This window comes from Chamaea fasciata, unplaced genomic scaffold (genome assembly GCF_029207755.1).
Source record: "Chamaea fasciata isolate MVZ Bird 193981 ecotype frontalis unplaced genomic scaffold, bChaFas1.0.hap1 SCAF_1, whole genome shotgun sequence".
Classification (NCBI taxonomy): Eukaryota; Metazoa; Chordata; class Aves; order Passeriformes; family Sylviidae; genus Chamaea; species Chamaea fasciata.
The window spans coordinates 117551501-117673396 of NW_027094086.1; the positions used below are offsets into that span (position 1 = coordinate 117551501).

Here is a 121896-nt window from a genome sequence, read left to right on the forward strand (position 1 = left end):
CTGATTTGGTCCTTGATTTCTTCTTCTGAACGGGGGCAACTGCTACTGGTTTAGGCTGTTCCGGTTCGGTGATGGTTTGTGTGGAGATGCTGATGGCACCCTTAGTCCCTTTCTCCTCTGTGACAGTCTGCGTAGATGTGGACACTGTTGCCTCACTTTTGGCTTCTTTCTCCTCTGTGACGGTCTGTGTAGATGAGGACACTGTTGCCTTGCCTTTGGTTCCTTTCACCTCTGTGACACTCTGTGTAGACACTGATATCGTTGCTCTGCTTCTTTTTCCCTCTTCCTCTTCCTTCAGAACACGCTGTATCACACCATGTAGTGTTTTGATTCTAAGCATGGTGCGGGCCGTGCAGAGAAGACAAAGCAGGACTAACAACAACATCATGCTGTCCTTGGCATCCAGAGGGTATTCCATATTTTCAAAAACTGCTGTGTCATGCCTGAAAAGCTGGAAAAAATCATTCTTCACCCCTCCCCACAGGGGCTGGGTGAGATTGTTGAGGCCCCAGATGTAGCATCCTAGACCAGAACAAGAAAACAAAACTGGGTGTATATTCTGAATAATGTTCATTGCCTCAGAGTTTATCAAGCAATGGACATAATAGACTACTAAAGCAATTTTAGTACCATACCCTGGTCTACGCAGGAGCATTAAGACTGGCAGATAGTACCCCAGTTGTGGAAAAATATAGAGAGATAGATATAAGACACATGTAAGCATGTTGAGCATCATAGCGAACAGGTGTCTTCTTCAATACAAAATTGTAATTCTGACTTTTCTCAGTGCCTTGTGCCCCACGTTGGGCGCCAAAAATGTAGTAGTTTCAAGGCAAAACAAATGAGAGGCTCCAAGTCAGAGATACAATTTAATAGGAAAAAAAGAAAAAAAGGAAAGAAAGTAAAATAAAATCAATGCAATAATACAAAAGACCACTGACAGAGTCAGAATACAACCTGAGCGTAGTGATGGAAGCAGTCCAGATGAGGTGGTCTTCCTGAAGCAGTGATCCTGTAGAAAAGTCTGGTAGCTCGGGTCCTCTGGGAATCCAGTGGATAAGCGCCCCTCTGGTGTTCAGAGTCTCAGCTTATATCCAGGCTGGAATGCTTGGTTTCTCCCTCTGGGCGGAGCATCCCACAATGGGATGGTGAGTCATGTGATAAGGCCTGATGGGCCCATTAACAGGAGGTAGTCCAGGAGGGGGTTATCTGTGAGCTGTGTAGCAAAGGTGCTGATGGCCCATTAACAGAAGATAAGCCAGAGTGGAGGAGGCAGGGAGCACTGCCTCACCTGGTTTCAACAGTTCTTGAAGATGGTGATAGAATATACTTCAACCCAGGACAATCACACATAGCATCTGCAGAGGCATGGGTTGGTTTCACTTTTATAATACCAATACAACAGAAGAAATGTCCAGTGTGTGCTGCCATTTATGTGCTGCCTCCTCCTAAAGGCAAAATTATCTGCGTGGCCATGTGCAGTGAGCATGATGAACATTCTATTAATGTAGAGCCACCCTCAAAAACTAATCTAAGACAAAATCTAAAAGGAAAATTATTAAAAAAAAAGTCCCTTCTCACTAAACCCAGAACACGGAAAAAAAGTCACCCTTCTATAAGGTTAACCCTTTTGTGCTCCTTGGAGCCTTTAGCTCTCAAAGTTATGTGCCAGGGGGAGTTTTTCTCAGTATGTGCTTCATCCTCATGTTACAGAGGGAGGAAGCTGATACAGCCCATCTGTTTCACTTTTGAGGTGGAGAACTAAGGAAGCTGATTTGTCTGGCGTAATTTGATGCGCTGAATGACAACACCAGGAAGAGAGCTCAGGTCTTGTGTGTGCAACCACTCTGCTCTCACTGCCTGAGATCAAAGCAGCCCCTTTCCTTTGGTGCATCTGTCACAGACCAGGAGCTACATAAATAGCCTTGCAGCAGCACTTCTGCTCTGACAAGCACGTGATTCAATCCCTCGGAAGAAAGTAATGCTGAGCATAGTTACAGTTGAAGTTAGTGGAAATGTCCCATAGGAGAAATAGTTTCCAGTGCACAACTTGCAGTCCCATTTTTCAGTCCCCAAAACTGAAAGCTTCAGTATCATTCTACTGGCTAATGGTACCGTATTTCCTACGTTAAGAACCTCTTGTAACATCGCTTCTGAGTCTTGTCAATATTTCTTGTCACTAATACCACACTGAATACACAACAGCAACAGAAAAGTAAGTGGATGGGGTTTTTTTCTTCTCGACCAGACTTTCTTCTTGACGCAAACAAAAAGCTTTCAGTTGTGGCTATACCACAGAAGTCACATAGAAGTCACATTGTGCCGTTGGCTCTCTGGGTGGCACAGTCAGCTTTGCCGGGACACCACCTCTATGAGAGATCTGCTGTGTGCATCTCTATGAGAAATTTAGCAGAATACTGCAAAGGTGATGAAAGTAAGGACTTGAATAAGACCTTCAAAACCCCTATAAAGCTGGTTTCACATTTCAATAAAAGCTATAATTCTCTTTCCTTATTATGTAAAGTAACTTTCTAATTCTAACAGTCAAGGACAGAAACCAAATTAAATAAAAATCACTGTACTTTCATGATACGGAGAATGAAATACTTTTAATGTCCTTAACAATGTCAAATTCCCATTTAACAAATGAACATGAAACAATGGTATGCTTTGGTATATTACCTATTGCAGTGTTCAGGGTTGCAGGCATAGCAAAAAAAAAAAAAAAAAAAAAAAAAAACCACAAAAAAACCCCCCCACACCAATCTTTTTAGTCAAGGCACCTGCTAGAAATTAGTTCAATAGATCCAGGTACAAGGATTCAAATGAAAACAGTCTCTGAATCCAGAGTGAAAATTCTCCAAATTCATTTTGTCCAAATATTCCCTGCCCAATGGGATCCCTGACCACCAGTTCAGCACTGACCTGGACTTTCACTTAACTTTCCTTTTTCAGTATTGGCAGCCCGTGCTCAGAGACCTTTTTATAAAGCATGGTGTACCCCATGTCATATTGATGGAGTTTTTAATGAACTGTATTAAGTGGAGATGAAAAATACCTGCCTCAAACAAGCTAAGGGTGATCTGTAACACAGTACCAAACCTTAAAATGCACCAAAACCCAAAGTTATTGTGATATTTCAGGCTTGCTTCTTGTTGTAGCCTAAGTTTTGTTGTTACATATTACCTCATGTGAGTTTTGTTTCCTGTGTACTTCTCCAAACTGGTGAAATCCTTGTGCAACAGAGCTGGCGCCTGTCCATCAAGGAGAATGGGCTCTGCAGCAGACACTGCTCCAGTGCCTGACAGCCTGAGAACTGCCATGGTTAAAGGATCAGGCTGGGAAGTAAAAGAGAGAAAGTAGCCATCCTAGCTACAAGCAAGGGGATATTTCACACAAAAGCAGGAGCTAAAGAAGATGAGCTTTTCACCAGTGAGGTCAGGCTGTGCAGAGAGGGAGACAGAGGCATCTCTGTGGCCACATCCTCAGGACACCCTGAGCTAGCAGAGGAAAGAAGCTGAGCCAAGGAAAAGAGGTGAAACCCAGCCACAGCAAGCTGTTACACACCCTTCTCTCAGAGAAGATAAGCAGGCATCTTAACTAGATTAAGCACAAGAAAATCTCCCACTGGCTGCTAGAGAAGCCTCCATTTACAGAGCCCCCCAGAGCCATCAGAAGGACACACATGGGGTTGGTCACTCCGTGGGCACAGCTCTGTTCTAGCAGCATGAAGTCACCACTGAACTTGCCCAGAGCTTGGTTAGACTAGGAACATCAGCGTTTGGTCACCACTGAGGACTGAGGGGCTCTTTCCTGTAGTGACATAAGAACACTCAGTCCTCCAGGACTTCTGACCCCACTGGGTATTCTGCAGGCAAAACAATGCCATTTGGGAATTGTGTTAAAAAAAACCCAAAAAGCCTCAATCACATCCTGCTTATTAAACCCTTAAGGCTGGCAAAAGTCATCACTATGAGCTTTCCCCACCTCTTCCTCCAGTTACATTTATCTTCTTGTCAGACCTCCTTGTATCCAAACAATAACAAATATGCCAGCAGTTTAAAGCTCATTTCCCCAGCCTGCCTAGGAACCACTCCAAGACCTGACATTTACCCAATCCAGAAATTGTTTTATTTTGCCAAGGTTTCTCCAGACCCCACACAATACACTCAAAACCCTTACTTCTCAACTTGTACCGTACCTAGACAGTAGCAGCTGTTCTTAAAGGCAAACTCGTCTAAGCACAGCATGTATTAATAAACAGCTGCTGCTTTTCTTCTCAAGCAAAGCAATGAGAAGCTGCTTAAGGTCTGTTTATATGATTCTTAAAAAGCAAAGTTCTTCTTTCTCCCCAGAAGCATTATTGATTTAATTGAAGAACTCCCCTGGGGGAGGGGGTTGCCTGCAGAAAGGTTACAGCCTGTTAATAAAAAATTATCTCCATCAATTGTCAGCTCTTTAACCTAATGATGACAATCTTGAATAGCTTGTTCTACTCTGCAAAATTACATACAGCACTTAATTAGATTAATTAGCAAAATAGAGTTATCACAAAGAGTCTGGCTCTATATTTCAGTGCCAGAAAGGGAGGGGGGGAGGTGGTGGGGGGAGGCAAAAAAAGTGTGTATTTTAGTCTGAATGAAACCTGTCACTCATTAAGTACTAACTGGTAACTGCTGTGGTTTGATTGTTGAAAATTTGTTTTCATGTGTATTCTGAAATCTGAAAAATAAGCTTTAAAACTTCTCTTTTTTGAGAGATACTTGCAATGAATACAACTTAGGATTGCTTGTTGCTGTCCTTCCAAAGGATGGTGTTTCAGAACAATGACTACATCCTTAAAGAACCAGAGAGATGCTGTAAAGAGAAGTAGCATGAGGCAATGAGGTGGCTCTGAGAGGTTTCTCAGCATCATAGCTCTGTGCGAGCACAAGCTTTACCAATTTCTTCAGAAAAAACATACTGCAAAAAAATGAAAGACGTACGTAAATTGGTGGCCATTGCCAAGCCTGAGATGTGTGAGACTCAAATAGTGTTTTGTGGGTTTGCAGTACACACCAAAGTGAGTTAATGTTATGTTTCATATTTCCTGCCGGGGGAGCATCAACACTCACATGATACTCAGCAGCAAAACCCAAGCCCTGGTCTGTGCTTTGTTTATTGAGTATAAACTCCTGTTTCACACTGAAGATGCCATCTGCTCTTAATGTGTCAATCAATGTTTCAGAGTTGTACAACATTACTTCAACCAAATGTTTATTGCTAAAGGAGTGGTACCCTTTAAGTAAGAAGGATGGATTTCAATCCTTTTTTTTAATGTAGAAATATTAGAAGAATTGTTCAGAAACTTTCTGAACATTTGACCTTGTTTCTGACCAAGTGTGGTAAGCTGAGAAAGTTCCCAGGACAGAAAAGCCAGAAGACCTGTAATACTCCAAAGGAGTAAACATAGAAATTTTCATTATCTGGGCCATCATGGAAAAAAAATAAAGTGTTACTTATGTTAGACAGCTGAGTAGGGGGAGAGAGGGGTAATCAAAGAGTGACAGCTTACTAAATTTCAATTAAAGTTATTTTACCAAGCAAAATGTCAAGTAAGCTTTCCTTCTTTTTTGATACAATTATAACTTGGTAATTTTGTACTATGCTCCATGCCATACCTTCAATATACCCCATATCTTCAATTTTAAAATAATTCAAACTATCTGAAATTAGTTTAATGATACTAATATGTAATTAACTTTAAGTAGGTAGACACCACCTAGGAGTGTTTCTGGATGAGTGCCATGTAGTGCCTGATGTCTACTTTCAGTTTCTTTATACTGATCTGAAAAACAATATAATTAAACATCCAATTTACAGAGAACACCTATAACCATGTAAATAAGTGTAAACAAAAGTGAGGTGAAATCATTTGTACAGATGGATTTGCATCACTTGACTACATGACATCATTAAACGCATTTAGGAAAGAAAAATCCTTGTGATTAGTAATGGAAATTCATGTGATACATCACTAGCAGGGATCATGTCTCTGTCATTCCTGAAAACATTTTCATAGTGTCAACACCAAAATTCATGCTGAGATATCAGAAAGGATTAATAATGAAAGCTAAAGAGTGACTTGAGGCATTGACAATGCACTTCAGTGAGATACTTCAATCTGATACATAATACATGTTCCATCATGGTTAGATTACATGAAAGATTTTGTATTATAGAAAGAACTGCGACCTCAGTGGATGAGTGAAAGCTCAAGGCAGACAAACTCAAAGTGCAAGTTTTATCAAGAGAAAAACTAGCCTTTGAAAAACAACCTACAAAAATTGTTTAGTTTTTAATTTTAATCATTTCAGAGCTCTGAGGAAGGAAAGGATGTAGATTTAAAAAACTGCTGAAGGTGAAGAGTCTAGACAGGAGAACCAGGTGAACTGGCATTTATATGTGGTGTTAGGCAGACTAAGTTACCTGAAGTGTTTCAATCTAAATTTCTGAATACCACTTTTTCTCATGTTTTAAAAGGACATTTGCCAGAATTTTTCAGTAAAGTGGATCTGAGACCAACTTAAACCTGCACAGTGGCATCCCTCATGCTGCGGAGATGGAGCTGTGATATTTTTTTTCCCTTTTCTGCAGAGGTGCAGAGTAAACAAACGGTGGCTGGTCAGATCATAAATTTAGCTGTGTGGCAATTTTCAGGAAAGGAGGCAAGAGTGTTATAAATAGGGGCAGGCAAACCAGCTGAGATAAAATTAGGAACAACCTCAGCCTGGACCACAGACTAATATTTACACAAAATATGTGGTAAAATTGGAATATAAATAGCTGTCAGTGGCTAAAGTCAGGATGTTTTACATGAGTAAAGGACCCCAGGGAAGACATCTGATGGCTATTTTCATCATGACTTGACAATTTCAAAGACGGGGTCCCAGAAGTGTAGCCCCACAAACCCTGATTTTCAATGGTGCTTCTCCATTTTGAGAATTTTGGTCTATGTATAGCCATTCCCAGCAGCAGTGATGGCATCCATCTGGCCCAGCTTTTGCTCACCTAGAGCTGAGTTCCTTCTAAATAGCACATGAGATCTCCCAGTGAGTGTGGAAGTATTTTAGTTTTGTTAAGTATTCTCAGGGAGACAATCCACAGCTCTGCCACAGAGTAGCCATAAATAGATTGTGGTGCACCCCAAGTAACATGTTACACATAAACCATACAGAGCCTTCCTGCCACATCCCAGGATGCCAGCACACCTCTATTCAGTCCCACACACACTCAGTCATGTGTTCAGCTGGGCTCAACAACACAGTATGGTTTGAGGTCTATAAAAATATATTTCTTTCTCAAAATATTCCAGGCCAGACCAGCCTCAGTTCAGTCTCCAAGCACCCCTGAGATCTCATTTCTCCTCTCAATTACAGGCACTAAACAACTCTTTCTCTACATGCAACTGGCTTTCTCAGGGAAGCAATTTGGAGGCTGAGCTCGGCAAGCACAAAATTTATGCTACTTGGAAAAAGATGAATTTCTGTTTCTTAGAAGGGTGTTGGCCATTCTTTATGAGAAAAAGCCATTTGATTTCAGAGTTTTCCTGGCTCAGTAAGAGGACAAGCAGTAAACCAGCACAAGCATTTGAAGGTCTCTGGAGACACACCACTCTGCAATGAGATGACAAACACGGAAACTAGGAAAAGCCCATTGTGGATTTGACCTCAAAATGTCTCTGATGCACATGATATGTGCAAGACCCATGCACAAGGTCTGCTCATACCCATCTCATTTTCTTATATAAATCTCATGCATGGATTTATATATTAGAAAATTCTTTAATTAGGGGCAGGCCTCTCCAATGCTCCAGCAAGACTCAACATCCTCTCCTTCATCAGTGCTATGCACCAGCATCCAGATCAGCAGAGCAAACCCAAGGAAAGCACCCAAGTAACAAAAACAACCATTGCTGTGACTCCTTTGAATTCACTGCACTTTCTGTTAACAGCTCCTCCTTTACTGAGTTGTCTCTGTACAGCTGCAAGGCCGAGGTGCAGCACAGGATGGACGAGGTGGTTGGTCACAGTCCTTCCTACCTGAGAGCGTAGGAGGCCTGGTGGAAGACAGACCACACACGTGTGAGCAGCTGACCACACTAAGCCAAAAACTGTGGTGTTGATGGGGAGTGTGTTCACACCTAATGTGTGGAGCCAGTGAGAGAACAGTGACTTGCAAAGCGCCCAATCCCATTACCAAAGGGGAAAGACCTGACCACTCTCCTGCCCTGCTTTCCACTCACTCCATGTGTGTGTTGGATGCAGAGGCAGCTGCTGTGCTGAGGCTGAGGTTTGGGTTCCTTGCTCACGTGCCCACTGCTGTGACATTAGAGTTTGAGGCACTGCAGGGAAAACAGTTAATAAAATAAGTTCACTCCCTTTCTCAGTCATTTAAACTATTTTCACGTGACAAGTTTCATTTCACAAATCCCTCATGTGGCATCTGAAACCATTTGGCAGTTTGAAACTTTTGAGAACAGTTTCACAATGGATCATACAGTATGTGGTAATATGGCTTTATGGTACCAAGACTGGTGTTTGCTATTTCTGCCCTTTAAGCCTTGCAACTGAATGTAAATTTAACTTTGTTTTCAGCATAAGCATCCTTCCAATTCCAGATCACCTCATCATGTTTCAAACCTCTGGAGAAGCCTGAGCTTTCAGCATATGTTTGCAGTTCACCAGACTACAACAATTTGCTTGAGAAACAGTTGGCAATCCATCCTATTTTGTCATCTTCCCTGCTTCGTCTGCAATGTTAGAGCTCTTTCCGTCTAGAAGAGCTGTGTGCATGAGGAGAAGAACAAAGTCCTACTGATGAGACATTTAAATGCCATAAAATGTCACTGCATCAGATAAACTTCAAGATCTTCAAAAAGGATTAAAAGTGCAGAGAGTTTATTGGATGCTGACATGCAATTAATAGCACTTTTGCATGCAATGACTTCACACACTGTTTCTATGCAGTTTTAAATGTCATGTAAGTGTATAAATTCCATTCAAATATAACCTTTATTATGAGAGCATCAATAACAGAAAAATCTAATTAAAGAATGAAAGGCTTGCTGGAAATATAACCTTTTTCATATCGAATTGGTAATGACTTCATAGAACTCTATGAAGGATATTATTTCAGAGGAGGACTGACAAGCACAGAGAAAACCCTGCTTTCCACCACATGGTTTAGTGGAAGTTCCTCCTCTCTTTTCAGCAGCACATCCTCTCCCTTTGTAATCCTGAGTGAATTATTATTCAAAGTGGCTGCATCAAAATACCTAAAAATAGCAGCTGCACCTTTGAAATCCCCCTGGTTTGTTCAGCTCAAATCATCTGCACTGGGACACTTGTCATCTTGCCACAGTCTATAACGCCCAAGCCTGTGGCTGATGAATTGCAGCTCTGTGAATCGTCCTGTCTAACAAATTGCCAGCATAGGAGAAGGAACCAAATATCACTACCAGCATTACAGAACACCACGGACAATGTAATGGCAGGCTACATTTCCCTCGGTCAGTGCTTACCCCAGAAAAGTAGGCCATGGTGTCCTTCAAACCATAATGAGAATTATTGTGGAGAGGACTGTCAATCTACATAACAGAAGAAATGAGGCTTGACAGTTCAGAAAATTGGGGATAAGTACAGTAGCAGAACCAATTACTGCAAAAGGATTCATTTTTTTTCTGCATGCTCAGTCTAAAACAGCTAGAAATGACCCAGGCCAAAGTTGTTGCCTGATTTTGACAAAAGATGCTTATCTGTTTCTAGCTGTTGATTTTTCCTGGGAAGGCAGAATGTATTAAAGTTCTGTTTAGAGTCTGCCTCTCCCTAAACCACATTTAAGTCCAACCTATGAACATGCAAATGTGTGATCTGGATCACTCTCATCCGTTTCTGGTTTTTTTTATTATATCCTTATAGAAACATCATAAATATAAATATGATTATATATAAAAGTATTTTTATCTTGTTCTTTGCATTGCCAAACATCATTGTTTTTCTTCTGGACTGATTATTCATAAATTATTACTTTTCCCTCCAGATTAATCAAAGATTTTACAAGCCACTTGATACATACTGTGGACTGATACTGAGAAGAAAGGTTCAGAAGTGTGTCTGAAGAGTACTAGATTTCACGTGCCTTTCTCTGTGACCCTCTGCTTCCTAATACTGCAGGGTTCCCTCACTCCTGTTTCAGAAGTGCTTTCACTGGCAGTCCCCAGCCCCTTTCTTTCTCAGATGTTGTGGAACAATCCACCCTGCAGCTGATCACAGAATCACAGAATGGTTGGGGCTGAATGGGACCTCTGGAGGTCATCTAGTCCAACACCCCTGCTAAAGCAGGTTCACCAAGAGCAGCTTGGACAGGATCACGTTGAGATGGCTTTTGGATATCTCCAGAGAAGGAGATTCCACAGTCTCTACAGGCAATCTCTCCCAGTGCGCCGTCACCTTCACAGGAAAGAAATTCTTCCTTATATTCAGGTGGAACTTCCTGTGTTCCAGTTTGTGCCCACTGTGCCTTGTCCTGTCACAGGAACCACTGAAGAGATGACATCCAGGATGAGAAGTTCCATCACCTTTCCTGGGATTGAGGTGAGGCGACTGGCCTGTAGTTTGCTGGGTCCTTCTTACCCTTCTTGAAGACTGGGCTGACACTGCTTTTCCTCCAGCTCTCTGCCATTTCTCCAGTTCTCCATGACCCCTCAAAGGTGATGGAAAGTGGTTTAACAATAACGTCTAGCTTTCTTAGCACTCATCTGTGCATCCCATCGGGGCACCATGGATTTGAGGGATCAAGTTTGCCTAAATGACCTCTAACCCAATCCTCCTCAATCAAGGAAAAGTCTTCCTTTCTCCAGACTTTCTCTCTTGCCTCCAGGGCCTTGGAATAAAGCTGCAGTCGCTGAACCCTGCAGTTCAGCAGCAGCTCATGAAAATCGTAGTTTATTTCTACAGCTCAAAAACTGCTCTACCCTCCCTCAAAACTGCTCTGCAGGGTGTTTTGAGCCTTGCTGCAGCCCATGCCAGGTCAGTGGTAGCTGTTGGAGGAAAGTGTATTAACCACAATGGAAACAGCAGGTTTGGAAGCTGCTGACACTGGGAAAAAAAGAATGAGACCAAATCGTGTTTCTGAGCTCCCTGAGAGGAATCTGTAAAGCACACAGCAGCCATCAGCAGCCCTGCTAAGCTAAAGACATCTCTTAATGTCAGGTGTTTCGTGAATACTTTCCTACATCACTGGGAAACTCATTTAGATACACAACCTGGTCTCTGAATTCCAACGTACAGGCAGGGCTCGTGGTATTCAGTGCGATCATGTGCTTCTGAAAAGATCTGAAATCTGTGGGAAGTCCCGCCTACTGTCACTAATGCTGGAGGAGGGAGGCTTGTTTTCTACATATTTATGGCACAATAAAGCTAATTGCAAGTTAAGTGCACTAAGTGTAACACAGAAATATCTACAGAAAACAGAAGATCTCCTGCAGCAGGGAATCTGGCTGGCATTGGCCATTGACTTGTACCAGTTGCTTGGGTAGATAGCCTAAGGTTCTCTCAAATATAATGAAACAGATTATTTAGGGCCCTGGTGCATGACATCTACTCATTCTTTATTTAGTGCAACACACTGTAACTCTGTTATTCCGTATAAATTGCGTGGTATCCTTGTTGAGCTTGCTAAGCCTCAATGAAATCCTGTGGCTCGTGACTACAAGCTACTATGGAGAAATCCTCTATGGATTTCAGTATTTTGCAGCCTTTTATTTCATTAATGTGTTTCACCATTTACTTATTTTATCTCTATCTGAAACAGCCCAGAACCTATGAGACAGCAATATTCAACATCAAATACAGCAATTCTTACAGCGTTATAGATACTGCAGCACAGATCATAAGATAATTTTAATCTGGCTCCCCTAATGAATAGTCTGTGAACAGAATCTTAAATGTGAGGGTCTAATTTTCAGAGATTCAGCACCTGGGGGAATTGCACCACCGCCATTTGCATGTTATGTACTTGGGCATTTTACAAAAGCTGCAATTCCAGCTTTCTTATTACAGTGTTATTTATTAACTATTTTCTAGTTTGTGTCTGTACAAGGAAGAAAGTAAAAGGCAAATATAGCACTGCTGGAAACTGGGTTAGGTTGGCTTTTTCTATGTGGATTATGAAAACTGTGGAGGTGATTGATTTTAGAGCATACAGTGCTCCCACCCATCATGTGCATCCCCCCCACTATAGGTGCAAGTTGTCTTTTCAGGGTCCTACTCTTGGATCATTCTACTTTTGGTAATGTAGCTATGGTAGGCAAAGTACATCACCGATTAGCTTGAAACACTGTTCATATTTAATCATTGTTCTTGTAGTTTTCCTCTGGGCTTTGAGCTGTGGAAGATACTTTATGTAGGTAGAAAATGCCATTTTTCTTTTGCTAGAATTCTTCTGGGGAGATGCTGCCAGAGTGCTCCATCACATGTGACAGATCATCACTTACAGAGAATTATCTCCAATACAAAATTGAGTTTTTATCTTGAACTGTCGTGTCTGAGAAGTCTTGGCTGTGACACAGGGTAGTGGAAGGAGCTGAATTTAGCAGTTGATTCCTCTTCCAGGACTGAACATATCCTATCTCTCATACTCAGTTCTGTCCTAATCTCCTAACAGCTGCCACCTCCCCTTCATGGGCTAACAGGTCTCCCCAGTTAATACCATCTCCAGTGCAGCCTCCCCGAGCATTAGGCTGTGCTCACATTATAGTGACCAGATTTTTAGTCCAGAACTATGTGTTGTCACAGTGTTGACATCACCAGTGCTCTTCATGCACTCTGGCTCTTACTATATGTCAGTTGTTAAATGCATGTTTGAAATAGCAGTGTAATAATACTCAGCAAATCAGTCCAATACTCTCCAAACAAATAAACTTTGAATATTGGTTATGAATCAAGGCTCAAAAAAAAAAAAAAAAGTTAAATGTATATGTATGCTTCTGTGCAACTGTGTGCCAATAAATGTAAGCAGAGAATATTGTACCCTAGAAAATGATGTTCATGAAATGCTGTTTCTAGTCCTGCTTGCTGACTGCTCCCCGACAGAGGCATAGGGCTCTGAAATGCAGCAGCAGCCCATCACTCTCCTGGGAAATTCACTGCACACCTCCACAATTACAGGTTCCTGGTCTAAGATGTGATCCTTATTTCTCCATTAAATGAAACTGCTTTTTTTCAGTAATTCTGGCACAAGTGGCAGCACCAGTAAATTATATTAAAAATATATATAAAAATAAAAATATATATAAAAATAAATATACATATAAAAATAAAAAATCAAAGATCTTGTTATTCATTAATAGTTGAAAAATTTAATCATTATTTGCCTAAGGACATACCCAAATCACAGCAGCTCTCATCAGTTCTGGAATTCAGAACGGAGACAGCTGAATCCTAAGGCTTTTTCTAAGATTTTTGTGAGGTTTTGGTTTTTTATCCAGGGAATAACACATCTGAGAATAAAAGAAGTGCTCATGCTGTGAGCCATAGCATAAAGTCTGTATTATGAGAGTGTAACAAATTCTTTTTTACTCTCTTACTAGACAGGAAAAATATTGGAACTCTCCAGGACCTGGGACCCCACACAGACATGCTTATTTTGTAATCAACTGATAGGATTTGTATTTCAAAACCCTCTTCACCAATCAGTAGCACGTTTAAGAATGCCTGCTAAGTACATGCCACGGAACAGCTACGTAGGCATAGTGCACTCTGTAAACCAGTATCTAGTGAAACCTAATGTACACGGCATTCAAACACAGAGTGCTGCCTTCTCACAAAGCACTTATTTATATGTCAGTTCATTTCGCTCCTAGCCACCTTCTGAGGGGGTTATTTCTTTTCTGCCATTACACAGTATTTTTCTCCTGCTACTTTAAAATGTGGTAGATGTCATTTCCTCCAATTTATTGATGGAGGAAGCTGAGGGCCAGAGAACAAAGCGCACGCCTTCGAGTTCCCGCACGGTTTCCTGGCCGTGCAGCTTCCCTCTCTCAGCCAGTCCCCAACGCACAGGCCAACGCTGCAGCCAGCAGAGCCTCTGCTCCCCCACATTTATCTCCATGGAAAAGAGGTACCTAATTAAACACCCAAGCTTATTCAGAAAGCTCTTCTACAGACTGTTAAGATAGCTTAACGAGGCCGGATTGCTCTCGACAAACAGGAGAGGTTCATGACAGCTGATTCACTATTTGGCTGTGCTACTCCCACTACAGCTCAAGCTGCCTCCTTTCATACCACCCTCCCACACCACCTCTCTTGAACACTCTTCTCCTGATCACAGACACACATACCCTCTCCTTCCTCTCAACTCTGCTGTGCCAAAGTGGCACTCAGTGGGAAGTCCTATGAGCTCAAGCGGTAAAAGTATGAACTTCAAAGCAGTGCATGCATCTTGGCCCAAAAAGAGAAATTAACATTTTGGAGTTTGTACCTGATCACTCTCCCAGCACCACTGCTCTCTTTGCCACACCAGATAATATGGTAATGGGAAGAAACACTATCTTTTGTCTCAAAGCACCAGTAACCAGTGGGAAGCATTAGCGATCCATCAGGATGGTGCTGGGACCATGCCATCCTCTGGTTACCCACGCTTCTGAGCTAAGGTGGGTTTTTTTTAACATCCAATTCTGCTTGTCTCTCTCTTCCTCAATGCTGCCTTTCAGTCCTTAAGTGCCTTTCAGCTTGGTTGACAACAATGGATGCTCCCCCAAGCCTGTGAGGATTTGTTATTCTCTTGTATACAAAATCCTATTTCTAATCTTTCTGCTGTGCTCCTTTTTGCTACCCTGTTTCCACAGCCACCCACAGAACAGAGGTGATGAGTCAGAAAGGGAAGTTTAATAGGGTCCTAAAACAGAAATAACTAGAAAACCTCAGGAGTTTTACTTAGGCAGTTTACTGCCTTTTTCTTATTGAGAACAAACAAGTTGTAATGACTAAAGAACATCACATGGGTTAGTTTCGAAAATTATCAGACTGATCTGTCCCACAGCTGCTTTCATTATACTGAGAGCAACAGGAATCAGGGAGTGTTGAGAATGGTGGAGGGTTTGACTGAAGTGTTTACAGGAGATCAAAAGACTGAAGGATCTATATAGGATACATGCAGATCTATTAATCTTTAAACCAAGTCGTTAAATACTCCATTTACAAAGTTTAATTGGTGTGTAAAGAATGAGTAGGTGTGACCAGTGAAAAAAACATGTGGTAAAGTCCAACACCCATTACGGTCAAAAGAAGCTAACTGGGGATATCACCAGTTTCAGAATTCTGCTCGTGGTATCAAAACCCATGGGTTCAGCAGCAGCAGCACTCTAGCTGTTAGCTATATAACCATAGAATGATTTCACAGTGAAGAACATGCCTTTGCAAGGGCACACTTTGCCATGATTATGGCTGTATGATTACCCTTCTTGCAAATATCACTCTTTGTATGAACTTTTAACCTTCAATTAACGCAAATACAAACCTAGGTAGGCTAAAGCTTATTCAAAGATTATTACACCACGCACAGGACACTCAGGAGCTCCCTTGATCTGTGCCAGCACATGAATATATAAAGAAGAAATCAGCATTACTTTTAAAATCCATGCCAGAGAAAACTATGTCAGGAAATAATATAAATGGAAGGGATACTCAAGCACTGAAAGAGCAAAGGATTGGGTCCTTTCAGATTCGTTTATTTGATTAGTAGACCAGTGTTAAATTTTTGGAACTCATTTCTATTTTTCACGCTGGCAACTCTGAATCATCTCTCTCTGGTGTTTCAACTTCAAAACAGGAAAAAGTGAATACAGTAACCAGCCATGGATGGAGTCTTATAAAATTATTCTTGTGCTGTACAAATTAGCTAAAAAAAATGGTTGACTCATACATCATCTTTCACCATGCCTGATGGGCCAGCTTGTGAAATTGTGCAAGGCACCATTCTAGCACTCTTTGCTGCAGCAACAGAACCTCATGAAGGTATAAAAAGAAAGAAGGACCAGAGAAAAAGGGGAAATTTTGCAACACTGCACTTAAATCCCAGTCCTAGTGACTTGATTAGAAGACTACTACCATTGACATCAAAAAGGACACAACTTCAACAGTAGAGCCTGGCCCTCAGCTCTGCTTTGAAGGCTTTAGATGTTTTGGAGGCATCACCAGGCTCAGGAGTGCCCCTTGGCAACTGCTGCTGGGGGAATTCATGGAGAATAGAGTTGTCTGCTATAGCTGGCTGATGTGTACAGAGGATGGAAGGCATTATCCTGGCCCTGTGATTAAATATCCAATGGCTGCTATGTACCACACCAAGCAAAACCAACAAGGAAGGGAGGAAGACTGCAGATGAGGTTTAGAGAGGTACTCCTTTTTCAAACAGGCACTCTTTAACCTTTGTCTTGTGTTCAAAAAGAGAATTAACTGTTAGTGTCTATGTGGTTAATCTGTATGCGAACATTTCCTTTCCCAATTATCCTTTAATTTTAAATTGAGAAACATATTGACATATACCTGTACTCAGTCAATGATTATTGAGCCAAACAAAAGCTAAAAAGGCAGTCAGATAAATAGTCACTCATATTTTGGGTCCATCTTCCACAGTTAAAAACTACATAAACAGTTCAACTGCATTACAGCACATTTAAGAAAATAAAGGCCCCAAAAAAGTGCAAAGTCAACCTGTGATTAATTTTATTTAGAATACTTCGCTGGGTCTTGCTTGCATCTTTCTATATAACCTAAAATAAACATTGTTAAAAAAATGGACTAATAATATGGATGCAAAGAACGATTTAAGAAAATGCAACTGAAAAAAATATACATTTGGTGTTGAAATCATCATCACTAACAATAGAGCCAGATACTTTGCTTGCAAGTGTTTATCCTGAACTCTTTTAAGATGAAACATGTAAACTCCCTGAAGCATATATAGCTACACATCATCTTTCAGAGTATCTACTTGACTCAGCTAATTTTAAGACTTTATGGTACATACAGATTTGGACCGAGGACGAATAATGAACAAAAGTGACCTCCATTTTAAGGAATCAGCACTAAAATCAGATCCTAACATATTTAAAGGGCCAGTTAGCTAAATGCATGTATTTTAAGTTTTTTTTTTTAATGTGTTATATATCTATATTACTGAAAAAATATTATCTTCCTTTTTAACAAGGTAGAACAGGATCAGTCCTGTAATCAACAATTACATATATTGTAAGAGTGGAACATTCAAAATCTCTCAGCCCTTGTCTATGTGATAATAATTTTTCACTTACTCTTTTTTGCCTTAAAACACTGGAAAAACCATCAAACTGTGTTGAACCTTTTCAATGTTCCCTCACTTCTGTTCAGGTTGTAATGTGCTAAACAGAAATACACAAATGCTAAGAATGCCCAAGACATCAGTTCTGATAACCTGGTTGGAGGAAGAAACTCTACAGAAATGCTTCATTTGTGATATAAATGATGTCATTCTATAAATGCCATGCAAACAGTGCTGGGGCAGGACTGCAAAAGGAGCCTTACTGATTTTTAGGTCTCTCTGAAGCACAATGTGAACAGTGATCTGTCCACAGCCTACATCTTTCAATTAGGACTAAAAGGCAGAGACAAAATTCCAGCAGTCTGGGTTTTGGGATTTCTGATAAAGTGAAACTGACCTTGCATATTTACGGTGCAGATGGATCTTGATCTAACACAGTTGTTTTGCTGTAGATATATTTAAATCTAAACCAGATTTAGATGTAATAGATCTGGCCCTGGAAGACTAATTTCACAGTGGCTCAGAATACACTTAACAATGTGAATTTCAAGTTGCTTCCCATCAACTTCAGGTTCCAACAGAAGACTTTCAGCTGCCAACACAGAAAAGGACTGCCTAAAAAGCAACACTCGCAGGTATTTACCATGGGTTAAATGCTTCATTTTGTACTACACAGAATAGAACTCACTCCTGGCAAGATCCTAACATTAAGGCACACAGTCTGTAACTAGATCCTGGAAGAGCTTAGCACCTTCTAAAACTGCTCCTAACCCATACAGTTTGACATTTAAAAGTGCAGGCTCAAGATGTGACATTTACTATGCAAACTGTTTTCATCCCGCCCCATCCCCACCTTAATTTTATAATGACTAGAAAATAAATTAAGTCCCTAATAATGCAGTGAAGTTCAGGTGTAACTGCATGTTGTAACTGTTCCTGTTCAGAGCTCTATTGACTTCTACAGGATGTTATGCATATGTAGATTTCATTACACTCTCAGCGCAGAAAGAGCATCCTGAACTGGTTAAAACAAAAATTCATGCACAATGCATGTCTTGCAGACTTCTAATTAAAACAAGGCTTTTAAACAACCATCACCACCTTCCCTTTTCCCCCTCAGCTGAACAAAAAGTGCATTTTGATCTCTGTAGGGTTTCACTTGTTTTTCTTCAAATTTATTAGCTTCTGTAATTATATAGTCCATTTTATTGTTAGATCAGAAACAGTAAGAGAACACTGTAGGTTGGTATAGTCATTTTACAATGAGCATATCAGCTACAATACCTTTACCTAATGTTGTCAGAAAACCAAAACAGAATCAGAACAGCAATTGATTTATTTTTTGACAAACCTGCTTGTTGAGATATCACTTATTCTGTAAGGAAGAAAATACTCAAAAATAAAAAAGTTAAAATTTAGTTAAAAGCTTTACTTGTTTGGGAGCAATCTCATAAAACTCTTTAATATGAGCACTTCACTTCACAAAATGAAAAACTATTTACATCATTTTGCTTGCAGTTTGGTCACATTATCTACACACATTTGCAGAAGATCTTAGGCAAAATAGGTATGTATCTTCTTCTGACATAGGCTATCAGATTGATTGCACATTTTCCTTTTACATAATGGCTCTCCTATAGTGCACTGAAGTCAGTGATCACTGTCTAATTACATTCTCATTTTAATTTATGGCTCAACAATAAAATCAATATCACTTCAAACCCAAATATCCAAGGGGCTGATTTACATATAATGTGAAACTTGCGGATTCCACTTTTTTAGACCTGATTTTCAAAAGAATAATATATCTCACTAGCACAATTAACAAACTGTGCAAAGAAAGAAACAACCTTTGCATCAAACCAGTTTGAAAATCAAGGCCTCTTGCCAAATTCTGTCAACTGATTTCCTGCTAGTTACATCTCATTTGAAAAATGTTCATTTCCTGATGGCACTACAATGAACTTTTCAGCACGTGATTACTGAATTACAGTATCTTTTACATATATATGCTATATTTAGGCCAATAATGTAATTTCCATGTTACACAAAATCATTGCCTTCACAAGCAGAGTTGCTACATACATTCACAGTTTCAATAGATTGTAATTAGCTTCTCCAGTTGTGCTTTAAAAATTCCGAATATTTTCCAACAGTAAGTGCAAAGCAAATGTCTTATGCAGCTACAATTGGTCACAGAGTTATAAACTCTAAAATTACGAGAAGAGCCTTCTCTCATTCTCCATTTTCATCACCTGCTTTTTCAGGTATGACCTCCAGACTTCGACGAGGCTTTGAGATTTCTGCATTTTCAGTGCCTGGCTTATTAAGTCCACATGAAAGAGTGGCATAATGGATTTGCTTCAGATTTTCCAGTGCTTCATTTTTAGCATATTTGAGAAGATCAGCTTGTCCCTGTAAGGGAAAAAAAAATGCAGTTAGAATACACACTTGAGAACAGCATTCTCTTCTCTTTTGCCTTTCTGCTTGTTTCAGATTAGAAGCATAGTTGTCCTGCAAAAAAAAAAAAAAAAAAAAAAAAAAAAAAGAAAGAGCGCCAACGAAAACCAAACCAACCAATTAAACAAAACCAAAACAAAGCTCAAATATGGATTATTTGGTGCTAGAAAGAAGCAAGCTCTTTGCTTTCTGAAGCTGATTGGTGGCATCAGCAATGGGGTATAGGTAATTTCTGCCTAACAGTTTTCAAGGAAGTAATCGGTGCTGTATTTTTAATCCATGGGAACTATAAATGTTTCTGCATAACGAAAAATGTGATGATTGATTTTAATACCTCAGGGAGGCATTTAAAGCTCTCCTGCTTTTTTGGTTCCTAGGGATTTTTTTTTCTTAGAGATGTGATTCACTCAATAGGAGGATGGGAAAGAACCAATGCTTGTCAATGCATGAAATACAAAAACACAGACGGGCGAGCAACACATAAAAGGACAGTGATGACAAAGAATTCACAGGGCTGTCTGCAGTTCAGCACTACTGCTACCCCTCTTCAGAATAATAGAACCATTTAGGTTACAAAAGCCCTTTAAGACCATCAAGTCCAACCATTTACCTAACACTACCAAGTCCACCACTAAACCACATCCTTAGGAGAGCCACATCACTCTCCCTCTTCATAGCAATTAAGTTGTAAGCAAAGCTGTAAGAGAAATTGTCCCAGGCTTAGGTGATTTGGCTCTTGTTCTACAGTCCTCCATCTCTTCATATTGATAAAAGCCCTCTGACAACAACAGCTCTCACTGGTAGACTGTGGACAGCCTTCCCTGCAGCTGGTATCTGCCTACCCTGCCCACTTGGAGCAAATGATCAAGGCTATATGACATGGTGAGCATGTCTGTCTTACTGGTGGGCACAGAAAAGTTCAAAAGCAAGAGCAGCAAGTCTCCAAGGGCCAAAGTGATTGTACTGTGCCTGTGCTCCTGAGGGAGAACTGCTCCACAGTTCACAGGAAAATACCTGAAGGAGAGAAATTCGTATCTGAAGGGGAGAAATACACACAAAAAGCCCAGGTACTGTAGTTCCTTGAGACTGCCAGTACCAATCGGTCCAATAAGGTACGAACACTGACTGCACCTTCTCCTGTCATGTCTGTCCATCCTGGGTAAATTCTCTATCCTGACAGACACTTCTCTTGAAGACATGCCAGTATCTCCTCCAAAGCTAATATGTTGCCTCTCCTCTGCCAAATAAGGTTGAAATGTGTTTTTACCGCTTGATTTTAAAAATACAGGAGTAGAGATAGAATAGCAGTCAGGCAAAAACGTGTGCACTCATGGTGTGATACTTCTGACGCTTCTTTGGCAACTCAAAACATAAATACGACCCAATGAAATGAGCACACTTATGTATTTGAGACACAAAAATTGAAAACAAATATTACTTTCTTAAAAGAATTAATATCTCCCTCCCCTTACCCAAGACCTTAATAGCCAAAGTCTTTTTTTCTGATCACCAGAGAGGAAAAAATCTAGAATGTCATCAATCAGAGTACAAGCTTCAGTAGTATTTTCTTCTAAAGAAAACCAGGGCTACGTTTAAAAATCACGTACTTTTTTCCAAACTAACAAACAACTAAAAGCTAATTTAAAACACTCCAGCACACTAAATGAGTCATATCGAGAGTGCATCTGTTTCTAGCCCAAGTTCTGTTTTACATGGATTAGTAGAATATAGTTCTGGAATTTTAATCAAGTTGTTTATTATAGGCAGAGCTGCTAGCAAACAGTCTATTAATAAGGTTGCCCAAAACTTCTCAGTTAAAAAAAACACCCCTGCTTTCAGTTACTTACATGCTTGCCAAACTTTAACTACTTAAGCTGATACTTTCTATGCAGGATTCTTGCCATTGGCAGATTTGGCAGATTTTATTATTATTTCTGTTTAATATTATTCTTTAACCTTATCCATATGGTTCATTCAGTTCTGAGAATAAAGATGGGGAAATGCCATCAGAAGTTTGTTAACAATCTTCTACACCTCCTTCCCTACTCTCACTTAGGGTAGGGACTTGTAATTCAACTGACTATAGGGCAGTAGATCCAAGTTACAAGCTTTTAATAAAAAAAACAATCAGATTTTGAATGTGGTTAGTACAATCACTCAGGATTCCACTCTTGACCATCCTTCATTCGTTGACAGCTCCAGCAATGTGGCAAGACAATGTGTATTCCATTCCCACAGAATAATGAATGTGCATAGGAAAAAAGTTGGGTCTTTTCCTGGATGGCTTCTCCAAGCCACAAAGATTGGGTTGCCAGTGCAGGCAGTCCAAAAGCCAGACTAGAGGGGAGGAAGAGCCTGAGACAGACTCTGGAAAAGAGGCAGATGAGGAAAAGAGGATGCAAGAGTGATCTCTGGGACTGACCGGACAAGAAGCCTAGGGCTGCAGAAAAGGAAGCTGGACTGCATTATACTAGGCAGATACTAGATCTTACTGCAAGAGGAGACTGTGAAACACAAACTGTGCAACAACTCTAAATTTGGATCTGACAGGTGAGCAGAGAAAGGGAGACATTGAGGCAACATTTGGGACTGGAATACAGAAAGAAAACAGATAACAAATTCACCACATTGAAAGTAGCCTGAAAATTATATACAAGTAGAAGGACTAGCAACTCAAAAAGAGTGAGAGATTTGTAACGAGAATAAAAGCTTGTGAGAAAGAAAAACAAAAACACTGAGCAGGGAGAAGGCTGCTGAATGCAATGAATTGGGTATGGTGATGAGAAAATGAAAATTAACACTCATTGAGAAGGATCTCTAGAGGTGGCAAGGAGGAAGAAGAAATTATTATGCACTAAGTGGGAAAAGAGTAGTGATGTAGGAAAGAAGAAAGAAGAAGGAATCAGGGCTTAGCAGGAATGGCTGGTTTTCAGCAGGGGACTGTGAGTATCAGGACAATTCCAATCAGGGAAGATAAACTTCGAAGACAAAAGAAGATCTAGGATAAAGGGCTGGATTATTGCAGACAGGGTGTTCAGACTAAACACACTTGACCAAGTGGTACCATGCTCAGACCAGGGTGAAATAGAAAAATGTATCAGTGCTCATCACTCTCTTCTCCAATGCTCAGAATTTATTTCTGAATGCCACTTAACTCAGAAAAATATTTGCGAAACCAACTGTGTCGTCATTATCTGCTGGTAGCTCTTGATCTCAAGATAAAACAAGACTCAACCACTGCTACCAAAAATACCATGAGCTCAAATGAGAGAGCTCTGCACAATTTGTGTGAAGTGCCTAGTTCTGTTGATAAACCATCATGAAGACATATGCTGGGGAAATGAAACAGCATGCACCTCAAAAATTCAAGTTGCAGTCACAGTGAACACCACTGAAAAGTAATACAATGCATTGGAAAGGCAGAAAATTTAAAAAGTCATCCAGATTTGGGAAAAAACTGCCATCACACACTCAAATTAAACAATCTCAAAGGCTTTCCTTCTGGTTAGGTATCAAACGTCTCTTCTCCAAAGGCTCTCAAGATTCAGTTTCAATTCTTTACATTTTATGCATCCTGATTTTCACAGTAGGTGCTGTTGACTTCATAGCAAAGTCAGTTGACTGCAAGTTGGAACATGGGAATCTCTCAGATCTGTGGACAACTCAGGGGTCTTTCACCTTCTTAGTAGACCCAAAAGACTGTAGCAACTTGCTCTGATAAAATGCATATTGTAAAGTCAATACAAAAGACCTCCAAAGAGCCCAAACTTTAGGCAAGCAGATTTATCTTAAGGGAGTACCAAAAAACCCCACTTTCCAAGAAACAAAGCTGGTTTGCAGAGAGAACTCGATGCTGGGATCTGAAGCAGTTGCAAAAGCAAACCAGTGTGTTACCTGCTGTACGGAAGGGCTGCCTTCACCAAGCTTTCATCTCAGATTAAGTCAAAATGTAAATTAATTTAGTCCTTACTGTTGTCTGGCAAGCACACCAAAAAACTTGAATTTACTTCCAGCAGTGTAGTTAACAGGCTGCTTGTGGTAATTCCCAACTGGGAGCAGGATGGATCTAGGCCTTGCAGAGCACTGGGAGAGCGCTCTTCTCACAGTAGCACACGGCAACCACTGTTCCCTTTCCTTCACCATGGTTAAAATTCACTTACAGAACTGAGCTCTATGTAACTTGAATATTTCATGTTTACAGGCTTCAGAAAAAGCTGTTTTCTAGGCAGACATGAAAAAAATACCTTAAAGAAGATCAAAGAACAAAAATTATATTCATTCAAAAGCTTTTACTAAACAGGAGCAATAAAGAATAGGGATTAATTTGGAAGCCCAATTCAGTACCCTTTAAACCTCTCTGGCCCAATATGCCCATGTCATCTAGTCTGGTTTATTTTTTCTTAAATCATTGTTAAAAACATTCTGTTTGTTCTGAAACTTTTGGCTAAGAGGCAGTGTTTCTATATCATAGCTCCTTAACAGTAACTGAAAACAAACCCAAAATGGTTCCTGTCAGTTCTTGTACATCCAAAATGAGGTACCATTTCAGAGTCAGTTGGATATAGAATCAACTAGAATGCCTCAGCACAGCTACCTTCAGAAGCTGTTATGTATTCAATCATGATTTTTGATTAACTGATTCTTCACTAGGTGTGTGAACCTGAAAGTAAAATTGTACAGATGACATTTGAAATAACTGTATGAGCACCCTTTCCCCCCAGAAATCCCAAAAAACATTATCATTAATGACTGGTCCTCAGCTCAGGACCTGGAACCCAAAGCTCCTATCAGGAAATGTAAGAAGCCACTCTCCCTTTCTCAAAGTGCTCCTCGGGGTACAGCGGAACACTGCTTTGAGCAGCCTGGTTGAGCCAGGTGTCCCTGCCAATGGCAAAGTTGAAACTGATGATCTTTAAGGCTCTTTCCAACCCCAGCCATCCTATTATTCTGTGAAACACTACAGTGTTCCATGCCCAGCTGACATGCTCAGCATGCAGTTTTGGAATTAGGATATAAAGGCTTTAACTTCCTAACTTCTAAATATGGGGTTAATTAGGAGCCAAAATCCCATCAGTCCAGCAACATCAAGAGACTAGTAGCTTCACATATTTAAATTGAACTGGGATGTCTTCTGAGGACTTACAGGACCAGGCAGCAACTATCAGAGGCCTTATGAATGTTCCATGGCTGCCGGAATTCACTTGGAGATTTGGTGGAAAAAGTTCAGAATATTCAAAAAAAGGTAAGAAGTTGCAGTCCTGGAAGGGCTTTGAATGTTCCATTTATAAATACATTTTTAAAAATACTGTACATGCAGAACCAATGCTATTACAAAGATAACAGATGCCATGGACTGCATGCCTTGCAAGAGAAAGTAATTCACATCATATGTGACATGTCTAAAAGCTCATAGCCAACAAGAAACATCTAACAAATGCTGAAGTTAGGAGTCCCACCTTCATTCCAAATACTTCCATTGACCTCTCCCTTTGTGTTCAGAACAGCTCTTCATTGCCAAGACTAATTTACAGATGCTGCTATGCTCTTCCTACAGGCATCTCAAAATCTGAGCCTTACAGAGGGTTCTTCTCAAAGTTTTTCTATGCCAGACAAGTCCATAAATTTTTACAATAGGTTGTAGGAGCCTGCTGCAACAGCACTTAAGAGTGATTGTGACTATCTATGTTTAGAAAATATGAATTCTATCAGCCTGAGCAGTAACAATAAATAAATTACAAGCAAATAACTGTCTATTTGAAACAGATGAATATTTTAGCAGTTTACAATCTCTAAATCAGGCAACTGACCAAATTTACTCTAAGTGATGTTGTGAAGTTAAATATCTCTGTGTACATATATGGGGTGGATAAGAATGGGCATGTGTGCATGTACACATACACAAATTGGATGGAAGTATTTCAGCTGAATTCAAACATACTATACTAATAATAAATTTGGCCACATGTCTTCAAATTAAGAAAAATTAAATCCTTTAAAACAGTAACTATAATGCATGTGCATGCAAAACACATAGAGATACTTAATAACTGAGTCAGATGTTCTAAACAAAGTTTCCCTAGAATTAGGCTGTTATTTTGTTATTTTATCAAACTTTCCATTGCATCAACTGCAGTCAAAATGTCCCAATTGAAAGAGAATGATCAATATGTATCTCGAGGGTGAAATGCAGCTTGATCAGTTTGGAAAATACATTAGCCACACCATGTGAACGTTCCATGAGTCCTCCATGCAGAAGCCAAGGATGGCACTCATGTAGAATTTTTTAGTAAGGCTGTTCAGAGCCACACAATAATTCTTATCTCATATCCAAAAGTCCACATATTTATTTATATTTGTGTATTTCCACATGGATTTTTGTACTATTTGAAAAGAAAGTTAATTTGAAGGCAGGGAGTTCAACACATAAAAGAAATTCTTAAAGTGGTTCAGATTGTTTCTCTTCTGCTCAACTTCGACTCCAAAAAATGCAGACATTCACTTTTCATCTCTGTTCTCTCATAGTTTTTTGAGAACTGGGAATATGGCAATGGAAAGAGCGTTACATCAAAATTATGATTGCAGATCTTTTTCTCCAAGCAGGAAAAGCAGTGTCTTAGAAACTGTTTAATTTCTGCTTAATTATATGGCATGAGAGTATGATTATAGCCCACAGTTAAAGAGTTTGGAGTGACAAACCTCAGTGTGTCACTTGAAACAAAACTCAGCCTTTAACTTTCTGTACATCTGAACATGAGCAACAGCACTTAGCAGATGCCTATCTGAACTGCAGTACCTGTAAATAACTTCAAAGATGTAACAGCATACCAGAACTTTCTGTAATGCCTCCTGTTAAAGTTTCAACAACAGGCTGATTAAAATCTCACCAATTTTTTCAACTAAAGTATTAATTGTGGGACAAATCATACCCTCCTAAAGAAAGGATCTTAATCTCTGAGTAGAAAAATACCACCGAGTCAATGTTGTAGAGATTTTCTCAATTATCTCTTCAAAAGGAAGGCCTTCTAACTTCATTATTATGTTAACCCTAAGGACATGTACACAAGCCCTTCAGTGATCCTCAGAGCCAGACCCACCATGTGGCTTCTCCGATTCCTGGCTAACGGAGAAATCACGACTTCACATTTCCGTCACTCACCAACTGCAAACCTCCCCCCCACGAACCCTTCTGTTCAGAATGTAAAGCAGAGATGAAGCAAAGGTACTGCCATTTCAGGAAGCATTAAAATAGATTTGCCTATCCAAGCTGCTATCTGACACCTTTGACAGAAAAGAAGGGATAAGAATTTATTTCTTTGACATTTGCCCAAAGCCACTGAACTGATTCTACTCTATCCCCTAGGAAGCTCATGACTGATACATGATGCATCCCATACACTGTCTTCAGGAAACTCTGTTCTGATACGGGAAATGTGATGTTCTGGTCCTTTACCTATAAGCAGAACCTGCATGTGTATTTTTAGAATGTATTAACTACATGCTGTAGCAAATTTCACCACTTTTTGATTCTCCTCAGCACTGGATTTGTGCAGTATAACACAAGAGGGATTGGAGCACCAAGCGACATCATGAAAAGCTTAACCGTTCAAACCAACATGGGAAGCTGGAGAAATACATATGCATTACTGCTTTTCTGTCATAGTTCACTGTAAGAAGAGGCAGTATGGGATGGTATTTTCAACAAGAACTAAAAATAAAAACTAGGTGGGTGAACATAATTTTCTTTATAATTGAAACAGACTTTTTAGTTTAATGTAGTGAAGAAGTATTTGATTGAGTCAGAGAGAAGAACTCATTAGTGGATGTAAACACAAAACTTGAATAATTTGATCTAGAAGAATAGTGTCGAGGGAATAAATTAAGGGAGGCAGTTTTGCTCTCTCTACAAATTTTGATATACACTGATGAGATGAAAGACCACCAATAGGAAACCTGAACTGTTCTGCGTTCTAGTTTCCTGAGGGTCTCTGGCTGAAAGCTTTTCTTATACTTCACCACTTACTCCTTCATCAAAATGTAAGCAAATGTGCTTGACAAAATGTAAAGAGAGTCTCCAGCTCATACACTCAATTTATTCCAGCCTGGATTGTGAACAAAATTTGCTTCTACCATTAATCACCATTCATCACTGAGTGCAGCAGTAACAGCTTCCCTTTTGTTTTTCACAAATTGCATTAACCTTAACATTTATTCCCTTTCAAATCACAAAACTGGGCTTAAACAATGGCATAGCTTCCTTCCAGCCTGAGCCACTTTGCAGAAGTCAAGACCCATTGCCTAAGCCAGGTATTAAAGATTACCATGGATCCTGCAAATGTTAAAAGATTGCAAGAAGAAAACGTCACACAAACTAAATGAAATAAGCCTCCATAAAACCACACGAGAATAACAAGTCACATTGAGACTCTGCTGTGTTTCAGGTTATATAAACCAAACTGACTATGATTATAGAAGTGAATAAATCCAACTGAACTGTGACACAGAGTAATGACCAGTAACAATATTAGAATGACAGTTTTGAACAGAAAAATACAGTAACTAATCACAGGAAGACACAGTACCTTTAAAATTGTAATGTTCCACGTAAAACTTTCAACTGATTTTTGCAGTTTTCTTTCTTTTAAGCCTTCTCTTGCTCCTATATTGTGCAGGTTTTCATGAAACTCCATCGCTGTGGAGAATAAAAGAGGAACGAATATAGTATCAATTTTAGTGCATTTTTGTCATCATAAAGATGCAACTTGAAACTAATATGGCAAAAAAACAGTGAAAAAGCTTCAGAAATTTTATTCTTCAAGCACAAATCCACCCGATGTAGTAAGATGCAATGTTATACAACATGCCAATATACACAAATCTCTCTAAGCCAAAATCCACTGAAGCACCTGTTAGGTCATTGCTATACAAAGATGGAGCCCAGCAAGTGTTTCCTATAGAAACAATCTCCAAGCACAACTGAATTTGTTGTACCTCGTGCAAAAACCTTTTTGTAGTTACTATAGGATGGAAACAGTCATTTCATTAACTACACTAGCCCAGTAAATTTATTTTGTGCTTTGCTCTTTTATGTATTTACATCATAGTTGTCCAACCTACAGCTTCTATGGTGGAGTCTGCCCAGAAGATAAAAACTTTACCTTGTCCCTAAGAATAAAGGAATAGCTGAGAAGGAGGAATGCCAAGTAAACTTGACAAGGAATGCCAAGGACATTTTACTGCACCATGTAAACTATTGTGTCCACAAAACCTGTATCTGTCAAACTCCAAATCAAAAATTTTTGGTAAAATTCATATTAGCTTGATCTAAACACTGAATGGACCAACCAAAGTTTGTTTTTATGCTGCACAGACAGTAGAAACATTATTTGCTTTCCATGCTGCTTTTACATGCCATACAAAAACAAGCTTTTACCACACAGAAGTCAAATGGTCGTTCCACGAGTACACAGAGCAACCTAACACAGATTACAGCTACTCTCCTACGAAAGTCATAGTTCAGTTGTGCTCTGAGAATCTCCATCTCTAAAAACATACAGGGTATTTTGAGGCCAAAAGTTAGCAAGTAGTTGTGACACACACCCAATGAACATAACAGTTAAAGCACAAATTATAATTTTAACTATGTTGGTTGTGATCTTCTATTTGCCCAGTGAGTGTGTGCACTTCAAAATTTACATGTACTCAATTACCATGAATAAGCATATAAACTTGGGTTGGCTGTCAATCTGAGAGAAGACTGACTTTTAAGGACATTATCTCTTCTTCATAATCTCTCTATCCCACGCTCATGTCTCATTAAAAGAAAGAGAGATGACGGAATGTTTTCATTGTACACTCCCTTACTTTACTCCCCCATATGCACACACACATTTTTAAAAGTACTCATAGATCCATTTGAAAGGCAAAATTGTTCTTTCTACCTTTTCTTACTATTTTAAATTTTGCTACAATAAAAATAAATGGCAAATATTTCCCCTGAATTAACATACTGTATCATTTTTATTTCAATCACTTCTCTATAGCTCTGCCTCTGCAGTCTCAAATATAATGTTCATTTTATATTTCTCCAAAACATATTTCTAATCAGGTGAGAAATTAAAGTTCATTAACCCATCATTGTTGTAAATATCCATTTCCCATTCATATCAACCAAAATAATAAACTCCCAATATGATTATGGAAAGATTATGCACAGATCCATATTTACAGTATTACACTTCTAGAGCCATCATGACAGTACAGATTTTCTGATCTGTACAATGAATTCTAAGACATACTGGTGAATGTTTGAAGTTCTATATCTCATTTCCATCTTAACAATTATTGCTTTTTAAGTTGGTGGACACCAGCAATCGATAACTAAAGCCACTCAGACAGATATTAAGAATACTGCTGAGTGCCTGCATGTTAAATGTGAAATTGGTGCTTTGCAGATTTCAGATTATTTTGATGTATACGAAGTTCCTGATATCACAGACGTGGACACAATGGTGACCATGTATTCTGCCTGCCAGAAAAGCCCCTTTATGTTCACCAACAACCTTTGTGTGGTGATGCTCTTCCTAGTGTACACTCATGCTATGATACTTTTCTGTCCTGCCAAAGCCATTCCACCCCAGCTAAAAACACTTGGAAGTTGGCAGGAGCATCTCATCACCCTTATTCAGAAAATGAAACAGTCAGATCATCCTACCATGGCACACACATGTAAACCCTCAGCTAAGAGATGCCTCCTGGTTAAACAGCACCAATCACCCCCCTATCCTCAACATCTCTCACAGACTGGTCAACTCCTCATCATCATGCTACACTAAACCTATCCTACTCTGAGGCTAAACATACAAGCAGGGCCAAGTAGATTTGACTTTTATTTCCACTTCCATCAGTAGCTCTTGCCTCATTAACTGAAATGAATGATTATGTCTCTTTGTCTCCGTGTATCCATCTGCTGAAAGGAATGAATTGTATTTGCTACACAATATATGGACAATTAAATTTTAGAGCATGAATGCAGCACAACATTTAGCTGTCAATCATATCTCTCTTGGCATTCTTGTATGTTCCCACTTGGTTTTCTTGCACTTTGCCTTGGAATTATTTCATGTATTAACTATGACACAGGAATAACAGAAGTGTTAAATTCCAAAATTAAACTCATACAAGATAACAGAAAAAGGAAAAAAGAGGAAAGACATTCTCATTTACAGTTAAATTAATAAAAGAAATTACGTGTTGATATAAACCCATGTAAACGTGCCTTTAGGATATGCCTACAAAGAAAACTCAACATTAAATTACTTTTTTATACACATGATTTTCTGTCTCCTTGTAAGTAAAAATTCAGCTCTCGCTCTCATTAAGATATAGTAAACAAGTCACTTTTATGAGGCTTAATCACTCCTAGATTTATTAGTCAATTAGTACTTTTGAACTGCCTGAGAGCTCTTGAATGATAACAGGCATACTATAAACCTGATGTATCACTCACTATATTTTTGCATATACCACCTCAATCAAAGAAAGCACAACTTAGTCATATTCTCCATTTATTGCGGCAGATGTTAAGAAAGATATAATTCACAACTTTCTGAGTGACTATGAAGAATATATAGGATGTGTGCTCTTCTGTTTGGATGGTATTTTCTGTTTCAATTTTTGCCCACTGCACAAATGTATTTATCTACAATGAAATTATTATTGATTGTTGCCTTGAGCCAGAAAGCTCAGATGAAAAAAACTGTTTTGACTGGACACTCGTTACTAACATTTCCCTATTTGCATAGAATCACTGAAGGCAGCTGGAAGGCAGCTCTGGACCAACCCCACTGCTCAAACCAGGATTGGAGAGAACACGTGGCCCAGGACTGTGTTGAGGTGGCAGTTCAGTATCACCAATGGTGGATATCCCACCTTTCATGGAATTAAAGTGACGCTGACTGGTTTAGTCCTACTTTCTAGCTTTCTTTAACTTGTTTGACTGTGGTAACTCTACTGTTCATGACAGTGTGATGAGGTTTCAAACATCATTATTTGGTTCCCTTCTGAGTTTCTGCTTGTGGGTACTAAGGGCACTTAATTTGCATAACCTGCACTAAGAAGTCTGGACATCGCTGCATAAGTAAGGGTGAGCTGACTGAAGCCATACAATTTTTTAACCTTTTGCAAAACAAAAACTGATTCAAATCTTCCACATTGAAAAGACCACCTTTCCAGTGAAACATTCACCCCAACTGTTGCAAGCCATGTAAATACACTGTAATATATGTAACAAAACAGCAATAGCATGATTCAACGGCAGGTTTGTACAGTGAAAAAAATACTGCTGACGAATTTTCCTAATCATGACCAGGGATTTCATAGCATATTCTTCTCCTCTGTGGTACACTTGTGTATTCTAAAGCATTCTCATGACCAAACCTTTAGCGTTTCCAGGTAATATTTTCCCCATCAGTGCTGAACCTCTTTCTGGTTCTCCAGTGAATGCTGGTTAGATTAAATTTCATGATTGTCTCAGCTTTTCCCTCTCTCTCAGACCCTTCCCCACAGCTCTGGAATGCATTAGATGGCTTTAACACTTCTTCATTCCCCCAGGAATACCTTACCATTCAAGATGCTACTTTGAAATCTTATGCACAATTCTCCCATTTTCAATAACTTCAAACGGCATGAGGAAGAGAGAAGTACTATAAGACTACTCAATGCAGTAGGAACCATGTATCACTGAGAAGACTAACAAAAATTTGCTTGGTTAGTCTTGCAAAAAGAAAACCAAAAGAGGAGCAATTGTTGTCTAGATACTCTAGACCAGTCAGGTAAGACTTCGGAACTCAAAGGATCATTGTAGCTAAAGGACAATATTAGGATGGATGTCCACCAGCAAAATCATAACCTAGGTAACATTTATTTCCATTGTAGATGTGGTTCTGTGATCAGCCTTAAAAATGAGAAAATTACTCAGATCAAAAACTCATATTCATTTTAAAATACAGCTCGACATGATCAATTTTCAAGGGCTTTACTGGTAAGCAGACCCTACAGTTCTGTGTTTCCTCAACCAGCTGCAGGATGACCTACAGTATTACAGGCAAAACATGTATTTTACATGTAAATTACATGTCAAACCTGTATTAAGTTATGCTTAACATATTCTGATGGAACATTTATGTCCATAAACTCAACAAGTACTAAATGACAGTATAGAGAGCAAGGTGTCGTATTGCTATGGCATACTTTAATGACAAAAAAGCTTTCCTAAATACAACATACAAGGCAATATAATTGTCTTGACAGGGTGATAATTTTGAGTCATCCCCTGTCAGAATAGCTTCCAAATTGGAACCTCATCTTTGTTTTATGTCCTGGATTCTTAGTGTTTAATTTTTTACAAAAATGTTCAGTAGATACAAAACCATTTAGAACTTACAACATTCATATGAGTTTAAAATATGTGTTATTGTTCTACTGATGCTTGAAATGCAAGATGCCCTGCATATTGTTCTAGTCCCAACATTGTATCTTCATCAAAAAAATATTATTTGGTGACATATCTCAAAAGCAACACTTTTGTTGCCATTAAAAGACACTCATCTTCAACTGTATTTAGCTTGAAAAAATATTTTCTCCCTTTCTTTAAAATTAAGCTACTTCATATGAAATTCATTATCCTTAATTACTAACTAGAAATAACACCTGTTGGAAATTGGTTAGCAATTCCTCCCACTACTGGGCTCTCACTGTAGTTCCAAAGAACCATACTTAACATACTAATTAGAATGTGATATATAAAGCAACAAAAGTGATTTTGCTATTTTTAAACTAGTTAAAGAAGCATATATTAAAAAGGAAAGTGATCTTAGATCTCTGAGCCACATGTAATTATAGTTTCACATACAATATATGTATCTTTGAACTCTCTGATGATAATTACACATTTATTAAAATCAAAATGTGAAAAGAAACTGAAACATGGACAACTTGAGTACATACCTGTACGGTACAAGTTCAGGAACATTTGGAACTCTGAGATTTGTTTGCTTTTGTAAGAGTTCCAATCACAAAGCCCTGGCATACAATCTCAGTTTATAGCAAAAAAATTCACACTTTTTCTTTAGCTGAGAACCAAGACACTAATTTTTCAAGGAATCTTTAGCAAAACAACCAGCACAACACTTGCTTAGCTGTTGAAGCTTTTGGCTTCAAAAGCCAAATCTCTCTTTGACTTGCTCATTTGTTTTCTTGATGAAAGCTTTCTTGCCAAGAGATGATTTACAACCTAGCTGAGACATGACTACACAGCAGGTGGGCTCCTCCTGCTATGTTTTTTCTCTTAACAAAGAACTTTATCAGTGAAACAGCACAGTGATGAAGCTCTGGCAATAAATGCATATACTGAGTAGGCTTAATGTGAAATGAGTAACAAACAAAATTTGACTATGTCTATATGAAATACACACTGGCATGTATTTGTAATACTTCAGGTACAAAGCACTTATATTCAGTCAAGGCAAATACAGTTTATTTAATTTCTGGTAGAGATCTTTGATTTAAAAGCAAATTAAATAATTTTCAAAGGAGTTATAAATACAAAATAAAACTAAATAAACATTAAAAATTTTTATATGTAAGGAAAATACCTCACAACTTTTGATTAGATCACCACACCTTGCAGGTCTACTACTATGTAGACTCAACTCAAACACTTACAAAGACACTGAGAATGACTTGCATACACAGAATTGTTCTTTACAAGAAAAAAAAACCCCAATAAATCAGTTCATATATTCCAGTATTTCTTCCTCCACTGTGTAGGTTAAATGGTAATAAAGGAAATGAAAGAATTCTAGGAAAGGATTTAACTGTAAGTATTCATTTCCACATATAAATACATAATTTGCTTATCCAGCTGTTACTCTTGGCCACATCTTGGAAAGCTACAGCTTTAATTTTTTATGGCATTGAATATGTTTCTTTATATTTTTATTTTAAGTTATATTCCTTAAGCAGTCAGCTATTTCAGCCTCACAAATAATTTTCTCTTAAAATTAATTTTATCAGAAAAAGAGATTGGGAAAAGAGTCTGGCTACCAGACCATAGTAACAATAAATCAAATCCATCATGTTAGAGAAGCAGTAGAAGTAACTAAACTTGTAAATTCTCATATAGTTTGCTAACAAAACACGCTTCACACAAAGATTTGAAATGAACCTTAATAAACTAATGCTTAATGTACCTCTGTATTTTTAAAAAATCATTACTAACTGCAAAAACAGAGTCTTAACAGGAAAAAACATTAGATGCTGAAGTACTTCCAAATACTTCGTTTCCACTGAAGACACTGAAAAAATGTTACTAGAGAATCAGAATTTCTTGGCAGATTCAAAGAATATTTTGCTGCAGATTTAAGATGCTCAGGGCATGAATTATTTGCATTCAATATATTCAGATAATTATTTGAAAAAAGAATACAGTACCTTAATTAGTTATTCAGTATTTTGTAATTACTTCAACTTCTTTGGCACTGTGCACTGTCTCTGTAGTAAGTGGAAATGTTCCTCAGACACAGACAGACGTGTATGGACTGCCTCTACTTAGGCGGTTAAAAACCATTTTGGTGCCTAGTGCCCTATTATTCTTAAAAAATAGTAAAGACAAATTGCATACTTTAGAGAACCTTCTTATTCCATCATCCCAAACAACAGTGACATCACAGCCTGCCGAGCACCATCCTTTCCTTTAAATTAGTATTTAGTCTTCCAGTCCAGACTCACACTCTCCCATATGCAACCACAGTAATTCAGTTTCCTGTATAAGAGACTTATATATAATTGTATAATGCTGGGGGGCAACTGAGGACTTAGGATGCTCACTAAATTCTTTAAGCAACACCATCAGAAGAAATTCAAAGTAGCTGCAGTACCAAGCTTACCCTGGTATGAAAGCTGAAAAGTGACACATGTAACATGTATGCTACAACTTGGTTACTTCCAAGGGTTAAGTAACCAGCTTCACTCTTCCAAACGCTTTCAATCCTATGTAAAATTACCCTTCTAGATACCAAAGTCAGCAAAAGGAGTATCAACTGACAAAACTCATAAAACCCACACCAACACTCTTTCTGTTCCTCCAAAACAACACTTCTACAAAATTCACAGAGAAACAGACTTTAATATATTAAAACATTTGTTCAGAAAAACTGACTCATGGTATTCCACCCCCAATGTACAGATAACTTCATTCCACAAAGACACTCCTCTGTGAAGACAGATTATATTTCTGAATGGGGGTCAAGTTCAGCCACTACAAGTATGAGAATAAATTCAGACTGTCAATAAAGGGCATAAACACAAGAGGGGTACAAAGGAGAGGATTTTTCTCCACAGACTGCTGTTTCCATCTTTTGTTTATCAGTCTTGATACTCAAAAGAGAGCAATGAGATTTTATTGAAAAGTTTCTGATTTTGCTGAATGTTAGAATGGAGACTTAATACAAATATTGATTTATGGCACACTGTAGTTTTTCCCAGTGTTCAAATCTGGCTGAGCCCACATTGTTTCACTGGCAATAGTAATGGATCTCTTACGCTTCCACAGAAATCTAATTTCTTTCTTTTCTAGCATTACATTAAGAGGAGGGGGGGAAAAAGGCTTCATGTGAAAGGGCAAACTCAACAGAGTCTGTGCTGATCAAGTATTTGCCCCAGTACCAGTGAGTAGGATCATTAAGAAGTATGTGAGAAGTCTCCTAGGAATCATCCACCCATTTGCAAAATATATCAAATTCACAAAAAAACCCAATACCATCCAAGGCAGATATGTATGAGAAGCAATATGGGAAAAATGTGGTGTATGACTGGTGTGAATAACTATGGTGAAAAAGATTTGAGCATTAAGAAAAATGAATCATCGCCTATTCACTAATACTTCTTAAGTTGATCTAAGCGCAATTCTTCACTACCCTTCCTCTCCAGTAGAATGTGGTTGCAAGAATATTCAAGGCACAGGAAAGGAGCAGGTTTACAGAACCAGGGAGTACATGCAATGACAGTATAATCTGAGCTGCTGTGGAGCTGTACCTGGAGAGGCTCACTGGAGTTATTTGAGGAGGAAGGACAAATAGGAAGAAAAAATACAGAAAAAAGGAGCAGATAGGACAAAGAGCAAACAAGGAAAAAACAGGTAAAAGTGATGGACAGAATACAGAAAGCTTAGAAACACAAATAAAGGGAATAACTTGAATACACCCTTTTTTTCCCTTAACTATCAGCAAAAGTCTATTGTGCTAATAAACATTTGAAATTATGTTGTGACAAGTGTGGAGAAATGAATTATAACAATTTGATAACTGGCTTATAAAAAAATGGGAACATAGAGAAAACAAGGAAGAGCAGGTATTTCAAAAGCATGCAGACTGGCTGAGAGGGGTCTCTAAGTACTGTTTTAGCCATAGCAGGTGATGTTGCAGTTTATGTGATGGTGATAAATATTATAGATTGCTTTCATTTGACAGTGAACGTCATGAAAATATAGTCATGGATCCAACTCTAAGATGTAACTTGAAGATCAGCCTGTCCTGCTGATGGCAGTCAAAAAAATTAAATATTCTCAGGTGCTAAGTCCAATAACATATGGAGCAGCATTCCTTCACTCCCTATTTACAAAACAGTAGTTTAAATTCAATGGCTTCTAACCAAGAGTCAAGACCTGCTGATGAGAGGCAGTATTTCAGACAACATGGATTAACAAATCTTGCTGAACTCCACAGTACCCAAACCACAAAAAAACATAAATTCTCTTTCAAGTCAGGGATAACTGCAGAAATATTGGGAACCTAGTCATTGCCTTGCACAGTTTAAATAAAAACTCAACCACCTACCTATATGCCAAGTCAAAAGTGCTCCTCAATAGTTAAGTATATAAATTTCTTTTGCACTGTTAGTGGATTATCTAATCTGTCAGAATATTACTTTTCTTACATGTTTTATTTTGGTGAACCTGAGTCAAAAACCAACCCAGAATACAAATTACCTGAACAAATAGTAAAAAAAAAAGCACAATAGCTCCGTAGAAGTGTCATTTTGATGGAAAGCTTAAGAAGTAACAGTGGTGAAATACGAGTTACAATTATTCAAACAAAATTGATTTTATTCCTTTAATTTTCAACTACCAGAAGTATTTGAAGTGTTTGTATGGCCATCATGCTAGTATTTTTCTGCATGCAGCTCAGATTAATCTTTTTCCAACATATACTGTGTACGGGTTTATCTTTAATGGGATCCGGATTGGCTGGATATTTCCTTTCTTGAACCATATCCTGTTACTGACACTGCTAAAGGGCTGCTTTGAAGTACATGTTAGAAAATATACTCCTTTTATGTCATTCATTACTTGCACTATTAAATAAAGTCAGTCGCTGTACGGATGGGATAAATAAGACAAACTCTGCTCCAACAACTCAGAATCAAAGTATGAGGAAGAAAGAGAACAGATGGATAAAGGAAGAGTGGGGAGTACAAGGAAGCAATGAACACTATTTTAGTTAAGGTGGTAGGAGGACATGTGTCAATCTAGCTATATTTGTGGGATAATTTAAAAAAAAAATTCAAAGGAAGTAGCCTGGTGGATGTTTACAGAGAGCCTGTGGGACAACATGATAGAAAGCATGATGAGGGCTGAAAATCCAGCAGGCACTTGAAACTCTTGCTATCAAATGAGCAAACACGAGAAAAGTGAAAGCAGCTCAGTCCTGACGCACAATGAGGAAAAAAGTATAAAAATCCATCCAGGGACAGACATCATCAAAATGACAGCCAGGAAAATGACGTGCGTAAGGCAAAATTATGATGGTCAAATGCAGAGAAAGGATAGTGTAGCTGAGATCCCAAAAAATAAGACTCTGAACAAGAATTCTGGCTGCACAGATGCCTAGGGAAGGTTATGCCTATAAAACCATATGGAAAGAAATATGTATGTTTTTTATGAATCTGAATTCTTAAAAATGAATTCATTCTTAGTTTGAGCAAACAGTGCTGAAATACACATTTACGCATCATATTAACACTAAACTGACACTGCTAGAACTCTGTATAATACCTTCATTTTCTGAATCAAAACAGAAAGCTCAGAGACCATTCCTTGCAGGTATTGTCAAGGCCATCTTTTCCCCTACACTCATAAATTTACCCTTACTGATTTTATACTTCCCAAGATTATAGAATCATAGAATGCTTTGGGGTTCGAAGGGACCATAAAGATCATCTAGATACAAACCCTCTGCCATGTGCAGGAACATCTTCCAGCACATCAGGTTGCTCAAAAATCCTCCAGTCATATCTACATCTGATTAAATTCAGTTCCTTGTCACCAGCAAGCTGTGTTTGGTAATTATTGCTCCCCATAATTTAATGAATATTTGGAATATTCTTCTGAGCTTCCACTGCTGAACACCAAAATGAATTCCTAAGACGTGGTTCTCTCTTTTAACCAGGGATAAGCTCAGGCAGTATTTGAATTATAAAGCAAAAAATTGCAGTGCAAGAATCAAAAGAGGAGTTCAGGAATTATGTGATTTGAGTACAAAGAAGGCTATAAATGGGGTAAGGTGACCTGGACATTCAAATTCTTTACTCTAGCAGACATACAGGCGCATTTTAGGTCTCTAAAGATTCAGGGAATGGACCAGATTATCTTCAAATTCCCTTTAGCACCTAGATTCTATTTTCTTGCAGCATCTTTAACTGGCTTAATGGAAACAAAATAAATGGCACTGCAGTCATCTTGAAGTCATGTGGATATTTTTTAATTCTGAAAAGAGGAAAAGTACAGTGGGAAGCAAAGCAATATCATGTTCCCATATCTTCTTATTATTCATGTATCTAAAATACTTTCAATAACTATTTAACTAAAAACTGAATGTGTTGAGCTGAAATTAATATGCTGATACGAAGAAAACAGAGAGGCTTTTAGTATGGTTTAATTTTAAAGAACCAGAATGAGGAGAGATGTTTATAGTTAAATGCTCTCAAAGAATATTAATAGCAAAGAACCTGAATTCTGAAAATAGCCATCTCAGTAATTGTATCTTTGCTTATCCAAAAGGCTGTAAACCAAGGAAATAATACTGCATTTATTTTCAAATTAGGTCTGAATTCTATAGGAGGCCAAAAGTCTTATTATTAAACTTAAGATAGAAAACACTTCAATAGAGTGAATTCACCTTCCCTATTTAACAAAATTCTCTTATAAGTCTGGTTATGACAACAAAAATTTACTGCTTATTGGCAGCTTGTGTACTTCTTATTTTAGTAATGTTTCCATTCTTTGAGCCATAGAACAAAAAAGCCCAGACAAAGACATGATTTTGCTTTTTCCGTATCAAGAAACTACACAGGAAAACTTACAATCTTTTACTCGTAATTAGAGTAGCATCTACTGAGATCATGAGATCAATCAGTCATAAGATAATCTTCAAAACCCATTGATTCCAAAAGGTAATTCAGTTCAGCTCATTTATCTTCAAAAATGCCTTGACCCTGCAGGGCTAAAGCTGCCCTAAATAGCAGGATCTATTACATAATCCATACTTAGGCTTATGTCACCATGCTGGAGGGTTCTCATTTGAAGGAGATCAAAATCTCCATTACTTAGCACAGGCTTTAAGTCTTTAGCATTCTTAAACAAAGCATTCCTGGACCCCAATGTCCCCATTGTAAAATAAGCTGGTAAGACTCAAGAAAGTCAGACATATGGAAGTTTACAGGAATCCATATAACCTAGTAGGAAGCAATCTTCTCTGAAGAACAACAATTCTAAAATACAGAAATTTGGGCAACTAGCTTTTGCCTTACCTCTAACCAAGGATCTAAACTGCTTAAGACACTGGTGACACTAAAAAAACCCAGCACACTATCACCACATAAATGGGAGGTGATTTAAGAAGCAAGCACACACATCTACCAGGCAACATCCTAACGACTGCACTTTTGTGTTTGGTACTGCTGTGGTTTAACTCCAGCCAGCAATCAAGTACTGCACACTTGCTTACTCCTCCGGGGTGGGATGGGGGAGAGAATCAGAAGAGTAAAAGTGAGAAAACTCGTGGGTTGAGAGATAAAGACAGTTTAATGGGTAAAGCAAAAGCAGTGCACACAAGCAGAGCAAAACATCATCCTGTGTAAGCACTGCTCAGCAGTAACAAAAACATCTCTGCATTATCAGCCCCATTTTAAAGCACAGCTCTGTAACACAGTCCCATACCTATGACTAGGAAGAAAAATAACCATACCAGCCAAAACCACCACAGTATTTTAGGTAAATCTCTGCATTTATCAGTAAGATGTGTGAAATAATATTTTGTCAGTCATGGTATTTATGTTTGACATTTATGTTTGACAACTTCAAGTAAACAGGGCAACTTAAAATTTTCAGGTATTTTGACAGTTCTATGGTTTGACTAAAGTTCAAAGTGTCTGAGGAGTATGTGCTGTCAGACAAGAGGAGATCTAGAAATTCCAAGTGGGTATGCCTTCCTTACTGCTGATCTGAGATGGAAGTCACTGTTAATAGGAGAGAGCTTGTAAAGGAAGGCTGAGGGTGTAAGAGCATTCTTTTTTTCTTTTTGGGGAGAAGGAACAAAAGAAAGAGACTGGAATTTGTAGGAGAGCAGTGAAGCAAATCAAAGAATGGAAGAAAATCATGGAAGATACTGGGAGCTGCAGGATGCTGAACATCAGGTAGATAAAATGTATTTAGATATAAAAAGCTTTTGTTCCAATGGAATCATGCAAAACATGGCTTGGCTGAGTCTTTGGCAGCATCCCTGTTTCTGATGCAAGAAATAATGCACCACTTTGAGCAAATTTGTAACATTATTTATAAAACAGTTTAAAGGTCAAACGAAAACAAGCATGTTTAAATGACAAGGTCAGACATGCTACCAAAACAAGGAGGAAACCATCAAAACTCAGTTGTGTGGAAATGAGAAAAACTGTTATAAAATATGTAAAAAAAGGGTCAGTTTGTGAAGGGGTCAAAAAGTAGTTACACCATCTATTTCAAATATACATCAGACCCAGGAAACCTTTCAGAGAACTTGTGGGAACAACACAGAACCAGAGGACATCCAGCCAACAGATCTAGAGAAAGACAGGAATCAAACATCTGAAGTAGTGTCACATAATTATCAGAGGGCAATGTCCTTCTGACAATTCAAGCTTCAACAAGGCCCTTGAAGACATTGGGCTGCCACAACAAAAGAAGAAAAGTTCTCACATAGAGGAAGAGCAGCAATGGTTAAAAATTTTCAGTGTGAAGATCATCCTCTTTGTTTCCTGTTGTGTTTTCATCTTGTGTTTTCATTTGTGGAAATGACTATACTGACAAGCTACTGTCCACAAATAAAATACTTGCAATTTCCAAATTCAAGATGTAATTCTATGAATCTTTGATTTCTATGATTTGAAATGTCTTTTCACTCTTACTGAATGTGCCTAAATTACAGACATCTTTTTTCTTTTAATGAGATTTTTTGTTATTTGGTTGTTAGGTTTTAGTTGTTTGGGTTTTGGGGTTTTTTTGTTACAGTGGAATATTGATCATAAGTCTTGGAAAATAAAAAAAATACAGTAAGTTCTGTATAATATTTTTTTAAAACAGCTTGTACTTACCTGCTTTCTGACACTGTACTATCTTCTCATATAAGCCATCTGTATTTTCAACCAGAGTCCTGATGGTGTGAATCATCTGTAGAGAAAATAAAATACACACAATATCAGTAAAATTAAATTTTTACTTCAAATTTTTAATCTGTAAATGATGCTTAAAATTGAATTCAAACTGATAAACTAATATGCATCCTTAACATAATGAATACACTCATTTTTCTGGTCATAATGAGGCAATGCCCTAAACATAGTAAAAAGGCATAAAAAATACAACGATTTTGGGCTGGGATCTGTGAATACTGAAGCAAAATGTCTATTCCATAGTTGGCTGCCTATTAAAGCAACTGGAAATTATACAACCAGGAAGTTCCCTTTTGGTGGCTTGAGTGAGATAACCTGGATGCAATTTTCCTCTTCCTCATTCACTCCAACATTCAGGATGATGACCACTCATGACCCAGTGCATCCTTTTTCCTAGGCATCGTTCCACTGTTTTTCCAGATTTTTTTCCTCTACATTTTCCCTTTTGTGGCTTGACCTGCACATATGTATGAGACAATGCTTTATGGAGAAAAACAAATCACTAGAGGCTGGTAGTGGAGGATAAGAAAAATAAATTATCCCTTTAGCTGATCTTTCTAAACAGAAAACCTTTCAGGGAAGCCCAGCTGAATGCACAGTTACTAAGATGGAACTGTGCAGAATTTTCAGCCTAGGGTATGTACTGAGAAGTAACAACTTTGCTTCACACCTTACCCACTGACGTCTCCAGTCTCCACTCAAGCAGACAATTTCCTCCCCACTAAAACAATGACTACATTTTTGACATGTTACTTATGTGGGTGTTCATGTGGAACTTGCTTTTCCTTAGGAGACCACAATTTGCTTTTATGAGGAGGAACATTCCATGTCACAGGGAAAAAAAGCCCAAACCTCTCTAACACTCTTCCTCAGAGAAAAATTACTGTAAGAGGCATGACTCCCTCACACATATTAGAAGGAGCCTTCTCCAGCTGAATGACATTGAGGCTGTTTTTCTGAACATCGCTCCAAGTAAGGCATAAATCAATTTTGAGAAGCAGGCAAGCAAGTCTCAGATTTTTGATCATGACAAGTGTGCAAGCAAGTGAGAAGGAAAAACACCTGCACAGACAAATGACTCTATAGGCTTCTATAATTGTCAGGTGCACAAAAATCTGGTTTAAACAAATGATAAAGCAATTAAAAACAATTCTAGTTCTATTTGTATTATTTTGATTTGAATCAATAAAGAAAATGATGCAAACCCTGAAATTTTTAATTCTAAAATACTCAAAGTTGCTTATTCACATGCTGTTCATATACACAAACAGCATGTGAATAAGCAACTTTAGAGTACGTGGAGGTCATCATACTGAATAATTTAATTTAATCCTCACATCCCAATTAATATCTATTTAAAGTATCTGCTTCACCTGATTTACATTATGTCAGTTGTTGGGGTTGTTTTAAATAAATGAAAATTATAATGTATGAAGCAAAAATAACTTGATCAGGTTGCTAAGCTGCAAGTGAAAAACTTTAGCTTACCCCATTTTTAACTGGATTGTTCTTTGGATATAAATATCAATTTTCACTCAAGCAAAAACTACCTATAAATAGAATTATGCTGATTACTATTTAAGTGTAACAAATTGAGGACAATTTAAGTAAGAGAATACTATATTTCACTCACATAGGGAGCACTGCAAAATGACTATTCCTAATCAGTCAAGGAGAAAGCCCCATTTCACTGTGTTTCATTAGTATTCAGTCTCTAAAACAGAATTCACAAATTGAAATAAGATCACTATAAATTTGCTTGACAAGCAAGGATTTACCTGTTTCAATATGTATGTCACGTAACACATTTGTTTCTGCAATGAACTTAAATGGAGAGAACCAAAACGCAGCTGATGTCAGCTGTATACTTCCAATAGCTGATGTTATTTTGCTAACTAGCTGAAAGGAAACTGTAAAAAAGGTTTTTTGGAATGAAAAATCACCTTGAAAAATGAAATGCTGAGTACAAACGATTCTCAGGCTTTTCTGGGACACTAATACACAATAATAAGGACTAGAGAGAGATTCTCTATCGAGTCCTTTCACCTGAGCAATTTTTGACTAGAGTCCATAAAAAACAAGAGAACTGTGCTTCCTGTTCAAGGCATTTTTGAAGGAATTGTAAGAAATATTACAACTGCCCTACTCTGTTCTCCTGACCCGATGTGTATAATAACATAATTTCTAAGTCATCTCAGTTAGGTCCTATTCCAGACACAGAACATCTCTACCTGCTCTGCTTCCTTCATATGCCCTACATGAACATCAGATAATTTAGAAGCAATGGAGAATAAGTATCAGCTGATTAGAAAACTTACTCTGAGACACTGCACTGATTTTCAGAGGTAAGAGAACTCTAAGATGAATAAAAATGCTTACATTACTGCTTTTTTATTTACTCTCCGTATTGACAAAACAAGAAAGTTTTGCTAGTTCTGCAGATGAAAGGAAATTAAACTAATCGCTGCATTAGTGTTCTTTCATCATGGTCAGGCCAACACTGAAGAATTTATAATAACATGCCAATTTCATATTTCACAGTTCCAGTATGGTAAGCTGCTAAATACCCTCAGATCAAAAGGAATGCCCTCTTTGCAACTTCTGAAGAAAAATGGCAATGCATTTTATGTAGCAGAAATTATTCTAATATCCACTTTTATATTATCGAGACCAGTAACAGTTACTTGCATTATCTTTGGTATCTAAAATATATACAAAGCTGTATTTAAGAGTATCAGCACAGCAGAGCAAAACTGGCTGAGCTAGCAATAATTCAGGGGTTGACTGCCACTACCATTCAATCAGTATTATAGAACACCCCAATTTTCAAATTTTTGTCCTTCCCTAAGAAAATAATGTGTGCATGAGTAGGTGTCACCTTCTAGTTGTGCTTGATTAATAAAGTAATAGTATTAGCTCATTATAATTTTATTCTTACATTGTTCTTCACCATGCAGTCACCTTTTAGTATGTATTCAGCTATTTGTTAAATTACTCTTATGGAGTGTTTGAACATATGAATTCTTTCTAGTGTTCAAGCCAAAATTATAACCTCATGAAAACATTCATGTAGACATTCACAGAGACTGAAAGACTTTTGGTAGACACCGCATATGGAACAACTATGTAAAAATGGCTGTATTTAAACAGAAAATCAGCCTAATCCAAATGATATTAGTATGTATATGTCTGATTGATATAAAAGTGAAATAGAAAACACGAGTAAGCAGGAGTTTCAGTGTGAAAAAACACTATGCCTGCAGCAGAGTAGGACCTGGAAATCTCAAGGCAAATTAGTGGTGGAAATTGAGGAGAAAGATCAGGTAGAATCTGCTCTAGACTAAACTAGTCTATATTGAAACAGCCAATCAATAAGCAGACATTTTCTCATCACATCCAACTTCTAGAATATTATCAGTGACAAATCTGGAAAGAGAAATGGAAACAAATGTAATAGGGAACAACCTGTTACCACCGGATCATTAAAAAGGTATTGCAAATTATCCATACATATTCAAGAAAAGAACACATTACATGAAGTTTAGGAAGCTGTATTTTCTAGCAAGCCTTTTAAAATACTGATTCACATTTCTAACCTATGTTGCTTTTTTCCTGGAAGCAAAGATTCAAAATATCCAAAAATATATTTTAAATATAGAACTTATAAAATAAAATGCTGAAATTGCTTCAACTGTCCTTTCAACTCCCACACCACCACTACACCCCAACCTTAGCATGACAAGAGAACTTCTCAGGTCTCATTACCCCTCAGAACTCATTACAGACTGGACTATCCTACTTTTTTGTTGGAAAATGGGAAATGCAGAATGGTATGCTTTATGTGCCTTGAAGTCAACACATTTTTGCAGAGGCCAGGTTGATCGTTTGACCTATTTATTATATTCTTCAAACTCAACTGGCTAAACCATGCAAGCATTTTACCTAGTAATTCTAACAAGTGGACAAACGTCAAGAAAGATATTTTAAAAATTAAATTATTATTGAGGGGGTCCAGAAATGAATACTAAATTATTAGTCCAGAATTCTCAATAAGTATTGGAGACCTGTACTATTATATATATTTTTTTCTATCTTAAAAAGCAAATGATGATGGCTAGAAATCACAGTTGTTGCTTCAAACTGATGGAACTGCATTGTTAACAGTTCATCACTTACATGATGCTGTCCTCACAAACCAAATGAAAAACTCATATACTGGAAAAAAAAAAAAATCTATCCTCCTTCTTGGCAAAACATAACCCTCTCATTAAGAAGCTTACTTAAAATTAAACACACACATGTCTAGACACTTTAGGGTAATTTTTTTTATGTTTCAAATTTGTTGTCTGATTTTATGTTTTAGTTTTATGAAAGAGTTAAGTGCTATGAACTAACACCATGTAGATCAATGCAAGTGCTCATATGTACATAAGTACACATGCACGTACGTGAAACCATTTATTTAATTTCAGCTGAATTTGAACAAGATCTATTTCTACTAGGCTCACATAGTCAGGTCGTCTGGTAGAAGATAAAACATTCTGTTTATGCCCCCAACTTGGGGAAAATACATAACTGAACTCAACCGTAAATATTTTAAATATCACATTTAACATAGGCCTTGGGAAAGAAATCTTTCAAAAACCCCAGGATTTATCCAATCCTGTGCATGTGGAACTAGTTGGTAGCAAACAAGGAGACATCAGCTGCATTTTAAAATGGAAAAATCAACCAATGATAAACTGTGTCTGGCTGATGAAACTCAGTGAGAGAAAACACCTTCACTGACAGAATTGCAACACCAAGGATGATTATTTTTAGCAAGAGAAGCACACCACACATTTAGATTTCAGAATCTGTAAATGTGTTGCAGATACTGTTAGACCTACATTCCAACAGCAAAACTGAAACCATACTTACAGTAGGTATAAATCAAATCTTCATTAAAATGGTCCTCACATTCTACTTTCATCCAAACCTCTGTATATTAGATATATTTCTGAAATCACAAACTACACCATTTCTAATAATCGTATGTATCCTCAGTATTCATAAGGCAAACTGGAGGTCTTAACAGCAGGAATAAACATGTAATTTGTATTTTCCAGACATTTTATTAAGCTCAGGATGGTACAAATAGCACCAATAGCAAACAGCACTTCACAAAAATAGGAAACCAAACATAGGGCATCCCAAACTGCTAATAGCATCTGCACCACTTGAAAAGATGTGTTACACCGTGAGGATCAGAAGCTGCTACCATTGCCCCAAGCAGTAACAGCAAGGAAAGGAACCTCTGGCAGGGACTCCCTATAAGCTCTTTGCCCTCAAGAACCATTAGAGGTACTGGGAACTCCAACAAAACATGGTCAGGTCTAATTGAATGTCTGTGTAAATTGTATCCAAGCAGCCCAGTAGTCAATGTCAATGCACCAGAAGGCATCTTTATTGTGGCACTGGAACAAGCAGAACAACTGTTCTCAGTCCTTTTCAGTGACAACTGCCATGGTCAGCTTGCTCTGTAGCTGCACAAGTTGTTGTTTTAAACTATACGTGCTCCCTTTTATTTTCCACGGAGAAGAATGGTGTTATAGCAAATAAGAAAGGAAAGTACTTCCGGAAAATCAGACTGTAAACTTCATAACTCAAATTAATCATTCCAACAGTGTGGACACCACACTGAAAGAATTCTGAAACATCCAACATCTAACAGGACCACCATAAGCAACAAAAGCTGACTTCTACCAAGAAAAAAACATCCACAGCTTCCCTCTGCTCTGCCAAGACTGTTACCTCATTGTAGAAGGCTGATTTCCCTTCTGTAAACCCATGCTGAGTTTTTCCAACCTCTTTCTTGTGAGGCCACAGCTGGAGCATTCATCCCAGTTTGGGGTTTTGCAATACAAGAAACGTATGGACGTTTGTTGCGCTGGCTGTCCAGCACAAAGCCACAGAGATTCAAGGAACTGGAGCATCTTTTATATGAGGAGAGGCTGAGAGGGCTGGGACTGGTCAGCCTGGAGCAGAGGAGGCTAGGAGGGAATCTTGGGTGATCAAACACTGGAAGAGGTTACCCAGTTTGACTGTGGAGTCTCCACCCTTGGTAATATTTAACAGCCAACTAGACACAGACCTGGGCAACCTGCTCTGTCTGATCCTGCTTTTTGGGGTTAGATGATCTCCAGAGGTGCCTTCCAACCTAAATGACTGTATGTAAAAAAGAATTTTAGTAAAGTTGACATCTCCAGTCAAAAGAACTGAGCTATCTGGCTGAAAACAACAATTAATAATAATGTCATTGTAGATAAAAATCAGGTGTGATTTTGCACAGAAAGTTCAAAGCTGTATAAACAAAAGCTGATCTTTCTCCTATCCAAATACAGTCCAAAGTACCAAGGTAAGAAAATTAAGCTGCTGCTACTTCTCTACACACAGAGGACTCATCACATCAAACCAAATTTCCTTCAAAGCAGTGAGGTTTTTAGCAAATGTATTGTCTAAATTAGAAAGTATTTCTTCAACTATACAAGAAAGTAAGTTTAGCACAGAGTCATTGAAGTTAGAAGGGACCTCAGGAGGTCATCTGGTCCAAATCCCCTTGCTCATGCAGGGCCACTTACCATGGCTGGCTGCCCAGGGCCATGTCCAGATGGCTTTTGAGTAAAAAAAAAAGTCTCCAAAGCTGGAGACTCCACAATCTCTCTGGGCAACCTGTTCCCATGCTCAGTCACCCTTACAGTCAAAAACTGTTACCTGATGTTCTGACAGAGCCTCCTGTTTTTCATGTCTTTTCTCCTGTCACTGGGCACCAATGAAAATAGCCCATCTCCGGCCTCTTTGCACCTCTCCTCAGGCATTTATATGCCTTGATGAGATCTGCCCCAGCCTTCATTTCTCCAGACTAAACAGACCCAGCTCTCACAGCCTTTCTGTGTAGGAGAAATGCTCCATCACCTTAGTGGCCCTTTGTTTGACTCTTCAGCACATCCACGCCTCCCTTGCACTGAGGAACCCAGGACAGGACACAGCACTGCAGGCGTGGCCTCAGTAGCACCGAATGGAGGGGATGGCTCATCTCCCTCCAGCATAACTTATGTTATGATATAATCAAATATTATGTTTCTCTTTAGACTTTAAACCACTGTCCTTTCCAAAAAAAAAAAAAAAAAAAAAAAAAAAAAAAAAAAAAAAGCAGATGAGATTTCCATTATGCTTCCTGAATTCACTGGCACATTATGATAAAAATGTAATGCCTGACAATGGCAGTTTAAGTGGGAAAAACATAGGAACAGACTCATGGTTTAACTTTTTCAGCCTGTCTGTCCTCTCTCACCTCTTTTTGAAATGTTTTATATTCTAGAAAACATACATGGAAAATGGTTTTTTTTTCCTTCAGAAAGAAGCAAGACAAGATTATACCATAATACATTGCAGGATCAAAAGATATGAAATCCGCTTACCAAAACTGATTCTTGTAGGCCTGAGAAAAAACAGGATATAATCTGTTCTTAATTCTGGAGTATCCCAAAATTAATTAATTTCCGCCAGTTCAAGAAAATTTACCAAAGGAACAAATTGTCCATAACTTCTCCATTAAAGAGTCTTCTATTTGTTCTTAATTCCTCATGAGTCAAGTATATGAGAAAGACCAGGTTGAAAACAGAGTAAATGTAATAATCAGCAGCTCTCTTCCAAACTATGCACCCAAGGACAATTAACTCTTTCAAATCCAACAGTCACTTCTTTTCCCTTTCCTGATAATCTGATTTTTGTAGCAAAATGATTTTCATAATTTTAAAACTAAAGCTGATAGAATGAAGAACCATGTGAAAAGTGGAAAAGTAAGGACATGTATATGAAATGAAAATATCATCTATCTGAAAAAGAAGCAAAAATCTATGATCTGTGTGACAAAATTATGAGAACTATCAGTTGCAGTTCTAATAGCCAGAATTTTTTTCACACAGATGGAATCAAAAAGACAAACACGAAATTTGAAATTTATTGAGAAAGAGAAGTCTTGTTGGAAATATGGAATACCTATGAGAAGTTGCTATGCATCTGACCTCTTTTTATGCTCGTCCATAAACATTTCATTGGACTACATTAAAACAGGACAGAAAGCTACACGAGCTCCTCTTCCTAAGTAGCCGTATTATTTTATGCTCTTATGAATACTGTGAGTCAGCCATTAGACATAATGGGATTAGTGAGAGGATACAAAAGCTTCACATTCATGCTCTCAACAAGAAATGCAGAATTCTTGACTTCACAGAAGCATTAAATTGTCATTATCAGAGCTTTTCAATCAATGCAAAACAGCTCATACTTTACAACATTTGGCACTGGAGTCTTGAGTACCCAAAATTAGACATTTGCTTTGTGGACTGAAAAAGCCCAGTATAAGCTAAGGTTATCATCTGCAGCTCTGTTTTTAGAAGCATAATTACAACCTTCCTGCTGTTATAAAACAAGAAAATAAAAAGTGGTAATAAGCAGCACAACTCTTTCTGAAGAAACTGTCCAAGCTATTCCCTGTATTTTCCATGAATGCTTTGTTGTCAGTTTTTGCAACAGACTAACAGCTACACAATCAGTAACTATTTCAATTCATCTCAAAAAACAGGACCTACAATTACTATAATTTATTAAACATGGCAAAAACCACTACCTGGGCTACTTGCAATATTAAATGGCAATGAATGATGTACGTTTTCCCTTAGATCTCTTCACCAAACTACATCCATTTATTACTTAAATAAAGACAGTTCTATTTTGCAGAGACTGATAATGAAAGTAGGCAACGCTGTTGAAAGCCAGAGGCAATAATGGAAACAGTGAGACACTGTGTGTTATCACAGTTTAAATGCTGCATTTGTGTTGCCAACTCTGAAATTTACTGTTTTAACACACATTATAACAATCTACCACTAAGACTGAGAAAGTTGTTGAAAGTCTAAGCAGCTACATACCTCACACCTCGATGATCTTTGCAAATCTAGGGGCAGGATTAATTCATGTAGCTTCCAGAGTGCTTAGCTACTTTAGCTAGATCAAAGTTGCAGGAGCTATACCTACTATCTCTAATCCACTTACTGGAAAAACACACCCTTAATGCAAAAATCAACACAAGCAACTGTCCTTAATACTTATTTTCCTGCTGGAGCACCAGGTTAAGTCCAACATTCACTTTAGCTATCAGAAAAGACCTAATAACTTTAAAAGTATAAAAATTTAATGATAACTTTATTCTAATATGAGCATCTGAAAGGAAACTTTGTCAAATGTTTTGGAAAATCTAACCAGAGTGATCTACTGTGTCTACATGCTTTTTGACATCAAAGAACTCCAAGGGATTAATGAGCCCTTCATTTTATAAAAGCTGTATTGACTCTTCCCCAACATGACACATTTCTCCATGTTTCCTCTAATTTTCTTCTTCAAAACAGTTTCTACCCATTTTCACAGTACAGATGTCAGCCTGTCTGATCTGTAATTTCATCACCTTCCCTGGAAATCTCTTAAAACACTGGTACCACACTAACAACTTTGATAGTCAGTTTCAAGTGAGAGAATACACACAATTAGCAGTTTTGATACATCAGCTCTCGAGATCTTTCAGAGCTCTTCTTTCTGGTGTATTATTTTTCCAGTCTTTTGCCTTTTTTTGTGCACTATCTTCTGTCAGCATTTCACTTACAGATGAATTCTCCAATTAGTCTTTCATAAAGAAGCATTTCATGTGAAACCTTCATCTCTAAAGGTATATGGATGCAAAAACTAACTAAGTATTGTGGCTTTGCCTCTTTAGCTGGGGCTTTCTTTTAAACATTGACCAACTAGTGATCTTCCATAATGTTTGACTAACTTTTGTTTCTGCTTTTTCAGAAAAGAGGTTGCTGTCATTTTAAAATCTGTGCAGATAATTTTTGAAATTCTTCACTGTCAGTCTTCTTTTATTTCTTATTTAACCATGGCAGGGTTAAATGTGGATCCTGTCTTCCACATTTGCACATGACTTCAGCTATTTGGAAGATGCCTTATTTTCATGAGAATCTCCTCCGGTTTTTTTGTTCCCCCTACATGTTTTTTGATAAGTGGTACATATTTACTTCCCGCTCCCCAGGTGGTATCTTTAGTGTCTGTGATGTCTGTTCTTTTGACTACTTCTTTTATCTTTTTGTTCTGTTTTATGTAGTTACGCTCTCAAGTATAAAAGCAAGGAATAATAGCTTTTCAATCATCTGTGCAAAGCATTAAGTTCTCTTCTTCACAAACCCGATAATGCTAAGAGGAAAATTGTAACATGGAACACCCATGGAGCTCAACTTCAAAGTCATGGGCTCAAGAACAACATTCTGAACCAACTGGGCTCAGAACACAGCTGTCATGGTCTATGCCAGTCACATATTCCCCAGGAAAGGCACTATACAGACAAATCTGAATTTTCTTTGAATGCTCAATGCAAGTGGTGAGCAGATGTTATCATGTGACTTAAAATCATGTGACATACAAAGACTGAGATCTACTACAGGAGATTGGTGACATTGAACTCAGCCTCCGCTGAGACAAAATCAAAAACTGAATATTCAGGCCTGTGCACAAGTTGAAGCAACATGTTCACCCAGTTACAGGAGACAATTACCAGCACTAGATCCAGTATTTTTTGGTCACCCCAGAAGTTTGCAACCTCAAAGGACAACCTGGGGAAAGAAGGCTTCTCAGCTGAGTAACTCTGACACATTAGTAGGCTGAGTTGGAAGAGAAAAGTCTAGCTCTATTTGTTCTCTCAAGATACAAATCTACAATCGCTGCATGATGACTGTAATCCTCCTCACCATATTTGCACAGCAACCATAAGCAAGGACCTACATCAACAACAGGTAACCAATACAGATTTTATGAGCTAAGTGTAACTCAAAACAGATCTGCTAATCACACTTTCTTAGGCCCTGTGAAAGAGGCAATGATATACCCTTTGCTTCCTTCAGAATTATAAGGTTCAATCCAACACTACTCTACAACCAGTACAATGCCCCACAAAGAAGTGCTCCACTCAATTAATCTCTATTAATTCAAGATGAGTTTTAAAAGTGAAGAATATTTAAGATTTTGATGAGTAGCTGAAGTATGAGAGGATGACTAACATTTTACCAAAACCTTGACCATCAGTCCTTTTCAGACAGGCTTTTAATAAGCCCTATTAGTATCAGTCCAGTCTGTAACTCTACCAGATATAGTGTCAAACTATCTGCTTTCCAACAGGAGGGACATGTTCAAGTTCAAAATACAGGCTATCCTATTTAGTTTATGTCAATGCTGAAATTTCCAACTCTGTAACATGAAGTTAACTTCTGCATGATTGCACCTGCAATCTGCTGTATTGAGTCAGTAGCTGGAAAGAGCCAAAAATAAGGTAACTGGATTTAAGCTTATGACAGCACTGCACATTCCCAGTGATACGGTGTTTTCCAATTTAATAGTGTCACTCTATTTTAATATCTCTCATTTTCATTATCTCACAACCTCCACCACCAATAAACACAGACCCGCTTCCAAGTCCATCCCTAGGGTGTATATACAAAATCTAGTAGTCTTGTTTGATTTCATTTAAATCAAACACCAACACCGCATTTTGTAGACATTCCGAATTACAAAATCACCTCAAAATTAAAAAGAAATTTAAAAAACACCCCCAGAAACTGAGAAAAAAACCCCCAGAACTAGCAGCATTATCTAATTAGGATTTAATAACATCTAATCCTAATTCTTGTAGCAGCACTACTACTTTTTCACACAGGTACAATTATCTGCCTCTTCTGTGTTGGTTTTTCTCTTAGAAATAAATGCCTTCTTGCAAAGTTCAGAAAACCTTATCCTCAGCAGATGGGACTATTCATCCTCCACTAAGGGCAGAGACAGTCAAGTTCTCAATGGTATCTGGCTTTATTTGTATGGTCCTCTAGCATATCTTTGCAGTGCTATTATACTCATCACTGAATAATGCTGCAGACTTAGGGCAAGATAATTTATTTTTTTCTCTTGCCATAGTATAACTTTTAAGGTTTACTTACTGTTTCTCTTAAAGGTTATAAGACATTAAAAAAAACATGCAATGGTGTGGAAGAGGCACTTGCCTTAACTCCAAGCTTCAGTCTGCAGCACTGATCAGTGATGGGTGTGATGACACCAACAGAGTGCATGCTGAAGTATCACATAAAGGAAGCTGAAGTTCATGAACAAGAGGGAAAAATAAAACATTGTTAAACAGTGAAAAGATGGTAGGGTGAAAAATGCTCAGGAGCATGGAGAAGCTAAATAAAAATACACACCTTAAGCTTTTGCCTTCTTTTGCCTTTCTCAGAAATTCCTACCTGTATTTGATTTTTATTATCCTGAGAAGATACTCCAGCTCCTATAACATGGATAGGAGTGTTTTTCAACCCATGACTAGTACTAGCCTTGATCACTTAACAGCTCCTACATTAATATAGTAGTGAATGCAGACAATTTAAGAAAGCACTATGTGCTGTTTGTTTAAAGATAAAAACTCCAAGTGTCTACTGGTATGCTAATTTTTTATCATTTACCTCACTGTTTCTTCTAAAAACCCCATGTTACACCGAAGGTACTCTTTCGTTACCATGTGCCCCTGCAGTATTGCACTTATTTGCAATTATTTCAAGGTGGACTGACTGTCCTGCTGTTAAGGTCTTGCATCCTTTCTCACTTGACAGAGCAACGAGTCCCAGTGTAAACAAATTCTGAATAATTAAAATCTTGAATACTACTTTCCATGCTTATTATCATTTTATAGAAAAGACAGTATTTCTGACACAAAAGAATGCCTTCATTAGGTATAAATATCATAAACCTGAAACAATTACCCTTTGAGAATGCCATTCCATGTGCCACATTGAGAGGACACACAAGGTAGTAACAGCCTCTGCATTCATTTATGATATCAATCAAGGTTTGTTTTATAAACATTGAACTCTATTTTTGTTATCCACATGATTTCACATAGTACTTGACACACTGGAAGCACACAGTTACGTAATTCTGACCTATATTGAGGCCTAAGCCAGCAGAAAGAAAGACAAGTAGGTAATCCTTACTCTGACAGTGCATCTACCCTTTCTCAGTTCGGCATAAAGAACTCTCATTATTAGGCAATATTTTACACCCACATATTAATTAATCGTGACAAAAATATCCACAAGTCAAAACTAATGAGGTAAGATTTGTCCTTTTGAGGGCTCATTATATTAATATACACCAAAATCATACAACCCTGCCCCCCCTCCCCAGTCTATAAAACTGTCAGACTCTAAATATCTGCCACTGCAGCAAATACCAATATATGAACTAAACAGTGTCACATTTCTTTTCTCTCTTTGAGGAAAGGATGATACAGACGTCTCCCACTGTTTCACAATATGCTTTCAGAAAAAAGAGCATGGGAATATGTCTCCCATGGCTGACTTTATTTTCCAGCACGTCCTACAGATTTTAATTGCCTAAAATCTTTTGTCAAACTGAACAGAGTATTGGCAAAACCCAAATGTCACAAATCGAAAAAATCTCATTATTTTAACTTATAACTTTCACTTGATTAAAGCAACCTTGAATTTACTTATCTTCAATATAATTTAGAGCTAGAAGCACTATCACAGTCTTTGTTCGAAATTGAGTATTTTTATTTTAGGGACAAGAAGATGGGAAAACGTGCTTTTTTTTTTTGCCAGTAAAACAAAGTTCTATTACTTTTCCATGTATAAGTAAAGTATAGATTTCTCAAGTAGAGAAATATTCAAATCACGTATAGAGTATAAGATGTTTGTGGGAAAAAATATGTGAGAGAAAAAAAGCAAACCAAACTTAGATTGTAAAGATCACAAGTCACAAGTCACCTTTGTCTAAGTGATATTCAAACAGAAAATCTATTCCAGATTTAGAACTAAGATTTTAAGTACCTAGAATAGCTTAGTAACTAAAAAGCAGCATCACCACATCAGAACAAACTGCAGGTAGAGAGATCTCCATCAAGAAAACAGAACGTCTTTACATGTTGCAGCTGTAATCCCAACAGTCAGGCTTGTTTACATCCTAATTATAGTGATATCCTGCAAGCCACCACTAAGAGGATATACACGATCTTCTTGTAGCTGTGCTATCATTCCAACCAGATTTTGTTGTATTTAGCACCACTGTGTTCAGCACCACTGAACTACATAACTACATAAACTCTGCCTAAATTGCTAACTATCAATGAGTAGTTTTTTGACTTTGGTATAGATAGCATAATTCTAAAGCTACTTTTTCTTCAGAAAGTTGTTTACAAGATACATAGGAAACTGGGCTACTGGTTAATTTTTCTCTCGTTGTTTTGGGTTTTTTTTTTTCTGGCAAGTGACTCGATGCGGCCAAGTGAGGTTTCTTATTTTAGCACACAAAATAATTGCAAAACTATCATCATGTGAAAGAAAACATTAAATAAATGAATAAATAATCAATTACACTCTGTCAGATTACTTCAGTGAAAGTAAGGTGGACATTTCAAATCACACTCTTCTGGATCTTTTTTCCATATTTCAAATTAATGCAAAGCAGATGTAAATCAGTATTTATTGGTTTATTAGTTCTTCCTTCCTTTTTTCCTTGCAACATGTTTAATTTCCAGTCTCTAAAGACACAATTTATTTATTTACTGAAACATGATGTCTGAAGCTAACATTACAGCTGCTTACATGTGCAAAAATTGCTAATCAAATGACATCTGTAGGAAACATAGAGAAAAGGAAAATAAAAGAGCACGTGCAGAATTTTACATGCCAAAGTGCTTATGAAACTACAATACCTAAAAGCTTGACTGACATTTTTGTATTCTGTGTTGAGTCAAAGCCAAAATAAACCAAGGTTCACAAAGTGGAAAATGGAAAGTAGTAAGAGGTTTATAGATATATAGTAAGTTTCAAACCACTGAAAAACAGGTAAGTCAATACATCCTCTTCATGTTAAATTCTCTTGATTACAACCACTTTACCTTCTGAAGTGTATAAACACGTGATTGCATGCAGTATATTAATAATCTCTATGTTTTACTCTGTATGAAAACACTACCAATTGCTGTACATTCATGGGAATAACTTTCAAGCACAAGTAATGAAGCATGAAATAGGAAGCCACAGGTTAAAATTACTTTTGAAACAGGAATGGCACAGTATATTACATATATATTTAAAAAGTCTTTCAAGCAGACAGTATAAGACAACCACAAAAAACTACTCACCATTTCATATGCTGTTACAATCTTTTTCAAGACCTCTGGAACAATCCCTTGGAGCTCCATAGCTGGATACTGATCACTGAGATTCACTACCACCAAGGGTGTATTATCAGGCCCAACCAAGTGCATAGACACTGCCAAAATGCACTGCATAAGATTTGCTACAGGAGAGAGGCCACATAATTCTTTGAATGAAACTACTGCATTCTGCAAAAAGGAAAGAAAGAGTTTCCTCTACAGTTAAATATGAAATTTAAAATCTTGTTATTTCAGGATAAAATACTTTACTGTTATACTTGAGCTACAATTACCACAGCTTTTCCCTGAAGAACTGGCATTTTTGAAACCAACCAATATTACACATGCATTTTACAAAAATGGTAAAAATTCAAGGAATGCAGTACATGCCACGGGGGAAAAAAAATTATTTAGAAAAAGTATATCTCCTCTCTATCATGGCTAAAATTACCTCTGGAAATAAACAGGTTCTAAAACATAGTGGTTATATATTTTGAAAAAAATTTAGATATTTTTTAAATGCCACCAAGAGAAAAAAAATATTAGATGCTGAATGTCCCAGTTAAGCGAAGTGAAGTAGAAGGAGGAATTCAGCACATTTGTAACTTTAAACACACCTGAACTACACTCCAGGTGTGCTGTGGATCTCTGGGCTCCCATTTGGTGTGATTCACAAACCCAGCATTCCACAATTGATGTATTCCTATCATAGAGTCACACTTAGGTGAATTTTTTAAGGTACTTTAACCTAAATACTGGTTCTGTACCTTTCCCTAAGATTTCTTACAGTCACATTTTATATCCAGTATGGTAGAATATAAAGCCGTAAGTTTAAACTTGAAGAAAGTTTACAGCGTTGGAAATACAGTGTGATTCCAAATAGCCACTGACATTCCATGATGGGAACACTGTCAGCACTGTACAGAATTTAGGATTTTTGTACCAATTGGGAACTGATGATCTATGGCAGATCTGGAGTTTGTGTTCCTGTAGGAAATAAAAACACAACTATGGTATATTTAAGTTACAAACGTGCTCAGTGCTCCTTTCTCTCATGTTGCACCCAGGCAGAGCATCTGGTACAAATTTTCATTTTAATCCAAATCACTTTTCGTCATGCTGGCATGGTAAGACTCATTTATGGACATGTCTCCTAGAAAGACATAATTCCAACCTTAACTCAAACAGGAATCAAATGTGAAATACTTTGCTGTCCCCGTATCAGACAAAATACCAAAGCAGATTTCCAAATATGTATGTACAGCATATCCATGCAAAATTATGTGAACACTAAAATGCACCTACACAGTCACTTAGAGTGTACTTTTAGTAAATGTCCAGGAAACAGAAGCTTCTTTTATCAACTGATGTACACTTCATGACACAATAATTACACAGCTCAAGAGACAGACATTGGGAAATCCATTCAAACAGATTTTGCTTGAGATAAGTACCATGGATAAGCCATTATGAACAACCATTTTACATTTTACAAAGAGGTTAACGAGGACCCAGGGATTGTATATATTCATTAATGACAGGCAGGACAGGATTAACATGTACTACTATTATAAATCTTGCCCATGGACTTTCAACTCTATATCCAGAGACTATTCTTCATACTGTTAAGTAATGTAAACATGTAACATAACATCCAGTTCAATCACCCATATTATATTTTTATCAGTGAATAATACAGAACAAGTTATGAAGCTATGACATCAGCTTTTATCATGGTAATATAGGAAGAAAAGAAGCAAAAAAGGCTACTCGTACAGATTTAGAGAAACTATTAAACCTGCTGCTGCACATTTTTTTTTCCTCTAATTCCATCTTACATTAAAAAAATCAAACTAACCAACTTTGCCCTTTATAATCTGGCTTCTGAGGATATTATGAGGATATAATGGTCATAAAAACCATTACAATTTATAACACAAAATTTCAGTAATATAGAAATTAAACAAATCTCCCATTCCATGACATAAATTGATACTTATTTTAATTGAGTTGTTTATTTGCTTTCATTCGCTGTAAAAACTTACACAGAGTTTAAATGGTGCACATTTTATAATCCGTTAGCAAAGTTAAGAAAAACTTATCTTCCCTCATGGGCCTAAAACAACTTCTTGATAGTGTTTTGAGGTAATGATAAATATAGTTGATAGTACATCTTTCAAACTGACAGAATGCATAAAATACCTTTTAATATCTCATGTTCAAAGAAACCCCACTGCAGAATCTGTTTTTGATTATATCATTATACAGTGCATACTGCAGCATGTACCTTCATGAGTTTAATGTAGCTACACAAAATTCTACATTTTCACTGCTTCCTCAACTCAGTTCTTCCTTGCAAACTATCTTAAAATACAGTATTCTTCATATAACAGAATTCTAGCCTTCAATAGGCTAACTACAGGTAAAGTCCATTTTACGTGCAGCCTGTAGTTTGAAACACTTATGAGTCAAAGTATCATCCCCATATTTTTTTAATTATCTTTTAAAAGAGCAAATTTATATACGAAGTGGGAAAGCTGCATAATTATGTACTAATTTCTTCCTTCATATAAAATTAGCTTTAAAAGTGTATTACTATAAGAATTTCTTTAATATAAGATTACTCATGAAAGAAATTCATACACGCTGATGTGCCTTTAAAATCCAGAATCATGTTTCAGATGTTTCCTTTAATCCCTTTTCCCTTAAAACTGGGTAACACCAAGAGGATTTGATAGGTCTCTCCATTTGAAATTACGATTCTCAATTTTGTTCATCGCTGGTAGTACTCCATCAGAAGTTCATACATAAATTAATAAATAAATAAAGCTTTTTTTAACGGAATGTAACTCAATTTTATTACATTTCTAAAAGGAGTTATTTACCTGGAATCTCCACGTAACACTTTTTGAAGTGAGATCTCTTGGCTTCCACAAAACAAAGCACCTCAGACTGCACTTTTCCCCTAAATTCAATGTGTTTACTAACATGAAATTTAAAGTAGGACGACTTCCTCTAGCAAATGCCTTCTAATACCTTAGTGCTAATGCCATGTATTTCTAACACAACTAGGAAGAATCATGGAAAGCAAATGGAGCTTTCTTTAACGTACTGCCTTTGATTTGGGACTAAAGAAAAAACATAACTTTGGTGAAACTGCTAAACATTCTTAGATGTACAAGTAAGTTCTCTGATAAGCATTAAAGCCTCCCTTTTCAATCTGTTGTATATTCTTCCCACATTTCTACTTAATTTTTTTAAACTAAAACATTGCCATACTTTCTTCTACTGTATTTCTAATATTCCTTCAAAGACATAGGATGAGTCAACAGGGTTGAGTCCTAGAACTGGAGTCGTATTTCCAGTTCGCATTGAACAAAATACGCATGTGCATTCATCAGTAGACAGTTCACCTAAAAGACTGCTCTGACATGATCCATTCTTAGAGCTGTTCAGAATTAGACTCAAATAGTTCAACATACAGGGCACTTTACAAAGCAGGTATTCCATATGCATCACAACACAAAGGTACACATATGAACCAATAAATGGATTATAAAACTGTACCTGCATATTTTCTCTCAAATCCGTAGCATCCCGAATAGGTTGGAGGGCATTCTTGAACACTTCATCTATTGCTTTAATCCATAATGTTCTCATAGAAGCATATTCCCTGGATTTCTTGCCCTTCCTCACAGAGAGGCCCCTCTTATGAGGTTTCCCACCACCCCTTCGATTAGTAATGGCCACATGCACAAACAGGGAAGCATGAGCTAAACTTTCACCAGTCAATGACTGCAGAGGAACGTGCCGATACCCAGTCTGGAGACACTCAAAGGGAATAGTGTATTGCCCGATAAACTCGTCCCCAATGTAATCATCATCCAGTACTACAAAACGCACCATAGCTAGCTCTGGTAAATTTATTTGAAATTCAAAGCTCTCATCAAAAATTGGATTATCCCCATTCTGATGCATAGTTTTCGTCCTTTGCTCAGCACAGTCAGCGGGGATTCCATGTATTTCAACATAGACATAAGGATCCACAACATCACCTTTGGCACCTGATCCTTTGGGTTTAGGGAAGTTTTGCCCACTAATGATTTTAATATGAAGCAGCTGAGGCGAAACTCCAGGCACAGTGTCTTTTGTATTTGCACTAAAGAAGGAAACTTCTTCTCTCATGATAGCAGGACGAAGGACATAGCCACAGTTTCCATTTTGTCGAAACCAACCAATGTTAAGGTCCATCATTAAGCCAGGCGTCTGAAAGTTCATTGCTACTATCTGACAACCACATTTCCAAAAGTCCTGGGGATTCATATTACTAGAGTCAATCCTCATAGGACTGGGGAAAACCCTTGCGAGAAAACGCTTGTTATAATTTACAAAGTCTCCTGGGTTTTCGTTGGCATATTTGCTAGCAAGCACTTCGTTAAAAGAGCACACTTCCCAGTACTTCTGGAGCTGAAATGAAACTTGAAACTCTTTGAACTGAACTGATTTACATATGCTTACCAACTCAGAGAGATCTTTGCAGAGCTGGAATCGTTTCCCTGTCACTGAGTTTTGCTGTTCCACCCCCTCTTTCGCCACTCTCTGTGACATTTCTGCTCCTTCGTCTTCATCTGTAACATCTCCCTCTAGTCCAGAACAATTAGCAGAAAGCTTCTTTGCTTTAATTAGTATTTTCCCTTTAAGTGATTCCGGTGATGGAAGATAAGACTCCTCAATGTTTGGAGACTGCGTATGCAGTTTGTCCCCCAAAATTTTCTTCATGTGCTGTACCATCACTTTCTGTTGCTTAATAGAACAATGATTTTCTAAACACAAAATAAGAGGATATTCCGAAGCAAAAAAGGCATACTTGTTAATAATGTCAATCACACTACGGAAGACAATTTGTGATGTCATTGTATGCCCTGTGTAAATCACGGGCTCATTATCTGGACCATCCCACACATCCAGTTCAACACTTCGGCAGCCCATTTTTAGAGCACGAATGTAACCCGTGATGTCAGAAGGCCCTCGAAACTGATCCTCTATCAAGTATGTATTATGAGACGAGTTTATAAAATAATGAGATAAAGGTTGTTTCATATCTTGACAAACTTTTTTATGCTCTGGATCAAATATGTGGCAGTCTGGTGAAGTAAGGTAATTTGTAAACCCATCTATAGAAAGACAACCCTTCTCCTGGCCCTCTTTGGCTGGCTCATATTTCTGAATAATTTCAAGGCTTATTTCTTCTGTGACCTGTGCCATACCCTGCTCTGCTTCCAAAAACATCATGAGGTCCTTGGTATCTAAAAATTCTTTATTGCTTGAAAACTGAACTAACAGGAAATAGATTTCAGGTCTGGTACAAAGCTCATGAAAAACTTCAATAAATTCTTCTTTAGTTACTTCAGTACCAGTTTTTTCCCTGGATCTGTGTAACTCCTTGAATTTTAATTCAATTTTATTAGTTTTTAAACCAGGGTTTAAGTCTTTTATAAATTGTACAGCATTACATAGGGGTATGTGTCCCAAATTATCTACATCTGATTCACTGAACATTTGTGACAGCCACGAAGTCCGCATATTATCTTGGGTAGTTCCTAGCATATCTAGAGTATGTTTTCCATAAGAAATCAGGTATCTTAAGCCAGTAACCCAAATATTTGCAACATCTGCTGAGTTAGCAACCAGATCTAATGACTCATAATTTTCTCCATATATAATTGAAAATGCACAGTCTTCTGATATCTGGTCATATATCCCATTGCTGCGAAAGATATCAGTATTTTTTCCCGTTCTCACTTCTTTGATTGACTTGATATCAATCTTTGCTTTTTCAGAATCCTTTTTTGATGGTTCCCAGCGCAAAGACTGCATATCAGCATCCAAAAGGAAGTATCGGTGATACACCCTGGAGTTGGACCGGACCTTTTTGAGCTCAGAGCCTTCCACCATGGCGTTGATGCAGTCGCTTGCACTGCTGATCTTCTTCTCTGTGGGCATGCTGCTGAACGACACGGTCTTCTTCCTTTCTCGCTTCTGTTTCGTACCATCCTGGTAAAACAAGGGGGGGGGGGGGGGGGGGGGGAGAAAAAAAATAATGTATCAGTATGGTTTAGCTCAACACTGAAATAGGTTTCTAACTTAAGGCTGAAAATTCATCAAGTAGTTCGATAAAGTCTCCGTGAGGACCAGTAAGATGGAAATTCTTACTAGCGTCATCACAGTAAAAATACTAATAATGCCTTAATATTTGATCTTGCTTCAATAAGTAATCATCCAGAGTTTATTTTTAGTACTTTTGATGGACACAAAATTAAAAAAACAAGTTTTGAATGTTAACAAAATAATAATGCTGTATTACTGCGTACACATATGTGCATTTTATTTTATGAGTTCTACCCTACTTAGAGAGAGAACATGTTCTAAAGCTAAGGCAGTAGGAAGCAAGCTTTTCTCTGAGTCCTTATAGAGTCCTACAGATACTTGCCAAACTTGCCAGTACAGAATATAATGCTTTAATACCGTGCTGACAGGGTCCTTGTGAACACCAGAGAAACATTAATACACAATTAACTACATAAAATCCATAGGACATGGCCCTAATCTAAGCACACAAGACATTAACAGCACTTCTTCATGCAAAGCTTCCTTCACCAGTGCACCCATCCATGTTCTTCCCACAGACTACCCACAGCACCCACACATCCCTCCCCTTGGCAGGAAAATAGCCATGACAGTCTAAAGAAGCTGCACTGAAAGACAAGGAACTGGACTGGAGCAGATGTAGCTCTGTAAGTTCTGAGTTTCAGAAAATACAGCAGTGACTCAGAAGGGAACTCCTGAGACGGCTGAAGTTTAACTGTTTCCAAAGAACCTTCATGTCATTAGAAAGAACTTGAATAGAAGATCTGGTCAGGAAGGGAAACAAAAGTGACTCACCATTGCTCTTAAAGCAATGAGATAACCCAGAGGTCTTGCTTTACTAGAGAAAGCTTAGATATATAAGGATATATAAGCACAAAAAACGAGGGGAAAGGTAATTTAGCTACCTTTATTGTACCTATTTGTAGTAATTATAACAAGTGCCAATAAATCAACAACACATGACATAAGTACAATCAATTTCATAAGAACTGAATTTAAGAAACTTGTGTGTTTTCATCATCTGCATTTTCTGAGACTGAAAAATGCTAGGATTTTTTTTTCTGAAAACAATGTGTCTTGTGATAGTAACTTTTAGTCTGAAAATAACACTTACGTTAAGAATATTTTTATATTAGATAACTTAATTAGAAGTGTTCTTCTTATAAACCAGCACAAGGCAAAAAACTACATTTCCAGCTTTATTTAAAAAAAAAAAAAAGTTGATATTCCCTGAAATAGTTTTCCATTTGAAGTACGTTCCACTGCAAATCAGCATTGCTTAAATGGCAGAAAGGAAAGTGAAAGAAAACTTTTAACGATTGCAATGCTGAACAGATGTTCAAATAAAAGCCACCCATCACAAAATGCATTTCAAGCTCAGTGCACATGTGCTGTATGTTTAATTTCATTAAATTAAAAATGCAGAATCCTGGTTTGGTAATTTAATTTATAAACATCTGAGAAGCCTTTCATTGAAAACAATTAGTAAAGTGAGCAGCCTTTATATCTGATGTTCCATGTTTGAGAAAATTAATCAACCATACTATTCTTGCACCTTTAATGACAGCAGAATTTGCTTTGTTCAAGTTCTCAAGAGACCAGTAAAAGCGAATGACCCTGCAGAGGACTGCTCTCTTTCCAACTGCAGATCAAACACCTGCAATGGATACTGCACAGGGTTGACTCTCGGAATCTCATTACATGTAGCTTAGCCATAAGGACTGTTTTCAAACAACAGCAAATTTCCTTAACTTTATAGGGAAGAAAAAAAAAATCAAATGTGATTTTTGTTTACAGAAGTTTTTGTTCCATTTTTAGCCTAGCTTGTTTGTCTACCTACTTATACCTCCTACCCTGAAAATGTGGCAAAGGACAGTCCCACATAAATGAGCAATGACTTTTCTGCCTGGTACTTCAGGGCCTGGAATTAAGCATTTTGAAACTCCTTAACACTCCAGATTTCTCAGTCACAGACCTGGGAGAGGAATACACTTCTCAAACTTTTGAGTGAGACACAGCTGATAGATAACCTCCTGACACCAGAACCATCAAGGCCCGGCAAGTATTACCTTGCCTGACCATGATCAGCAGAAAGGTCTACACCATTCTCTATGATCTGGATTGTACATGATCCAAGTCACTGAACCACAAAGGAAAAAAGTATCTTCCATTTCTTGACACCATCTGATGTAAACAAGCCCATCTCAAGGCAGCTCCATTGCCAGCTCCGGTTACTGAAAGTTTGAACAGGAGTTCATGCATGTGGATCAGAGCAACAATTCAATATATCACCTGGTGAAGTAAAGTAAGATTATTTTGCCTCCCTGCCAGATGAATTTGCAGCCAGTTCCGCAGTACTCTTCATTTTTGGAGGGTAAAATTCTAGTCATTCAAATTATATAAAGCCAGCACCACAGTGTGAATTACTGTGAAAACATTCTGAGCTCCAAAACCCTTCATAAGGTTTTGCTTCACCGGAGATCAATAATCCTGAACTACCAGATTGCCTGTCCAAGTCCCCATCCTGACAGAGACATGGCAGTCATGATCAATCCGCGTGATCAGAGTAACTTCAAGGATATTTTACCAAAGATATTGTTGAGAAGAATTCAGGTGTCTGAACTACCCACCTGTCTGAAAAGACAGAGAAGAGAAACACTCATTCCACAAGCTGAGAATGCAATTGCACGGAGCATGCACAAACTGTGTGAAACTCATTTGTGAGCCTTGGCAATAGAGTCTGGCATGGAGGAGACAGATTTATTCTGCGGTAAAATGTGAAGGATTTCACCCCAGAAGTGAGGTGGCATTCACAAACTAGGTCAAGTCTCTCAAGGCCTTAGGTCTGCTTTGAATCAAAAAGAATGGCACATCAAAAAACTGCACATATCTGAACAAACACAGGAGTGATGTCTTGGCATTCATGAGACTTACAAGGTTCTTGCTGTTGAACATGCTCAAAGTGACACTGGATCTACAGCGCAGATGCATAATTCAGTCCAAGGCAGCAGCTCCAATTTTTGTGCTGAAACAACTTTCAGTCATTCTAGGATCTCTCACACAATGAAGACCAGGTCAATCTTCAGTTTATAACATGTCCTGTCATCATTACAGGATTTCCCCTAAAGACTGTCTGTGCTTCATAAGACAATCACTGAAACCAGAACAACCACCTCATCAATACATTTCCTTATACTATCCATGCCCCAGCCAAGGTCACCTGCAAGACATTTTGAGGAATAGACAAGAGCACAGATAAAACTGTTTGGAAACATTGCTCATAACCACTACAAGCAACCACACAAAGAGTTTAGTTTATCCAGGAGTTTCTAGCAACAGAAAGCAAAGCATCTAGCAGTTTAAAAAACCAGAAATAATCCCAGCTGTCACCTGTGGCACTTAAGTGACTGACACAGCTGGAGAAAATGGATTAAAAGCACAAGGAGGGAAGAATATATCCACGCTAACTTCTTTTTATTCCTCTCAAGGTACCAACAAAGAAATAGCTGTGTGACTATGAAAGCACTATCCACAAAATAGAATTGTGGAGACAACAGAGAATCTGGAATCAGACATTGAGAAAGATGCACATCATTCCTGAACTGCAATACCTTTAATTTATGCAATTTTATTATAAAATTACATATAAGGCCAATATCCACTGGTACTAATAGGGACTGCAGTAGAATCCAAACAGAGATTTGATAATGTAATAGATCAGGATGACAGAGGAAAGAATGAATAGTGTAAAGTTTGTAAACATCTCCTACAGGAAAGTAAGCAAAGAGTGAGCTTTATGACCTAAAGAGTGAACCATGCTCCAGAAGCAGTATTTTAAAATATTTAAACACCAAGCTGCCAAGATGTTTAGGTAGCACTTGGTCCAGTGGAATTAAGAACATTTACAGCTCAGGGCAGGAGCTTGCCAACCTCCTCAAAGTGGCAAGTGTGGGGCTGCAGCCAGAGCACAGTGCAGGACACTCCTTCCACCTCCATTCCACGGGATGGCTCTCACACTGGCCTGTGCAATCTTTGGAGATGGGTGCCTGTGATCCTGCCTCTCTCTGTGACTAAAGCCACCTGCAGCCTTGAGGTGGTACTTCCTAGACAGGAAAATCCAGGCCTCTACATGCATTTAGGCCACTAAAATGCTCCTTTTAAACAGAGGACTTCAAACAAGAAAGACAATGGTAACAAGAGGAAGTGGCACAATGACAGATTTCTAGAGCACTTGTCTGGGAAGTGAAAGTCTCTGATGTAATAAAACAAACATTTCACTTGGTGACCCTGAATGCGAAATTCAGTCCATGCAGCAAGCACCTGAACACCAAATTTTGTTCTCTCAATATGCACCTCCCCAGGTCCTGCTGCTACTTGTTTATGCTCTAACCATAAAGATTTTCCATTCATTTTTATACAAAAAGAGGTTCACCAAAGCATGGAAGGCAGCTCCATGCTAGTCTTGAGGGCATGTGGCTGAGCACTCCAAGATGCCCAGGCAGGACCAGAGCCCAATCACTCCACAAGTAGGTGAGTGCTCCGCCAGCCAAGTGATTCCATAAGAGACAAGAACACAAAACACGCCCCCTGAAGTGAAGCACCTCACTGCAGGCTTTCTGATTGTCAAGGGCTGAGCTTTGACAATCTCTGAGAAAACCCACACACCTTGAGGAAATGATGGTACAAAGTCTGTAAGAGCTAGAGTCCCAAGAATGCCTACTTAGTTCATCCCAAACAGGCTTAGAAACAAGATGAATATGAGCCATTCAGCCTAGCAAGGTCTGTACAGAGGTGTAATAATAAGACTGCAATCATGTACAGTGTCCCAAGAGCTTTCAAATGTCATTTTTTTCTTTTTAGCATATAAGTTCTGAATTAAGTGGCATGCTTGTGAACCTGAAGGTGAGTGGTGTGCCAACACTCTGAGCAATTACAGGTGACTAGGTGAGAAGAAAGGCCAGACCTAAGTTTGGTAATTTTAATTTTTATCAAATTACACCATTTTTTCATGTAATATAGCCTGAAAGCTGTTTTAGATGCAATTTAATGTACATCTGTAGCCAACAGTTTCAGTAAAATTCAATACTTTATGATGAGAACACGCGGCCTGATGATCTACATAATGAACACAGAGTGAACTACTCTTCTGACGCCATCCAACTCAGTGATGACTTTTTTTTTAATAGTAGATGTGACACTTCTGTAGCCAATTTGAGTACAAAACCTGCCTGTTTTCATCAAATGCAATGCAGAGGTAATTGTGAAATCACCTAGCTTGAAGACATGATGTAAAACAAGCCTATTTCAGGAAGTGGTAAGTTAAAAAAAATACAATTGATGCTTTATTTAATTAAAATTCTTAAGCATTTCTCTTCAAAACAAAAAACTTGAAATTTATAGAATTTCTTCATACTTAAGGAAGCATGTCGATAGATAGTTAAGTCTATTCAAAGAAAAAAAAACATATCTTTAAGTTAGTACTTTAAAATATTATTTGTAACGCATTTCGTTAGAAGTATCAGTAACTTGTTTTTTTCCAAGGTTCCACCTGTGTTTTAGAGATAAAAATGCTACTGTAGATGAGCAAATGAGCTACAAAAGCAATGTCAATATCGTATCATCAATATCATATTTTAGCACAAAAATATTTAGGGTTTTCTTTGAAAAAAACCACCTGTAACTGAAACAGCAATAATGAACAGGACCACTTGTTTTGCAAACACGTAAAAAAATCAGTATGTACAGTTTACCTGTGCACAGCTGCCAGCTCATTCTACAACATAGAATGCAGCATTATAAAAGAAGATAAGCACGTTTTTGTGTAAAAGAGGCAGTAGGAAAAAAGGAAGGAAAATATCAGGTAACTCAAATCAGCAACATTTCACCTTTCACAAAATTTAGCACAGATTTCAAGAGTTACGTGCAGTTAAAGGCAGAGTGAGAGTCTTCTTTGGAAGAGTGTGTGGGGAAAAGGGAGAAATGAGCTGGGAGGAGGAAGGAGAGGGGTGGTGGTGCAGAAAGGGCACTTCACCATCAGGAGCCACGTCCCCGAAGGCAGGAGCTTGGAGCTCTGCATCCTTGTCCTCGATGCACCCTCTCAGCCTAATTCTCCTGGAATCAACAACTCAGCAGGAGAATCTGCTGACGGCCACCACTCAGCCCCCCTCTTCCAGCCAAGCATCCTCTCTTCCTAGTCAGCACCTTCTAATTTGCCATTACCGGAGATTCTCACTAGCACAGTGACCCGGATTCACTAGAAGGCACGTCCTTTTTAATGCTGCAACACAGCTGCCCAAAGCTTCCAGAGCATGCGGAAACCACAACAAGAAAATACTCTCCAAGTAATCAGCAGTTCTGCTGACAGGATCCCAAACACTTCAGAAATGGCACCTGTTAAATCCAAATCAGACTGTGTCCAGCAGTTTCTGCAGCCACTGTTTAACTGCAGTTGTACGTAAAACAGAGTCTTCGAGTGAAATAACAACTATCCGAGGAGAGACAAAACATCGGCTATTTGGAAAACACAAGTCTTCCCACTTGTTGTGAATCACCGTATTTGTGTTCAGCATTTCAATATTTCCCCAAAAAGTACTCATGACATACCTGTTGTCTGCAGAAAACATATTTTTCTAATGTGTGGAGGGTTGACCCCAGCCAGACCCAGTTACACAATGTTATAAATAACAATGAGGAGGAAGGAAAACATGATTTGTTGAATAAGTAACAATTCTGGGTTTGTGTTTTTGTTTGTTTTTTACTAACGGAATTATGTGATTAAAGGACTATGGACACAGGTGCTCAATATTCAAACAAAATGGACCTATATTATTTCAGAAGAGCAAACTGCATGGTTCATGATACAGTTAAACTAATTCTCCCTTCAACTCCTCTTCAAAACATTAATTTTCTGTCCTGTCTCTTCCTCCTCCTGCCCCAGTTGCATCTCCCTTCTCCCCACTTCAGCTCCTCAGGCCCTCAGCAGCAGCTCTCTGACACACAGTAAGTTAATTTACCTCACTACCTCAGGAAACAAAAAATCTATTTTCTTCCAAATTAGTTTTCTGCAATTTTAGTGAGCTGAAACAATTTTCCATGTGACCAGCTAAGTATCAGAGCTGGTTCAAAATAACCACTAGAAGCAAGGAACTGATTAAAAATAGGAGGAAAGAACAGAATCACTCACTTTTATCAAGAAATTAATTCGATTAAAATCAATGTAGTTGAAACTGTTCTGTTGAAATCCGATCCCATGTGAACTGACAGTAGAGTTTTATGTCATTAGGTTCTGTGCTGGACTTGATAATCTTAGAGGTCTTTTCCAACATAAGCAATTCTATTAGGCAAAACAAAATCTCTCATCTCGATCCACCTCACAGAGAACAGCAACAATTTCACAAACATATGAAACAATAAGGCAAGCTATAAGACAGAACTGCCAACATCATAAAATAACAAAATTGAGGTTCTCAGGCTCTTGGGTTCATTTTGTTCTGCCTCATTTCAAGAAAACAGGACACTAGGAAATATATGATTCTATGAGATGAGAGAAATCACTTTCATACTGCCTATTAGAAAGAGCAGAGAAAAACAGTAGCCTGTGTTGGCCTTGCTGCTGCTAAAGCAGCAATTTAATTCAAAAGACTGCGACGAACCAGGAAATAACAGGATATGGTTTTGCGAGTAGAGTCTAGACTAAAGGCTTTCTTTGCAAAACTTTCTACAGAAGAGCTTATTTAGTCATTTGATCAGCTTACCAAGAGCAAAGAAACCATCTTTTAATATGTTTTTCATGTTGCTGTCTCAAGTATCCTCAGGTTTTTCATTATTCAAGTGCTCTCGCAGGATGTCACAGGGGAGCTTTCCTTGTGCTCCATGGCACAGATACAGATTCACAGAATATTCTGAATTGGAAGGGACCCAACAAGGATCATCAACTCCAAATTTGTGGACTTCTTCCACAGAGATGCTGAAGACATCCACAGGGCATGATGCCGCTTGCTCCCTTCTCACTTGGCTCTTACATAAAACCACTCCATATTCTTTTGAAGAGAAATTGAACAATCTGATATTGCCTATTCTGCTGAAAATAAAGGACATGAAGCCACTTGTACTATGTTTGATTTTGACCTAAATTTTAAAAACACTGTGGCAACTAAGACTTCCACATTCTGCAGTTTAATGCTGCCATGTATGCTTGCATTCTAGCAGCAATTACTAGGATACACCATTCTAAGATTTTATATTTATTTCTGTCATTTTATAACATAAATTTATTATTTAATTATATTATACTATGTATGACATTATAATTCTATAATACCTTATTATATATATAATATATTATATGAAGATTGAAATACAGTAGCAACACCAAAATTCAAACACCATTGAGGCATTCTTTCTTGTATGAGTTAATCTGCATATTTCTGAAATTAAAATGAAGGGTCATTTGGTTTCAGGGGTTAATTTACAATATAGATTAGCAGGGGAAAAGGGGGTTAAAAGGTCTGATCTGAAAAGAAAATAAATAAGAAACATTTAAGGAAACTACCCAGACTGCTGTGAGCACTGAGAGAGCCAAAGCCTGAGTTATGCTTGGCATGAATATCTCAGTTCTTAGTGTTACTGAGTCAGTTACAGTTCAGACTTCTGGGGGAGCATTTCCAATGGAGCAAAAGAGGCATCCCGTTTTCACAAACTCAATAAAAGCAAAACATGCATATTTCACATCCAAATAACCAACATCTTAACCAAATCCATATAAACTGTAATAATTATTTATGAAAAAACAGCAGTTACGAAGTGCTGAGTCTTAAACTGAGAAAACTGCACTGACAAAAAGCTGCTAAAAATTGCTTGATGGCATGAAGAGTTTTTTTAACCCTAGGTAAGTAAGTAGTGAGTTTTTTAGATTCCTAATTTCTCACGTACTAAGAAATTATATCTAAACTATGACAAACAGGTCATTTTAACTACTATAGAGAAACTTATGTTTATCATAACCTTTTATTTTTTCTGCCATCAATTATCAGAAAAAGTAAGAGCTACAAATGCTTTTAGTTTGAATAACTGCAGATGACAAAGCTGATGCTGCATGTAAGGGTACTAAAGGATTTGAAATTGGCTCAACAAAAAGGTTCAACAGGTTTCAGCACAGCTCAGGAGGGAAGAAGGTTCTGAGTTTTCACTGTTATCTATATAACCAGCAAGACGCTCTTTCTGCATACATGCCCACCTATTTAAACTCTGAGCATTTTCATCTTCAGGCCTTCAATAAAGTTTTAAATACCCAAACATTATAGCTAAGATACATTTTCAGGAGCATTCTAATCAAGACTTATCGACAAGTTTTAATATGCAGCAGTCTGAAGCCGAACATCAGATTCCCCTTCAAGTATTCATAGCTGCATGTTAGTTCCACTGGTAGAAAGTATGGCATTTTTCCATTTCTTGTTTCAGTCATAAACAGCAATTTCACCGTATTTTACGTAGCACAGCTGTCAGCCTTTAAAGCAAAAATACAGCATGTGGATGACTTTGAAATACAACAGAGTAATTACGTTTAAGATTTCTGTAATTTCAGATAAAGGCTCTGCAGAAAGCTGCTTTACCTCTCTCCCTCTGCTGCTGCCCTTCAGCGTCATAGAGGAAGAGAAGCCAACAGCATCACCAGCAAGAGCTGAGACTGAGCACTGGCTCATGACTCCCAACCCTTTTCCACTCTTGGGAAAGCCTTCTCAGCAGTTTTTCCAGGTTTTCCCACAGACATAAACACAGACATAAGTGTTGGATTTGGTTTATTTGTTTGTTTTTTTTACCAACTTTCCTGTAGCAGGCACAGACACTATCCTATCTGACTCAAAACAAACCAAGATAAACCACCTGGCAAAAACAAGCTTTTAGAGTGTGCATCTTAGGATGCCATTACAGGTTCATACGCCATGAAATTACATATATTTAAATACTAAAAAAACAGTAATATGGAAAATGACACCTTACTCCATGCAGACAAGATTCTTATTTTCGATGAAGTATATGCAGCCAACAAATGAAAACAATTGTGTTTGTTATGATTGACTAATTTAGTCAGAAAGCAGAAAAGTACCTTGTCTCTCTCCTTTACTGCAAGAGGAAGTCTACATGATATTCCCTTAACTGTCAATATCTCTTGTTCACAAAAAAATAAAGAGCAGATTGACCATGGATGTGTTATCTGATGTATAGAAATGGATTTTTCACACAGGTCATCCCACACAACCTCTCAGCACAATGTTATGACTTAATCATGCATTTTTACTTTCTCTGATATGATAAAATGTTCACTTCCACTTGTGCTGTCAATTTGTGTATTTTGTTCAAATTTCAATCCAAATGTCATCTGTTCTCACAGAAAGCTCCTGGTGCTTTTGTGTCCTTTCCTGTCACTCAATGTTTTCCAGGGAACAACAGAGAAGTAAAACTATCACATTTAGGTTATTTTTTACAAGCCAGACGTTCAGGCTAAAGAGTAATAAAATGCAAAACTTTTTTTCATTCTAAAACTATCATTACCACTGCCCTGCAGCTTTCAATTCATCAACTGATTTTCTTCACTCTAGTGATCGATGAATGGTGTCTTCAGATTTGCTTCTGGACTAATTGTAACTGGACTAGCAAATTTCATATGATAACTTTTAAGAAAGAAATGGAACTGAATTGTTCTCCTTGCATGGTTTGAAAGAAGTTCCTTTCTGTCAATTGGGAGAGTGACTGTTACCAATATTAACTCTTCAATGCCACAAAGAGTTCATGCAAATAATTCAGTATTAAATTAAATACATAAGTTGGAACTTTTAGAAACTTACAGCTTGCTGAACAAATATTATCTTGCAAATTCTTGGGTTGCTACTTCAGCCTTATTACTTAGATAGCAACAACAGTTTAACAGTAATAACTAGCTGTTGATTTTTAAGGACAATTCTTATGATATAAAAAATACTTACTAGATTACCACACAGGCAGACTAAACATGAGTACACAAGTACCTTTGCTAACCACATAAGGCAGTTTCTGACTTGTTTTCCTTGTTGATTTTCAGGTGTATGTAATTGAGAGTTGTCAAAAATTACAGGAAATTCTCGTGCTGAATGCTACATCAATGCCCTTTTCCCCCCCTTAACTCAGTTCTTAAATTATTCATAACAGTTACAGGCACTTAGGAAAGAACAGTGAACTATAAATATTTAATACAAGATGCCTGTAACAGAAAGACATGAGAGAGACTACAAAAATCAAATAAAGTATTTGTTTATCCTAAGCAAAATAAAAAGGCAGGCAATCTTTATATTTATATAAATGTTTATAGCTTTGACAAATCAAACATAATAAGTCATCAGTATGTTTTACCAAATAATTAAAACTAAACAAATAAAAATTGGCAGGTATACCAGTTTTCTTCAGACTTTTAGTATTTTAAAGGGATCTATTTTGATCGCTTGCTACAAGTCGGCCTTGTGAGGAATGCTGAAGAAGAATCACTTCAGGACATAACAGTTTCAAGACGTTAAAGGATGCAAGAGTCAAGAGCAAATACACGGAAGACAATTTTTAAATTCTCATCTGCAATCATCAGCATCTTAGCACGTAGCTGCTAAGAAATTCTCAATATAAATTAGAATTATAGCACTTGGGGTGGTAAGAAAATATGAAAGAATTTTAAAATATTGTCAAATACAGTTTATAACCCTTCTAGTTGTGAAGGAAGGCTAAGGATATAGTGTGCACTCGAACTTCAGTATAAGATGCCAGGCAAAAAATTCCAACTTTTAATTTTCAGAACTCACTGTATTTAATGCTTGGTATAGACAATAATGAAAATATTTAATATACCATAATTGTGTTCTGTGGAGGTAAAAAATAATTACTAAGAAAACAAGACTCCCTTTTTAAGCCACTAAGTCGTACAAAGGAAATATCATTAATCTTTCATTACTGTGTTCATGTACTATATCTCAATACTGTGTATGCAGCTTTCTAAATTTCTTACACATCACAAGTACTCAAAAAGCCACATTGTAGAGCACAAAAATTAACTCACATGACATTCAAAACTAAAACCAATCACAGAAGCAAAACAATTTTCTCATCTGTTTTCTTCAAACTGAATTTGTTTCTGCTCACTCTGAAACCAAAGGGCTCCACTGATTCTGCTCACAGCTATCCCTGTCCTTTGAAACCAGCTCAGGGTCCCACCAATAAGGCCCCCCCCTGCCTAAACCAACAGGAAAAAATGTGCATGCCTGGAGTGGGCAAGAAAAGGCTGAAGAAGAAAAGTTCAGATAATCTTTAGAAACTACATAAATTTGCCCTATCTCAACATTATGGCCACCCACCATGAAAACTCACAGTGATTAAATGATTTCATGGGGAGAAGTTTCATTTGCTCAATGCAACAAAGAGACAGAGACTGATCCCTTACAGTCAACACCCTCACTCTCCCAGCTTCCTACTTCCAACTTTATTTCCTCTTTTGTTATAACACTGGTTTAACAAATTTTTCCAAACATATTATTTTAATAGTTCATATTTTCTTGTTTTAAAATGATTTGAACATTCATCTTCAACATGGAAACCTTTGTGAAAAAAAAAAAATTCTTTTCCTAAAACTGTCAGTCAGAATTGAAAGTATATCACAGGAGCCACTTTTGTACCTAAAGCATGCAGATAGTTTAATCAAGATGTGGTAGAGAGTATATTTAGATTGTACTTGGAAGTTTGCCTGTACAGTGGACAGTAATGTAAAGAAAATTCCAGCTAAAATGACACCAGTGTACCAGGAAAAGTACACTAGAATGAACACAGTTATATTTGCAAATCTGTCTTTTGGTTACTCAGCTTACTCTTCCCAGTAGTTGAATTATGCCAGGAAGAAAAGCCTGCTGTTAGAATTTGTGTGGTCCCAAAAATGGAGCCGGCCCTCATGTCACCTACACCAATAAATCTAGTCAAAAGCAGACAAGCCTTGGGTATTTATACTTACACTTGAACCCTGAAAATAAAGGCAAGCATTCAAATGCCATAATGAAATCTGAAGGAAAAACATTTTATATATTTAAGAACTCTCAGAACAGTTTAACTGATACAAAGACTAAAATAGTAAACCCTTAATTTACAAAACCAGAGAGATTATTAGATTTAAAAAAATGAATGAAAAGCACTGATATCAAAATTCAAAACTTTGGGGGTTTAATTTTTTTCTTTAGAAATAGACTGTATGTAAAACATTTTAAAAGCACATCTTCAATCAGCTTTACCCAGATTTCCACACATTTCTGTAAATTCATACTGCAACATGACTTGCCCTGTTGGACTCAACAGAACTTAAGTTTGAAATGACAGAGGGAGTAAAGGGAAATCTAAGTACTGAGAGGAAGCAGATGTGCCATTAAAGGAATGCCGCTTTAGGAGATTTATATTTCTGTACTAAGACAGAACAGAAAGAATACATCCAAAGGAAAATAATTTGCTGAACTAACTTGATGCAACAGCTAATTGAAAAGTTAACAAAAATATTAAATTATTTGAATACGGCATTTTGTATACATATACACGTGACTATAGAATTCAGTATCTATTACCCACTTTGAACCCTGATCTAAAAATAGTCACATTATAATTGAAAATGCTATAAATCAACCAGTTCTCTGAGACACAAAGTTAACTGAACACAGCAAAAATATTCAGGCAATATTGACAGTACTGTCTATTCATATTTGCAGCAACTCATTGCTGGCCAATTTTTCCGTATCAGTGGATTTTATCTGTCAGTATAGATCAGTAGAAAAGAAAAAACAATAAGTGGTATAATTATTTCACACTGACATTTGATAACTTCTCGTTCGATATATGTTGAATGCTTATTTCAACAACTTGTTTTATGCTGCAACTCTATCTCAATCTTCCAACCAAGTGTAAATGAGCTATTTGAACTTGTAGAAATAGGATACAAATTTTACAAATTTGAAAAATCAACAACAGTTAGGTCCCAGCCTGTTGCACTGGATTATTTACTTCAACATTTTTATGAACAGTTCTAGTTGCACACATTATATAATAAAGAATAAATTTTGTCCTCAGTAATTTATTATAAATACCCTTCTTTTAAATACCCATCATCTTCTGCCAGTCTCATCCAGCACAATATTATTTCCAGAACATTAAGGAACTGAACCTTCAGATACCTCTGTTAAATGATCTGCTCTCAAATACAGCAGAAATGACCCAGAACCTTTTCTCTACCACAGTATTTGCACGCTTCTCACAATGGCATTTAGTTATAATAAAAACTATTTCTTAAAAGATTCATGAGAAGGAAGGGAATTGTGGAAGAGTAAGCTTCATGATGATAAAAGTGATTGAGACAGACGCAGGCTGTTTCCAGGGCTACCAATGAACCATATATTACGTTTTAGATGGCTTCCTAGGAAAATAATCCTAGGGATCACATCATCTAAGACTGCATAAAACACACACACATTCTCCTAACTTTAAAATTTATTTCTTGATTTCAAATAAATCTCATAAAAAAGGAGATCTAAAGATGACAAGGTTCCATAGACTTTCCAAGACCAGGCAGTTGGGGGAAAAAAAAAAAAACAAATCAGTAAAATTCAGATTATTAAAAAAACCTATAGATCAAGACTTCACACCACCTTCGATCCCCAAGTCAACCAACGAGACACAATCCCACTGGAGCTGGTGTGTAACCTGATACTTTCCACAATGTAAAATCTTAGCCCAAAGAACAATTTTTTCCCTTCATTTTTTTTTCATTCTGGCTTCACTTAAATGGAATGGATATACAATGCTAAGATCTAAACATCTGAACTCTTCACTGCCTCTCACTGAGATTTCCTGAGCAGACATTACAGCACAGCCGAGGACTCCTGAGGGGTCGATAAGAAAAACAAAAGCATGTTGTTTAACATTATCAATCAAACCCTGCTCCAAGAAGGGCAGGTGTAGAGTACCTGCCTCTTCAAAGACAACATTTTCTGCTACTACACAGACTAAGATTCCTTATCTCTTCTAGGATACACCAGAGAGGCTTATCTCATCAGAGCACGACCTGCTGTCTTCCCACAGAAGTTCCCAGCAATTTTGAAAGAGAACCGGAAAGGTTTCAGAAGAGATCTTAACTTGTATCAAAATCCTCACTGTACAAACTATTTTTTTCCTTGTAAGAAATTCATGTATTGCCTGAAGTGCTTAAAACCAGCACTGTATTATTCACCTTCTTTTTCTACCAAGATAGCTGCAAAGTGCATCTGAACAAAACCAGCCATCCCAGTGCCCTTAGCAGATACTGAGAGGTGACAGATACCCACAAGAAAGTCATGGAACTTCCTTGTATGAACACACTTTCATCTGTGCTGGTAAACCGTGAGATTCCAGAAATTACTTCTCCTCAGATTACCCTAATCTCAAATGATTTCTTTTCACAGGGACATCAGAGCTTTGTACGAGGGTGACTGGAGCAGTCTTCCGCAGATATTGCTCCTCAGGGCAGCAGGCTTTGAGCTTCCCACACACAGGTCAGTAACCTCAGGATACTCACAAACACATTTACTGATAACTGATCATTAAGACAATTTAGTGCACATCTGTTCAAAGGATGACAATAACTGGAGAACAGGTGAGCTCTTTATATGTGGGTAGGTAATCCTGCGTAATTTTTGTCTCAAATATACCAAGAACATTTAGTAATCAATAAATTAAGCTGACATCTCCCTTAAGCTGCTGACAGCACTCTACCCAACACATGCAGGATACTGTTGGCCCTCTTTGCTGCAAGGATGAATTGCTGACCAAGTGCCAGATTCTCATCCACCAGGGCTCTAAGGTCCTCCTCAGCAAAGTATGAACAATTTTCATTGATAGGTCTTAAAAATAGCTAAAGGGACTGCCAAAAGGAAAAAGAACAGTTAACACACTGGTGATATATGTCGTATTGATAATTTAATCGCAACTTAGAACCATTTCTGTGTAATTTTTTTGTTTTAAACACAGTCCATTTTAGGACGTTTGGTCCTAAAGATAGTGTACTCAGTGACATAAAGTGAATGAAAATCCATTATACAGCACATTCATATTGGCTACAAGCTATTATAATTTCAGTGTAATTTAGCAGTTGTTTGTATTTTCAACAAAGTGCCAATGCTGGCCATGATTTCTTTAGCCATTGTTAGGAAGCCCTTTGCTTATTATTTAATAACTTGTTCCACTAATCATTATCAGCCTACCCAGTGCCGAGTCCAGGGGGACAATCACTGCCCGGGTCCTGCTGCCTGCACTATTGCTGATACAGGCCAGGCTGCCACTGGCCTTCTTGGCCACCTGGGCTCACTCCTGGCTCATGTTCAGCTGCTGTCAACCAGCATCCCCAGGTCCTTTTCCTCCAGGAAGCTTTCCAGCCGCTCTGCCCCAGCCTGTAGCACTGCCTGGGGTTGATGTGACCCAAGTGCAAGGAGCCAACTCTTGGCCTTGTTGAATCTCTGACATTTGGCCTCAGTCCATCAATCCAGGCTGTCCAGAACCTTCTGCAGAGCCTTCCTAGCTTCGAGAAGATCAACACTCCTGCCCAGCTTGGCATCACATGCAAACTTACCGAGGGTGCACTCCATCCCCTCATCCAGATCACAGATAAAGATACTAAACAGGGCTTGCCCAATACTCAGCCCTGAGCAACGCCACTTGAGACCAGCCACCAGATGGATATAATTCCATTCATCACCACCCTTCAGACCTCTCCAGTGATCAGTTAACTCACACATTTGTCTACATTCTGTAAATTAGAGAGAAAAGATACCACTAGAGCACACAGCCTACCTGCTGGTTAATGAGAAAACACCAAAAGATGCAGTGCTGAAAAATCCTTAAAAACCATACCACAGTTCACTGATTAGCTTGTTAATACTGATTATAAACATTTTGAAAACATCAAGAGAATATCTTCTGTGCTCTTCAAGACTTATGACTTACAGTCTATGCTTTTCCCAGAGTTTCCTGTTAATTTCTAAGCAATACAGAAAACACAACTCAAAGCAAGCACGGTGTTAGAAACCTTCCCTAGTATAACACTACCAGGTAACTCTGGATGTCTATAAACTAGGTAAGACTAAAATACACTTTAAAAACCATGAGAAAGTTCCAAAATGGTATTAAGTGTTATTACATAGACCCAAACTTTCTGGAACAGCTATTTCTTTTTCGAGTTCAACTTTCAGCTTTTCCAGGAAACCTTTTTTAATGATCCATTTTCCTGACCCCTAGCAATAAATAATCACTCTTTTAAGGAAGTGCTGGAAGTCAGGAACCCCAAAGTGAACAGTCCAACATCATCGTGAGTTCCTCATTAATGCATGTTCAACTTGAAGCAAACTGTACAGGACTGCAATCCTTTTCCAGTTCCTAACTAACTAAGAGTTGGAGAAGTAACGTCATACCAACAGTATTATACTTCAAGATGGATGAAAACATATCCAAAAATTTTCTCCTCCATTTAGCTGTTCACTGCACTTTGTGTGAATGTATCGCAGCTACAGAATTATAATTCTAGTTTTGTTCTCATACACCAGATTGAACAAATGTTATGCAGAGAAAATAGATATATTCTATGGATGTATGCAAGTATATTATTCACTGATTTATAAGACATTGGTGGCTAACAAGAAATGTTTACACAGGCAACTTTCCTAAAATTCTATGTTGTATGGTAATAGGGCTGCATTTCTGCCTGAGATTAGGAGTAAATTACTGTATCCAAAACCACACACCAGGTATAAACACAACTTTATGAATAGCAAGTCTGCCATACACATCATTTTCTCGTGGACATAACTGAACAACATACACATTAGCAATGCAAGACTCCTCAGGAAAAACTGGCAGACTTGTCACAGCTCTGGATCTGGCAGTGTGTGGAAAACTCATAAAAATGTGTGACTGGAAGGCAACAAGTGCTGATGGTGAGACTGCACACACATCCGCTGGCTGGTTCCAGAAACAAACTGAACAGCTGAACCTAAAGGCTAAACAACAGCAAATCTTTTGGATGCTTCTCATCCTAAGACTTTAACCAGTTTCAGGAAAAGGTTCCAAATTCAGACTGCAACTCTGCCTCACTGTGTAAGATTCACTTGTTTTAACTAACTTTAAACGTTACAAATGTAGGCAAAGTCTAAGGAAAATGAACAGGCTCACTTGTAATCAGATGAAGAATGACAAAGAAGATGAAAAGTATGGAGATAAGACAAAGATGTAGGTACATGAAAGACAAGGGGTTTGATCATATATTCTTTACCTCACAGTCATCTCCCTAATATACAGCAACACAGATGAATAGGACTTTTGTATATGTTTCTCTTTGGTCTATTTCCGTGTTGTCCCAGCAGGCCAGTATTTATAGAATCAGTAACATTCTGGAGCTTGTTTGATACAGTCAAAACATTCACCTGGTAATCTTTTTTATTTATTTAAAGACAGTATTTAGATAAATTACCTCTGTAACCACAAACTAGTTTAAAGAATATCACTTTGATTCCCTTTGAAAAACAAATCAGCATTTCCTTCAGAAGTGGATCACTCTCACTTTACTACAAAATGCAAAAGCGTATCAGTTGCATGCACTGTTACACCCTTTGATATTTTAACATTGTTGTTCAATTCTTTTATTCACCACCCAATAATCATCAGTGGTGTATACTTATCTGGTTTTCTTATTTTATTGAGATTACAGTAGAACTAGTCGAAATTCTTGTTTTACTAAGGAAATTCCATTGAGGTATGTTTTGAAACCAAGCTGTACAGCAACTAAATTTAAATCCTCACCACATGTCAAGATTTAAGTAAGGATTCAGAAGTCCCACTTTTTCTTACATGGAACAAACTAGACTTCTTTCTACAATTTTTATTTATAGCTGGTCATGAAAAATCACCAAAAAAAAAAAATTCAAAAGAAGTAAAAGCATTTCAGAAGCCAAGGTAACTATGAGAGAGCAGGCATTCTTTGACTTAGGCAATACTGTGCACCTTCCAACGAAAAGCTGGTACTAATGCAGCTCACTCTTTCTCTGAACTGCATAAACAAATGCAAGGTGCCAACACTGCTAAGGCAGTTTATGCTCCAGGTCCGCAACTGAGAGAGTGGGAGGTAAAGAAAGGAAACAAATGCTTAAAATTATGAGAATTATTCCTTAAAATGAAGAGAGGTTGAACATTCCACCATTACATAACTATTTTCTGCTGAAGCTTTTATAAAAGAAGTGCTTCGGGCAGCATTACTTTTGTCTCCCAGTCAAAATATTGTATCCTCTTGGCTTCCTTCTTTTGGAGACCAACAGTATTACAGTACTTTAATCCACACCTCTCTTTTTTGTCATATGAAGTCAGAAGTCATTCTTCTAATGACTTAAATACTACATGAATTCAATCTTTTAGTTTTGTTATTAAAGTAAAAGTAGAAGGCATCATCAAATAATGGTTCATAATTTGGCAGAGTGGTCATCATGCCTTCTTAGGAATTTTTAAGCCACACAATTTCAAAGTGCATACAGTTTTTCTTATTTTATATTTGGGGAAGTCTGCTACCAAAGATATCTTGATAACCAGTTTTAAATATACACATAATTACTCAACATTTTTAGACATTACATTGGCATGTAGATTTTGAGACACTTTTCAAGCATATTTCCAGAGGCTCCTGGGACACCAGTTACCAGGGCAACCTCTGAGGTTACAGGAGCTACTGTAAATTGCAGAAGTTTCAAGAGACTCCAATTTACAGGCTAAAACTGCATGTACCATGCATGACTGCAACCCACTGCACCACATCCAACCCATGCAGCTGCTGCAGCCCTACAAGACAGCCCAATTCTAAAAAGGGGCTTCAGGGAGAATTCCTGTCAACAAAAGTGACAGAGGAGAACATGGGGAGGAAAACAGTAATTCTCAGCCTCAACACACCTGCCTAAAGCCATGTCTTCTCCCATCGCCAGATTCCACAGCAGCCTCCTGCCACAGTAAGCCTCATGTTTGATCACATTCCTGATTTTCCCAAGCATGCTCACTCCTCTCCACTAACCTCTTCGCATCTTTCATGGGCCCCTCCCAACTCCAGCAATGCTCCTAACCTAGCTCATGCAAATCCTGATGCTTTCCTTTGTTGGCATGGCTTGCAGGACAGCCAAGAGACAGCACATGTCACAGCTCATTCGGAACAACACCTGTGCTGGATGGCCTGCCAATGCAGACCTGGCAGCTGCTCAGTGAGTAAATGCTAAAAGAACAGATAGCGACTGCACTTTCTCCAAGTTACTGCCATGAAAAAGAAACACTGCCTCTTTTGGCATTTTTTTCCCCCAGCTAAGTAAGCAGATCTGTCTGGATCTCTGGATCATTAAAGGGAAAACACATTATATGGCAAATATATTGTCTGAGCACTTCAGACAGGAAGCACATACAAAAGATGTGTCTCCTGCTGGCTTTATAAAAACCAGATATCTTTTATAAAAGAGAAAAGACTATAGACTTGGAGAAAACACAGTAAAACCTGGGTATTTTCTCATTTATCAGAAATGTTTCCATGCACATACAGTAAGTCATGTTGCCACACAGAACTTTCTAATTTGTTCACTTTACTATAGCCACTCTTATATTTGAAACTAATTTGCACTATTCTCTGAAAGAATCACAGCTTTCTATTTAGTTTAGTTTATAAACCTTTTGCTACAATTTCTAATCAGCAATACAGAAGAGTATCTGCTCTTTATTATGTCCTGTTTTTGGAAGGAGACTAGACAAGCCAGCCTGTAGTATATAAAAAAAAAAAGCTCATTTGTAGAAGATGCCATCAGTCAGTAAAAAAGCCAGTGGACTTCTGTCATCTACAGATTCTTTCAACAAAACATATTCAGAAGATCAGTAAGAGTTTTGGCATCATCCTCCAAGCTCAGGACTCCAGACAGAATAAAGCACAGCTCTGAACCCCTATCAAAACAGCTGACCCTATTCCTCTTCAGCACAGCGGAAGAACTGATCATCACACTCTCCAAACCTGATACAAAAACAAACAAACAAACAAAAAAAACCCCACCAACAAACAAAAAAACCCACAAGCAAACTCCACAATATGTTAAGATTTAAAAACCGATATAAAAGTTTTGAAGATTTTCAGAATTTTTTTCATTCCTTCTAAAAAGTAAAAGCAATATGCTTTCTTAAAGCAAAAAAAAAAAGAGGACAAACTACTTTCTTATAATTTAGCTTTCTTAGACATTATATTTTCAATATTAAAATAATGTCTTATATATGGCTTATTTTCTAGAGTTAAAAACTCTTCACAGTAAAGGTTGAAATTTCTGAAAAAGGACCTGTTTTTTTGGTGGAACCAAGCCATGATTCCCAAGCACTGCACATCATGTGCTCTAATAAATGAATGTACAAGTGTAATGAAACAGCAATGATTCTACCTGGGAGGGGAGAGAAATTTAGGGGACACTGGGTGTGTACATATAAATGCATGTAAATACAAAAAGTCAAGCAGGATGGGAAAATAACCATCTTCCAGTCTCATATAGTTACTACTTTGAAACCAAGCACACAGCCCTGCATTCCACCAAATTTTGCTACCTGCAATACACATCTTCTGTTCTGTGTGCTTTGATTGAACCAGAATGTTTCCACACCATTTGTCATATGCAGAAGTGCCCGATTTCAGTGCAACAAGCTTTCAAAACTTTATCAAACAACACACTTCAACCTGATTTTTCAGTGCTTTACAATTACTAAGAATTATCCAGATCCATAAATTATGGGGGAATGCATTCAATACATTATATAGATAATCACTGGGAAAAAAACTGTTTACAACAGTTTCTAGAGACAATGTGTTTGCCTTCCAATGAAAAATGTTATTTGAATTACAAGGTTCACCCACAACATCTGAGGCCCAAATGATGCATAAAATATTGCATGCAGTATATAAGTGGGAAAGAGAAAACAATAGCTGGTATTCATTCTGAAAGCTCAGTGAAATGTACCAAAAAGGAATGAAAATGAAATCAGAATTATAAATGTTTATTTAGCTTGGTCTCCAACTATTACCCAAACATACTCTCCACATCTTTACAGTACATTCTCTACATTTTATAGCACTGAAAATATGTCATATTGTTCTCAGGAATAAGAGTCAGAAAACTTTTCCAGACATTTCTTTACTTCTAAATACACAGTCAAGTGATCATACCTACAGACTGAATGGAGAAATTCCTTTGTTGCTGCATGAAGTGACATTCTCAACATTCTCCAAGTCCTGAAATTCCCTTCCCCAAGAGCGCAAGCCCTTCACATTTCAATGCAAATATTTAAAGACATATTCAATTACTATCAAGTGAATAGCAAGTTGCTCCCAAAGGAATGTCCTGTACTTCTAGAACAAATATTTTGAAGGGTATTATTCTGACTGGAAAGAGGTAAAAATATTTTGACCCATGTACTTCAGAATCACAACTTTTTCCTAATCTCCCCTAGAAACATCTGCATTTAGAAAGCCACAGCATATACACAAACACATACATAAGGGACTGATCTGGAACTTCTGTGATACAGATAATTTCTGAATTCTTTATGTCTGCTTGGGTAACACATGATTTCGGAGGTTTAACCTGAAAGAACTTTGTGTGGAAAAAACAGACAAAACTGAAAACTTAGAGACACCTAAAAATAAGTTTATCCAGTTCAGACAAAGCAGACAATGCCAGAGAATGAAGATCATGTCTGCTCTGATTCTAAACCTGTAAAGTCAACATCCACAAATAAGCAGAAACTGCAGTGGAGTAAGAAACATTTCCTTTGATATGTGGAAAAAAATTATTTCTTATAAGGCAAAAAATAAAGGTTGCACTTCCAATCAAGTATACTCCCACACTTTTTTATATGAGTCAAACAATGGTCTCTTCCCCTCTTCTTATTACTTGTATTATTTGCCTTCAACTGAATTTCTTAAGTAAGTACTAGTGGTTTGCAAAACGAAACCATGCCTGAGGTCTTTTAGGAGTTACAGAAGAGCACAGGAAACAATTCTAGGCAAAAATTGAAAAAATTAAATAGAAATTAGAAAACAAGAGGAAAAAAATTGTAACGCTGTTTTAAAAAGAATCTTCTGTTCCAAAATAGATGACCCTGTCTCTAATTTCCCCAAGAGAAACTTTCTTGGCTCAGGTACTCTTTAACTACTACCTGCAGAACAGCAACCAGATTTCCCCTTATTGACCTGTTTTTAAACCAAATGTTAAAAAATCAAGTATTCTGGTTTTGCAGTGCAGTGCAACTAAGCAGAATTTGATTCAAGAGCCTTAAAATTACACTAGAACTAGCTTGTTTGGGACATTTTTAGAACAAAACTGGTGGTCCTATTGTTCACAATCTTCATGGACTTCCTTATATAACTTCGCAGAAAATTTATTCTAGTACGTACAAGTTTTAGTTCATGTGTGGGTTTTTCTTCCCTTGCAGACACTACAAAAATGTTCATAGCATGCATTCCAACAACAATAATCATGATAGAGAAAGTCAAAATTACTCATCATTTCCTAAGCATGGTACCACATTGTTTGTGAAATTTTACAATTCTGTACTTTGCAGTAGTGTAAACCAATTGCTCCTAGGCAGCTAAAAAGACAAGGAAGGGTGAAACCAATTTTGTATTAATCCAGAGATAACAAAGTTAGAAAATAAATTCTTTAGTTAACAGCAAGAATGTGTTTTTTCATCTGATAATACTACTTTAGATTGCCCGAAAGATTAACACCATTTTGCAAAAAGTAGCAAGTGTTTTTCATTTAGAATTTCTTGCCAAGTCCTCAACCACAAGATCTTCTAACTACCAGTCACAAGGCCATTGACTGTACCACAAACATTAATTGATCAACCACTGCAATAAAAAAAGAAAAAAAAATCAATTCACACACACAGGAAAAAAAAAAAGAAAAAAGCTCTCAGAATACGTATTTTAATTTTATAGGCTTTACAAAACATGTTTACTAAAATTAGCTTGGTAAAGCACTGGGCCAAAAGAGTTTAAGTACAGTTTATTCTCTTTCCTGTTGCAGCTGTTTTGAGAATAATTAAAAAGCTTCCCTGCCCCCACTTTCAGACTGCAGGGTTCAAATGACAGAGTAACCTGGCATCAGGAGTTAGAGAGGACGCAGCAGATTGAAGGAATGCAGAATGTGTTCAACTAGGAAGCTTCTTCAGTCAGGCTACAGTGACAAACTACAGTACATGAAAAAATTATATAGCATGAGTAGCACCAGAGTTATATTACGATCACACATCAATGGCAAAAAGCTCCCCTAGAAAGAAAGCAAATTCCTACAGGAGAATGTCAGGCAGGAAATTTATGACAGACTGACAACTGAGGCACAAGAGAAGTCACATAAGGTCTTGGCATTCTTCCAAAGAAAGGGGTTTTTAATCCTCATTGATGCAATTAAGTTTCTTCCTTCAGACACAGGTAAGTCTGTATTTTAAACTAACTTTCTCTATGAACACACAGATCATCAGTAAGTATTTTAAATGTTCACCTAGCTGTCTGTCTTCTCCTCTTGTAGTCCCCTACTTAGAGCTTTTAAATGTATTGGCCTATCTTAAAGAAATCTGAAAAAGGAAACAGATGTCTTAACATTATTTTATTGCAGTGGTTTTCCTAAAAGTTAGTGAGAGAGAGAGAGAGAGAAAAAAAAAAAAAGGGCAAAATTAAGATGCTCCTGAAAAGCCATCACCCAATTGGCCAGCCTATAGCTACCTATACAGCTGCCTCTTCAAGAACGAGGCTTAACATGAGAACTTCACTATCATGATCATAAAGTTCTTCGTTTCCTGAAGATATCTATCAAACTTTACAATTATTTTTGTAAAGCCTCATTTCTTCAACTAACTGTAAAATACCTTGTGTTCCTAAACAGAAAGATGTGCAAGTGTTCGAGAATCTCAAGATCTGCGCTGAAACAGATGTCTTAGACCCAGCATTTCAAACAAAAGCATATCCTCATCTTCAGCTTCTTTAGACAGCAAAACTGTGGCTGATGATTTGGCAAACTCCTACAATGTCATTTTCACCAGTGTCTCACCTTTAGACCCAAGTGATTACATTTCCAGTTCCATCTTCTCCAAAATGGAAAAGTGGCATTCAAGAAATAAAAATCTATGTTTTGACTGAAAAACTGTTTCATTAACACTGACATTCAACAGCCAAACTTCTTTGGCTGTAGACAAGGGCTCAGACACTCTATTCAAGGAGATCTTACATAGTCTAGCACTACTGATAAACAGCCTACAGCTGGATTTAAGATCTTAAGGTCTTGGTATACACAGTTAATCCACTCTGAAACTTGAGTAGCTGCAGCAGATGGTAATCAGAAATCTCTCATCAGCCCCAGAATACCCTCATGGTATATCATCCTATAAATAAAGCATACCCCTTTCCCCCGGGCTGTAGAACTGATCATGGAACATCAGAAGTTTCTCTGGATTATAGAATGCTCAGAAAGATACCAAGACTTACATGTCATATTTTTAGAGCGAACTACTTTTCATGACAAAGTTAATGCAGTTTAGAAAAATGTCTGATTCATCTGTAGCTTATGCAGTTGCAATTTTACACTAGAATTTCTCAATTTACATGCACAGTTTTTAAAGCATCTTTTGTCTTACTACTGCTTTTATGGACATATTTTGAGTTTCACAGAATTGCAGTCAGCTAAGAATAAAAATAATGAAAACTGATGACCTGATTTGGTTTGCAGAATAAATTAGCTCTATGCTTTTAAAAGCTAGTGCTACTTATTCAAAGCAGAAAATGGTACATCTGAGGTTTGATGACTGTTGATAGGTAATGGGATATATTAAAAACAGGACATCTTCAAGAACAATTCAGCATGAGTCCCTTAAAGAATCCTGACTTTAATCTCAGTCAGGGTAATAGGGAATAGTGGGTGGATTTAAGCTGACTCCAAACATAGCAACAGTCATTACACTGACTACAGCTTTTACATGTTTTCTATTAATTTCTCTCTCTCCCCCATGCACATATAAATGTATAGCAATCTTATACATATCCAGTGCTTCCAAAAAATAGAACATGAACCAACTTACATCACACCGCTTTGAAATGCTCTTTCAACTTTACTTTCCAAAAAATCAGAAAGTAAGATTTATTTCTTTCCTTTAAAAATTGTTTGCCAATGAGAACATCATGTTCTGAAAATGTAGCAAAATAGTTATTTTCAATTACTTCCTGAATATGGCAAAGTCAACTGTTGTTGTTACCTCTTCTGGCAACAAGTTGCAAGTTCTGGGTTTTCCTTGGTCAAAATGAAACTTTATTTTTATCTACTCTTACATGAGGTTATAAAAGTGTACCAATTAAGAACCACATCAGCATCAAGATTTCTTGTTGGTCAGGAACCTTATAACTTGAAATGTGAAAAAAAAAAAAAAAAAAGAAAAAAAAAAGACTCATCCTTTGGTATATGTTTATAATGTTTATATTCACAAAAAAAATTTCCTCAGACGACACAGTCTACCAAGATTTGAATGTTTCAGCAGAATGTAATCCCTACCAGGACAATCATGTGAAATGACTCAGAATACTTCTGAAAGACTTTGAACCACGTGAACCCTAGGATGATACCTTTACATTTTTATAGCAACTTCAATTATATCTGCATTAACAATGAATTTATATCACGTTTCTCAGAGATCTCTTCTCCCAACACATTTGTCTATACAGAATGTCAACAGATTTAGTTATTATGAAAGTTCTGATTGCATCAGCAGCACAGTCAAGTACCCAGACAAATATAAGTAATTGAAGTAATAATGTTTATTAAGCAATCAGTACTTCACATACTTCACTTTCAGTATTACATCTACTATTTATACTGACACAAGGGTTGCACACACAATCAATGTATGAAAACAATTACATGGTTTTTCTAATGACATAGATCATAATGATCTGATAAACAAAAATTATTCTGTATCAAAGGTTATACAAGTCTTTCAGATATTGGGGCAATTCGGGCAACTTTCAACGCCAAACATGGAATTGCTTTGGCTGGGAGGGGAAGAAATTACTTCTTGTGACCACTAACAAACACACCAAACAAAAAGTCCTCCTGCTTATCAATAAAGCAGTGAGGAATGTGCCTGAACTCTGCATTTACTAAGTGTTTGTCACAACATGCTACAAACAGTTAGATTACCCAGTATACCTTAAAATGTCAACACCAGCCACAAAATAATTTTCAAGTTCTGATTTCTAATGAAGCTATTTAAACACCTGTATTGATTTGAATGTTTACTAGCACAGGCCTTAATAACAATGGGCAACATTGATTTACATTCATTCATTATACCTGGAAACTTGAAAGTCAATATCTTACCCATTTTTCTGTCATCACACTGTACATAACCTTGCCAAATTCAAGCTCTTATTACTATTATCTTGTGATCTATAATGCTAGCATTCTCTACCCACAGAGTCCCCAGCAAAAGAGGATATTCTATATGAATATCCGGAGTTGCTTTCAAAATACTGCCTTATCCACTATCTCACTTAAACTTTTGTTTAAACCACATACACACTGAAATAAATACCAGGAAACTGTGACATCAGGAGGGCCAATATGAATACTTTTAAGCTTAACTAAAATATAAAATCTGGATAGTGTACCTACATGTACACCACAAAAGCAGGCTGCTAATGTCAGTGCTGCACTCTACACCTATCATTATTTACAGCTGGTAGAAGCTGCTGCTTTGTAATTGACTAATTTCTCTTAGTTACATACTCAAATTTCTAGCTGCCATGCCATAAATTCTAAGCAAACACTAACAACTACTGCAAACATACTCACTACAGAATTATCCCAGGAAATTTATTCTGCTCTTGGGCGAGAGATTACAAATGTTTGCACGCATTTTGCTAATTCCTGAAGGCCAGCAGTAGGAAGAGGCATAACCTCTACACCAACCTCCAAAGTTTGAACAGAAGTGGATGCAAAACTATGTCAGTTAAACAATTACTACAGTATGTTGTGATAGTGTCCAGAGGCACAGTTAGGAAAGGCACCTGAATACAGTTATAAGACACTGACAGTTTCAGAGTTTACAGAAATAAATCGAAAGTCCACAGGTTTTTCTCTGTAGCCCATAAACTGCAAAACAACTAGGCTGAATGTGTCATTAAAAGACCAAGAATTTTTTCACACATTGAGCTACCAGATCCTCCAGCATTAAATCACATACAGGTATACTGCCTTCCACTGCTGACAGGGCGTGCAGAATGAACAGCACAGAGAGAGTAAGACAACATTTGCAATTAGCAAGGTAAGAGTCGTTGAGGGTATCCCACTGGGATAAAACCTAGGGAACTAGGATAAAACCTGGTAGAACCTAAGGAAAGCACAAAAAAAAGGAAAATGATGCATAGAGAAGCGAGGTAAACAACAAGGTATTGTATTACTATGGAAAGAAGCAATAATGAGAGCAACCAGAGGAAAACAATCAGCACTGGTGAAGAAGAAGGCAAAAGCCACATTACTTCTGAATGGTTTTTGTTCGTTTGATTTTAAGAAATTAAGACTGGATTTTGTGCCAGTTGATGAAGATTGGAAAGTTCTGCCTGACCCGCAAGATCACGGAACTCCAGGAAAAGGCAAAGGCAGCCTGAAGAAGCCTCACAAGGAAAAGAGAGTAAGGCAAAAAAGGAAGTGGTGACTTGTGAGCAATGTTTCACATGGTAACTAATCTATCACCTTTGGGCCACTTTTCACTGAAAAACATTGCAGCACTGGAATGAAACTCAATCCCAAGAAACTATGTCTGTAGGACAGAGATAATACTCCTTCCCCAGCACACAAGTCCCTTGCAAGGTAAATGGACTAGCTTTAGAATGCTGTTGTGCAGGCACATTTAGACATGACAGTACAGAGCTATTTTCATTCTTACTCCTTGGAATACGGATATTAATTCTTATTAATAGCATTAAAAACATTGTCATTAATAATTAGTAGTTTTAAATATCTGCATCTTAACTGAGTAAGTCTCCAACTAAAGATTCCTTTCTTCCTCCTTTCAAAAGTTATACTTATACTGTGACCAAGAGCAGATAATATTAGGCAGACCAAATTAGGCTGCTGTGCCCTGCTACTGTCTCTGCAGGAGTACAGATCTTTATACAAAAAGATCCTTAAAGTGGTCATTGCATTTGGGTATTTCTGCAATCTTTTCTTTATTAATTGTATCCAAGCAACCTAAGAATCACCTATCTCTTTTCAAGCTTGCATGACTTTGCTGTTATTTTACTGTGTTTTAACATACTGCTCCTTGTCTAAGTACTACAAGAAGTCTGGTAAAAATTGAAAAGAAATGGAAAAGTTATATTTTTAATTTCAGGTATCTTCAAACTATATACTTCTGCAATTTAGAGAAATGGTTTTGCTCATGCTTTTTTTTTTTTAACAAAATACTAAAGCTTATCTGCAATTATCTTGTTGTTTCTGACTACAAATCAAAAAAAGCAGTGCTGTTCAGAATCTAGAGCTGACCTCAGAATCTAGAAATAGAGAAGAGTTTCCTTCCACGGGTAAGCTTAATGAAGTGGGGGGAAGCCAGCTACTCACAGTCATACCTTTGGAAGCAATGCAGAAAAGTGTGATGATTCTCTCATTGTTTAAAACTAGCACACACTACCTTTCAGGTCAGACCCTACTTTGAGAACAGCACGAGCAAAAATTCTCGTACACAACACCGGAAGTTAATTTTTTGCTTTTACTGGTATGACCCTTGCACTAATGTGTTTAACATTGAGCCATATAACAGCTGCTTACTTTTGCTTTAGTAAGTGCAAAGTGCAATATAAGCAAGGTTTGTCGTCATTTCAGCACACCACCAAATAAAAATGCAGCTGGCTGTGTGACATGTGACATTTCACAATTTCTTTCTACCTTCATCTATTAAGTGTTATCTTTTTGTATCTTTAAAGCTTCCAAGCATTTTAAAAAAAACCCCAACACTATTTCATATTTCAAAGACTAAGGACCTAGTAACACTTGTCAGTTTTAGAATCTAGAAGAAATATTAGACTCTGCAAAGTGAATTTTCCCTCCACCACTGTTCCCTAACTTCTTAACTGATGCTAATTAAGAACCAGGCTCTTCTCGCATTCTCTTTAACTTTGCAAGTTTTATATGTTAAATTACAACAACTAAGGAGTGAGTGTAAAAACACCAAGGAAATACATGATAAAAATACTAGCTTCAAACTATTGTTTTTAACAGTGTGATGTCCTTGGTTCCAGCATTAACAATACTGTTCTGTTCCCAAATCTCAAAACGAGAGCAGTTTCTCCCTCCAGTTTGAAGACACCAAGTTTAATAGAACCAACATGCCTTAGGACTAATAAACTTTTCCTAACAATGCACAAACAAAAACCCAGCTATCTGTCCTTTTAGCATCAGTTGATCAAAACTTGTTTGATAGCTCAGCACTCCTCTCTCTGCAGCTTCTATAAGGGGTGAATGAAACACAATCTCCACCTCACACTCCGTCCTTCTACCACTACTGCAGCAAAAAGGAAAACTGGCCAGCGGATAAATCCAACACTGTCTTGGCACTGCTTTCTCCTGCTTCTAGTATTATTACTGTGCTCCTTTTTAACCTTTCCTCCCTAATGTTTCAGACAGACCATTCAGAGATGTTTGTGGCTGGGAGAGGCTCAGACGCCAAGCTCGGGAATGTACTTTTCCATCGGTGACAGTTCAGTCTACGCCTGCCTTCCCAGCCATCTGTTTCTCAAGCCTTCTGATGACCTGCTTGCCTGCCTTTTCAGCAAAGCCATAGCACTGCACAGCAAACCAAAGTGCAAGTTCAGGCAAAAGGGCTTTCCCACTCTTCCATTTGTGTTAGATAAAACCACAAGAAGAGCCTGAGATGCTAAGGGCACTCACATACTGAGCTCTGTAACAAAACAGAGCACTGCCTTGTTTTATAAAATATTCAAAGAAACATTAAGCAGAGAGTGTACAATATGCATTCACATGTCAACCAAAGAGCCCTTTAGCTGGCAATATTCTGATGGCTACAGAAAGTAGTAATAGATGTATGCCAATTCAATTAATGCTAATTTAGCACTTGGTGTATCTCTCATTTAATTCAAAACCATTCATGTATAAAATTGCACCTATTTGTGCCAATGTAGTTAAGTTACAGGAAAAGAATTCAAGTCAAGCTTTGCATTTTCTCTAAGCATATAATACTTTTATAAAAATCTCTGTAGGCTGAAGAATAACTAAGATAATCAGAAATCATTAGTTGTTTTTACACAAAGATAGCCACTTTCAGTTTTAACTACAGACTACATTAAATCAGCCATCTAAACCAAACTTTTATGCAAACTAAAATACACAAGGGCATTCAGCACCAGTTAACTTAAGGTTCTATTGTAAATATCTACACACAGAAGAAGAAGAATAGGAGATATAAAATCCAGGATCTATTTCTTTAACTCCTGCTAAGCTGTATAATAATAATGGAGGATATAAATCAGCCTGAACAATGGAACAGTAACTACGATCATTTCTGTGTAACAATTTTTATATAAAAGATAGGCTTACTTTTCCCCAATATAAGTACTTTAGATTACAAGCCATAGCACTTCCTCTTCGAATTCAAGACAAATTTTTATAGCTCAGAAGCAACTGTTTTACAATGTTATTAAAATATTATCTTATCAGACTTTTTGACCTACATTCCTAAACACATGATTTCTGAAGTTATAAGGAAGTTTGATGCACTGGATAGATTGTGAAATGAAACGCAGAATTGATGAAAGTCTTCCCTTGTTAGTACTATTAAAATTAGTACTTTGAAAATCTATGAGGATTTTAGCTCCCTGGCATTGAAAGGAGTGAAACTGTACCCTCTCCAAATGACCAACATCTGTGGTATTTTCTTGTTAAAGCTGAAAACACGTGACAGACTCAGGATTTTTTTTTTTGAATGCCACTCTCCGCAACTGCCAAAATGACAGGAAGATGCATCTATGACTGCAGAAGAGACAGAAAATTATATTAGCAGCAGCCAGGCAAATTTGAAGACAGAGCAGTTATAAAGCCAGACTTGATGGCCTGCACACTGCGCCAGCTTTGCAATGATTCAACTTCTATGACAGATTGAGTCAAAATTTTTAATTAATGTATGTAATACTTAAAAAATTAAGTACTCTGAGGAGCTGTTGAGCATTTAAATGCAATCACTTGTCAAAGCCATAGTAGCCATACAAAGCTTTCTGATCACAAATCTATCATACTCCTTACATTCATCAGTACCAAACCACCAGATGAGATTTATTTAAAAGACATCAGTGTACCAAATTGAAAGATGCAGAGAAACTCCAGACCATACAATCATGTATTTATTTTAGAGACTTTTTTTACTCTGATGATTCCATCCTGGCACATGGGAAACCCATAGTCTGGCTGACAGAGTTTATTTTCTTCACAGCCTGTGTGGAGCTGTGTTTTGAATTTGTGTTTAAAAGGTTGTGGATAAGCCAATGTTTTGGCTGCTGCTGGACACTGCTTACACAGTGTTAGGGCTCCTTTTTCACCCCCTCACTCTGGACCCATTCCAGCAAATAGGCTAGGGGTGGACAAGAAGCTGGGAGGGAAAAGAGCCAGAAGAAATGACCTGAGCTGGTCAAAGGATATTACACGCTGTATAATCCTTATGCTCAGCCACAAAACTCAGGTAGCAGAAAGGAAGGGTCTGACTGCTGGGAGCCACCAAGATGCTTGTGGGAGGTAGAAAGTAATTTCCTTTGCATCACTTGTTTTTCTTTCCTCTTTTCTTCACTTATTACACTGCCTTTATCTTAAACAAGCAGGTTTTTTTGCTTTTGTTGTTCTTACTCTCTCCTGTAGCCATGGGAGGGGCAGGCAAGTGAGCAACCTGTGCGGGTGCTTGGCTGCCCTTCAAGGTCAACCAACCCACAACACACAGTAAGTTTAAGATCCTTTCCAACCCTGTCTTCTGCTAAAAGGATCATCACTGGCATCTTCCTGGGATTATTAACACTCTCCTCTTGTATTTAAAATACAGATACATAGAGGGAAAAAAAATAGAAAAGAAAACAGCCAAGAAAAATGCTCAGAGAAATGACAAAATGGGCAACTATCTGACTAAGAAAACTAACTCAATTTCCTCAGTTTCTTCTCATTACTTTGATACTAAACCTTTATACACTTGTGTAAGTCAGGGAAATAATTTTAAATCCTTAAGTTAGAAGGAGTCATTTTACCTCATCGTTCAACAGCTGTGTTGCCAAAGCATTTCCATTTTTTTTTTCTCAGTACCACAGAAACTACCATTTGTTTAATCTAACCAGTCACAGTCCAGATTGCTTTTTCTAGATCCTACTTCCAAATTATCTCTGGTTTCTAGTACTCTAGACAAAACATGTCCAACAATCATCTGTGGAACTATCCATTCTCTGTATTTTTCTTGGGAGAAAAGCAGGATTCTCCCAAAGTTCTTGACACAGACTGGAGTTCAAATCCAACTAGTACCAAAAGTAACAAAAAAAATCACACTTGAAAGCAAAAATACAACTTCTAAGAACCCTTCAGGCAGAAACTGTCATTATAAGCAACCAGATTTACAAGGTCATCTTCCTTACAATTCTAGGGTTTGTGTTTAATTTTAAGTTTTAACTTAGATTTACAATTTAAAATAAAAAATACTACAAACAGTTGAACAAATTTTGTTCACTCAGTAATAAATACATGGCAGCAATAAAGCCTGAATCCTTATCAGGAGTTGTGGAAAAAAAACTCTCTTGCAACCTCAGTTTTTACGATGAACGCTGAGAACTGTCACCTCTGCAGAATATTCTTCAGTTCCAAATAATTCAGATTGACCTGCTAAGGACCCTTCAGATCAACTGGATTTTATGAATTCCCATCAGTATATTACTAAACACCATGGACAACCACTAAAGAATTTTCTGTTCATTTTCCTCACTCGTACACACCACATTTCCCTCTTCTACTGAGTGTGAAGGAATAATTTCAGTACCCACCATGAGATTGCCACAGGTATCTTAAGTTCAATACAAGAACTTTGTTAATGGATTCAAGCAGCAAGCAATTTCTGTTAACAAAAGGCCAGCTTGAACTCCTCTAAAAGAGAAAAAGGCATGAAGAGTGAAGAAAATAACTTTCCTCTCTCCCACACACAGAAGTCATCAAATTGTTCCAATCATTTTCAGAGCCAAGAAGGGCTTTTTTCTTATATGGGTGAAAGAGGTGAATGGAAGGGGAGGAAAATAAATGCTATCTCCCGAGAGAGGCTAATTCTGGGAAGAATAATTCCAAGTAGATTTGCCGAAATTGGAAAAAACAGAGTGAGCACAAGCTAGAAGAAGGCTTCCTCTAAACCAAAAAAGAACAGTGTCAGGGATTTAATTCAATACTTTCCTGTGACCTTTTAAATTTTAATACCTGAGAAAAGCTGTGAAGGATTCAATAGCTCACAGTTTGTGAATCCTTTGTGGAGTAACCACACTAACATTATATACTCAAATAAGAGAAACGATAGAAAGTGACTCCACTTCAATAGGGACAAAGGATAAAACAGAACAGAGACATTTAAATAATGCAGACAAACAAGATGGAGAAACAAGAATGCCAAACCTTAAATGAGGATGTTGATGTGACAGATGTTTCAGAAACTCCAGGTAATGAAGACTGTCACTGGGTAATTATTGCCAGCACAGAAGTTCATCAAGTCAAAAGAAGTTGTTATTGTAGAGGGTTCTGCTATCCATGAAAGATGCCTTACAATTAAATCAGATAAACTACCTCTGTCAAAGTATATCACAAGATCCCTATGCATTGGGATTTCAAGACCAATCTACTTTCACATATTGAGGAAAAAGAGGCTAAGGAACACAGCACATTATTAATAGAAGACTTCAAAATTCCTTCCAAGTAGATGGGACAGTTGTTATGTTTAAAGAAATCTTTTAATCTGTACATCATACCTGACTTATTTATAGGAAAGCAAACATGACATCAGAATACAAAGAACAATAAGGAATGATTTCTCACCACCTCACCCTATAAAGAGAAAAAAGACACACCAAATGAAATTATTAGGTGGCAGATTCAAAATAAAGAAGAGTGGGTACCTCTTCCTCACCAGCACATCCAAGACACAAAACTCTGAGCCACAGGTTGTGTTACAGACGCCAAAGTGTACAGAGCTCAAAAAGAAATTGGGAAAAATAATGGGAGCAAAGTCTATCCTTAAATGTAGATACTAAATATGAGAATACCACCGCTGACCCAAAGAACCCTTGAGCAACAGGTCACTGAAAACTACTAGGTCAGTATTGAGGGATAATGACACAGGATAGTTCATCATTGCACTTTTCCCTGCAAAAAGCAGGGCAGGGGGAAGCAATGAACTTCAGTAATGAAAATTCCAAGCACTTCACTGCCTGTCTCCTCCTTTGTGCACACTGAGGCTTCTGAAACAGGGGCTGCCATCCTTGCTTCCACGCACAGCCCAACTTGAGAGGCTGTTACCTGGGCACCTCCCTGAGGCCTCTCACCCTCCATACAGGTAATGAGGCTGCACAGTTGGATGCTTGGCTGCCTGGAGCAGCTCTCACCCAGCATCCTGGCAGCCTTGGCTGCAGTCAACAGCTCCAGGACCAAGCAGCCCAGGAGGCAAAGGCAGCAGTGATGGCTGCACTGGCTCCAGCATGGCCATATCCTCCAAGTGACCCCACTGGGAAGTACCTGGGTTGCCAGAGGGGGATCCATTGTGATCCTTTGTTACCTTGTCCTTCCCAGCACGAGAATCCAGCCAGTGCTTGTGGACTGGGGACAGTGAAGTCTGGACATTCAGCACTGAGTTATCTTTCTCAGTCATTAGGAGTTCAGCCTTTACCAAACCACGCAACTGCATTTCCTGTACTCTTCTGAGCAGAGTTTCCCCATATAGTATCTATTTAGTGGGCACACACATCAGTTCATTCTGTCTTCTTGCTTACCCTTTGCCTAGACAACCTTCAGCTTTGCCTTCCTTGCACACTTCTCAGAGCCCACATCCAAGCAGTCTTCTGCAGGCCCGCTGGAGGTAGGATGATGGGCTAGATGTAAAAAGGCCACTCTCAACAGAAGACTTCACAGCTTATGAAAAGCTGCGTATTTAGGAATTTGTTTATTTGTGTGTTTGACCTTAATTTATATTCCAGTTTTTAGGTCTCTGATCCATTTCAGACTATGGAGATCTTTGCATTGCCATGCCTGCTTTACAGCACACCAATGAACAGAGCAATGAACCAGTTTAGGAGATTCCAAAACCCATCTTTTGTTTTCCAGGACTAACACAAGCTAGATGGAAGCATTTTACTGAGGAACTTGCGTAGAGAACCTTTACAGCAAATCATGGCAACAATCATACTACCACCCTTGTGGATGGCCCCAAGAGGAATATATAATCACAGAATGGCTTACAATGGAAGGGACCTTAAAGACCATCTAGTTCCAATCCTCCCATCCCCCATTATGGGCAGGGATGCCATCTACTAGACCAGGCTGCTCAAAGACCCATCCAGACTGGCCCTGAACAACTCTGGGGATGGGGCATCCACAACTTCTCTGGGCAACCTGTTCCAGTGCCTCACAACCCTCAGAAAAAATAATTTCCTCCTGGCATCTAATCTACACCTCTTCTCTTTTAGTTTAAAACCATTCCCCCTTGTAGCTCAAGGTTAGTTTCGAGATATTTTCCATTTCCCTTATCCTTGGCTGTTTGAAAGTGTAAAGGAAAATGAAATGTTAAAGAAACTGAGCACAAAAGATGTGAAATTTCAGTATTCTGTAACTTTCTTACTTTTCTTTAAATAAGCACTCTCCCTTAAGGCTGTGACCTGCTTTGTTGCATGATTTTTTAATGATACAAACCTATTGGAACAGCAGATTGGTATCACGATGGACCAGAGGCAGCTTGGCCCATTAGTAACACCGTAGAAATACAATATTCTCTTCCCATGTACTTAATAACCTCCAAGCCATGAAATAAACTCCAAAAGTAACTATTTTTAATTAGTCTCAAATTAAATAAGGGCTAGTTTAAATATCTCTGCTTTTACTCTTATATTGACCATTTTAAATGCAAGTGGAATTCTGTTTTATTCCCACATCTGGCTCTTTCAATGAGCCCTATAAATCGGGATCATTCCTATGAATCAGAAACAAATAAAATGAAAACTACAATTCTGATTCACTCATATTAAACTATTTTGTCTTCCTAGTAAATTCATCTTCCCCTTTATATGTATATAAATATATATCCACCAAACTAAAACTAGTCTATTCGATTGATCCTGCACATGGAAGTAAACAGAATAAGCTTACAAGTTTGACCAAAGAAAATAACACCACCTTATGCAACTACTTTTAAAGAAAAAAGAAAATGTTTCAAAAACATGAAGTGATACACAGTGAATATACATGCTACAAAATCAAGAACCACATATAATAAAATAACACTATAGTAGAGAAAAATAAAATTACTCTATTATTTTTGTTGTTCTTAGCTGCCAACACAGGTCAGCTACTAGAAATCACATTACTCAGGCCAGACAAGAGACCCCTCCCGAGTCTCACACACACAAAAAAAAAAAAAAAAAACCAACATAAAACCCCCAAATCACAAACAAACAAAAGGGTAACATGGACAGAATTAAAAGTGAAGGATTTACATTATGTCACCTTAGAAGTCAACTTCCTGCATCATTTGCTTATTTACTCTGTTTGGAATAGTCCTACATTTCTTTCCAAAGCATTTGGAAAAGCGTTTGTTAGGAAAGACTTCTGGCCCATACATGGATCTCTGAGATTTTGTTTCTCTATGAAAAACAAATGTCTCGGACCTGATAAGCTTTGCAATAACTGAAGGAAAACAGGTTATGACAGCTAAGTATAACAAGGATCTTCAGTAAAGAATTCCAAAATAATTTGGATGAGGAATTGGAGAAAAGGTGCCCATAAACTGACATTTTTCAAGTTACAGCTTAAAGTGTGGGGTTTGGTTTGTTTTGGGGTTGTTTTTTTGGTTTTTTTTTGGGGGGGGGGGGAAGTAAGCAGTGGTTCCAAATTTTTACATGTAAGCAAAACAGAGTTATAAAATTCTAGCAGGTGTCATCCCAGTCATCTATTGTGAATACTGAAAGAAAAAGTTTAATGTGAATTAAGTACATTTTTCAGCAAGAGTTTGGTTCAAAGTCTCCTAGAGTTTTAGTATATTTCTTACTGTGTTTTACAGTAACAAATTACATTAAAACAAAGATTTCCTGGAGGCAAGAAGAAATGGCTTTCCATTGCTTATTTAAAACAAGTAATGAGTTTGGCAAGCTACAAAGACAAAAGAGACGGAAATGAAGTTTCAAGCAGCAGAATTTCTGCCTCACAGACCTGCAGCTAATGTAAGGCACAGAATGACCACAGACATAGTGAAGAGAGTTCTCCTGTATCATTTGAACACAGCTGGATGAGAACATTTCTTAGCAGTAGTATAATGCAAGACACAAACTCAAACTTTTTTTATTTTCTCTGAAGTGTTGCCTTTCTCCCTTTTCTCAACATAGCAGGTGCAAGAATGGCAGTCCTGTTTTGTTTTCCCACTGGAAGAAGCCTGCTCCCTAAGACAACCATGACTTTTATTAAAAATAGGGTAGTAACAAAAGAAAAATATGAGACATAAATTTTATTCTGTCTATATTAAAAAAGAAATTTTATAAACCAAGAACCGTCATTAAAAGGACCATATTTCCAGAAAGAGGGTTAAGAAATGTCACATTCATTTCATACACTGTAGAGTTGCGAGATGATTTGACAAGCCACAGAAGGACTTTGCTGCTGCTCACCATAACCTTTCACACTAAGGTGAATACACTTTCCAGTAAGAAATTAACTGGTATCTCCCAAACTCCTCCCCCCCCTCAAAAAATACCCACAAGAAAAAATCAAACAAACAAACAAATCCAACTGCAAAATACTAGTAAATGCATGCTTTCCACAAAAACAGCCGCTGTGCAGTGCTGAAATCTGTGAAAACTATAAGCTACCAAACTTGTAGGAAAAGAACTCAAAAATATTTTGCCTCCTTCAGTCATGTTATTGTTTGCATAAAACTCATCCTGGCCTACAGCCAAAAATCTATTATTTTTTTCACCAGCTTTCAAAAATTGCCCTATTACTTAACAACAAGGACTATATTTCACACGAAACACACCTCTGTTATCATATGGAATACTACATTTTCCAAGTAACTCCTCTAAACATGGTGACTACAATTTATATCTCAGCTGCCTGTGAAATCATTGTATTTCCCCCACAACCTGCATGCATTCTTATGCCTCTGGTTTCAGGAACCTTGGACTCAGATTTAAATTCCTGCCAAGTTGTTAGCCTGAAATTATACAGAACATGTTTTTCATCCTTTCTAGTATAACCAACTGAGAGCTTTGAATTGAGGCCTTGCTCTTTTTTTCTGAAGTTTTGTCTGCCAACAACAGCATTTTAAGGATCTTTAACACCTGATCAGTGCAAGACCAATACAGTTTACATTGTCCTGCAAGGAAACCAGCCAACAGAAGTTTTCAGCAGAAGCCCATGACTTACTCCCATCAACCGTTGTAAGAAGGGCAGATGAGACATTTAAAATAAAAAAAGGATATAAGGTGTATATTTCTAGAATACAGAACTGTATTCTAAATATTTTAAATGGTACGGAAAAAAAAGTAGGGAGTAGCTTTCACCAAGATTCATTTTGACTCTTGCAAAATTCAGTGACATGGCAGCTAGGAGTAAGGTTCTGAACCAAATAGAAAAACCCATAACACTGCTCGGCATTTGTGTTACATACTAGAAAATTTTATTTGGATTTTTTTACACAAAACTTCTTACATATTTAACAGCTAGGCTGTATTTTAATAGAACACATCGAAAAATCTTATTTCTCCATCACCTCAGCCAAAGGTACCATTTGATAAAGTACACTGAGCAGATTTACATAAAGCCTGTGTGATGGTGGATAATCAGGCCCTAGGTTCTCTCAGCAAAAGATGCATTTAGTGGATGGTATCCCATCATGTAATTTCATCAAATTCACCAGAAAAAGTGTGAAAGACCTGAAATTATTTCAGTAATTCAGTAACTTCACTTCAGAATACTTCCGATACACGAAGAAATGGTTTGCAGACTGTATTATAAATCTAAACATTAGAATGTCATTTCTTTAAAATAAAATTAATTTAAGATTCTTGGGTATCTGGCAAGTGGTTAATCTTCTAAATCATTATTAGTGGCCAAAGCTTTAATCACAAGGCACTCAAATGATTATAGTAAATTCTTTATATCCACTAAGGACTGAGTTGAAATTGGGATAAGATGTAGGAAAAAAATATTTTCTGCAGCTGAACCCAGTGAAAGTATATACTTGACCCATGATTTCCAACTAATATAAAAATTCATCAGCAATTATCAGGACAAAAACTGGTGAATTCTCTCCCAGCAACACAAGAACTCCTAAACTGCTATTTCTGGAGTTGAAGTTCAATACTTATGGACAGTATTAATTAAATATTAAATATTAATTTCCACATACAAAACAATGAAAATCCATATCGTGTTCCATTCTTGCATCTCCAACTGAGTGTATGCCACTTACACACAGAAGAAAAATAGCAAATAATTAGACATTTTAGAAGAAGGAGAAATACCTGAAGCTTTGAGACTTAATTGCGTAAAGATAACGTTGCTGACAGTGATGCTCAGAAATTACGAGTCAGATTCTGGACTCTTGTCACAAAATGGGCACACAAAAGCATAAGGATTCAAAAATCTTCAGGAAATCACAAATAACCAAGGTATGCCTCAACACAGCAGCCCAGCTGAGCAGAAACAGCTAATAGGAATTACTTTCCTTCTCAGTAGTGAGAAAGTACTAAAGAACAGAAAGAAAACAAACAGGTTTCCCAGCTCAAAGCAGAAAGACAGGCAAGCCACAGTGTTGGGATTTCCTTCCAAGATAACGTTGTATCAATCTTGTGGGACACAGAAGCTTCTAGTAATCTTTGTCCTTCATTGCTTACTGTATTTAATAATCTTTTCAATCCTCAGTTGAATAATTCTCTGAAGTGAAACTTTAGATGTTCTATTTTCAGAAAACTATCTGATTTCATTGTTATACTTTGTGAGAGTTTTCTAAAGAATAAAAATGCCTTCTTGACTCTCCTGGACTGACATAGTCATTCTGAAGAGCCTCAGACATTATAAAGCAAAAGAAATAAAAGATTGAATAAAATAATCCATTAATATGAGTGCTGAACAAGAACCTTAGAAGTCAACCACAGCAAGAAGCTCGATGTGCTAATCAGCAATGGTGTCACCAGCACCATGAAAAGACTTTGTAACACATTAAAAGATTTCTAACAGAACAACTGTCACCTGTAAAGATGTTAATGGCAGCCACTTCCAACACAAGTATCATCAACAGCATTGCCCTTCTTAGATAGTTCTTTAAAAAGAAGGTTTTAAATATTTAGCAAAAGGTTTTAACAGCACTCTCCCACTGCCAATTAGCAGCAGTGATACCATTTAAATAGTTGATGAAGACAACACTAAAAATAAATAAATTACAGTCCAATTTAGTATCACAATATTGCTAAACCTTCATTACATTACAGTGGATTTACACATTTGACTGGCACACATTTGGAATACCATTTCAGTCCTGCCCTGCAAAAAATTAATAAAATGGAAGGAAAAAAACATATAAAAGAGCGCCAGAATAAAAAAGCATAAAAAGCTTCAATAGGTGGAACAACTAAAAACATCAAGATTTTTCAGCCCAGAAAAATAAATTACATAAAGCAAATGTGAGGAACACCTCTCAGCTCATTTGTGGAAAAGAGAAAGTGATGTTCTAACATAAGAACCAGGGGATACCAGGTAAACAAGTAAATAGTTGCCTGGTAAAACCATGCAAAGAAAAAAAAAAGGGAAAGAAAAGAACTTCATACAACACTTAGTTAAGAAACTGCCATAGGATGTTAAAAGCTTCCAAAAGTCAAACTGGCCTTTGACAATTAATGGGGGGGAAAAGCCACCCACTAAGGATTAAATGCATCTAAGCTCCAGATGACTTAAAGGCTGGAAGCAGATGTCAGGAAAGGAGGATTTTCCTATTCTTCCTGTTGGAGGCAACATCATGAGCCAAATGGACTTTTCAGCCTGACCCTGGCAGCCATCCTTAAAATTCACAAGGCCTGGGAGCTTTTGAAGACTGGGGGAAAGAGATGAATCTACCCCAAGCTGTGCAGTCAGCCTTCATCACAGGTTCAAGCCCCAAAGCCTGTGGGACTTCAAGCTGCTGTGAAGGCTGAGCGCCTTGCACTGGAATCTGCACTCCCCTTTCATCACCCCTTTTTCTGGGGATTCACAAGCAGACACGAAGTACTGCACAGAGCACACAGCGTTCTGCTCTGCTCCAGCCCTTTGCCGGGAATAAAAGGTTTTCCACCAGCTGTCCCAGACAAAAAACAGAGCATGGCCAGGCTGCTACTGCTGAAGCTGGAAGGCCAAGCAGAGACCCAAGAAAAGGAGGGACAAGCAGGCAGGGTGACACAACAGGTGATAGACACAAACCGGATCCAGGCCAAGCAGGCTAGTGAAAGACCAACACTATCAATACCACAGCATCTTTCTAAATCTACAAAACACCAGAAGATAATTGTCACAACTGAAAGCATTCAGTGCGTTCACACTACACCACTACTCCCAGAGCAGATTCCAGAGCAGGCTGGCCCCTCACTGAAGAAGGACCAAACATGAGGTGGAACATGGAACACATTATTTAAGCTGAAAAGTGTGAACCTCAGACCATGCTCGTGAAACACAACTCTCTGCAACTACTACAACGGGGAAGAACAAGAAATTAGAGGACACTTGGGTTTAACAAATGAAGTACATCCAGTAAGCCATGCAAAATTCTTGGGGGTTCTTCAAAAGCAAGGAAACCTAATATTACAGGGACTCAAACTACTCATGTCTGATCTTTCTCCACTATGTGGTAGTAACGTGCCATAACTAAATACATTCTCATTTCACATAAATATTGGTCTTGAACCCTAGAATTTACACCGACTTTTTGTAACAAACCACTACCAACGTATCTCAAAAAAAATTATTTAGGGACCATTCTCTGTAAACAACAAAATACATTGTGGTTGATTCAAGCCATTTCCTGAAGCGATTTATTTCCAACTACATACTAAGTTTTCCCTGCCATATGGAGCAAAAACGTATGTATTTATATTGTAAGCATGTGACTATTGCAATGATCTAAGTATTATTTCAACAACTCAGAAAGTAACATTTGCTACAATACCTACGTGAAAGAGATTCATTCTGCTTTAAATTTACTAAACAAAAAACCATGGCAGATATACGAAGTCACTGTCTTGCCTCTTTTTTATGTGTTCCTGTACTGTTCACAGGAGTTACTTAAAATCAATAAATAACTGCCTACCCTAAAACCCCCAACAATAGGAAAGAAAACATTCTTAACAAAAGCTTCAAAACAAGCTGAACTACTGTCCTTTTAGTCCAAACTACACTTTGGTAATACAAAGCAATGAAATCATATTTTTTTAAGTAAGCAGTCATTTACATTTCATTTTAAGGAATGCAGCTAGTGCAAACAGTGGACAATGTCAAACATTTTTATCACGGGGAACTAGGTAATGAAATATATAAAGCACCCTGAATTTTCCATCATAAGAGGTACCTTACCAAACAAAGCCCATGCAGACCATTCCGCTGCTGCAGAATTTCACAACCATTCTTCCTCTCCTACCCTACACTAAAAAGGGCAGTAAAGGATGGGGATATGTTCACAGATGCTAAAACATCCAAGCACACACAGAACTGCATAATGCTCTGCCTTGTTTTAGTGTAAGCAAAATAATAATGCTGGTAAGAAGAAAAAAATAAAAAAGAAAATAGAGGGGAAAAATTATAATCACAGAAACTCAACCATAAAAAGATCTTGAAAATCCTGCGGATGCGGTTTTTTGGGTTTTTTTAAAAAAAAAACACCAGTTCTTTTTCTTCTGCAGTACTGATTATAATTTAAAGGAAATTTCAAACCATTTTAATCAATTCTAGCAAAGGCATTAGGACAGTCTTTACACTAATGGGCATAATATCAATTATCTGCTATATACTTGTAAAGGTGCCCATTTCTTATACCAAAATAAAACACCTAAATAAGTTACTTTTTTTAAAGATTTTTTCAGTTAATTTTGAAATCCAGCTGAATATCTTGCTATTTTTTTATTGTACATTTTATAAAACTGTCAGCTGCTATTGAGAAAAGAAGTAGGTTTGTTTGTTTAAAGATATTTCCTGTCTGCGCGCACTTATTTCCAGAATGTGAATATTTGGTATCTGAACAGACCCCTGAGGATGGTATACAATCTGAAGTACTCAGGGATATTTTATTACTTACTCCAAAAGGCCAAATGACATTAAAAGGAACCCCAAGAGAAGCAGAAATGAATCACAGCTATTTTACTTTCCCAAGGCTGCACCAGTTAATACTGTGAGCCCCAGTACTGCTGATTTCCAGTCACTCACTATGGTGCATTCTTCACTGTTTTGAACATTCATGTTTTGTAAGGTCACGGTCTCGGAGGGAACAGGTGGGTGAACTCAGGGATGTTCCTCTTTAGAAACAAGGGACAGGTGAGTCTATAGAGACACCTCTGGAAAATAAGTGATTTAAGTACATACTAATATATTAAGAGATGCACTGCAGTCCAGAGGATGGGCAACAATCCTTTCAAAGGACTGCTTCATGCACAGTCTTCTACAACAGGGAAAAGTAGGTGCAGTGATGGAGCCCCATGTTTAAAAGGCACACCAGATGTGAAGATCGACTGTAAAATAGTAACAATAGTGTTCAAAAACACAGCTGCAAAACAGGGAGAGGCCACTTGCTACTTACTCTCCTAAAAGACAAACAAACCAGCCCCTTCCAAAGGGCCTTTTCTGTGCCAATGCTGCAATCCAGTAATAATAATAATATCAATTTGTACTTACCGACTATTATTGTAATATATTTAGAAGGAACAATATTTTCTCATAAATTGTATTTTTTAATTCGGTTCTGCAACATCATATTGCTCTATTTACAGGTGGTAAAGAGTACAAATAATCAGTTTTTATTTTAACCATGGAATATATAATATGATCTTGTACCAAAATCTACAATCACTTGAAAGAAAAAAAATCACATACCACGTATGATAAAATGAGAGCATAGTTAAAACAGGATGTTTACTTGAAGATGGAAGAGCTGCATGTATGTTAGAAGGTAAGTTAAAATCAGAAAGAACCTGACAAATTGAAGGCATAATCTGAAATAATTAGAATGCAGTTAGTAGGACAAGTACAAGCTTTTTGCAGATGATTGCTTCTGCCCATTACTAAGAGGAACAATCAAGCAGCAGCCTGCATAGAAGGATCACAAACAAAAGGTGATTAAAAGACAAAAGCATAATACTGAAATTTATTAACAGTTGATCCTGTAGCAGAGCAGTGGAGCAGAGTAGACTGACCTCTTGAGGTCTCTTCCAGCCCTATTTTTAAACATTCTTCAATACATACACATTGCTGATTTTTATCACAGGTTTATAATAATTTACATTATATTTATATATAATAATTTTTGTGTAATATTCCATGTATATTACACATAAATTATTTTATCTCTTTCCTCCCCCAAAATCTGCTAGTCTGTTTACATTTAGACTTCTAAATTTTGAACACAATCCCGGATTTGTGTGAAAAAATAACTTATTTAGAATCCATGTACTAATATTATAATATGTGTTCCAAGTTAATTTGGCTCTTAGAGACTGACAATTGGTGAATTTTATATAAGGGTTTTTTCCTAATAGCGTTGGTGCAAATAATACAAGGATTGATGGCAATATCACCCATGGACCAGCAAAGGCTGGGAAACTACACAATTAACTTGTCCTGTCAGTCTCTGTTTAAACTCTTTTAATCTTTCATGAATGCAATCAAATCATGGGAGCCCAGTGTATTATTTGTGAGGCATGGGCAGGACACCACTGCTCTAATTTCTAGTTTAAAAATAGGCTAAACTAGTCATGTCACTGATCAAGCCTGATAATAGGCATAAGTAAAAAGCTCATCAGGTATTCATTATGATTTTTAATTCCATTAATTAATTTTTCACCACTGAACAGACTAAACATGTTTTGTGGATAGTCTAAGGTTTTGTGGGCAGAGGGGGTGAAGCAGTTGCTATTATTCACACTTGCCAAGCTCTTTACCCAGTCAAGAGAAATAGACAGATAAGCTCTTCCAGAAGAGAAGTCAGAGAAGCTAAATTCATCCAAATTAAGCTCCCACTCCAAGTCAGCTTTTAGAAAAAGTACTTCTCTTCGTGGGCTATAGTACATAAGCTAACTAAATTACATAAAGGCAGTTTCCTCATGTATGCATTTCTACAAACAACTTTTTTTTGTGTGTTGCATATCTTCAAATAAAATTTTGATTACTGTGGTCCACAGAAACTATTCATACAAATAAAATACATACCAAAGGCAATGCACAACATACCCACTCAGTGGCTATGACATACAGTGCCACAGTTAACAAGTAGTAAACTGCCTGGTACACGAGTCTAATGCATATATATAATACTGTATGCAAATACTTAAGGTATACAGCTTTTGTATCACAGAGGATTTGACCTTTATGGAGTTATATATTCTTTTTAAAATATTCTATTTTTTAAAAATTAGGACACCAGTACTCAATCAGTAGTAGAGGATGAAGAAGGAATACAAATATGGATAGGTGCTGGTAACCTTCTGGAATCTAGCTGAGAGTTCAACAAATCACAGGGACAGCATCCTCTAAAAGAATGATGCTTGCAGGATTCATGCAGCTGCAATTAGCTATTCAGGTCTCTCATACTGACAAACTAGAGAGATAAGACAGATATGAATTAAAAGAAAAAAACTAAGAAACAAACAAAAACAAATCCAGGAACAGCCTCCCAGAAAAACCAAACAAACCTTTGGCTGTGTAGCTGAATGACTGTCCAGGGTAAGATGTAGGGGGAGCTCAGCTATCACAGCCTTCTTTCCTAAATATGTGCCTTTTTTTGTGCTGTCAGTTTTGGTGTCAATTAGCACACGTGCTCTAGGCAAAATATCTTTTACTGCTGGGAGATCCACGTCCTTCTTCCAAAGATCTTCTGTAACCAGAAGGAATTCAGCTGATACTGTCACAGTTTGTTTCCAAACGGGAAGGGCATGAGTAAACCAAACACATTAGCTTTCTCCTTCTTTCCTCTCCATGGCTGTTTTCTTTGAACTTAGGGAACTTTTGCATCTTCAAGCCAAAGACTGCTTAATCAAATTTACTTGCATCGTTACACAGGTTTCTTTGCAATATGAAAAATGATTGAAAATCAGGTAATTTCACGTACTTTAAACTGAGTCCGGTAACCTAATTCCTTGATATTCTTTCAGATGGAAGCCAAATATATATGACCTATTCCTGGGCCTCCATGAAGTCTTGCAAACATTGTGACTAAGATAACTTAGGACTGCAGAGAACCTAAGTCCACTGAAAATGCTACATTAGAGTTTACCATGAACACAAAAGGGTTTATATTAAAGCTTTTAAAACAATCACAGTTGCAGAAAACACTGTCCAACATTTTCCATATTGCATATTTTTTACACCTGAAACAAATGGGTTTACAGTAAGAACTAGAGATCACAGAAGACTGAACAAGTTAGCAACATATACTGGCATTCCAATAAGAAAGAAGATCTTGATGTATATGCTGTCTAAATTCCCTGTCATAGCAAGACACGGATATGTTTCGTTTCAAAAGCAAAGCTCTGCTGAAAATTATACCCTAGAGTATCTACCTGCTAAATTTGGTTCCTCTCTTTTTACAGGCTTTGAAAGTTAAGAGTTTATAATCCTCAGCAAGTACACGACTTTACAGAATGAAAGCTTGAGTTTAGACCCATAAGAAAAAAAAAAAAAGTTACAAATTTGTTTAAGTTATCAGCCAAGAAATTTATTGACACTGAGACACAATATTGGTATATGCAAAAAAACCACCCTGGACTTTGGTTCCACACACACTTTGATAAAAACACTCCTGCTCACAGAATGCAAAAGCCACCTTTCGACGCGTGTTTCTCACTGCTGCCTTCCTAAATAACTGCAATCTCTCCTAAGTGTATCTCTTCCCATTTTATTAGTGCAACCTGTCTCCTAATAAAGACATATTTATCCCCATGGATCTCTTTCTGTCTAGGCCTATAGCTCTGGGAAACCATGAGGTTCTGTAAGCATTTACTGGACACCCCTGGAAGCAGGCAGCTCTGAGGAAACGTACCCATACACCACTTGCTGCCTTAAAGATTCTCAAACGCCTACCCACCTCCAAAGTCTCCTTAAGAAAGGCGTGAAGGAACCTCACACAAAAATAAAGCAAGCTCACTGCCAACTGTCAGGGAAGCTAAGAAAAGTTCACAGGATGCTTAAACCCACTTTGAACTGCAAGATGTAAATTTGTTTCACAGAATATTATAGGAAATGTTGTAGGAAATTACATAATAGGAAACCACAGCTAGCTGCACCAAGGAAAATATTATGGAAAAACAAAACAGTCGCTCCAAAACCCACTACATACAAACAAATGGCATATAAATAAGATCATAAATCAGGTATGCCAAGAGTCTTAATCCCATGGATGCACAATGTATCATCACTTTTGCCTCTTGAACACTCAGAATCTCATAAATACAGAGAATAAGAAATAGGAAGTGAAAAAGTCTGTATAAACACATGTATGCAGTCCCTGGCCCTCAAATTTGGTTCAACAAAGGCAAGCAATAAAATAGCTTATTCCATAAAAATTGCTACAAATGAAGAGTACAATCTTTAATCCTTTCAGCCTAAACACAGCTGATACATGAGTGAAAGGCCAAGTAAACTACTATGTATAAAGACTGTGTTACTTTTTCCAGTAATAGCAGCTGCACCACCTGTCATCATCCTAGGCGACACCTCAGCCTTGAAGAGTACATCATCTTACACCAAACGAGAAAGAAAAAGTCAAAATTAGCAGGTGCACAAAATAAATAAGACAGAAAAAATATGGAGCTACTGGAAAAAGGGAACAGAGACTGCAAGTAAGAAAGGAAAGGGAAAAAGGCAGCAACTGCTCTTCTCAGAGTTATGAAAATAGACAGCCAATGGAAGCACAGACTGAAACCAAAATAAAACACGGATCTGTGCTCCTGATTTTCATGCACAAACATGTGGTTCTAAAGAATTTAATCTGAACTAGAACTATTATTCAAATGTCAATTTTCCATTTATGACCCAAACACCTACACAGTAACTGGTAGACACAACATTTAAGTATTAGATATTCCATAAAGGTGCATTTTACAGATCACCTACAAAGTCATGCTTTGCATGAATGTACAAAATCAACATGTGCACAGAACAAACCTGCTCCTTGAGGTTACTTTGTATCCTCTTTAACAGCAGTTTTAGTGATATAAGCTATTAAAACTCCAGGAACACTTTCCAAAAGCATATTATGTCTTACTTTTTCCACTCTTTACAGACTTCTGCTCTGCAAGAGCAGGCAAGAAGCATCTTAAGGTTTGCTACCCATGCCAGATGTTCCAGAAGGTTTTATAGTGAAAACCAGGCACCAACACACCTGGACTGAAACCACCTGAACTGCTGAACCAAGAAGGCAGAATCATATTCAAAATATATTTAGACAAGTGATTTTTCCCAAAAGTATTAAAACAGTCATATCTAAAATAAATATGGACCACACACCTTTAAATGCAGTGTTGTCACATTTTTCCACTCGAGATAATTATTCAAATAATAACACAAAGTTTTAGCAATCAGTTCTTGGCTGCTGCACAGATTACTGTTCATATCTGCAAAACGATATTCAGCAGCAATAATAGCAGAAAGTTGAATAATTTTGTATTCCAAAGTGCTATCATTGCTGCAGAAGCTAAGAACCTTGACTTGGGTATCCATGAAATGTAATTCAAAACCTATTTCCTTATCTCATGCTTCTTGATCTTAATATATCACAAATCCCTAGGTACTGTGACCTTGCTTGGTCCCCAGAGAGGCAGAAGGTTGCTGTATAATTAAATCATACACTACAAAGTAGTACAACAGCATGGTACATGCTGCAAACAACACTTCTGCCTTTCTTGGGCTAACACAGAAGAAACAAGAAACCATTAAGAAGTATCAGACCTGTAAAAAAAAAATCACTAGCAAATCCAGCATATATGAAGTTATTCCAATACCAAGCTCAGCTGCCCCCTGTCCATTGTTATGATTTCTTTAGCACACACACACATACACGCCCAGCATCACTGCTCAAACAGGAAGGGTGGGTACAGCCTGTCAAATGTGTTCGACTGCTCACTGACTGCCCTTGCTCTCCCCTTGGCTTTTACAGCAAGGCCCAGGAGACAGTAACACAACTTTCAGTACACTACCAGTCTTGATATTCCACACATTTTTCTATAATCCAATCAACAGAACAACAGAGATAATGGGCAAAACACGGACTGATTGTGTGAAATTTATGTTCTAACTGTGGTGAATGGTGTGTGTTTTGTTTGGTGTTGTGATGGTGTTGTTTTTGATTCCGGCGTAGGGAATTCTCTTTTGTTGATGTGACTGAAATTTGTGAAGATTGTAGGATGGATGTAGATTTTAATGACAAGGGGTGGAATGTCTCTCGGCTTTGCATGACAAGATTTTAGTAGCAGGGGGACTACAAGGGTGTTTGCTGTGAGAAGCCACCAGTAGCTTCCCCTATGACCGACACAGCCAATGCCAGCTGGCTCCAAGATGGCCAAGGGCCCCACCAGTGACCGTGGTAGTGCCCCTGGGATAACAGCCTTAACAGGGTAGGGAAAAAAAAAACCTGTTCAGAAGCAATTGAAGCCAGAGAAAGGGGGGGACTAGACAAGTGAAACAACACTGCAGACACCAAGGTCAGTGAAGGGGTGGGAGGAGGTGCTCCAAGTGCCAGAACTGAGATTTCTCTGCAGCCCACAGAGAAGACCGTGGTGAGACAGGCTGTGTACCCTAGCAGCCTGTGGAGGACTCCACAGCAGAGGAGGTGGGTGCCTGAAGAAAGCTGCAACCCTGTGGGAAACCCACACTAGAGAGGGCTCCTGGACGGATTTGTGACCTTATGTGGGAAATACACCGGAGCAGTTCATGAAGAACTGCACCCTGTGGGTAAGACTCAGGCTGGAGAAGTTCATGGAAGTTCATGTTCCGTCCCATGGGAGGAGACCCAATGCTGGAGCAGGGTAGAAGTGTGAGGAGTCTTCCCCCCGAGGAGGAAGGAACAGCAGAAACATGTGATGAACTCACCACAACCCCCATTCCACATCCCCCTGCACCACAGGAGAGGGGCAGAATGGAGGGAAGGTGTTTTTAAGATTTCGTACTTTAAGATTTATTTCTATTTCGTATTATCCTATACTGATTTGATTAGTAATAAATCGATTTCCTCAAATTAACTGTAATTAACAAAGTACTGTCATGTTTTGTCCATGACAGTAATTTCTGAGAGCTCTCTCCCTGTCCTTATCTCGACCCATGAGCCTTTCAGCCTTACATTCTATCTTCTCTTCCCTGTCCAGCCGAGGAGGGGAGTGAGAGTGGCATTGGTGGGTGTCTGGAATCCAGCCAAGGTCATCCCACCACAGCTGATTCTGGAAGCATATAAATATCTAAGAAGACATCTAGCTTAATTTAGATCTAGCTGATCTTGATTAAACTCAAATCTTAAGTACTTGAAGTTGTGCCTCATTTCACAGCTGTTATACCATTCGTGCAATTCCTCTATGTTCACTCAACCTTTTCACTGGAGTTGGGAAAGCTAACCCAACACATAGCTCAGGAATCATGGATTTAAGAAACCAAAACAAGCGTATTTGTAGAAATAGTTGCATTTTTTAAAGAAAAATCCCATTCCTTTTTGCCTAAGCTACATTCTACCATTCATGCTCCCCCTACTTTTCAAGCTGAAACATAAAAGCAATTCAGAATATGCAGAGCTAAGTATAAAGATGTTTCTATAGGTGAAGTACAACTCAGCCTACTGCTAAACGAGCTGTCATTTTTAACAGGAAGAATGTTCCCTATTATACCTTCTCCCACCCCCAGCCCAATGAGATCCCGAATCTCTCATCACCTGCTGTGTGCCTGTCATACACACAAGCCAATGGAGCCACAAAATTGCTCTGCACAGGTGCATCCCAAATAACAAGCATACTGTGCAATTCACGTCTTTCGCTGCCAGGCTGGTGCCCATGTTGTCTTGTCACAAGCCAGCTAGTTTCTCTCACCTTCCCTAACAGGAGTTGGAGCCTTCTACTTTGATAAACCTCAGAACACGACGCCCTGCTACCCCCAAGCGTGGATGTATACAAAGCCATCCTCCCACCGTTGTCCACTTCTGACAAAGGAAAAATCAAGTCCCCCTCGCCACAGCGGGGAGGAATAAAAGAGAAAGAAAAAAGCTGCCTGTCCGTTCATCTAGAACCAAGGCTCTGTGAACCCAGTGTATTGCCCGTTATCTCTCTGCCTCTGCCACAGAGAAAAAGACCCCGATGGGGAGGAGCAAGAGCTCTTACCTTAATTATGCTGCTCCTCCGGGGGATGCCGGGTTTGCCTTCTCGTTGTTGACTGGTGGAAAATCCTTTTTCTTTGCTGCTGCTCTCCGGGCTTGCAGGAGGAGCTGATCCCGGCTCCTCACCGGCTCCCGGCTGGGCACAGTCCCCGTTGGAGACCCGGCTGCCCGCACTGTCAAAGCGGGATCTCCCGCCGCCGCCGCCTCCTCCTTCCCCATCTCCTGCCTTGAACGCCACCTTTCCTTGCACCGGCCCCGGGGAGGAGGGCAGCCCCCCGCCGCCGGTGCCGCCACCGCTGCCAAACTCCGCCATCAGCCTCCCTGGCTACGGCAGAAGCACCGCCGCTGCCCCGCTCCCCTCCTCCCGCGGCCGCCCGGCGGTGGCTCTCCTTCCGCTTTCTCTCTATTTATGATCGGGGGATTTTGAGCCAAAGTCTCTCCCCCCCGCGCATTTGGCAGCCGAGGCCGCGTAGCTCCAAGAAAGGAGGGGGGACGGACGAAACGTGTCGGTGGCGGCTCGGCGAGCACCAGTCCCGCAGCACCTGGGGAGGGAAAAGGAGACGAAACGTGACAACCGGTCTTCACACGAGGCGGGGGAGCGTCGCATCGCGGCGCGCTGCCCTGCGCGCACACACGGACACGCGTGGGAGGAGAGGGGCTGCCCGGGGTCCCCGCCCGCACACGCGCGACCCGCCGGGGGCACCGAGCGGGCAGAGCGCAGCCCCGCCGCGGGGACAGGGACCGACCCGCCCCGGCCACCGCGGGGCGGGGGAGGCTGGAGGGGACCGGAGGAACTGCGCTTTTGGGGCTGCTCAGCCGGGAAAAACGAGAGGCGTTGATGGCGGTATTTTCTCACCCTGACACAGCGACACCCACAATCGCTGAAGCAACGAAGCGGGAGCGAAAAGAGAACTTGCAGAACAACATGCCCCAAAGCCTCCGGCCCCGGCCCCGGCCCGGGGGAAAGCCCGTCCCACGTACGGCGGGGACGAGCCCGCAGCCCCTCTTCGGCCACGAGAAGCGGCGGAACATGGGCAGGATCGCCGCCGCCGTCGCCCCGCGGGGCAGCCCCCGGGCGCCCTCGGCAACTTTTCTCCCTTCCCGCTGCCTGCCGACATCCAGCCGCCCCAGAGCGGAGACAGCCCGGCCAGGGCAGCGGCACCCCCGGCCCCCGCGGCACCCCCGCCCGCAGCCGCCCCCCGCCGGCACGCTGTGGCCCCGATACCCACCTCGGCGGCGAGGGGAGCCCCCGGCTGCCGCCGCCGCAGGAGCCGCTTTTCCCCCTCTCCCCTCCTCCCCACTATGGTCGCCGCCTCTGCCCGGAGCCGGATACAGAGAGAAACTGATTCATGTGGCTGCTTCCCTCGCTCTCTGCTGCTGCTGCCGCCGCCGCCGCCGCCGCCGCCGTCGCCTTCCCCGGCCCAACGCTCGGCAGCAGTCCCGTGGGGGGAAACGCCGGCAGCGCCGAGGGGAGAGGCAGCCCCGGCCGCCCCCGCGAGGAAACTCTCCGGGGAAAGCTGAGCGAGCGATCCGGGCTCGCCCCCCCGGCCGCCGCCGCCAGTCACAGGGCCGGCCCCGCGCGGATTGGCGGCCCCGCCGCCAGCACCCCCCTCCGGCAGCTCGGGGGCGCTCCGCCGGAGGGCAGGACCCGCGCCCGCCCCTTCCCGCGCCCCGCGCTCGCCGGGGGATTCCTCCGCACTCTCTCGCCCTGCGCCTCTCGGCCGGGCTCCGCGCTGACACAAAAGAGCCCGCTCCCCGGCCCCCGCATCCTCCGCTCCCCTCCGCCCCGGACGGCGACTCCTCCCGCCCCTCCCGTCGGGGCGCCGGGCCCTTCACCCGCCCTACCCAACCGAGGGGCTGCGGAAGGGCGGGAGGCGGCGGTAGAACGGCTGTTCCCGCGCCCTGCCGGGCGCTGACAGCCAATGAGAGCCCAATTAGTCCAATTAGAGCCTCTAATTAATAAAGGAACGAATGTGATGGAGTGCTGGAATATCAAAAGCTTAACGGAAACTGCAGCTTGATGTTAAGCTTACCCTCAAGCAATACAGCATGCTCGGCCGGAGTGCCCTCACATACCCCAAACACTCGTTTAGGTTTGCTATGAGACAAACAGGAGGGACTTGGTGGAAGAGCAGTAATTCAGAGAGCCACTTATTTATTTTTACCTCTTAACACGGCTGCATATTGCAAGAGCTTGATATTTCACGATTAAGTTGAATAAAGGGAAATGAAATGCCATAGTTGAGGCACTTGGCCCTTTGCTTGAAATCCAGAAATTGAGTCAGTTGGGGAGACAATACATTGAGAACATGAGCAAAATCGAAAATCGCAGAAATAAGAGTGTGAAGAGTCGCACTGAGCAGAGACACCTAAGACAGCCCACACCTTCTGACCTTCAGCATTTGGCTGAAGTGCTTAATGCAGGAGCTTGACTCAGATTATAGTGGAATGAAAGCACTACACTTTTAATTTAGGTTCCCCCAGTTGCCCTCAGGAGATCACTGACTGTGCCTGGAACCATTGGTACAGAGATCAGATAGCTATCCTAGATAGCTTGAATAAGGCAGCATAAATATCCCCATTAAGCGTACTAGTGTGAAAACACTGGATTGAAGGGTATATTTTCCGTCCTGTCCCCGAGCTCCAGAGCTTTACTGTGGACTGCAGAGCGCTGCCACCATACCTTTGTGGCCTACTGCCCTGAGCTGTCTCCAAAAAGAAGGCACCTCCATCTTCTCCTTCAGGACACCAAGGGACAGCTCATTCCTCCAAAACACAGAGCCACGGGGATGATGGCTTCTGTCTTCTGTCTGTTTTTACTGTTTAGATTACTTGGATCTTGAGAGCCCTCATTTCAATCTCCTCTTCCTGAAGAGATTCACATCTGTGTCCCCACGGTCATTAAACAGCCACAAATTTACAGACTGGTGCTGGTGAGAGTGTTTTCTTGAATGTTCTGTCTGCAATCTGGACAATGGTGCTTGTCACTGCAGCAGAAAAGGAACCATGAGGTGTGATGCAGATTGGAGGAAAGTATGAAGCTCTTTGGAGAATATTACTTATTCAGTATCATTTCTAGTGGGTCAGGGGAGTTCGGAACCTGACACAGCTACATGACTCATATATGGCCCCAATTTTATCAAACTGTTAACAAAGCTCAAGGTTAAATGAAAACCTGCACATTTGCAGGATTCAGACTGTAAACACTAGGGACATTAATATTAAACTTAAGATCTGAAATAGCCAAAGTTGTGATTTTCATTAGCTGGTAATGCAGTGATTTTACCATTTGCCCTTATGTGAACATCTCTTGCCTGAACATCTTGCCTTGCCATTTAACTAGGAAAAGTCAGCCTTGAATATTAAATATTATCCAGTATTGTTTCTACAGACGTGGACATCACAAACCATCCTTACAGGAGACACTTTGTCATTAGGAGCGTGACTGTTTCTTCTGAAGGATGAAATTTATATGGAACAGGTACAAAATGTTATTAGAATCATTTGTCACAGAACGTTGCCAGTAAACTGGTGAGGAAGATGTGTGATTTCTGTCATCTTGCTGCTTAAGATGCACATAGTAGAATACCAGTTTCAAGGCCTTCAGCAAAATTTGATCAGTCCTGTCTCAGAGGAAAAAAAAGGATTAAAAAACCCCTTTTCAGCCCTGCTTATCTGTCCAACCTGTATGGAAACAAAATAACAAGGCTGAAAAAGGAATCATTTAACTTTAGCCTTGGCAGTTCTATAATGAATGATTTCAAGACCTGAAGACATTGCCAGACTTTTGACTGTGAAGGTGATGATTCAATACAAAGGAAATAGTAAAACTTCTGAATCTAGTCTTAAGGATACATACACACAAATCAATGTTGTAGTATCTGTGTTATGCTTATTCTAAATATTGAACTGTAATTACTGATAAAAACATTGTATCAGACACTAAACTAGAAAGGTCTCACTAGCAAGATGGAGGTAGCAAATAATTAATTCTCCAAATCTAAAATTTCTTCTGATGACCATTCACTGATTTTTCCTATTGTTCCCTTCTCTTTTACAGGACTTCTTTGAATTTGTGTGGTGTTTATTCAGATGCATTTTGAATGCTTAAAGTTGAAAAAATATTTCCATATACAAAAATATTTCCATATACAAAATATTTCCATATACAGGCATTTCTGGTAAACCAAATCCCAGAAATGGTCACCAAGACCGTGCTACTCCATAGAGACCTTGTTTATCTGTGTGAGCTCAGGTTTCCAAAGTAGTTCATGTGATACTAATGTCAACTGTATACTTTCTTTGCCAGAACTTTTTGAAGATCAAGGGGTGAAGAAACTTTTTCATTACCATTATTCAGTAGTGGCCTCAGCAGGCTCTATTTGTTTAATTGCTAAATGAAATAAGGATTATAATGGAATCAAAAGACCCTTCTATGACAATATTTAACTGTGAGAACCTGCTGTCATGTGCACATATTAGATATTTTCATAAAATCCTATTAAATATCAGAGTTCCACAGCTAAGCTAACATTACCCATTGAACTTTTCTAACTCAAATAGTGTGGCAGTAGAAACATGCCAAGAAACAGGATATGTTTAAACACCCAACCGGTGACTAAATGGCCAAATATCAGATTATTGGTAATACACTAAATGCTATTTATTTCAAATAAGAAAAACTTTAATTAGCAATGATCTTGTTTAAATGTTGCTTTTCTGACACCTCTGCTTGAAATATGTTTTTTCATTATTGTAAGTATCTCTACAATTCTGGTGATAATTTAAATTGCTTGACTTGATTGTTCAGGTCACAGTCTAGCACATACTTGTTTGTTATACTTGTTTATAATTAAGTATACACGTTTAAGCAGTCCCATTACAGTTGGAATCTGATTCATAATTAATCCAAAGCAAAGTTTATCTATAAATAATGC

General features: G+C 38.3%; 1 protein-coding gene across 1 annotated transcript; it reads right to left on the bottom strand.

Annotated features, from left to right (window-relative positions):
• Positions 1-18278: 18278 nt before the first annotated feature.
• Positions 18279-118455, bottom strand: PLCL2 (phospholipase C like 2). Its single transcript, XM_066194801.1, has 7 exons — positions 118189-118455; positions 116964-117501; positions 61430-63916; positions 57848-58051; positions 42478-42553; positions 28377-28486; positions 18279-19752 (listed from the first exon to the last, which is right to left on the bottom strand). Exons 2-7 carry the CDS (start codon positions 117270-117272, stop codon positions 19573-19575), a joined length of 3366 nt encoding a protein of 1121 aa, XP_066050898.1. The 5' UTR covers positions 117273-117501; positions 118189-118455; the 3' UTR covers positions 18279-19572.
• Positions 118456-121896: the final 3441 nt, after the last annotated feature.

What these genes read in the sequence shown, in the direction of transcription:
- PLCL2 (XM_066194801.1), bottom strand. Translation starts at nt 117,272, where the DNA reads ATGGCGGAGTTTGGCAGCGGTGGCGGCACCGGCGGCGGGGGGCTGCCC. An exon ending in GGAGGAGCAGCATAATTAAG is followed by an intron (nt 63,917 to 116,963) that starts GTAAGAGCTCTT and finishes TTGTTTTACCAG; the next exon opens with GATGGTACGAAACAGAAGCG. An exon ending in ATTTGAGAGAAAATATGCAG is followed by an intron (nt 58,052 to 61,429) that starts GTACAGTTTTAT and finishes TCCTTTTTGCAG; the next exon opens with AATGCAGTAGTTTCATTCAA.